The sequence below is a fragment of the Emys orbicularis genome, chromosome 7 (assembly GCF_028017835.1).
Source record: "Emys orbicularis isolate rEmyOrb1 chromosome 7, rEmyOrb1.hap1, whole genome shotgun sequence".
Lineage (NCBI taxonomy): Eukaryota > Metazoa > Chordata > Testudines > Emydidae > Emys > Emys orbicularis.
Genome location: NC_088689.1, coordinates 32,899,106 through 33,010,992, shown reverse-complemented (window position 1 = coordinate 33,010,992; position 111,887 = coordinate 32,899,106). Strand labels below are relative to the sequence as shown.

The window sequence follows — 111,887 nt, the reverse complement described above, 5'->3', positions numbered from 1 at the left end:
ACTTCATAGAACTCATCAGTATGCATAATTACCATGAATCTCTTTGATGTATTTTGCATGACAATAGTATTCTGCTCTTCCTCAAGTGGAGTGTGCCTCAGAGAATCTACTTGTTATGCTCAGTATGTGTATATAGACACATTCTAGGAAAGGACAAGGATTGTACAAACAAGGATTAAAGTGGTCACATTCAGTAGTTTATGGGCCTGCTCCTGTAGTTATTTTGCCTGCAAAACTCTGTTGTGACAATTGGGCCTATAACTTTTTGCCTATTTGGGAATTATCCATGAAAAGTAAGTCAAGTTATTTTCAATAAAGAGTGTTATAAACTGGTGCAAGAAAATCAGACAGAAAGACTGAATGAGTCCAAACAAGAAAATGCAGGTCTGGAAATTAATGAACCAAAATTGGTGTGTCAAATATTAGCCCCAATTGGTGGACAAAATAATGAGGGGATAAACTATGTCACCCACATTCCATCCCCTTTTGGGGAGGGGAGTGTCTTTAAAATACTTAGAAAAATCTCATCTTGACTTGACTCAACGTGTCTCATCTCATCTTCCCTGACCCCAAGACAGAAGGAGCAGACCTGACCGAAGGATTTTCTTTCTGAGAGGAAGGTCATCAGGTGTTGCTCTTGTTTAAGCTCTCTCTCACCTATTCATTGGATCCTGAAATCAACTATAGTGCACGCATCAGCACAGTGAGATGATGGTTTATCCAGCCCTGCCCTGTCTAAGGAAAAAAGCGCCAACCCAGATGATGTCCTTGACCAGAATGTGAGCCTGGGACCACAGCAACAGTTGCTGTGGACGACACACGAGTCTAAGGCATCCATTCGTAACAGAACACTGGTTCCAAGGACATCAACAAAAGCTATATTTCCCCCACCCTTTCTATCCTGCCTCTTCTCCACGGAAGTAAATACCTTTCACACATCAGGACTCAGAGTAAAATTAACCCTTTCCTTTTCATCACAGAAAGGTTGCTGGTATAAGAGACTGATATTTTACCTCCAAAAGAAGAAAAACTTTAATAGCTTTTGATTGTTTTGCATAATTACTCAATTTCATTTTAGTATAAATGTTTCTTGTTCTTTCTTGTGTTTTAATCAATACATTTCCCGCTTTAGAATGAGTGCCTTTGAGTGTTTGCCAGAGAAACTAAGTAAACCAGGGTCTCTGTAGAAACCCCTTCCCACTCCCCAAACCCTTGTAGCACTGTTTCAGTGTTGGGCAGTGAAAGAGTTTATAACATCTTTTAACTCTTTTGGCCCTTGAGATCAATACGACATTTATTGGTGCTGTGACTCAATTCTCAAAGGGTTATACAAATGTGGCAATTGGATTGCTTGGCAAGCAACTGAATGTTTTCATAATTGGGTTTGGGAAGTAAAAGGTCATTAAAAAGATTAGGAGCACAAAGCATGAGAAACTGCATCTGTTTCACTCTCATTAATGTTTCAGGATTTTATTTTGATTTTGTTTCAAACACTTTATCCAAGTGCCTTGTTTTAATTGTGTTTCAACTTTTATTTTTTTCCTTTTCCTCTCATGATCCATGATTTTTAATTTTGCATTTTGATTTTGACCATGGTTGTATCCTGTTTGTTTTTTTTGAAGTCAGTAAATGCTTGTAAGTTAAAATGTTTTCCAAAAAGACCCCTCAAAAGAGCAAAGTTAGTAATAAAACTTATTTTATTGCTGCAGAAGCCCAGGGAAATATGAATCCTTTCTCTCAGGTGAAACCCCTTTAGATGTTTCTAGCAGTTTTAGTTCTGCAGAGGCTGTTCTACATGAATTAACTATCATAAGGGAAGACAGGCTAATCCACCCACAATTCCCTTTGTGGGTCCTTAAAGAATGAGACTTCTTGGAGAAAAATTGGCTTCTGGAGCGGGCTTCACCATCATGGCTGGCACCCCTACCATCTCCTGGGTCCCCAGACCTTCTTCAACCTAATCCTGAGAGATACCCTGATCAGAGGGGGCCAAAAAAAAGTACCCTGATGACATTGCCACTTCTACCAGCTTCAGCTGAATCCCAAACACCCTGGGATAAAATAGGATCAGATTTTAACAATAGAAACAACAACAGCTCTAACCCATCTCAATTAAGAGACTATCAGACAAGGGGGGTTTTCCTTCTAAAAACTCTCTCCAGTAAAGGGAACAAAAAATGTCAAAATGGAAACCTTATTTAATATTTACATTTCAAATGCTTTACCTGGTTTTCCTTCTTTTCTTTATCTTTAATACAAGGTTTAAAGGATTTTTAATGATGCGCTTGCCATGGCTTTAAGCAGGCTGAGGTCTCTGTATACCAAACCCTGAATCTTGTTTAACACTGTTTAATGTTTGACAATGACTGGGTTATGTTAACACCTTTAGCCCATATATTCCATCTAGATTAATACAACAACTCACGTATTGAAGATTAGCTCTGCATGTGAAGAAACTGCATGATATATAAACCCATTTCTCAAGATTATGTGTGCAACCACATGCAGACAACAATAGCTGCTCAGAATACTGTCTCATCTCCTACATACGCTTTCCCTTAGAAAACTACTGAGGGGTCCCTACAAGCCAGCACAACAGTTAAGACATGATGTTGTTTTTAAATTGTATGCTTTGCAGAATAGGGACAGTATCTTCCTCTGTGCTGGAAAAACACCTTGCACACTGATAGCAGCAGCCACATAATAAATAAATTAATAAAATAAATAATTTAATAATTTAATAAATAAAATAATTTGTGCATGTAAAGCTATTCATGTTCCTAAATGTTTTCAGTTTACAGGCCCTTCAGGTTATCAACAACCTTATCCCATCCTGTATTTTTTTAACTATGCCATAATTATACCTGTAGACATATTTTTATGTATATACCACACATCTTATGTTTCTCTCTCTCTCTATTGTCCCAGTCCTAAAAATGTTTATGCATGCGAATAACTTTACACAATAGTCACAGTGAACTCAGTTTACACCAGATAAGGACCTGGTCTGTAGTATCCTATGATGCATTTGTTATATGATGCAGAATTGGGTGAAATGTAATTAATTACATTTGTGCATTCACCATATGTAGGTGAAATTGTGCTTTCCCCTGCATCTGACCATATATGAAACAAAAAGCCAAACGACCCTGTACACCTCTTAGAGGCTATTATATTGAGGACAAAAGGTCAGAATACACTCCCCCTCATATGACAAATACACCAAGATATATGCCTGTGAATGCAAATGATCAGAGTAGGGTATTCAGACATATGTTAGGCACACCCCACACATTTTAGACAATTAATGTTATTTAGACTTTATAGACAGCAAAATCTCCATAACAAAGCCTCATTTTCTTACAATATTTTGGTATATTTTTATATATAGTAAAGGTAGCTGCTATATTTTGAAAGGAAGTTCATTCAATTTTTTATAAACAATTAATTTGATATGAATACATATAGTTTGTAAAAACTGGCTGAAAATGCCACACACCTTTTGACTAAACATGACAGTAGCTTAGCTTTGATAAATCAGACCCTGTAAATACTGTACATAAATTTGCAGTTAAATGTTACAGGTGTTAGTATACTGTCCTGGGCTCACATGCTTTCAGTTTCTACTTCTGTATTTTTGTTTCTTGATTTAACTTGAAATTGGAGCTTTTCTTAGTTTAGCTGATTGTCTTTCTAAAACTATTCTTGAACAGCAAGATCATAATCCTGTTCTTGCTCCTCTGATTAGGGTGTGGGAGAGAAGGGGAAGCAGCCAAATGGACAGTTTTTGCATCATTCTTCCTGCACAGGGCGGGATAGACATGGCCTGGCTGAGGAGTTTTTGTTTTTTTTTGCCATTTCTGGTCTACATAATATGAATATTGACATTGTTTAAGTAACAAACGTCAATGATTATATAATATCAAATGCTAAATTAAACCACACAGTGGTTCAGTTACTAAATTAAATACACATTACTAAGTAATACATGAAAACATTTTACTTACAGGTGAATTAAAGATTTCAGTCCTCGAAAAGTATTTCTTGAAATTGACTTAATGCTGTTGTTCTCTATGAACCTGTAATGGGTCACAAATTCATTTTGGTTAAAGCAGTGCCTGTAACTTGGAAATCCCACCTAGTCCATAATTCTAGAAACATTTTGTCCACTCACAAATATTCTAGATGAGGAAGGCCCATGAAAGCATCATCGCTAATAACATCAAAAGAGTTTGATGTAAATAACCTGCATAAGGAAATACAAAATAAACGGTTAGATTTTTATACTTTTTAGAGCATGATCTAGAAGTCCCCATGCAGACCAAACTCTCAGTGACCACATTGAAGGTTTTGTCTGTGTAAGGGTTGCAAGATAATATGGCTAAAGTGCACTGCCCATATATGGCATAGTATAGTGCAATCGTTCTCAACCTGTGTCCCACGGGTTGCTAGCAGCATAATCAATACACAGCTGTGGCCCATGTGATATCCTTAGGGCCATACAGATAATATATGTACTGTGTGGATGTGGCCCACATAACACATAGAGAGCTGCATATGCAGCCCACAATGGTAAATAGGTTGAGAAACACTGACCCTAGGGAGCAGCAAAACTGCTTTGCTTTCTAGACTGAGGACTAGATCCTCAGCTGAGGTGAACTGATGTAACTCCATTGAGTACAGTAGGACTTAAGCACGTGCTTATCAGGCCAATCAGCTACCTATGCAAGCTCCATGAAACTAATGGGACTGCACAAGTATTACTAAAGACATACCCAGAAGACAATGAGGTGCACAGGTAACTTAAAGGGCCTGAATTGCCCTGCAGAACCTTTATTTCTGATGGTGATGTGGGAGAAGACCCTAGCTTGACATTCAGATTCCAGGATGAGTTTGCAGAGCTGGCAGTTAGGAAAAATCTTTAACTTGTGAAATGAGCATATTTGAGATATAATAAGCATGGATCCCTTAAAGCCATTTTAACTTAGTGTTCAGAGTAGAACCGTATTTTAAAATGGATTTTGCCTACTGGAGGTGGTTCATAGTGCAGGTTTCATTATATATACATTATATTATATAAGTATATATTTTTCTCTTTGTCTATCATATACTGCCACTACATTTAATTTTTCCTATAAAAATCTTTTAATCTTTCATAAAATTGATTAGTGTTCTGTCCTATTTATAATTAATAGACAAGTTTGCATTTGGTGATTTTAAATCAGTTTTGGATTGCCACACCCCTAATATGCCAGAGGATTGTCAACGAAGATGAACATTTCTTCAATGGAATTACAATCAGCTGGACTTCAAGGTAACATGGACTTATAGTGTAATATCCAAAGGCACTCAAAGATTCAACATTACAAAGCATGAATTAATATATTTAACTTAATGAGTTAATTTCTTCTTTGGAATCCTGCATTAAAAAATAATTTCAAGTTAAATTATTTTCTAGCTCTGCTACTATAGGTTATACTTTCTCCAGTTAAAGAGTTTGACATAGATTTATAGGAATGGTTTTAATAGGAAAGATTTCCTCACATGTATGTTTCAAAAGCTTGAGATCAGATCTTGCCATCAGACCCACGTGGTAGATCTGCATCATAGCTTGCCTGCAATTCATATTTATTTATTTACTATTAACATAATTGTCTCAGGGTACTTTTTATTTGATCACTATCTGCCCCCTTTGTAGTATATAGGAATAGGATAGTATCCCTTTAAATAGTTTATGAGCCCTCTAGTCTATTGGCATTGCCTATGTTCTATGTTTTAGAAGCTGCTCGAACCCAACCAGAGCAGCAGGGTGTATATGAAGTTAAGTTTTCTTTCATCCCTCTTCTCCCAACTGTGGAATGGGTTGAGACTTTTTTGTTCTAAATCACAAATTGGTTTCTTAAGCGAGCAATCTGTGGATAGTTTGTATTGTTTTAGCGTACTACTTGTCAAAACCCACAATGGAACAAAAACTGCTTTTGTAAGTTTGGAGATTATGTTGCAGCATTTTGTTAGCAACAACATGTGTTACATGTGCTAGTGAAGTGAATGGTATATCATGCAAATACAGCCTGAGGTATTTATTTATTTATTACCATAGGACCTAGTCATAGACCTGGACCCCTTTGTTCTAGGTGCAGTACAAACACAGTGCAAAAAGACGGCCCCTGTTCCAAGGAGCTCTCAGTCTACCCCACTTAACCTATTCTATGGCCCATGCTAGACGTAGGATTGCTAAGCATAGGTGGCATAGGGAGGCCAAAAGGGAGGATTATGATGTCCTTTTCACTTTACTGACATACAAGCAACATAATACAAATACAGCTACTTCATTTTCTCTCTGTTGGAAGGCCCAGCTCAGAAGTCATGTGGGCTTTGTCCCTTTTGCAATCTGTGACCACTTTGGAAAATCTTGTAGAGAATAATGCACAATGGAACAGTATTCAGGTTTCCATAGTAACTACATTTACCTATTTACCCTGTATCCAAAATTGTACAGTGTGCCTGCACCTCCTTATGAGCTCCACTTGAGGTAGAAAAGCACAGCTTGAGTCATGGCTTAAGCTACCCGAGCACCAACAGTTTAATGTAACAGCCTTAGTGCTCTAATACATCAAAAATTCACTTTGTAGCAAATCTACTGCACATGTGAAATCAGTCATACACAGGTGTCCTATTTCATTTTTGAACAGACTGAAAAAAGTCTCTTGTCAGGTTTCTGAAACAAATTTGGATACATCTCAAACTGATAGCAAACCCAGTACAAACAGTTTAGGTTTACATCTTCTATATCTTTGTACAGCTAGTGATTATATAATCACTCTTCCAGTTTTCTAGAAAGCTATTTCTCTGGAGAATCTGTAAAATTTTACACACAAATGAATCTAAACATCTAACAATATTCCAGTGTTCTGTTCAGTGCACACACTGTCATAGTGTGTGATTTTGTAATGACTGCTTAAGAATTTACAGTTTTCATCAATCTCACTACTTTAGAGAATGCAAAATAACAAATGATGGTCCAAATCCAGTCCCTACCTAGGCAAAACTCCTATTGAAGTGTCTACACTTCTACTGAAATTAATGGTAGTTTTGCCTGAGTAAGGACTTCAGGATTCATCCCATTGAAATTAAGGGTCTGATCCTGAGACATCCTGAACATCTCATCAATGGGGATCAGGCCCTAAGATTGCAGAAAAGAAACAGGCATAGTTGTGGTAATGCTCAGACCCCTTCAGTAACGTCCATTAGAGTACAATACATAAGAGGATAGCATATCTGTCATCACAGAAAGCAATCTTCAGAATTTAATCTATTCCAACTAGCACTGACAGCAAATAATAATAATAATTAATAATTAATAAAACCCCAAACCACCAAATAAGTACATACAGTTTAACACCCCCACCCCATTAAACATATGCCATCTTTCAAAATTACCTTTACTTCAAAGTCTAACTGTTTGTGTATTTTGATGTGTAATGGATCCACCCTTGCTATTTCTTATAAAATGAGTATTCAGACCCTTACTATATTGTTTATGGATAGATATGTTTCATAACAAATAATCATATGATATAAATATTTCTCACAGAAGCTGCAGAGACGGTGTGAGCAAAAAACTCCCTTCTGGGATTTTAGTAAAAGCAGATCTCACAAAGGATCTGGAAAGAAGGGGGAAAAAATTGTGTTAATGTGATCTCAAATATTCATCATTACAACACTGAGCTGTGAATCACAATATAATTTCTTTACATAGCTACTATTAATTAAAAATAAAAACAAATCTGTTACAGTTTTCACATAATACAGAAAAAGGCAGAAAAAGGTACACGTATAGAAGAAGGAGATGTAACACACATTTTAACATTTTATCTGATGATTGTGAATGCGGAAGGTTTATTCCCTACTGCAAGCATCGTTCAGTCTGCGCTGAAAACACCAAACATAATAGTTCATTTTAAATAATAAATTAAATAACCAAATGCTTACAGCCCTTACAGTGAGATAACATCAGGCGGAACGCTGGTTGGAATAGATCTGGCATTTTCACATAAAGCATTATCTTTGGTACAAGTACACCAGGCAGGACATTTTGGCTTCACTGATTTCTTCCCTTCAGTCAGCAAAAGCATACATAAAAGGCATAGGAAATAAGCAATTCTTCTAAAGGGTCTGCTGGCATTTCCCATTCTTTTGATCCACTCTGGTTCCAGCCAGTTGAAAGAATATCCCAAAACATGAACAGGGCTTCTTTATTCAGTCGCTGGATGTCTTTCTATAAGGCCAAGTCAATATTTGTCTCTCCTTTTCCAACCCTTTTCCCTTTCCCTCTGAATCTGTTATTGAAGATAGAAACCTGCAGCTGATCTCTGTGTTTCTACTCACTCAGGCAACGTACTGCTCAGAGAAGGGACCTGCGAGGTGCTGTAAGATGGGGAAAATCCAACCAGCTGTAGGGAGGGAAAAAAAAAAAAAGACTTGCATCACCACAAAAACACTGAGCACAACACAGCATTAGATTGCAAGTTGATGTAACTGAGAAAATACACTGCTTTCTGTTTTCATAGGGAGGCCCTTCCTTGTTACCAAAAATAGTACAGCATTATGTTTTGCTGGTGGGTGGGTGAGTGGGTGTGGGGTGGAATGTGCATGTGTGGGGAGAAACAGTTATCTTTTTCTGGATCCTTACAACCTCATAAACCTTTGGGAATTGTGCTTTACATATTACAAGCGACCAGAGAAGTAAAAAAGCCAGTATCCACTGGAAAATGAAATTGAGTGAAACCATCAAAAGCATTGCTACAAAAGCTGTTAGATTAATTTCTATCCTTGACCTTTATTGCACATGTTTGTATTACTGAAAAACAAAAAGGCACACATGGAAAATATTACTGAGTATGAGAGAATGCCTACAACTGTCATTTCTAAACAAAATATTCTACCATGCAAAGCTTTTGCCACACTGCATTTTTTAAAGAACACCCTTACCTGTCTCACATGTCTGCTAAATAGAGTGCATCACTGAATGTTCAAAATAAACAATATTCAATAAAGTTCAATTTAGAAATTTATTTGGTTGCCCGATTCGATCATTTTTAGAAGAAAAAGTGAAAGCTGGCTGTTTAAAGCATCTAGATACATTACAACTACAACAAAGAAAGGATCTTATTTCAGTGGGAGCAGTATTGGGACTTATCATCATTATTCATTATTATTATTTATTTATTTATTAGTGTTACAATAGTACCTAAAGCCCCCAATTGAAATTGGTTCCCTTTTGTGCTAAGAGCTATACAAACATGTAGAAAGAAATTGTCCTTGCTCTAAAGATCTTACAATAATATAAGTATTAATACATTTAATATTGTACATAGAATTAAACATAAATATAGCAAGAATAGTAAAACAGAACTAATCAAAGTCAAACATTTAGAAAGACATATTTCATGGCTATGTTTTGCACTTTACTTTGCACATCTAATTTGAAGATCTCAAAGAACATTGCAAACATTAATGCATTTAAACTTATCATACCCATGTGAGGTAAATAGCATTATCCCCATTTACCAGATTAGAAAACTGAGGCACAATGAACTTTGCTTGAGAAAGAAAAGTGGAGAGTTTAACACAGCCCTGGTTGCCTAGGCAACCAAGGTTGGGAGAATGGCTATGTACATAACTGAGTTTCAAGATTACTTCTGGCATGTAAGAGTCATAGATTTTAAGGTCAGAAGGGACTCATTAGATTATCTAATCTTATCTCCTGTTAACACAGTGCATAGAATTTAACTCAGTTACTTCTGTAACTTATGTTTCACTAAAGCATATATTTCAGGAAAAGCATGCAGTTTTGATTTGAAGACTTTAAGACATGGAGAATCCACCACTTCCTTGGGTAGTTTGTTACAATGGTTAAATAGCCTCATAGTTAAAATTTCTGCCTTATTTTTAATTTCAATTTATCTGACTTTAGTTTCCAGCCATTAGTTTTTGTTATGTCTTCCTCTGGTAATTTAAACATCCTTTTAGCATTAGGTATTCCCCCCCACCCCCGAAAGTACAGTCATATCTTGATCTTCTTTTTGATAAACTAAACAGATTGAGCTCTTTAAGTGTCTTACTGTAAAGATGCTTCTTGTTGGGCTGGACCTTAGGGTTTGTTTATACAATGAGTTAGTGCCCAGTGAACTGGGGTGTAAATCTTCAGTGTTCCAGTGAGCCATGCATTAATTGTCCATATGGACTCTGCTGCTGTACACTAAAAGTTCCCTAGTGTGCATTGATGCAAAACACACTATCAGCCCCAGATTACTGCACACTGACACGTTATATAGACATGCCCATAGATAAATGGTCATCGCAAAATTATTGGGTCAATTTTATTCCTGGTATAATTCCTTTGAAGGCTTTCACTCTCTACTGAAGATTCAGTTCATGGAACTAAAGAATACCAAGGATGATGTCAGCCCACTACATCGGTGCCTTTAAAACAAAAGAAGGGAGAATCTTTCCAACCCTGGAATATGATAGAAAAGAGAAGGTAAAGAAGAAGGCAAAAAGTGATGGCATCAGATGAGTGCAACATGGACTGTATTAGAGTCCCCATGGAAATATTTTCTTAATTCATATTGTGGAGATGTACTGCATAACAACGTTTGGATTAGGCTGCGTTGGAAACCATTGTTGTGGGCTATGCCAAACCTAGTAGAAATAGAAACAAAGTTCTGATGAGCACCCTTCAGGAGTGCTGTTTTTTATATATAATTCAGTTTGAATTACAAAGTGTGCATCTACCTACAGATCTAAAGAAAAGGAACATAACAGTGCCATAGAGCTGTATCTCCTACACTTACTTTTTGCTTTGCTGTTTTTAAAGATTATAAGGTATTGTAACTGTGAGATCCTTAGAATGGAAATCCCAGCTTTGTGCAGTATATGGCCAAAATAAACTGTCTTGTACATAGTAGGTTGCAGGGCTGCTACTAGCAGATCAGGCTCCTGTAACAGATGTAGACGTCCTACAGAGCCTGCTTCTCAGAGAGATGCTCCAGAGATGCCTCTTCCATAAGATCCTTCAATGTACTGCCATGTATAGCTGAATGCAATGTTGCTGTAGCTGTGCCGGTCCCAGGATATTATAGAGGTAAGGAGAGTGAGGTAATGTCTTTTATTGCATTTCAATGCACCAGTGCAGTTTTCGTATGCTTGAGAAAATGGGCCCTTGAAGATTGTGACAATAAGAATCAAACCAAATTTCTCGTGTACCAGGCTGTTGTTATCCCTGCTCTCTTGTATGGTGGTGAAATCTTGTACAGTATCTCTTGTATCTCTTGTACAGTATACACCTCAAGGTTATTGAATGATACCATCAATGGTGCCTCCACAAGATCTTCCGAATCAAGTGGGATGACCGATGCACCAATATCAGTGTTCTGTCCCAAGCCGAAACCTCCAGCATTTAAGCTGGGCTGGTCATGTTCTTCGAATGCCTGAATATTGATTCCCAAAGCAGGTCATGTTCTCACAACTGAGCCATGGCCAATGAACGAGGGGTGGGGGAAAAAAGCGCTTCAAAGACACCCTCAAAGCCAACATGAAGTACAATATTGACATAAACTCATGGGAAACCCAAGCCTTCGACTGACCAAAATGGAAAAGGATCTTATGGCAAAGACAATTACAAAAGGATCTGTCTGGCTCGAAAGCTTGTCTCTCTTACCATCAGAAGTTGGTCCAATAATAGATATTACCTCACCTACCTTGTCTCTTTAGGTATGGCTGAAGTTAGCTAGTGGCCGAACAGTATATTACAGTTTAACATTGATTACAGAAACCATTTAGACCAGTGGTCCCCAAAATTTTTACCTCTCCCCCCGCTTACTCCTGTCCGCATCCCTCCCTGGAACTGGGGCCAGGAGTGGGGCCACGGCTTTGGGAGGGGAGGGACACAGACAGGGGTAAGGGGGCCGAAGCTGGGGCCACAGCTGGGGACAGGGGTGGGGCCGGGAGCCGGGGCTGGGAGCAGAGCCCCAGGCATGGGGCCAGCAGCTGTGGTCCTGGGCATGGCGCTGGGTGCAGGGCTGGAAGTGGAGTGCCTGGTGGCAGCCAGGCCCCCGACATGGACTGGAAGCTGAGGCTGGGGCCAATGCTCTCTCCCCTACCTCCATAGAGGCTGGTTCAGGCCACAGCCACGCCCCACATCCCGAATGTTCCTCTGTGCCTCCCTAGGGGAGCATGCCCCATAGTTTGGGGACCTCTGATTTAGACATTTGTGGTGTTATGCAGTGTAGTTGTAGCCATGTTAGTTTAGGATATTAGAGAGACGGGTGGGTGAGGTAATTTTTTTTTTGTGGTGCTGGCATTTTCAAACCCTTTATTCATAGTAGAGAGAGAATGAGAGCCTGCTTTTGAAGATGAAGATCTCAGATAGCAGTCTGATTGGAACAGAATCTACTTAAAGCTTACAAACATATTCTTTTCTTTTTAGGTCAAGTCTCCATATACTTGACTATCATGAGATGGTCAGAGAATTCTGAAAGTGGCAGAGTTTTACAAATATGCTCCCTAATCACTGGAGTTGTTTAAGTTTGATGGCTGTCATCTTTTTGGCTCTTTGTTAATACAAATAATTCATGCTGCTTCTGCCGGGGATAGGGTCCGGGGGGGAATCGGGGGGCGCTAAGGGGGTTTCCCCTGTCCCACAGCTTCTGCCGGAGACAGGGTCGGGGGGTGCTGCGGGGGCTTCCCCCATCCCACAGCTTCTGCTGGGGACGCTGGGCACGGGCCCCATGGGCCCAATGGCTAATCCGCCATGCACATTGTAATAAGGTACTGATGCTGTTATGAATCAAATGCTGTCCCCTTCTTATGGGCATGGAGTTTCCTGCCTGCAGTGGAACTTATATAGTTGTGCTGTTCAGAGGGAGGCAAGAGTTGTAGAGTTTGAACAGGGTGCACCACCCTGTATGCTGTGGAGGGCAGCTCAGTCAGGGCTGCCATTCAGAAAGGATTCATGGTGGGGTGAGCTCAGTGGATACACCACTGCATGGATCCACTAGTCCAGTGGTTCTCAACCTTTCCAGACTACGTAGCCCTTTCAGGAATCTGATTTGTCTTGTGTACCCCCAAGTTTCACCTCACTTAAAAACTACTTGCTTACAATATCAGACATAGAAATACAAAAGTGTCACAGCACACTACTACTGAAAAATGGCTTACTTTCTCATATTTACCATATAATTATAAAATAAATCAATTGGAATATAAATCTTGTACTTACATTTCAGTTTATAGTAAATAGAGCAGTACAAACAAATCATTGTCTGTATGAAATTTTAGTTTGTATGGGCTTCACTAGTGCTTTTTATGTAGCCCGATGTAAAGCTAGGCAAATATCTAGATGAGCTGATGTATCCCCTCCATGTACCCCTGTGTGCTCCCAGGGGTACGTGGAGTCGGACTCCTGGTTGAGAACCACTGCACTAGCCTGTTTCCAATTTTTACACTGAGAAGAGAAAGTTTTGTGCTGTGGCGGGCAAAGCTATCCATTACAGAGGCAATATTTTACCATTGATGATGAAGCCCCAAGTTCCATTTTTTTTAAGTTACTCATTTAAGTCAACCATCAATCATCAAGGCATTTCTTTTGGATCTATACTCTAGCCACATTGTGACCCTCATGGAAACACTGAAATGTAGATTTTTCAGTAAGAAAATCATGTCTGTTAGTTACAGAAATATTGCCACAGAACTGTACCACGATTCTCAGCGAAATTTTTTCTACCCTGAGGATCTTTAAAATATACCTTCCATTTCAAATTGCATGTCAAAACAACCTGTTTCTCCACAAATATAAATATTATAAATGTTTATTTTATCACAGCCCTGTAAAAGAAGAGAGACAAATGACATTTTCCAGGTCTTGCTTATGCTAAGTTTTATATCTGCTTTCTTTCAATGAATTTGTATAAAAACAATATGGTTTGTGGATTTTCAGGTGCACACCCATGCTTCAATCATTGCAATATTTGACTTACTTGTTACCACTGCCATCATTGTTGGTTTTCTGGCTCAACAGAACAAGCTATAGCCTGCTGTGTCCCACATCAGAGTGCCCGAACTGCTTCTAGGTCCATACTATTTTGTTTTTGCTTGTGATTCAGATTCTGATTAGACAGCAAATGATTCATAATTTGTTTCCTTGTTTTCAATGAGGTTTGTAGGGGTAGACTGAGGAGTTGTGAAATGTTTATCAGCTATCCCTGGCATGATTTAGGCATTGTTTTCAGTACTTCAGAGAATCTTCACCTTGCTGTGCAATGGAAGTGCACATTGGCAGACATGTTGCAGAATGGGCAGAGATGAGCTTGACTGTGCTGCTGGCTCTAGTTTGTTTTCATTGTGATATTTATAAATGAAGCCCAGCTGATTCTTTTAAGCAGAACTATATATGCCAGTGCAAATATAATGTGCAGTGTGTTTGGTTTTCTAGAAAATGGTCCTTAAAACTGACTGAGCTTTATAAGCAGTGATTTCTAAATCTGAATCTCACTGTATTCATTGTGTGTTCTGCTCCACTATCACTACTGGTAGGTGGCTACTGTAACCTGGCAACATGAAGAATTGCAGTAATCTATGTTCTGCAAAACCTCTTAAGGCTTAACTGCTAATTCCGATCATTAGCTTTTCCTTTAGCATTTGCTTTGCACCTTCCTTAACTTACAAATATGGATGATACATATATTGGTTACTTGTTTTCCCCTCTACTCTGTTTCTGCTGCATGAATTGGCTAAAGCAGGACAGAGCGTAGCAGCCATCCAAAAACAAAAAGGTGGAATGAGGCCAGTCTACTCCTTGGAGACCTGAACATGTTTGTCTCAGTGTTTTCTGCTCTTTGTCTTTGCCTCTCTTCCTGGAAGGGAATCTTTTTGACTTTCACTCCCTTTCTTCAAGACCTGAGAATCAATAAACTTTGCATTATTTTAAGCGAGTCAGATTTTTTTAGTGTATAGTACATTTATTAATAGTGAGGGTGTGAATTGATATTTCTCCCTTTGAATTTTTATTGTTAGATCTGAGCAAATAATTCTTAGTGAATAATATATTATACAGCTTGCATCTACTTCTGTTTTGGATTTATTCTCAAACAGGTTATTTCCTTGAATATATTTATTGTTTGAAATTGCTTGGCGAACACCTTGTTTGAATAACCACTCTTCAATGGATCAAGCAGTTTGGTGCAAGTATATAGTAGTTGAAATTTAAGATGTGTTAACTAGTTCTGATTGGATGTATCTATCACATGGTATCATTTCAGTTCCCTGATTGGATTAGAATAACTTAATATTGGGCATCTAGTGCAACTATACATGTTTATGAGCTAAAAACAGCTCTCAACAAATATTCTTAACTTGCTGGTTAAAAATTTCTGTTGCTGTGAACATTCCTCCAGTAAACTTGTTTGCTAGTCTATTTGAGGAAAGCAAACACAAAAGTTCAGGAATCACAGCCAAGTTAATTATTTAAAAAAATCATTTAATACATTTGTAAGGGATTAACTCTGCCTACTGACTATATTTACATATCCACACTAGCACAATATGTTTTCAATACTAATTTACAGCAACATTCCAATAAGCTGTCTGTGGTTTCATACTGACTACATTTCTCTCTCCAGAAATGTGTACTGCTATAATTGTGTACTGTTATAATTGTTATCTATTTTATTTTGCTTTTGGAAAAACTGGCAGTCCCTTTTGTGCTCATTGCATACACTCTGGCATATAGGACCTGCTTCACTTCAATGGATTAGGCCCATAATATATGGTCTGGCAGATGGACAATAGTCATAATCACATATATGTTGCTGCATGAGCTATTACTATGGTACCCAGAAATTCAGGGGGGTTCTAATGATAAGCTTATCATCACTACTGTGTTGCAATTGTGTTTAGAGCAAAATAATTTTTTATTATATAAACAAAATAAATCTCTGATTCTGAGTATACATACTCAGTGCTGACCTTTTAACAAATTCTGCAGCAAATGCCAAATTCAAACCAGCTGAGGGTCTGTTTTACCTCATCCTCAATAAACAAAAGAAAGTCCTTTTAAAAACAACCAGTTCTGAAAGGTGAAAGGTTACCCTTTCTAGTGGTGCAATCACTGAGATCCAAAAATTCCTTGTGCTTCTTACAGGATAGATAACAAACCTTGAGCTGACTTGATAGTGGATCATCTAACATCATAGGGAAAGTCACAAAGATGTCTGTAACTTTCAATTGGAAGGTTCCTATTTACCCCCTGATTGCATAAAGACCTAGGCTGCTGAGATCTTTCTTTGCTACACCACAGGAGTGGCACTGACTGTAAGCAGTCAGGGCATTTCCTCTCACTAAAGGCTTGGGCAGATTGCATTGTATTCAGTGGAGTTCCACCAGTAAGAATAAATGAAAGAAGAATCAGGCCCTAGTCAAACTTGCGTGGTGATGCACACCACTGACTACGTGGACCAACCTTGTTGTCTACACAGGTAGCTTTTCTGTTGCTTGCTTGCTTGCTTGGATACACTGTAGTATAACTCCCATATCAATTACAGAAATATATCTGCATATGACAGGAAATGTATACTGAAAATGTAACCTAAACACCTTCTGTAATTTCATTCTGTGATGAACAGAGCTGTGCAGCATGTTTGCAGCAAAAACTGAAATTATGCAAAATTTACCTCTGTTCAGGTTTCCTTACTGTTATAACTAAAGTTTTCATTGACATACTTATGATTCTTAAATTTTTATTTTTAGCATTAGAAATGTAGACACCAGAGAATATTAGAGATTGCATGAGGATCTATCTCAGTTTTAGTTTTTTAAAAAGTAGTTTCTATTCCTCATGATTGCAGAGAAGAAAAAAAGCTTGAAAATGTGAACTGTAAAGGCTCAAAAACCAGAAGGCAAATAAAACAAACCCAACATTTATTATTTTTAATAATTCATTATTTTAAACCAATCTCATGATTTTTTTGGAGGGGCGGGGGTCTAACTCATGATTTTGAATGCCTGGGATTGGCAATACTGTAAAAGTTAAGCATGAGCTTAAGTGTGTTGCTGGATTGGGGCCATACTGCATTTCACCCAAAATAAGATTAACTGATCTGATGGAATGCTATTACCTTTACCAGATCTAGCCAAAGTATTCCTACTTAGATTCTATTGTAGGTTTTTGTGTTAAAAATTCAGACATACAAAAGCTAGGGACAGAAAAGTTTTTTAAAACAGAAAACAGTAGATATACAAACCCAGTAGTAGAAGACAGTCTGATGTTCAAAGGCCCTGTGTGAATATATATTAATTCAGAGTAAGTGACCACGTCCTATATAAGGAAAGGAGGCATGTTAAAGAAATGTGCCAGGTTTCCTCTTTTTGTATTCTCAAAATCTTTCAAGAGAATTTGGCTTTAGCTAACCTAGGCCCTGGGAAGAGGGACAGACCACATATGCATGGTTGGAGAGGAGGTAGCTTTCAGTCCGGCAAAATGGTTGTTGACTTCAGTGGGACTGGCATCTGGCTTTCTGAGAAATAATATACCCTCTGCTGCAAGTAAATGTGCTACTTTCAAGACTCTTTTTGGAGAGCAATATTGTTTGTTTCAAAGTTTAATCTACTTCTCTTTCTATGTTTTCCATGTGTGGCATAATCAGATATTAAAAGCATGATTTGCTTAAGAAAATCTATAGTTAATTTATTATTGGAAATGGTGTGATGATTTTTGGAGAGAAAGTTCTACATGTATTTTTAACAGACATTGGCAAAAGTGATATGAGTGCAGAGGGACCTGCAAACAGAGGGTGTAATGGCAATTAGGTAACTATTAATGTCAGGACATGGGTCAGCGTTCCCATCGTGCTCCTTGTCAGTACCTGGCCTGGGGAAGCTAATGATCCAACCAGTGGATCAAATCCTGGTCACGTGCCACCTGAGGCATGTTGCACATACTCTAAGAAGAAGTGTGAAACTTGAAATGCAGTCCAGATTTGTCAATGGTTTGCTAAAGTCTATGAACCTGAACCCAGTTTTGGGTGGACGTGGATGATATATGGTTTTCTCAGTGAAACCGAAGCTCTGTGCTTTTTGTCTCTGTTTTGCTTGAGTTTTTGTAAACGTGAAATTCAGAATGAAATACATGGTGTAGAGGAAATGTTCCCACACACTCGAGCGAATTAGAACACAACATTGCTGACAAACCCACTTATTCAAGACCAAACCAGTTTCTGTGAGAAAATATGGAAAAAAATGAACCTCACAATTGTTTTTAGTGTTTCGATTGTTATTGTTTTAAAGTTAACTGCATGTGAGAGAACAATCCTGAGATAGTTTATAGTAGACTAACAGGAGGCTGGTAACCACCAGAATTAGTCAGTAAAGTCCATTAGTCGCGGGGAATAGGGGCCCCCTCAAGTCCCCTCCAGACCCCACTCCGGATCCTTGCATTGACTTTCTCTCCCCCAACTGATGTCCAAGGAGTTCTTGGAGCAAACAAAAAAGAAAAGTCCTCTCCCTTCTTTGTTCCCTTATGGGAGAGAGGAGTCCATGGGAAATTGAAAAGAAGCAAGGGTGACCTGAAACTCAGGCAGTCTTCCTGTGTCAGCCCTTTGGGCTTAGTTTTCATGGGGTCCACCTCCAGCCCCTCCTCATGGGGGATACTGCTCTGAGGCTGGGTCATACAGCTCCTGGAGTGGTGAGACTTGTTGCTGTCTCCCTCTCAGGGAGCCTGGTGTGGCTGTCTGAGGTAAGGCAGCCTTCTCCCTGTTCATCACCCCTTCCTGTGGCAGGTTATTCCTTTTAAGGTCCCCTGCTCCATGCAGCACAAGCCTTGCCAGTGCACCTCTCATGGTGTTGAACAGACCCCCAGGATTGCGTTAGTCCCATCTGTCAGTATGAGGGTGTGCCCTTTTCCAGACCCCAAAACAACCCAGCAGTGGCATTATAGCTAAATGCCATTTAATTACCAACAAGTACAATCTATGGTCTATAACGTGTTTGTTCCTGGGAAAATGTTTGAACTCTTCCAGACTGCCAATATGATGATAATTAAAAGCATATACTATATGTGATAAAATCCTTCCTCTGAACACTATATATTGACCTTGTGCATTTTCTACGTGGCATTAAGATCCCTGCAGAGTTGTCATAACCTTTATTATATTTGTATTTATTTTATTTTATTTTTTCTTTGCCATTTTGCATAAGTGTGTCTTAAATGTTAGAGGATTTTTGTTAAGTATCAGAGTTAACAGGATTTTGGGAGAGATTCTCCAGTCATTAAAACTAACATCAGTATTCTACAAATAATTACCCCCCTGTATAAAATACAAAGACATAAGGGACCAAATTTGCAATCTGCATAAATGAATATTTCATGCTGGTTGAACAGGAGAAAAAATAGATGTACAGTATTACTAGTTCCTGACTAAAACACAATGGGAGAAATGCTGTCGACATTGAAGTCAAGGGGAGTCAAAGTCATCCCTGTTGTAAGACCACTGAAGTAATGGGATTACACTCAATGCAGGACCTGCCTCATCATTCACATAGCATTAACTCATGAAAGAAAATCGAAATACTTTGGAAAGTTGGGCTGTGGACCAGCGCTGAAGCAACTGAAGGTCTTTTTTCAAGCTTCTTCCAGGATGCCATAAGCCCTGTTGATGGCTCCTCAATTATATTGTATTGTAGTCTTCAGTGCTTTTAGCACCCTGTAAGCAGCTTGAAAAAAGATTTTACGTTCTTACAAGTTCAGTCCTTTTCGCTTAGCCAAACCTTGGGCCTCACTGATCCGCCTGGATCTGTTTGGAAGGTTTTCACAGCAGTGTTTCCTCCAGGCTGAGAAAGGGGGGGATGTGCCTTGTCTCACCACAAAGCCCTGCAGAGATTACTCCAGAAATATCAAACCGTCCCAGACTGCGTTATTTTTCCACTGTTAGGATCCTCCTTTAGGGGAGGCCCCAGAGGCAGCCACCTGCTGGAGAAGTCCATTGTGTGGCTCTACTTGTTTATACACCAGCATGATGTTAGCACAGCGCTAGGAAAGGGTTTGTTGTCTGGCATTTCCTCTTTCTGCTGGCTGGCTATCTCCTTCCAAGTGGAAGAACAGAAAAAAATGTAAGATCATATCTAAGCAGTGGCTATGGTTCTAATGTAATTGTCACCTTTTCTGGCAAAAGAATCATACACTTTTAAACTATGGCTACTCAGGAGCCAGAGGATTTTCCCTCTTGTGATTATAATAATGTTTGAATAGGTCAAATTTTGGACTTAGACTGCTTGCTACACATTACTTTCCTGAGACATCACCCTAATCCAGTCTTGTGCGCATGCTTCTGGATCAAGATTTGGCAGCTACTAGAGTCATGGGACAGTTTCTGCCGTTGCTCTTGTGCTGAATACTTCTTAGATCACCATGGAGACTCCTGTTCTTCGAATGACATTGCGATAGATGCCTCTTCCCATGAAAAAAACTCTTGTGTGAAGGCTCAGAGGAAGAAACTCTTTATGAGAATGTACTTTTGGAGATTCGCCCTTTGCTCCCTGAGGTCAGGGTTTGCTACATTTCCCCCAGAGAAAAGGCCAGGGGCTTGCCTAAAACTGCATAGAGTTCCATACTTCCTATCCCTCCCTACTCCCAGGAAATCCCCTTCATTGAGAATCCCCACCACAAAAAGTCCATGAAAAATAAAACACAACCTTCTGCTTTTCTTACCAAGCTTTGCAGGGCCAGAATGTGCGTGAGAGACATACATCACAGGTATGTAAGTTATGTATGTGGCTATAGCATCTGAGCACCTCACAATCTTCTATGTATTTTCCTCATGACATTGCTGTGAGGTAGGGAAGTGTCCCCATTATACAGATGGGAAACCTAGACTCATAGAAACAAAGTGTCATGCAGAAAAGTCTGTAACAGAATAGGAAATTGAACCTATGTCTTCCAGTTCCCAAGCTAGCACTCTAACTGCATCATCCTTTCTTCTTCCACCTAGTGCTGCCTACTTCTGCCCTGACCTGCCCAGATGCCATCCATATCTCCACAGGTTCAAAAGCATGATGCTGTGAAGGCAGCTAAACCCCTCCCTACAGGGGTGGGGGAGATCCACAGACAGATGGCTCTCTTGTCATGTGGATAGGGTGGTGGGGTGGGGATGATCTTTTGGCCTCTATATTGGTGTCCGCAAAGAAGAATGTTGAGGTAGCAAGAATGGTAATCAATCCTTCTTTAATATTTTAATATTTTGTTTAAAGTTGAATGTGACTTTGATGGAGGCAGGATTTCATCCAAGATGTCTATTTGAAATATTTTCTACCTGCTACATGCACTTGCATTAACTAATTTGTGAGACTGTAATTTTAATTTTTACAGTTATGGACCTAGCACAATACATTCCTGTTTTTATTGATGGCAGAGAATACAATTTGATGTTTGTATGAAAAGTCTGACTGTTTTGTTCCATTTTAAGATGCTCGAACTTCTCTCACTGCTTAGATACCAAGGTTATAGGCATCTTGAAAGTACTTTGGATAGAAAGATAGATGATATCCAGTGTTTAATTTCTGAATAATCTTTGTCATAAAATAACACTAAATTTTATTTAATTTGAAATATAACCCGTATTATTTTCATTATCTGGCAATCAGTAGTGCACTGGTCCGAACACAAGATCAATTCTAATCTGGCTGGCATTCAGTATTATTAAATGAGGGTTCAGCATAGTACTGTACAAGTAGCTTTAAAAGTAGATGAAAATGGAATTTTACTTATTCATTTCGTTTCACTGCACTGAACAGTCTCTTTACATCTCTCTGTCCTTCACTCTCCTCTAAATGATCAACTGTTGGTCACTTTGGACTAGATAATGCCACCCTTACACATGCTGAGTATTACCTGGCTCTGTTAGTAATCCCATTAAAATAAAATGTGGAAAACGGCCAGATTCTGCCACCCTTAAATTTTAGTCTGCCTTATATTAAAAATACTTTTAAAATCTAACAGTATGGTCTCAGACATTCCAGCACACTATTGCAAACTAAACAATGACCACTGTTACAGAATATTGCAGTATTTTCTTATATTTAAGAGAAACAAGCCGGAAGACTATGATTATTTTGGCTGACCTGGTCATAGAATTTCACCCATTAATTCCTGCATCAAGCCCATAATTTCTTGTTGAACAGAGCATGGTAGGTATCTGTGCAGGCCAGGAGTCGGCTTGAACAAATGCAATTGCAGGATTGTGACCTTAGTCCCTCTTTACTATACTGCTGCTTGGATTGTAAGATCTTTGGTGCACAGACCATGTCTTGTCTTGTCCATGTTCCATACAATGTTAGGTGCCCAACAAATAAATAATAAATATAAAAACAATGACATGCCACTGGCTTCTTGTCAATGTTCATCATGAACAAATTATTATGTATCTATGTTGTGTCTATTGTGCACAAAACTACCTGTGTATCAAGAAACAAGGGAATGCATGTATGTATTTTTACTGTGCTTTAACATTGAAATGTGCTGTAGCTCTGCCCACATGCTACCCACTTATACAAAACAAATCTGATAGGATACAATATAATTGAAAGAGAATGTAAACTGTGGCTATCTTGCTTTCATTGTTGGAATACCCACCTGACTCCGTCTTCTTTGCTGCTGTGCTTATAGCTTGTTTTATTTCCGCCTTCCCCGTTATTTAACTTCTACTACAGAACTGAAAAGCAGAATTATCCCCCTTTAATGGATTTCTTTATTGGTGTGGTTGTCATCAACAAGTTTCCACCACAGCAGTTCTACAAATTAATCTATGTTTATACATTCCTTACTTTCTTATAAAAACTTCAATAGTTTGGAGATTTTCAACATAATTTACTTTTAAAATCTTCTCCAAATTTTAAACTGTAATTAATTCCTTTCAGGAGGTGTTAGTTTCTGAAGTCCCTTAATTTCAGTGCAACTTAATTAAACTATGAAAAAGCAGTTAATGCACAATCATAACAACTTTTTAATGAGATTCTTGGTAGGCTAAATTCATTATATAAATGTGTATGTGTATATGTGTTTATAATCTTTTAATGAATTTAGTACTAATGCCAGGTGCCAGATTGAAAGCTCTAGTGACTGAAGTGATCTGCCACAGAATAAACGTGGCAGAGACAGTAGCAGTACAAGGACAGTAGTAGGGTTGCCAATTTTGGTTGGATGTATTCCTCGAGGTTTCATCACAGGACATAATCTAATTTAATTAAAGATTAATCTTTAATTCCTGGAGACTCCAGGACAATCCTGGAGGGTTGGTAACCCCAGACAGTAGACAGCTGTCTACATCATAAAATCACCACTAGACCTTTTTAGATGCTAGTACACACTTCTATAGCACTGTAGATGAATGTTGTAACACTGAAAATACACAGAATATCATGTTAATGATCTCAGAAAATTAAATACATGTACACTGAAATGTCAATTGAAACAAAATTTCTTTCACCTTTTCACAGACTGAAAATGTGTGATCCTTCACATGCTATACTACACTGGTGATTATGTTGCAAAGGAACCATGCAGCAAGTTTTGCGTGGACATAAGCAGAAATCTGTCCCTTCTTCTGCAGAGGGGAGGCAGGTGAAGGGTCATCTGCCTCCATGACACCATTCCTTCGTCCTCTGGAGTATACAGACAGCACCTGATGGGTTCAGAATCAGTGCAGAAGGTGAGAGTGGAGACTGGGTAGGTCTGGGATCATCAGGATTAGATGGCACAATAGTAAGAACACTTGAACCTGGTCTACAATTGTGCTCCCATGGTTGCTAGCACTGGTGGTGCTACACTGTGCTACGCAACAGTGCAAAATATCTTAGTGCAGACAGGACCTCACTTCATGGTCTCTTCCCAGAGTGCCTCCCATCTTTCTTTTCCTTCATTAGAGTTCTCCCATCCTCTTCCTCCCTTTAGTGCCTCCCTGCTTTCCCATACTCTAAGGGGAGCTGCTGCACCTAGTAAAGGTGGGGTATACCAGGTCTCCTTTTTTCTGCCTCCTATGTTGCCTCTTCTTACACTGGTCTCAAGAGAGTTTCTGCTGTTGCCACTGTTGAAAGTAAGAGATGGCTGGATGGATCTCTCTTCTTACCCATCTTTGGGACTGCCACTGCTGCTGCCACTACTGAAGGTGGGGAGGCCAAGTCCCCTGCCCTTCTCCTCTAATATTAACTCTTTTAGATCCATCGGGGTGGCAGCAGTCTGTTGCTACTGTTGAAGGTGTGGAGGCAGATTCTCTTTTCCTCTGTCATGCTCTTGCCATCTGTTTATAGCTGAATTAGCTTTTCTACTAAGTTGCCCTCTTATGGCTGGAGGCTGCTGTACCAGCTCATTGAATGAGTTAGCTTAGCTGTGAGCCAAGGAGTTTGCATCAATCCTAGCACCACAGATGGCTGCCTGGATAGTTCCCCCAATAGCAATGAATTGGTCATATACCATCCAGAATTGGAGAACCCTTAGCCTCAGACTTCATGGTTCCAAAAGCCATTGGGTGGCTGTAGTGGAGAATGAGAAAAACTGTGACAAATGTCTGATATTAGCAGTCCTTTTCATTTAGAAATTAAGTATATTTCCACAATAAATAAAGCTATAAACTCACTTTAAAGATTAATTCTGAGATTTGAATTGACATTTAAAGAGTACCCAAATTAGGGAATTCATCACCATGGGTTTTGTGGGCCCCAAAGATTGTCCTTGATTTTGAATGATGACTAGGTAGACGTAAACTGATAAAATATATTTGAAACATTCATTTGGTTATGAATATGTTGATGTTCTTCATATACCATGTAAACATGACATCAGATGGTGGTGCTTTTTAACTTCCTGCTTTGAGGGGGAACAGGTTGGGTGATAACATTTTTAGGCATGGTCCACAGCGACATAAAGGGTTAATCTATCCCTGAAATATAAAAAGTCCTCAAAATAAGAAGCAAAAGTAAATCCTAGGGCAATCACTCATATATAGCATCCAGAAACATGAACTACTTTTACAGATATTTATTATAGTAACCTTATTTTTTAAAACTGTTCTCATAACTGCTTTTGAGAACTATTTTTTAAATGACAAACAGGACCATTACAGCTGCAGTTGAATCAGATAGTCTCAGTGGGGCCATGCTGCCATTATCGACTGTATAAATATTGCCATTGGCTCACAGCCCAGTTTATTTTAATGTTTTTAGTTGAGCTCTGGAAACTTCATGGAAATGCTAAGCCTATGATTCTTGCTTGGATTGTTCTCTTGAGTGCAGCAGACTCTACTGTAAGCTCACTAAATAATGTAGCTTCCACAACATCATAATGTTCAAACTGAGAGGAAGCTAAAGTGGAGCTGTTGTGAATTAAAACAATTGTAGTGCTTCACACATACTTGACTCATTGTTGTATTAAACACCACCATAAAAGTGGTGTAACTGTCAAAAACATAAAACGTAAAGCAAACACATCAACAAAAGCTGCAAAACATTAAGGGGAATTCAAGGATACCACTGCATCAATGGCTGCCACTGTGTCAACAAGGTAAAGATCCAGTTCATGAGTTGTGCTTAAAGGGCAGATCACATGGTGTAAATCAGGAAGGCCAAGGCACAATTGAAGTTGCAGGTAGCAAGGGATGTGAAGGGTAACAAGAAGGGTTTCTACACATATGTTAGCAACAAGAAGGTCAGGGAAAGTGTGGGACCCTTACTGAATGGGGGAGGCAACACTGTGACAGAAAAAGCTGAAGTTCTCAATGCTGTTTTTGCCTCGGTCTTCACAGACAAGGTCAGCTCCCAGACTGCTGCACTGGGTAGGGGGACCAGACAGCAAGTGTGAAAAATCAGGAAAAGGGGTAGGGGGTAATAGGAGCCTATATAAGAAAAAGACCCCAAAATCGGGACTGTCCCTATAAAATCGGGACATCTGGTCACCCTAGCACTGGGCAACACAGTATGGGGAGGAAGTGAGCAGCCCTCGGTGGTGAAAGAACAGGTTAAGGACTATTTAGAAAAGCTGGACATGCACAAGTCCCTGGGGCCAGATGCAGTGCATCAGAGGATGCTGCGGGAGTTGGCTGATGTGATTGCAGAGCCCTTGGCCATTATCTTTGAAAATTCGTGGTGATCGGGGGAGATCCCGGACGATTGGAAAAAGGCAAATATAGTGCCAATATTTAAAAAAGGGAAGAAAGAGAACCCGGGGAACTACAGAAGGGAACTACTTCAGTCCCCGGCAAAATCATGGAACAGGTCCTCAAGGAATCCATTTTGAACCACTTGGAGGTGATCAGGAACAGTCAACATGGATTCACCAAGGGCAAGTTATGCCTGACCAACCTGATTGCCTTTTATGATGAGATAACTGGCTCTGTGAATATGGGGAAAGCGGTGGATGTGATATAGCTTGACTTTAGCAAAGCTTTTGATACGGTCTCCCACAGTATTCTTGCCAGCAAGTTAAAGAAGTATGGATTGGATGAATGGACTATAAGGTGGATAGAAAGCTGGCTAGATTGTCGGGCTCAACGGGTAGCGATCAACAGCTTGATGTCTAGTTGGCAGCCGGTATCAAGCGGAGTGCCCCAGGGGTCAGTTCTGGGGCTGGTTTTGTTCAACATCTTTATTAATGAATTGCACCCTCAGCAAGTTCACAGATGACACTAAGCTGGGGGGAGAGGTAGATACACTGTAGGGTAGGGATATGGTCCAGAATGACATAGACAAATTGGAAGATTGGGCCAAAAGAAATCTGATGAGGTTCAACAAGGACAAATGCAGAGTCCTGCACTTAGGAAGGAAGAATCCCATGCAGCACTAAGCAGCAATTCTGCAGAAAAGGACCTGGGGATTACAGTGGACGAGAAGCTGGATATGAGTCAACAGTGTGCCCTTGTTGCCAAGAAGGCCAACGGCATATTGGGCTGCATTAGTAGGAGCGTTGCCAGTAGATCGAGAGAAGTGATTATTCCCCTCTATTCGGCACTGGTGAGGCCACACCTGGAGTATTGTGTCCAGTTTTGGTCCCCCCACTACAGAAGGGATGTGGACAAATTGGAGAGAGTCCAGCGGAGGGCAACACAAATGATTAGGGGGCTGGGGCACATGACTTATAAGGAGAGGCTGAGGGAACTGGAGTTATTTAGTCTGCAGAAGAGAAGAGTGAGGGGGCATTTGATAGCAGCCTTCAACTACCTGAAGGGGGGGTTCCAAAGAGGATGGAGCTAGGCTGTTCTCCGTGGTGGCAGATGACAGAACAAGAAACAATGGTCTCAAGTTGCAGTGGAGTAGGTCTAGGTTGGATATTAGGAAACACTATTTCACTAGGAGGGTGGTGAAGCACTGGAATGGGCTACCTAGGGAGGTGGTGGAATCTCCATCCTGAGAGGTTTTTAAGGCCCGGCTTAACAAAGCCCTGGCTGGGATGATTTAGTTGGTGTTGGTCCTGCTTTGAGCAGGGGATTGGACTAGATGACCTCCTGATGTCTCTTCCAACCCTAATATTCTATGATTATATGATCAGTGTATCTGCATTGATGTCAATGGACCTATTCCAATTTATGCTAGATGAGGATCTGTCCCAAAGTGTGATTCTACTTTGTAAACTGACTCTCTAAGAATGGCAGTGTAGGTTCCATGTAGCTTGCTTCTCAGTGACTTTCAGATCAAATTGGCTCAATTTTGAAGTAAAATTTTTTTCTAACATCCAACACTGTAAACTCAAGTTGGAATCTGAAAAGTGGACTGTATTCTTTCTGGTTTTTGTTCTAACATCTAATAATAAAGATTCTGCCTTATCCTGGTGCAATCCAGCTTTGCCCATAGTTACACAGACTTGGGGCCAGATTTTCAATGAGATCAGCAGTTATTTAGGCACCAAAATAAGATTTTCTAAAGTGTTCAGCATATGGGGTGCTGACAAGTTCTAAAAATCTGGCCACAAGTGTTACAATGGGAGCAGCTGGGTGCTGCACACTTTTGCAAATCTGACCCTTAGGATGTTTGGTTTCTTATGTTTCTGGTGTGTTTGATTTTGTCTTCGGTGGTATTGAACAGGGGTAACTGAGAGCAAAATTTGACACTCCTTCCCTACAATTGGAACTTAGGTAACAATTCTGCTAGTGATGTTTGAGCCAGAATAGAATCCAGCTCATTTTCTCATATGTAGGTACATTGACTCTATACTGCTAATAGAAGTAAAAAAGCAATACAAATTATTTTTGTCACTGAAGCAAGTGAATTAGATTCTGAAAATAGGGAGCTGATTTGTTGAGTGAGCAGATGCTATTTTTACAAAGTAATTTTTCTGCCCATAATCACACTTTATGACGGAAGTACAACTTCCAAATAGCATAAAAAAGCAAAGCATGAACCATGGATTTGTCTGTGATGCTTTTGTTGCAAATGTATGCCTGGGCTAAAAATACTACAAACAATGAGCACCAAGAGGAGCTTTTATTAACTATAATTTGTGTAACAGGCAAACAAATTTGACTGCATCTGCATTTCAGCAAAGCAACACCAAACTAATCCAAAGGGTCACTCCTCTTTGTATGAAGACTTCAAAGCATTTCCTGACAGGCAGAATTAATTTGAGTTTCAGCTGCCCACTGTTTAGATAATCTCTAAATCATTTTAGAATTACAATTAATAATCTCATTCCAGCAGGTTTGTACAGGGAAATGGTGGGGAATAAGGTTCTCCCATGCCTCAGCGCCACCCATTTATCTTCATTGACTTTCAGTGGAACTGAAGCTCCCAAGTAGCAAGGTGCTTTGAACATTTTACTCTGTCCCATACTGAAGGCTGTGTCTAAATGCACAGGCTATCCCTAAATTACTGTAGAAGTGCAGCTAAAAAAGGGAGAATTGCACTTACCGAAATGTCGTTTTATTGGCTTATTTGGATGTGTGTTTCAAATTCTACTGGTTATTTTTTTAGGAATGCTTAGCAAGGAGGAGATTTCTTTTTTGCATATCTGCACTGATAGAAGTGTCTTATTTTTAGATGGCAAAGAAACAAACAAGTTATTTAAATATATAGAGCCATATACTACTTTGACCTTCTTAATATGTACATGCAGATCCCTTGATACCAGTGGGAGTTCTGCCACTGATTGAGGGCAGTACGTAGCCCAAATAAAATAGAATTTGTTTTTATCTAATTCTTTTCATACCCAGGACTCTCAGAGGCTTTGCAGTTACATTCAGTACTGGAAGAAAACTGACTGTGTACAGAAATGAAGCAACTACTAAACTCTTAGCAATACTCAAACAGTGTCATGCATATTAAACCTGTTTTACTGACAGTGGGAATATTCCTGTGATATAGTGATTCCCCTCTACTCTTTCTGAAACTAACCGTGCAATAGTTATACCTGATCAGTCTTCAAAAACTGGTAAATGTGTTTAACAAACATAATTGAGAATTCTATGCAGAATTTCTCAAGGATTTGAAAAATTAAACCAAGAGGAGTCATTTAGTTCCTGAATGTTTTTAAATAACATCTGTATTAGATTTGCTGGATACAGTGGTACTCTGTTACACCATTCCTGGGCTTGGGGCAGGAATTGAGGGAGGATGCAAGTGGTCTTAAGTCACCTTTGTTCTCCCTGTATTTTGGAGAAGCCAATGCACCCTGGCCATAACTACATATACCAGGAGCGGAGACCAGGGCCAGCATCAAGTCATTATGCATCTCTATGCCAGTTGGGGAAGTTCCCAGTGCAGGGGATATTCCCTATTTCTACCCCTTTTAAGGCTTCTTAATGCTCCATGGAATATAGGGGCCTTAGTGTAAAAGGCTATCAAGCCCTGAGTATTTTCAAGCAACATCAGACTATAAGAAAGCATGCTCTTTTAGTATGAAGATTTCTAGATGTTATTTTCAGAAGAACTGTTTATTATAATAAATTTCTAAGAGAACTTCACCATCAAAAACACCAGTGGCAGAAATCTTCACTGCAGAATTTCACTCTGCCGTAAGAACTTCACCTTGCTTATATGCAGTCTTTTATGGACACAGCACAATGAAGAGAGATTCAAGAACTGTAAATCTTCTCTACCTTCCCCCACTTTCCTCCAAAGTGCATAATCAGTGATGTGTTGGCCCAGTTTCCAGAATCATGTCAGGATTCATTCTTACTAAAACAGACTGGTGTTTCCTTAAGAGTTGAATCGCGAAAAGAAGATAACTGCTATTACTGCATAGTATGTATACATTATTTATTTTGAAACATTTAAATTATTGATTAGAATAGTGTCATTTTTACAAAAGATAGTCACTGCCCTTTAATGGAAATGGGCCACATTTGATAGGATTTCAATGGAATATTTCACACACAAAAATGAGGGTAGAATTTTCCCCATAGTCTCTCTCCTTGGGGCACGTGACCATTACCCACTTATCTTTTCAGAATTACATTATACAATGAGTGACAGAGCAACCAGATCTGTAGGAGAAAATCCATTCCATGTTTTAAAAAAATGAAATTCATAAGCTAGGAGAGGGAGGGAAGTCCATTAGAGTTCCTACTAAGGTTGGATGCTATTCCTGGCACATACTGTAGCATTCAACTGTAATTTATGATCATTTATCTTTAAATAAAGCTGAGTGAACTATTTTTCCTGATAATGAAAGTAAATTGTGTTAGGTAAAATATATTTGTTTGGAAACTCCAGGAATCAGAATCTTGGTTAGAAATGCAGACCTATTCCAGGAGAAAGCTTCTGTGGGGCAAAACTCCCAAAAGATCTGTGGAGCTGCCTGAGTGCACAACAACAGAGGTTGATCCTGATTCTAGGAAGGATAGGGTGTGCTTTAACGTCAGCAGTAGTCACATAATGCTGGTTGAGGGAAGGGATAGCTCAGTGGTTTGAGCATTAGCCTCTTAAACCCAGGTTTATGAATTCAATCCATGAGGGGGCCGTTTGGGGATTTAGTTAGGGATTGGTCTTACTTTGAGCAGGGGGTTGGACTAGATGACCTCCTGAGGTCCCTTCCAACCCTGATATTCTATGATTATATGGCCCCCTTTCCAGGGGATAGAGTCACAGCCTCCATGCCACCTAATTGTTGTATATGATGTTCTAATGCTGGCCTTTCCTCCTTATTTCTAACTGCAAAATTTCATTAAAAAAGAGAAACAGCTAAAATACTTTATATATACATATCTTATATTACTTTTTCATGTAAGCAATTACTGTAGTTAGCTCATGGCTGTTATGTGATTGTGAATCAGGCCTTGTCTACACTGGCAAGTTTCTGCGCAGTAAAGCAGCTTTTTGTGGTGTAACTCCCGAGGTGTACACACTGCCAAGCCATTCAGTGCGCAGAAACTGTGCAGTTGCAGTGCTGTAAAAAAACCACCCCAATGAGAGGCGTACAGCTTTCTGCGCCGGGGCTACAGTGCTGTAGTGCCAGTGTAGACACCCTGGTCAATTACAGTGCTGCAATTGGCCTCCGGGAGGTGTCCCACAATGCCTGGTCTCACCTCTCTGGTCATTGGTTTGAACTCTACTGCCCTCCCCTCAGGTGACCAACTGTGAGCCCCACCCCTTAAATTCCTTGGAAATTTTGAAAGTTCCCTTCCTGTTTGCTCGGTGACATGTGCAGTGGTCTCAGCGCATCTTTCCAGGTGACCATGCCAGCTCCACGCACCAGGCGATCCCCCGCTTGGAGCAATGCCGAGCTGCTGGACCTCATCAGCATTTGGGGCGAGGAGGCTGTCCAGTCCCAGCTGCGCTCCAGCCGTAGGAATTATGATACCTAGGGATAGATTTCACAATGCGTGACAGAAAGGAGCCATGACCAGGACACACTGCAGTGCAGGGTCAAGTGAAGGAGCTGTGGAACGCCTACCACAAGGTGTGGGAGGCAAATCGCCACTCCAGGGCTGCGCCCACGAGCTGCTGGTTCTACAAAGAGCTGGACGCAATTCTCGGTGGTGACCCCGCCTCCACTGCGAAGTCCACTGTGGATACTTCGGTGGCTCACCTGCCAGTCGAGAGTGGACTAAGCCAGGAGGAGGAAATCTTGGACATGGAAGTGGAGGGGAAGGGGGACCCAGAGGCAGAGGACGACTCGGAGGTCAGAGATGCATGCAGCCAGGAGCTCTTCTCTACCCTGGAGGAGGCTAGCCAGTCACAGCTGTCTGAGCTTGGCGAAGCACAAACAGGAGAGGAGGCCCCTGGCTTTGATTTTGGGAATCGCTGAAGCTAGTTGTTGGGGGCAGGAGGGTTTCAGAAAGCAGGCTTGTGTCTGTATGATGTGTGTACCACCACATGCCTAGTCTGAGCAGTGGAACAGGGCATTGATTGACTCCCTCACTTCATGGGAATCTGCTTCAGAGATCTCCAGGAAACTCTCATGGAGATACTTGGCAATCCGCTGCCGCAGGTTCTTTGGCAGAGCTGCTTTGTTTCTTGCCCCATTAAGGGAAACTTTCCCGCGCCACTGTGCCATCATCTGGGGGGGGACCATTGCTGCACACAGGCGAGCCACATAAGGGCCAGGGCGAAGCTACAGTCTTGGAGAAGACCCTCCCTTGATTCCCTGCTCACCCTCAGCAGCGAGATATCTTCCATAATGAACAGAGCCTGTGGAAAATGTGGGGACAGTAATGATTATAAGGCCACCCCTACAGTGCTGCCTCTCCCCAAGAGCTACGTGCCCAGTGTACAGTAGGGTCCTGGAACACTGCTTTCCCCTGCCCCTGTGGTTACTCACCATTTTGGGGGTCTTGTGGCTCATGTGTGCTTGCCTGGGGTCAGCCAGTTAGTGACAGGTATGTGAATAGTGGCTGTGTTTTAAATCATTGAATCAGTGGTCTGTGTGTTGCAAACAATACTGCTTCGGGAAAATGTTGCATTTTGATTTCACAGATATGACCTTGGAAGCCCATCCTCCCTCTTTGTTATCACCAGCTGAACGGCTGCACAGAATTAGAAAGTGGCCACAAAGAACTAAAGAGGACTTTCTGTGTGATGTCATGATGCACTCCGTGGCCGAAAAAAAAGAATTGAAGGAGTGGTGGGACAGCAAGAAGAGGGACTGAAAGGAGAACGCTGCGCACCAGAACAAAGCCACAGAGTGGCTCTTAAAGATTATGGAGCACCAAGCGGACATGCTCCAGGCGATACTAGCACTGCAAACCAAGCAACTCCGCGCCCACCCTCCCTTGCAGCCGCTGTCACAAAACTCTTTCCCATGCGCCCCCCCAGACACTGCCAGCACACTCTTATCAACCTCCTGGCTCCAGTCTGTACCCACAGCATTCTACTCCTCCCCCATCACAGTCCAGCCCTGCAGACTCCCAGTACCCACTGCACTCAACACCTGTCCCTCTGCAGGCTAGCCCTGCTGAAGTATAGTACCTGCTGCACATTACTCCAAAGGACAAGGTTGCATATGATATCCAGACATACACAAATCTTTAACCGTCCCAGGACCCCACCTCCTCCTGGGACCCTCCCTTCCCCTATCCCCCACAGTGCTGATGTGGTTTTTTGTTCGTCTCTCTCCTCCGGTTGGTGTTTTTTAATAAAAGAATTGTTTTGGTTTGAAAGCAATCTTTATTCCATTAATTGAAAGCAAACAGAACCCTGCAAAGCAACAGGCAATTTTCTTAAACCTTCACAGTGCATCGTCTGCACCAATCACAATCGTCTCCTAACATTACAAGCACTGCACTCCTGAGCATAGCACCAAATATTAGTGGCTTTCAGCTTCAAATTGCTGCCTCAAGGCATCCCTGATCCTTATGGCCCTGCACTGCACCCCTCTAATAGCCCGGATCTCTGGCTGTTCAAATTCAGCCTCCAGGTGCTGAGCCTCAGCAGTCCAGCCCTGAGTGAAGCTTTCACCCTTCCCTTCCCATATATTATGGAGTGTACAGCACACGGCTATAAGCATAGGAATATTGTCATCGGCCAGGTCCAGCCTCCCATATAGGCAGCGCCAGTGGGCCTTTAAATGGCCAAAAGCACACTCAACAGTCATTCTGCACTTGCTTAGCCTGTTGTTAAACCACTCCTTGCTGCTGTCAAGGTTCCATGTGTATGGCTTCATAAGCCACGGCATTAAGGGATAGCCAGGGTCTCCCAGGATCACAATGGGCATTTCAACTTCCCCTACAGTGATCTTCTGGTCTGAGAAGAAAGTCCCTGCTTGCAGCTTCCTGAACAGGCCAGTGTTCTGAAAGATGCATGCGTCATGCACCTTTCCGGACCAGCCTGCGTTAAGGTCCGTGAAACGCCCGCAGTGATCCACAAGCACCTGGAGAACCATAGAGAAATACCCCTTCCGATTAATGTACTCAGTGGCTAGGTGGTCCGGTGCCAGAATTGGAATATGTGCGCCATCTATCGCCCCCTTGCAGTTAAGGAAGCCCATTTGTGCAAAGCCATCCACAATGTCATGCACGTTGCCCAGAGTCACGGTCTTTCGGAGAAGGATGTGATTTATGGCCCTGCACACTTCCATCAACACGAGTCCAACGGTCAACTTTCCCACTCTGAAGTGATTAGTGACTGATTGGAAGCAGTCTGGAGTAGCCAGCTTCCACAGTGCAATCGCCATGTGCTTCTCCAATGATAGAGCAACTCTCATTCTCGTGTCCTTGTGCTGCAGGGCTGGGGAAAGCTCATCACACAGTCCCATGAAGGTGGCTTTCCTCATCCAAAAGTTCTGCAGCCACTGCTCGTCATCCCAGACATGCATGACGATGTGATCCCACCACTCAGTGCTTGTTTGCCAAGCCCAAAAATGGCATTCCACTGTGGTCAGCAACTCCAGAGCTCGCAGTACACAAACCATTGAAAGATGGTGCCAAATGCAGATGGAAGCACAGGGATTGCTGGGATGTGAAGCAATGCATCACGGGGCATTGGGACAGGACCCTGGTTGCCCCGCCACCTCCTCCACCTTCCCACAACTCTTAGCGGCAGAAGAGGAAGAGATGCTCTGTGGGATAGCTGCCCAGAGTGCACCGCTCTGAATGCCGATGTAAGTGCTGCAAGGGTGAACACGCTATTGCGCAGGCAGCTGACAGTGTGAACACACAACAGCGGTTTCCCTTCAGCGCTGAGGCCTTGTAAAGGCTCCCCCAACGCTGTAACTCACTCCCCATCCACACTGGCAAGGCATTTGCAGCGCTGTATCTCCGTGGTTGCAGCGCTGCATGTACTCCACCTCTCCGAGAGGAATAGCGAGTATTGCGCTGCCGCTGCAGCGCTGCGGCGCCAGTGTGGCTGCCCAATGCGCTGTGAATGGCCTCCAGAATTATTCAGCAGTATCCCACAATGCCTGTTCTAGCCACTCTGGTCATCAGTTCAAACTCTACTGCCCTGGCCTCAGGTAACCAACCATGTGACCCACCCTTTACATTCCCCGGGAATTTAAAAAATCCCCTTCCTGTTTGCTCAGCCCGGCGTGGTGTGGAGTGCTATCAGCGAATCTTTCCAGGTGACCATGCCTCCACGCGCCAAGCAAGCCCCAGCATGGAGCAATGGCGAGTTGCTGGATCTCATCAGTGTTTGGGGGGAGGAAGCTGTACAGTACCAGCTGCGCTTCAGCCGTAGGAATTACGATACCTTCGGGAAGGTATCAAAGGACATGATGGAAAGGGGCCATGACTGGGACGCCCTGCAGTGCAGGATTAAAATGAAGGAGCTGCAGAGTGCCTACCGCAAAGCCCGCGATGCAAACGGCCGCTCGGGTGCTCCCCCCGCGACCTGATGATTCTACAAAGAGCTGGAGGTGGGTTAACCCCACCTCCACTCCGAGCACCACCATGGACACTTCAGAGCCGGTGGGGGGGGGGGAGGAGGAAGAGGAGGAGGAGGAGGAGGAAAACGGGAGTGATGGTGGTGGGCCGGATGGAGACATCCCGGAATCCCTGGAGCCATGCAGACAGGAGCTCTTCTCGAGCCAGGAGGAAGGTAGCCAGTCGCAGCGGCCGGTACTTGGTGGAGGACAAACAGAAGAGCAGGTTCCCGGTAAGCATTTTTTTTTTCGGGAAGGAATTTTTTCGGTGCGGACTCTTTGGGAGAGGAGGGTTAGGCATGCATGCCTAGATGCGGAATAGTGCATTGATGTGGTTTATCACATCGCAGTAATCGGCCTCGGTAATCTCCTTGAATGTCTCATCCAGAACGTGTGCAATGCGCTTGCACAGGTTTATCGGGAGAGCCACCATGGTTCTTGTCCCAGCCAGGCTAACGTGTCCGCGCCACTGTGCCGCGAGGGGCGGGGGGACCATTGCTGCACACAGGCAAGCTGCATATGGGCCAGGGCGGAAGCCGCATTGCAGTAGAAGACCCTCCCTTGCTTCCCAGGTCACCCTCAGCAGCGAGATATCGTCCAGGACGAACTCCTGTGGAAAATGTTGGGACAGTGTTCAATGTAGGTGCCCCCTGAAGCTGTTGGCTCTCCCCAAGGCACAGAAACCCAGAGGACAGTGCAGCCCTGAAACAATCAATCCCCCTTACTCACCATTTTGAGGCTCCCGTGGGATATGTGTGCTCTGTTTCAGACAGGAAAATTATGCTATTGTGTAGACCCTGTGTGTTTTCTACTCCTTAAGTGCGGGAGGAATCTTTACTCTGTCTGGTGTAAACAATGCTGCCTCTGTTAAATGTTGCATTTTGCCTATACAGCTGCATCAACCTTGAGACCTCAGCCGTCCCTCTTATTGCCTGCTCAGAGACTGCAAAGACTCAGGAAGACACCGCGAAAAAGCAAAGAAGACATGCTGCAAGAAGTGATGCGGCAATCTATTAAAGAGAATGAGAAAGCACAGAACTGAAGGGAGAGAGAAAGCAGGATCCGCCAGGAAAATGCAGCGCACCGGCAGCAAAGCACCGCGCACCAGCAGCAAAGCACTGATAGGCTCATAAGCATCCTGGAGCGCCAAGCAGATGCTATCCAGGAGCTGGTAGCCATGCAGAAAGAGGAGCAGTACCGCAAACGCCACCCCCCCCCCTACAGCCCTTGTCCCAAAACTCTTTCCGTTGTGCCCCACTGTCACCTCCAACCCACTTTCCCCAACTTCCGTGTTCTTCACGCCACCCGCTGCCTCCAACACCAGTATCTTCACCACCCAGCCCTGAAAACCACGACCCTTACCCTCTGCACTCAACCCCCATCACCATGCAGTATAGCTATCCTGAAGTGCAGCACTCACTGCACAGCACACGAGACAGGACATACGCGAATCTGTGATTGTACTGTTCCCCACTCCACCTCTTGTTTCTTTTCAATAAATAATTTTTTTTTCTTTTCAATAAATAGATTTTTTGGCTTTGAAAACATTCTTTATTATTGCATAAAGTAAAAGACTCCTTAGCCCAGGAAATAAACAGGCACTGCAAGTCTGCTTGTCTGCTTAGCAAACACTGATTCCTAAAGATTGGAACTACTGCACTTCACTCCCATGCAGGGCACCAGATATCACTGCTGGTTTTCAGCCTCAAATTGCTCCCTCAAGGCATCCCTAATCCTTGCAGCCCCGCGCTGGGCCCCTGTAATAGCCCTGCTCTCTGGCTGTGCAAATTCAGCCTCCAGGTGTTGAACCTCAGAGGTCCATGCCTGAGTGAAGCTTTCACCCTTCCCTTCACAAATATTATGGAGGGCACAGCACGCGGATATAACCGCGGGGATGCTGTTTTCGGCCAAGTCCAGCTTCCCATACAGAGATCGCCAGCGGGCCTTTAAATGGCCAAAGGCACACTCCACAGTCATTCGGCACCAGCTCAGCCTGTAGTTGAACCGTTCCTTGCTGCTGTCAAGGCTCCCTGTGTAGGGTTTCATGAGCCACGGCATTAACGGGTAAGCGGGATCTCCAAGGATCACAATGTGCATTTCAACTTCCCCTACCGTGATCTTCCGCTCTGGGAAAAAAGTCCCGGCCTGCATCTTCCTGAACAGCCAAGTGTTCTGAAAGATGTGTGCATCATGCACCTTTCCGGGCCAGCCTGTGTTAATGTCAATGAAACGCCCACAGTGATCCACAAGCGCCTGGAGAACCATAGAGAAATACCTCTTCCGATTAACGTACTCGGATCCTAGGTGGGGTGGTGCCAGAATAGGAATGTGCGTCCCATCTATCGCCCCTCCACAGTTAGGGAACCCCATTTGTGCAAAGCCATCCACTATTTCCTACACGTTACCAAGAGTCACGGTTCTTCTGAGTAGGATGCGATTAATGGCCTTGCAAACTTGCATCAACACGATTCCAACGGTCGACTTTCCCACTCCAAACTGGTTTGCGACCGACCGGTAGCTGTCTGGAGTTGCCAGCTTCCAGATTGCAATAGCCACCCGCTTCTCCACTGGCAGGGCAGCTCTCAATCTCGTGTCCTTGCGCCGCAGGGTGGGGGCAAGCTCCTCACACAGTCCCATGAAAGTGGCTTTTCTCATCCGAAAGTTCTGCAGCCACTGCTCGTCATCCCAGACTTCCATGACGATGTGATCCCACCACTCGGTGCTTGTTTCCCGAGCCCAAAAGCGGCGTTCCACGGTGCTGAGCATGTCCGTGAATGCCACAAGCAATTTCGTGTCATACGCATTACGCGGCTCGATAGCATCGTCAGACTCCTCACTCTCACTGTCACTTTGGATCTTAAGGAATAGTTCGACAGCCAAATGTGACGTGCTGGCGAGATTCATCAGCATACGCCTCAGCAGTTCGGGCTCCATTTCCCGCAGACAGATCGCGCTGCACGGAAACCGTTGAAAGATGGCACCAAAGGTGGACGGAAACAAAGGGATTTCTGGGATGCGAAGCGATGCATCACGGGCATTGGAACAGGACCCAGAATCCCCCGCACCCACGCCCCCTTCCCACAACCCACGGCGCCAGAATGGGAAAAGGTGCTCTGTGGGATAGCTGCCCATAATGCACCGCTCCCAATAGCGCTGCAATTGCCGCAAATGAGGCCACGACAGTGCGCTGGGCAGCTGTCAGTGTGGACAGACTGCAGCGCTTTCCCTACTCAGCTGCACGAAGTCAGGTTTAACTCACAGCGCTGTACATCTGCAAGTGTAGCCAAGGCCTGAGCGGTGATGGAACTGCCAGCAATGTAACTCTGCCAGTGTAGACATACCCTTATTTAGATTAGGAGATCTATGCAATTGTGAATGGGGAGAGAAACTGAGCTATTGTCTCAAAATGTGGTCACACCAACTAAAAGTTTGACAGCCTCTGTCCTAGGCTGATAGCTCTCTGACATGAATGAAGCAAGGTGCCCAAACCTATACCCTCTCCCCAGGGAGTTGGAATTTTGTTTATAAATAGAGTGATTAACAGGTGATTAAGATAAGAAAGGGCTGTTAGGATGTCCCCTTAGTTAAATGATCTGTTCCAAGTTGGTGAACTGCAAAAAGTAAGTAGCCTAAATGATAGAAAGTAAGTGTAGATTTTTCTACAAAAAGAACAGGAGTACTTGTGGCACCTTAGAGACTAACAAATTTATTAGAGCATAAGCTTTCGTGGGCTACAACCCACTTCTTCGGATGCATATAGAGTGAAACATATATTGAGGAGATATATATACACACATACAGAGAGCATGAACAGGTGGGAGTTGTCTTACCAACTCTGAGAAGCCAATTAAGTAAGAGAAAAAAAACTTCTGAAGTGATAATCAAGATAGCTCAGTACAGACAGTTTGATAAGAAGCAAGTGTGAAAATACTTGCAAGGGGAGATAGATTCAATGTTTGTAATGGCTCAGCCATTCCCAGTCTTTATTTAATCCTGAGTTGATTGTGTCTAGTTTGCATATCAATTCCAGCTCAGCAGTCTCTCGTTGGAGTCTGTTTTTGAAGTTTTTCTGTTTTAAGATAGCCACCCGCAGGTCTGTCATAGAATGGCCAGACAGGTTAAAGTGTTCTCCCACTGGTTTTTGAGTATTATGATTCCTGATGTCAGATTTGTGTCCATTAATTCTTTTGCATAGAGACTGTCCGGTTTGGCCAATGTACATGGCAGAGGGGCATTGCTGGCACATGATGGCATATATCACATTGGTAGACGTGCAGGTGAACGAGCCCCTGATGGTATGGCTGATGTGATTAGGCCCTATGATGATGTCACTTGAATAGATATGTGAACAGAGTTGGCATCGGGCTTTGTTACAAGGATAGGTTCCTGGGTCAGTGTTTTTGTTCAGTGATGTGTGGTTGCTGGGGAGTATTTGCTTCAGGTTGGGGGATTGTCTGTAAGCGAGGACAGGTCTGTCTCCCAAGATCTGTGAGAGTAAAGGATCATCTTTCAGGATAGGTTGTAGATCTCTGATGATGCGCTGGAGAGGTTTTAGTTGGGGGCTGAAGGTGACAGCTAGTGGTGTTCTGTTATTTTCTTTGTTGGCCCTGTCTTGTAGGAGGTGACTTCTGAGTACTCGTCTGGCTCTGTCAATCTGTTTTTTCACTTCAGCAGGTGGGTATTGTTGTTTGCCTGGACTACTCAAGACCTGAATGCTTGTGTAGAAGGAACTCTTTGAGTTGGCTTCTTAAATACCTTCATGCTGTTTCACATCTGATACTCCTTGATGAAACATAGGAGCCTTGTCTTATAACAGGCTTATTCAAAGTGATGCAAGCTATGAAAGTGAGATCTTGGAAGAGTGTTGCCGTTTTCATAATGTAATAAAAATACTGTAATTATAAATAATAATTAATCATAAATAGTGTGTAATAAGCATGTCATAAAAACATAAAAGCTTATGCTCTAATAAATTTGTTAGTCTCTAAGGTGCCACAAGTACTCCTGTTCTTTTTGCGGATACAGACTAACACGGCTGCTACTCTGAAACCTGATTTTTCTACAGTTGTTTCAATTGTTGGATTCAAGAGGCAATAACAAAAGTTACTAATATCTTTTTTTGAGACGATAACTGATTTTTAGAGAAAGGAAATGCAGTAAATCTAATCTACCTGGATGTCAGTAAGGCATTCGATATAGTTCCCCATGAGAAATTATTAGTTAAATTGGAGAAGATGCAGATTAATATGAGAACTGAACAGTGGATAAGGAACTGGTTGAAGGGGAGACTACAATGGGTCATACTGAAAGGTGAACTGTCAGGCTAGACCAAACTTTAACAACCTGTGAACCCCTTTCACTAAAATGTCAAGTCTCATGAACCCCCTCCTAAAAATGAATATTTCCAGGGATTTTCTCCTTTACCTGAGTATAAATTATAAAAGCAGTGATCTTGGAAATATAACATATGTTTTTATGACATGCTTATTACACACTATTTATGATTAATTATTATTTATAATTACAGTATTTTTATTACATTATGAAAACGGCAACACTCTTCCAAGATCTCACTTTCATAGCTTGCATCACTTTGAATAAGCCTGTTATAAGACAAGGCTCCTATGTTTCATCAAGGAGTATCAGATGTGAAACAGCATGAAGGTATTTAAGAAGCCAACTCAAAGAGTTCCTTCTACACAAGCATTCAGGTCTTGAGCAGTCCAGGCAAACAACACACGTTACAACAAAGCTTAAACTTGTTCTTCATAATTTTAAAAACAATACTAGCTGGCTATTTAATTTTAAAAACAGCAAAAAATATCCACCTCTCTTTCCATTTCTTATAAGAAGTCTTGAAGTTTAAATCTTCCCAGTGTCATAGATAAACTTGCTTTGATCTGCTTAGCTCTTGGAAGTCCAGGGGCTCTGGGCTGCTGGCCTCCTGCTGTCTGGGGTCCCTGGGGACAGCTCTGTCCACCATTAGGGAATTTCCCCCCCGAGAACCCCCTGTAACATTTCACGAACCCCCAGGGGTTCATGAACCCCAGTTTGGGAACCACTGGGCTAGACGGAGATTACTAGTGGAGTTCCTCAGGGATTAGTCTTAGGACCAATATTATTTAACATTTTTATTACTGACCTTGGCACAAAAATTGGGAATGTGCTAATAATATTTGCAGATGACACAAAGTTGGGAGGTATTGCCAATATACGGGAGGACCAGAATATGATAAAATATCATACAAAAACATCTGGATGACCTCGTTTATAAACAGCTTGATAAGTTTATGGAGGAGATGATATGACAGGACTGGCATGGTGTGTGGCCCATTGGTAACTGCCTGTATCAAAAATCCCCAACTGCTGGAGATGGGACACTAGATGAGGAGGGCTCTGAGTTATCACAGAGAATTCTTTCCCAGGTATCTTCCTGGTGGATCTTGCCCACATGCTTAGGGTCTAACTGATCACCATATTAGTGGTGGGGAAGGAATTTTCCTCCAGTCAGATTGGCAGAGACCCTGGTGGTTTTTTGCTTCATCTGCTGCATTGGCAATGGGTCACTTGCAGGTTTAAACTAGAGTAAATGGTGGATTCTCTGTAACTTGAAGTCTTTAACCCATGATTGGAGGATTTCGGTAACTCAGCTGGAGGTTAGGGGTCTATTACAGGAGTGAGTAGGTGAGGTTCTGTGGCCTTCAAAGTGCAGGAAGTCAGACTAGATAATCACGATGGTCCCTTCTGACTTTAGTAAGAGTATCTCTGAGAAAGAATATACATTACAATTTTAAACCTAACCAGTGTCCCTTAAGTGACTTGCCACAACTTGATGTCAGAACATGTTAGTATTAGAGCTGAGTGGGTCTAATATTTATTTAATTTTCTTTCTTGATATAGGAATTAGATACAGTGCTCCTGTCAGATAATTTCTAAGTTATTATCTGCAAAAAAAAAAAAAAAAAAAAAAAAAAATTAGAGTTTTCAGTTGCTTAAATAGCCCCTGGAATCACAGTTAAAGTTGCCCCCCCACCCACTGAAATGGCGTCCCTATGGGCTGGCACAGAATTTGCCCCTCCCCCCATGTGCAGCCACGTCGGCTTGACTGTAGCTGCCCCCCAATATAGAAGTCAAACTATGCCTATGGTTATTTCACCCCCTCCCTTTTCTCTAGGAATTCCCCCAGGGCTTTATCATCTCAGCAGGGGAGAGATGGCCAAGTCCCTGATATGGTGCTGTAGTGAGAAGGAAGGGAACCCTATTTACTTTGCACTTTTCTTTTAACTCAATACCTTGGCATATTTCTGGCACTCAGTTTTCTTTTTTACTGTCTTCAGTAGGGTAAACTTTCTCCAGACTAGGCTGGCAGGATAGTGTTGCAGAGCAAGTGTCTACCAAAGCCTTCTGCAACCTGTATGGCCAGGAAGGCTGCAGCGGTGTTAGGAACCAAGGCCAAAGGGCTGCAGCTGCAGGACTCACTTCACACAAGTCACACAGTACTACAACACTAGCAAAGCCCTATCGTAGCTTAGAGGGAGCATGGAGGTGGATACAGCTCTGCTGATTGCAGGCGGAGTGGGAAGAGGCAGGCGGCAGCACAGGGAGGGACAAGGGATTCCGGAGCACGCTCAGTACAGCTCCCGGGTGCAGAGGAGGTTTTATTTAACCTTCACCCCCCAATTCCTTGGCTCGCTCTGCTCCCAGCCCTGGTCGGTTTCATGCCTCCGACCAGCTTTGTGTTCGAATCACGCCCATTCCCCTGCGCCAAGCCCCGCGTTCCGGTCTCCGAGGAGGGCCCGCCCGCGCAGGGATCTCCCCCGGTGTCTCTCTCCCTCCAGGCAGCCCCGCTCCAGGGCTGGAGCCTCGCCAGCCCGGCCGCGGCGCTCATTGCGTAAGGCCGCGTTGAGTGAGCCCTGCCCCAGCCCCGGTTTCCGGCCGGGCCTTTCACGCGGAGGGACGCCGCTGGGAGCCGGCCCGGCCTGCGCCTCTCGCTCGGCCGGGGCTGGAAGCGCCCAACCACCGGCCGGTTCACGTGCGGGAAGCGCTCCCCTGCCCTAGTCCCTGGGCGCTGACCGAGCCGGCAACCATGGTGCCGGCCCAGCTGCTGCTCTCTCAGGCCGTGAGTAACAGCCGTGGCGCTCCCTGGGGAGGGGAGAGCGGGGCTCGGGGCAGCCACTGACCCGCCCACGGGGGGAGGCTGGGCAGCCAGGAGACCCCCTCATCGAGGGGAAGGGGCGTTCAGGGGGGGAGGGAGAGGCCCTTCACTAGACGGGGGTCGCTTTTCTCCTGGACTGATGTGGTCCTCCTCGGTACTCCTGTTCCTCTCGGTCCGCTTCTGACATGGCCTGTGAAATGCAGAGGCGACTCCGTATTTTTTGAAGCATGAGCATTTGTTTTGTCAGTGATTCCTGACCAATATCGTTGGCAAATTTTCAATGTGATTCTTCTCTCTGGTGCCCTACAAACTTCTGGTCCTTTGATCTTCTTATTTACCTTTATATTCTTGCTTTTGCCTTTATCATTTGAGAACTGTACTTATTAAAACTTTTTTGACTCTTTATTTTGCTAACGTCTTTATTCCTTGCCCATGCCACCAATGTGCCTTCACCCCAGTGTAGATGGGTTCCTTCTCTTCTCCAGTGACGGCTCTGTTCTGTTGAGGCTGCTGGTGTGGGTGCTATTTGCAAGTAGTGATTTGCATCTGAGATGTATACACCAGCCTGTTAACTGAGCCAAAAAGTTGGGCTGATTTAAATTGGTAACAAAACATAATTGGAGTCACTTGTTTTAATTTTGCTGTTTCAGTGTTTTATTTCTTTCCTAAAGAAAAGTTAATTCTCTTTGGTATGAAAAGCTGCATGTTGGTCAATAAATTAGATGATTTTCAGGTTCTTCATTTTCCCATTTTGGGGGAAAAAATGTATTTACTAAACCTTAATTATTCATTGAGACATACTGCACTATGTTTCTGAGCGAATTAAACTCAGGGCCTGTCTGGCAATTTACAGTGCTGCAACTTTCTTGCTCAGGGGTGTAAAAAAACACCCCCCTGAGCGCAGCAAGTTTCAGTGCTGTAAAGCGCCAGTGTAGACAGTGCACCAGTGCTGGGAGCTGTGCCCCTCGTGGAGGTGGGTTTTTTAGACCACTCTCTCCCAGCGCTCTGCCGCGACTACACAAGCCACGTTAAACTTTAGCATTGCCAGTGTAGACTAGCCCTCAGCATAGCAGATAAAGGGAGCATGATTAAAAAAAAAAAAAGTTTTCTTTAGTTGAAAATAAAACTACCTTTAATTTATTGGTACATAATAAATAGGGCTGTCAAAAGATTAAAAACACAATCGCAGTTTTAATCGCACTATTAAACAATAATAGAATACCATTTATTTAAATATTTTTTGATGTTTTCTACATTTTCAAATATATTGATTTACAACACAGAATACAAAGTGTACAGTGCTCACTTTATATTATTTTAGTTTACAAATATTTTCATTGTAAATGGTACGGTATTGAAAATAGTATTTTTCAATTCACCTCATACAAGCACTGTAGTGCAATCTCTTTATCGTGAAAGTGCAATTTACAAATGTAGAATTATTTTTTACATAACTGTACTGAAAAACAAAACAATGTAAAACTTTAGAGCCTACAAGTCCACTCAGTCCTACGTCTTGTTTAGCCCATCACTAAGACAAACAAGTTTCTTACATTTACAGGAGATAATGCTGTCTGCTTCTTATTTACAATGTCACCTGAAAATTTCCATGGCACTGTTGTAGCTAGTGTTGCAAGGTATTTATGCGCCAGATATGCTAAATGTTTATCTGCCCCTTCACGCTTCGACCACCATTCTAGAAGACATGTTTCCATGCTGATGACGGGTTCTGCTCGATAACGATCCAAAGCAGTGTGGACTGACGCATGTTCATTTTCATTGTCAGATGCGACCAGCAGTAGGTTGATTTTCTTTTGTGGTGGTTCGGGTTCTGTAGTTTCCAAATTGGAGTGTTGCTCTTTTAAGACTTCTGACAGCATGCTCCACACCTTGTCCCTTTCAGATTCTGAAGGGCATTTCAGACTCTTAAACCTTCGGTTAAGTGCTGTAGCTATCTTTAGAAATCTCATATTGGTACCCTCTTTGTGTTTTGTCAAATCTGCAATGAAAGTGTTCTTGAATTGAACAAAATATGCTGGGTTGTCATCCGAGACTTCCATAACATGAAATATATGGCAGAATGCAGGTAAAACCATGGAGTAGGAAACATACAATTCTCCCCCAAGGCGTTCAGTCACAAATTTAATTAACATATTTTTTTTTTTTAATGAGCGTCATCAGAATGGAAGCATGTCCTCTGAAATAGTAGCGGAAACATGAAGGGGCATGTTTGTTTAGCATATCTGATATGTAAACACCTTGCAATGTTAGCTACAAAAGTGCCATGGGAACGCCTGTTCTCACTTTCAGGTGACGTAAGTAAGAAGCGGCAGCATTATCTCCCATAAATGTAAACAAACTTGTTTGTCTTAGCGATTGGCTGAACAAGAAGGAGAACTGAGTGGACTCGTAGGCTCTAAAGTTTTACGTTGTTTAATCTTGAGTGCAGTTATGTTAAAAAAGAATAAAATCTACATTTGTAAGTTGCACTTTCAGAATAAAGAGATTGCACTACAGTACTTGTATGTGGTCAATTGAAAAATACTATTTCTTTGGTTTATTGTTTTTACAAATATTAGTAATAAAAATAATATAAACTGAGCACTGTACACATTGTATTCTGTGTTGTAACTGAAATGAATATATTTGAAAATGTAGAAAAACATCCCAAAATATTTATAATAAATTTAAAATGGTATTCTATTATTGTTTAACAGTGCAATTAAATCTGAGATTAATCGTGATACTTTGTTTTGAGTTAATCGCTTCAGTTAACTGCAGTTAATTGACAGCCCTAATAATAAAAAAAACATACATGGATTATAACCTTGAAAAATTGTCATGAAAATTTACCAGTCTAGGCACAAAGACTTGCATGCTTTTTACCATGAGGATTAATAATAAAAATACTAATTATGTTATACTTGTCTTGTAGGGAAAATATTATAGCCCTGGGTAAGTAGAATTTTTGGAAACTTGGGTCGATACAAACATACTGTGATCCTGCAGACTTCACAAGCAAAGTAGGACGGGTCAGTTATTTGGATGGAAGACTTTCAAGGATTAGTACTTCATTTTTGTGTCTCATCCAAAAATTGGTACCCCAGTACATCCTAACATCGAGCTAGGGCATTTCTTCAGTATTGTCTCAGGCATTGTCTATGCCAGCACTTTTTCTACTGTGGGTCTGCCACTCGGGCAGCTCCACCTGTGATAGCAACATTTGAGCTACTAGTATAGACATACCACAAGTGTTTTTACAGTGGTTGTCTAACTCTGCTCTTGGGCCTACAGAGAAAGAGTTTTAGAGGGTGGCCTGGAAATGGTAGAGCCTTCTCCAGTTGAGTGTCATCTTGACTGGTCCTGTAGGTGAGTGGCTTAATAAATGACAGAGCCTGTTTTGAGCTGTCAAATCTGTCACTGAAATATGGTCTAGAGCAGTGGTTTTCAAACATTTTTTCTGGTGACCCTGTTGAAGAAAATGGTTGGTGCCCGCGACCCAATGGAGCTGGGGATGAGGAGTTTGGGGTGTGGGAGGGGCTCAGGGCTGGGGCAGAGGATTTGAGTGTAAGGGTGAGGGCTGCGGGGTAGGGCCGGGAATGAAGGGTTCAGGGTGTGGTGGGGGCTTTGGGCTGGGGCAGAGGGTTGGGGTGCGGGGGGGGGGTCAGGGTTCTGGGCTGGGGGTGAAGGCTCTGGGGTGGGGCTGGGGATGAAGGGTTTGGGGTGCAGGAAGGGGCTCTGGGTTTGGGGGGGGCTCAGGGCTGGGGCAGGGGATTGGGGCATGGGCTTAACTCCAGTGGCTCCTGTTCAGCGGCGAAGCCGGGGTGCAGAGGCAGGCTTCCCACCTTTCCTGGCACCGTCGACTGTGCTGTGCCCTGGAAGTGGCCAGCAACAGGTCCAGCTCCTAGGCAGAGGCTCTCGCCCGCAGGCACCGCCCCTGGCCAATAAGAGTGTGGCCCGTGGCCCCCTTGCCTAGGACCTGCTGCTGCCGCTTCTGGGGTGCAGCGCAGTGTCGGAACAGGTAGGGACTAGCCTGCCTTAGCTGGGCAGCACTGCCGACGGGACTTTTAATGGCCCGGTCGGCGGTGCTGACCAGAGCCGCCACGACCCAGTGCCTTCCATTCCGTGACCCAGTATTGGGTCGCGACCCACAGTTTGTTAACCACTGTTCTAGAGCACTGATACTCAAACCTCAGTGGTTCAGGAGTCAAATTAGCAATCAACATTACCCAAAAGAGCCACCGTAGTGTGAATTAATTGTTTCATTTACTATAGTACTGTATATTCAATCATACAGTGTTTAATATCATGTGCTTCAAAGAGGTGCAGGAAACATATGAAAGAGGTACTTGGGGCTTGAGAGCCTCAGTTTGAATATCACTGGTTTAGAGCATTGTGGGGTTGTGCTGGGAGGATTTATTGCACCATTGCAGCTTCTGTGCCAGCACATGCTGGCTACTCTGACACTGCAGTAGTGTAGAGTGGCACCTGTCGTCTTTTTTTTTTTTTTCTGTTTAGTTTCTTGGGAAGTTTCCTGAAAAATATAAAGGACAGAAATAATAATAGCTAATTAAGAAATACATATATGCGGGTGCACCTCCTCAATATATGTAGTTTACTTGGTGTTGCTACAACTCTTCAGATAATGCCTCAGCAACAGCTTCTACACTTCTGAAATGTGAAAAAGAGAATACAAGAACTGGGTTTTTAGTTAATGGATGAATAGCAAGTTGATCCCTTCCACACTCTGTATGCTAATTAAATCCACTTATTTCTCCACAGTGCTCCAGCAAGTACCTACTTGTCACTTCTTGGGGAAAAACAGAGAGGTGATATGTCCTCTTTGGGCTCCATAGGACAGTGTGTGGGATGGGAAGCAGGGGAATTTACTGAGTTGCATGGAGAATCCTGGAGGGATGTTATTGCTCCAGACCAATCTTGTCTCCATCTTCGAGAGAGAGAAACTGTAGTTTCAAACCAAGAACAGGAAGGAAAACAAAACTCCAACAACCCAATAATAAAATTAAAGTTAAAAAAAAATAGTTTTTTTTTAAATCTCCTTGAGCATTGCTACACAAAGACAGTGGTATTCAGCATAATATATATTTGGTCCACAAGCTTGCAAGCAGCCTGGCAGAGGATGCTATTGTCTCTCCAGCATGATATTTGCAAGTGTCAGGGTGTAGCCACTATAGGTGCACCATTGTAACATTCACCTGGTATTGTTGATAGTCAGAGATGTGTTTTTCCAAATGTCAGTAGCTAGGTCACTATGACTGTTTTTTCTGATACTGACCGAGACACAGTTACCTGTACTGTTGAACTCCAGATTGAGTTACTGCAATGTACTCTATGTGAGGCTAGTCTTCCAAGGTAACTTGGAAGCTACCTCTAGTGCAGGATGTGGCTTTCTGTTTATTTATGGGTTCTGCTGCTATTGTTACTGTTTGTTGGTATTATAGTAGCACTAGGGGCTAAGCATTGTGCTAGGCACTGTACAGAGTAATAGATAAGCTCTTTGGAGCAGGGACTAGCAATGTAAATAGAAAAGACAAAGAGAGGATAGCAGAAGGGACATAATTTGCAAATTCTCTGTTTATAAGTTATCATAACATTGTATCTGTTCTCTAAAGTATGTGCTAGCCTCCAGTTTGCTTCTTAGTGCAATTAAGATAATAGAATCATAGAAGATTAGGGTTGGAAGAGACCTCAGGAGGTCATCTAGTCCAACCCCCTGCTCAAAGCAGGACCAATCCCAACTAAATCATCCCAGCCAGGGCTTTGTCAAGCCGGGCCTTAAAAACCTCCAAGGATGAGATTTCACCACCTCCCTAGGTAACCGATTCCAGTCTTCATCACCCACCTAGTGAAATAGTGTTTCCTAATATCCAACCTAGACCTCTCCCACTGCAACTTGAGACCATTGCTCCTTGTTCTGTCATCTGCCACCACTGCAAACAGCCTAGCTTCATCCTCTTTGAAACCCCCCTTTAGATAGTTGAAGGCTGCTATCAAATCCCCCCTCACTCTTCTTTTCTGCAGACTAAATAAGCCCAGTTCCCTCGGCCTCTCCTCATAAGTCATAAGACACCTAATCATTTTCATTGCCCTCCACTGGACTCTCTATAATTTGTCCACATCCTTTCTTCAGTGGGGAGCCCAAAACTGGATGCAGTACTCCAGATGTGTAGAAGGGAGAACAGCAAAATAGAGACAATGGATTTCAGGAAGGCAGATTTTGGTAAGCTCAGAGAGCTGATAGGTAAGGTCCCATGGGAATCAAGACTGAGGGGAAAAACAACTGAGGAGAGTTGGCAGTTTTTCAAAGGGACACTATTAAGGGCCCAAAAGCAAGCTATTCCGCTGGTTAGGAAAGATAGAAAATGTGGCAAAAGACCACCTTGGCTTAACCATGAGATCTTGCATGATCTAAAAAATTTTAGGAGTCATATAAAAAATGGAAACTAGGACAGATTACAAAGGATGAATATAGGCAAACAACACAGGAATGCAGGGGCAAGATTAGAAAGGCAAAGGCACAAAATGAGCTCAAACTAGCTACAGGAATAAAGAGAAACAAGAAGACTTTTTATCAATACATTAGAAGCAAGAGGAAGACCAAAGACAGGGTAGGCCCACTGCTTAGTGAAGAGGGAGAAACAGTAACAGGAAACTTGGAAATGGCAGAGATGCTTAATGACTTCTTTGTTTCGGTCTTCACCGAGAAGTCTGAAGGAATGCCTAACATAGTGAATGCTAATGGGAAGGGGGTAGGTTTAGCAGATAAAATAAAAAAAAGAACAAGTTAAAAATCACTTAGAAAAGTTAGATGCCTGCAAGTCACCAGGGCCTGATGAAATGCACCCTAGAATACTCAAGGAGCTAATAGAGGAGGTATCTGAGCCTCTAGCTATTATCTTTGGAAAATCATGGGAGACGGGAGAGATTCCAGAAGACTGGAAAAGGGCAAATCTAGTGCCCATCTATAAGAAGGGAAATAAAAACAACCCAGGAAACTACAGACCAGTTAGTTTAACTTCTGTGCCAGGGAAGATAATGGAGCAAGTAATTAAGGAAATCATCTGCAAACACTTGGAAGGTGGTAAGGTGATAGGGAACAGCCAGCATGGATTTGTAGAGAACAAATCATGTCAAACCAATCTGATAGCTTTCTTTGATAGGATAACGAGTCTTGTGGATAAGGGAGAAGCTGTGGATGTGGTATACCTAGACTTTAGTAAGGCATTTGATATGGTCTCGCATGATATTCTTATCGATAAACGAGGCAAATACAATTTAGATGGGGCTACTATAAGGTGGGTGCATAACTGGCTGAATAACCGTACTCAGAGAGTTGTTATTAATGGTTCCCAATCCTGCTGGAAAGGCATAACGAGTGGGGTTCCGCAGGGGTCTGTTTTGGGACCGGCTCTGTTCAATATCTTCATTAACGACTTAGATATTGGCATAGAAAGTACGCTTATTAAGTTTGCGGATGATACCAAACTGGGAGGGATTGCAACTGCTTTGGAGGACAGGGTCATAATTCAAAATGATCTGGACAAATTGGAGAAATGGTCTGAGGGGGGCTCTGTTCAATATCTAACTGTCAGGGTGGTTAAACACTGGAATAAATTGCCTAGGGAGGTTGTGGAATCTCCGTCTCTGGAGATATTTAAGAGTAGGTTAGATAAATGTCTATCAGGGATGGTCTAGACAGTATTTGGTCCTGCCATGCGGGCAGGGGACTGGACTCGATGACCTCTCGAGGTCCCTTCCAGTCCTAGAATCTATGAATCTATGTGGCCTCACCAGTGCTGAATAGAGGGGAATAATCACTTCCCTCGATCTTCTGGCAGTGCTCCTACTAATTCAGCCCAATATGCTGTAAGCTTTCTTGGCAACAAGGGTACACTGTTGACTCATATGCAGCTTCTCGTCCACTGTAATCCCCAGCTCCTTTTCTGCAGAACTGCTGCTTAGTCAGTTGGTCCCCAGCCTGTAGCAGTGCATGGGATTCTTCTGTCCTAAGTGCAGGACTCTGCACTTGTCCTTGTTGAACCTCATCAGATTTCTTTTGGCTCAATCTTCCAATTTGTCTAGGTCACTCTGGACCCTATCCCTACCCTCCAGCATATCTACCTCTCACCCCAAACTTAGTGTCATCCTCAAACTTGCTGAGGGTGAATCCATCCCATCATCCAGATCATTAATGAAGATCTTGAACAAAACCGGCCCCAGGGCCAACCCCTGGAGCACTTCGCTTGATACCGGCTGCCAACTAGACATCTAGCCATTGATCACTACTTGCTGAGCCCGACGATCTAGCCAGCTTTCTATCCACCGTATAGTCCATTCATCCAATCCATACTCCTTTAACTTGCTGGCAAGAATACTGTTGGAGACCTTATCAAAAGCTTTGCTAAAGTCAAGGTATATCATGTCCACCACTTTCCCCATATCCACAGAGCCAGTTATCTCATCATAGAAGGCAATCAGGTTGGTCAAACATGACTTGCCCCTGGTGAATCCATGTTGACTGTTCCTGATCACCTTCTTCTCCTCCAAGTGGTTCAAAATGGATTCCTTGAGGACCTGCTCCATGATTTTTCTGGGGACTGAGGTGAGGCTGACCGGTCTGTAGTTCCCCGGATTCTGCTTCTTCCCTTTTTTAAAGATGGACACTATATTTGCTTTTTTCCAATCGTCCGGGACCTCCCCCAATCGCAATTTGAATTTTCAAAGATAACAGCCAATGGGTCTGCAATCACATCAACCAACTCCCTCAGCACCCTCTGATGCATTGCATCCGGCCCCATGGACTTGTGCATGTCCAGCTTTTCTAAATAGTCCTTAACCTGTTCTTTCACCACTGAGGGCTGCTCACCTCCTCCCCATACTGTGCTGCCCAGAGCAGCAGTCTGGGAGCTGACCTTGTCTGTGAAGACAGAGGCAAAAAAAAACATTGAGTACTTCAGCTTTTTCCACATCATCTCTCACTAGATTGCCTCCCCCATTCAGTAAGGGTCCCACACTTTCCAAGACCACCTTCTTGTTCATAGATTCATAGATTCTAGGACTGGAAGGGACCTCGAGAGGTCATCGAGTCCAGTCCCCTGCCCGCATGGCAGGACCAAATACTGTCTAGACCATCCCTGATAGACATTTATCTAACCTACTCTTAAATATCTCCAGAGATGGAGATTCCACAACCTCCCTAGGCAATTTATTCCAGTGTTTAACCACCCTGACAGTTAGGAACTTTTTCCTAATGTCCAACCTAGACCTCCCTTGCTGCAGTTTAAGCCCATTGCTTCTTGTTCTATCCTTAGAGGCTAAGGTGAACAAGTTTTCTCCCTCCTCCTTATGACACCCTTTTAGATACCTGAAAACTGCTATCATGTCCCCTCTCAGTCTTCTCTTTTCCAAACTAAACAAACCCAATTCTTTCAGTCTTCCTTCATAGGTCATGTTCTCAAGACCTTTAATTATTCTTGTTGCTCTTCTCTGGACCCTTTCCAATTTCTCCACATCTTTCTTGAAATGCGGTGCCCAGAACTGGACACAATACTCCAGCTGAGGCCTAACCAGAGCAGAGTAGAGCGGAAGAATGACTTCTCGTGTCTTGCTCACAACACACCTGTTAATACATCCCAGAATCATGTTTGCTTTTTTTGCAACAGCATCACACTGTTGACTCATATTTAGCTTGTGGTCCACTATAACCCCTAGATCCCTTTCTGCCGTACTCCTTCCTAGACAGTCTCGTCCCATTCTGTATGTGTGAAACTGATTTTTTCTTCCTAAGTGGAGCACTTTGCATTTGTCTTTGTTAAACTTCATCCTGTTTAACTCAGACCATTTCTCCAATTTGTCCAGATCATTTTGAATTATGACCCTGTCCTCCAAAGCAGTTGCAATCCCTCCCAGTTTGGTATCATCCGCAAACTTAATAAGCGTACTTTCTATGCCAATATCTAAGTCGTTAATGAAGATATTGAACAGAGCCGGTCCCAAAACAGACCCCTGCGGAACCCCACTCGTTATGCCTTTCCAGCAGGATTGGGAACCATTAATAACAACTCTCTGAGTACGGTTATTCAGCCAGTTATGCACCCACCTTATAGTAGCCCCATCTAAATTGTATTTGCCTCGTTTATCGATAAGAATATCATGCGAGACCATATCAAATGCCTTACTAAAGTCTAGGTATACCACATCCACAGCTTCTCCCTTATCCACAAGACTCGTTATCCTATCAAAGAAAGCTATCAGATTGGTTTGACATGATTTGTTCTTTACAAATCCATGCTGGCTGTTCCCTATCACCTTACCACCTTCCAAGTGTTTGCAGATGATTTCCTTAATTACTTGCTCCATTATCTTCCCTGGCACAGAAGTTAAACTAACTGGTCTGTAGTTTCCTGGGTTGTTTTTATTTCCCTTCTTATAGATGGGCACTAGATTTGCCCTTTTCCAGTCTTCTGGAATCTCTCCCGTCTCCCATGATTTTCCAAAGATAATAGCTAGAGGCTCAGATACCTCCTCTATTAGCTCCTTGAGTATACTAGGATGCATTTCATCAGGCCCTGGTGACTTGCAGGCATCTAACTTTTCTAAGTGATTTTTAACTTGTTCTTTTTTTTATTTTATCTGCTAAACCTACCCCCTTCCCATTAGCATTCACTATGTTAGGCATTCCTTCAGACTTCTCGGTGAAGACCGAAACAAAGAAGTCATTAAGCATCTCTGCCATTTCCAAGTTTCCTGTTACTGTTTCTCCCTCTTCACTAAGCAGTGGGCCTACCCTGTCTTTGGTCTTCCTCTTGCTTCTAATGTATTGATAAAAAGTCTTCTTGTTTCCCTTTATTCCTGTTAGCTAGTTGCTAACATACCTGTAGAAACCCTTCTTGTTACCCTTCACATCCCATGCTAGCTGCAACTCCAATTGTGCCTTGGCCTTCCTGATTACACCCCTTCATGCTCGAGCAATATTGTTATACTCCTCCCTAGTCATCTGTCCAAGTTTCCACTTCTTGTAAGCTTCCTTTTTGTGTTTAAGCTCACCGAAGATTTCACTGTTAAGCCAAGCTGGTCGCTTGCCATATTTGCTATTCTTTCTGCACATCGGGATGATGTCGATGTTGATTTTGATATATAAAACACTATATGGTTTGGTCCTGGCTACCTAAAAGATTGTCCGGGCAAAATTGCCACAATTGATGAAAAGTAAGAATTCATAGCTTTGAGCATTTGGAATCTGGAAGAGCATTGTCTCTGACATTTGATTCTTCTGTAGGTTCAGTGGAATCCAAGTTTGTTAACCTTCAAGGCAAAGTGTTAGTATTACCTGTTTTCCCAGGTTTTTGTCTGAGGATAATGGTTGTTGAAATGTAGGAATTTCCAGACTGACCCAATAGCCATCTAGTCTAGTATTGTGTCTTTGACAGTGGGCAGTACCAGTATGGTTCGTGCTCACTAACATGTTGTGCTCTTACTGCCCGTGTAGACCCTGTTAGTATGAACTAACAGATACCTAGTTGGTGTTGATATAGTTCCATTTTGTGAACTAAAAGGTATCTAGTTTGCACTGATGCAGTCCTGAAATGGGAAACTATGTATCTTTTACTTCGCACCAGCAGGATCTACATGGGCAATTAGAGTGCAACATGGAGCACTCTACAGTTTAGACCAGTGGTAGGCAACCTATGGCATGCGTGCTGAAGGCGGTACGCGAGCTGATTTTCAGTGGCACTCACACTGCCCAGGTCCTGGCCACCGGTCCGGGGGGCTTTGCATTTTAATTTAATTTAAAGTGAAGCTTCTTAAACATTTTAAAAAACTTATTTACTTTACAGACAACAATAGTTTAGTTATATATTATAGACTTATAGAAAGAGACCGTCTAAAAACGTTTAAATGTATGACTGGCACGCAAAACCTTAAATTAGAGTGAATAAATGAAGACTCGGCACACCACTTCTGAAAGGTTGCCAACCCCTGGTTTAGACCCTTGTAATCTGGATCTGTGGTGCCATGTAGACAAAGCCCTCAATCTGCAGCAAAGGAGATTTAGGTTAGATATTAGGAAAAACTTTCTAACTATAAGGATAGTTAAGCACTGGAATAAGCTTCCAAGGAAGATTGTGGAATCCGCATAGTTGGAGAACAGGTTAGACAAACAACTGTCAGGGATGATCTAGCTAGACTTTGTCCTAACTCAGTGCATAGGGCTGGATTAGATGACCACTCGATGTCCCTTCTAGTCCTACATTTCTAAGATTCTAATTTTATTGTGTTGTGATAATTTTCCTTTATTTCTTAATTATTTCCAGGTACATGGCCGGGGAGGCTATGATTCTGATTTTAGTGATGATGAGAGTGGAGAGAAATCTGACCAAAGGAATAAAAGGTAATACATTATAATACTGATGTACATTACATTTCTTGTGTGCAAATGACTTCTAGCTATATATATATATATATAGAAGACCCTGTTTTTTTAACTCTGACATAGTGAGGCTGTTTGTGAAAAATAAAAATATACATTTGATTCCTATGCCGTTGCCTCCTCAGGCTTGTCAGAGCATGTTGTCTCCAAGGAGCAACTGAGAAAGATCAGTTCTGCCACGTCCATCTGGTGTCTGTATGCCTCTCATATCTCTCAGCTGAGTGCTTCGTTTTTCCAAGCACTAGCATCAACGGCTGGGTTTTGGCTGCTCTGTTCAATTTGGTATCACTTTGTTACCACCCACCAGGACTTGTGGAACTACAAAGAGAGAGATCAAAATGGCCAAGGCCAGATGGCAGCAGGTTTTGTAGGAATAAAACACGTACCTCACGGAAAGGAAACACTAACACTGCTTGATTATTATTTAATTTCTTCCAGCCTGTTCTCTCTGTTAAGCCTGGCTTCAAGAGACCAACAAATTGGGTCAGTTAACTTGCACATAGCCCTTGAGATGCTCATTTAAGCTCAGTCTTGTCAGTTTCATTTAGCGGTTCATACACTTTATGACCCTGAACTTTGCGGTCTGACCATCTTTTATTGGGAATTTTTTTCTGCTGTGGAGCTGTGCTTCTCTGACAGTTCACCCACAGCACTACAGATTTGTTCTGAATTGAGTCAGGAATTTTTGTTGTTGTTCCAGGATCTGTTTCTGTGACTCTTTTCCTTACTCTTCTGTCAGGCTCCATTCCAATCAGGTTTTCTGGGACCTTTTCTGGGAGCCTTTTATATTTTCTGTAGTGGAAGTAAGGGGAAGTGTTTTGTAATGTCTGACTGCATTTTATAGCTGACCTTTAAGGTGCTTTACCCACTAAAAGAAATGTAGGTGTTTTTTTCTCTTTTTAGAATTTTTAGCTGTATTCTATTAAAAATATTGACTTTTTTTGTTCAGTTTTAGTTTGTTTTTCCAAGTGCCACTATGCATTACATCATTCTAATTGTTAGATGAAATATTAAACATTGGGAGCTGTTTCAAAGAAATCATCTTCTTTACCCTTTGTTCCGGTACACACTATTTGGCTCCCAGTAGTACTCTGAGGGTTTGCTTCATATGTATATATTCTACCCTTGGTTCATGATGAATCTCATTCTCTCTAGGAAAAAATGTAAAAAGACTCCTTCCTGACATTGCCTCTGCAGAGCCCCAGTGCAGGAGTTATGTGCCTGGCCATGTGGCCACAAAACCTTTTTGCACAATTGGTATGCTTAGTTCTCCCAAGTCCTACAGTCCTTAGATTGACAATATAAATACTACCCCTTTATGGGTCTCTGACTACCTCTCTGCCTGCCATCATGGAGCAAACATTCCCTTTTTACCCATAATGTTAGACCAAGGGTGGCCAACCTGAGCTGAAGAAGGAGCCAGAATTTACCAATGTACATTGCCAAAGAGCCACTGTAATACGTCAGCAGCCCCACATACGCTCCTCCCCATGTAATACGCTCCTCCCCCCCTGCTCCCAGTACCTCCCGCCTACTGGCAGGCCTGCTGATCAGTGCCTCACCCTCCCTCCTCGCACTTCCTGGTCAGCTGTTTCGTGGCATGTAGGAGGCTCGGGGGGGGGGGGGGGAGGAGCGAGGGCATGGCAGGCTCAGGGGAGGGGACGGGAAGGGGTGGAGTGGGGGCAGGGCCTGTGGCAGAGCCAGGGGTTGAGCAGTGAGCACCCCCCCGGCACATTGGAAAGTTGGCACCTGTAGCTCCAGCCCTGGAGTCGGTGCCTATACAAGGAGCCGCATATTAACTTCTGAAGAGCCGCATGTGGCTCTGGAGCCATGGGTTGGCCACCCCTGTGTTAGACAAATAAATCTAAATATGTTTTAAAACAGTTGTGTAATTAAGTTTAGTATAAAAAGTTTATTTTATTTGCTTGTTTTTGTTGAATTTTTGATATTTTTGGTTTGCCTTGAAACAGATGTTGGTGTTCAGAGGACAGTGCTTCAGTCACTGTTCAACTAGCAGTGCTCCTTAGTCTGTGCCCCTCAGAGAGGTCAGTGTTCATTAATCTGGTACAGTGGAGCTCTGTGGAGGCAATACCATGAAGGGAGGAAAAAGGGGTTACCAACAGTAACTCTTGTTCTCTGAACATATTGCCTCTTTTCCCTCTGCTTTGGATCCTAGATCTATATAGGGCTGTTGAGGTAAAGAAAAACTGAGGGATCATTAGATGAGAATGAGATCTTTCTATCCTTGACCTGTATGATATAGGGCGTGAAGGAATGGAGCATGATCCTGTCTCCCAGCACCTGCTGCAACAGGTTCCATATCTGTGTGACTACCCACGTGACTCCTACAATGTGACTGTGGAGTGACGGGATTGTCAGACAAGATATACTGTTGTAAGCAACTCTGTATATACATTGCCTATGAGCAGGTACCTGTCTGGACTTGGTCTCAACTCCACACATGAGTAAAGTCCATTCTCACCCCCATCTTAACATTGGTTTCATTAACACAGAAACTAAGGGCTGGTCTACACTACTGCTTACATCGATGTAATTTACGTTGCTCAGGGGTGTGAAAACGATCTGCCCTCGAGTGACGTAAGTTACATTGACTTAAAGCAGTGTCCACACTGCGCTATGTCGGCGGGAGATGCTCTCCCGCCGACATAGCTTCTATCTCTTGCGGAGGTGGAGTAATTATGCTGACGGGAGAGCACTCTCCCGTCGGCATAGCATGTCTTCACCAGATGTGCTACAGCGGCGCAGCTGCATTGGTGCAGCTGTTATGCTTATACAAAGCACACGGGATCTTTATAGAGGAAGGTAAATACGCAGCATTTATTGGAAATACAACAGTTAGCATATGCTTTTCAGACACACACACACACACACTCCTGCCAGTGATGTTCATAGTTACCAGTCTGTTGTAGCTCGAGTCAATCTAATGGCCAGTTAGATTGAGCACGAGTGTGGAGCTGGGCTCTTGTCGGTCGCGATCCGATGCTCCTGGAGTGTGGCAAGACGAACCCAAAGTCCCATGGCCATAGGGTGACCAGATGTCCCGATTTTATAGGGACAGTCCCGATATTTGGGGCTTTTTCTTATATAGATGTCTATTACCCCCCTCCCCCATCCCGATTTTTCACACTTGCTGTCTGGTCACCCTACATGGCCAAGCACCCAGTTCTTATAGGTTTTTTTCTCTGTTGAAGCCTATGGATTTTGCTGTGTCACTTTGTGACTGGTTACTTCTTAATTGGTGTAAACATTCCAATACACCTCCGAGAGGGTCATCCTGTCCTTTGTTCCGATTTAATCAATTGTCCTTAGGGGTGCCAGCCTTCACTTCAGGGTTGTCAGTCTGTCCTTCATTATGGATGTGTGTTGATGATTCTTTGATGTCCTTTAAGTCTCTTCACTCCTTCTTCCTTGATCATCTGGCTATAACAATGGCCTTCACACCTTATCTTTTCCTGATGCATACATTCCTCATTCACACAAACAGTAGTATTTTATATCGAGCAAAAAGGCATTGCAAATTAAACCTTGCTAAGTTTTACAATCAATAACCGAGACAATTTACATTGAGACCCAGGCCTTCAATGTTCCTCTAATCTCCTTAATATAGACACAGTAGAGAATCCTGTCTCTTACTAACTAAAACCTTAAAACAAAGAAATGTATATTTAACTAGAGTGCCCAATTTGTAATACATATAGGAAACCATAGTAGACATTATAACTTATCCTAAAACAAAAGGGTGACCATAATCAGTCAGAAGGATTGTTCTGGTCTGTCATTCCTTTCTGCTATTCAAAAAGGGTGGCTGACAGGATGAAATCAAATCATACATTAATTCTTATGGGACATTATAAAATCCAGCTCCTACATTAATTCTCATAGTACATTATAAAATCCAGCTCCTACACAGCTGCGCCGCTTTAGCATGGTAGTATAGACTTGTCTTAACAAGAGGCAAACAATGCTAGTCTGTACAACAACCTTTTCCTTATAACATTCAAGCTGCTGACTTCCCAAGCTGACTTTGGTGTACTAGAACTTATTGTATATGAAAACTTTTTGAATAATTTATTCCTCACTTTTTCCCTATGCATAGGACAAGTAATGAAGATGCCCTACTCGTAAAACCATTCCAGAAAGTAAAACAGGTCAAGGTGGCTGACAGACAAATTGCGGCAGAACAATGGGATAGGTAACGATCAATTCTATCAGAGATTTTTGTATTTAAACTGAACTTTTACTCAAACAAAATTATTATTTCTGTTAACAGGGAAGAAGCGAGAAATAGGAGATTTCATTTGATATCCATGGATGCTGTATCCTTTGATTATTTGTTTATATTGGTAAAAACACATTCTCAGCTTTTCAACTTTTCTTTCACTTGGGGAGAAATGCTCCTGTCAGGGGCACGTTCATGTGAGTCTCCTTGTTGCCTGGGGAATTTGGAGGATTGGTAGTGCTTTATGACCTTTATGTTAAGCAGATATAGATTTGTTCAATGATCCTATTAAATAGTTATTTTGAAGGTACTGTAGTAATGCTGCTTCTGCGTGATATTGTGCCTGTATTCCTCTCAGTAACACAGAGAAATCACTGTAACGGGGTTCCTGTGGTACAGTGGTACAGCCTGGGTTGTGTAATCGCTGAGTCCTCTGTCCCACCAACCTGCGGTATCCCTCTCATTCTGTGATGCTGTGTCAAGCCACAAACTTCTGGCAGGTACTGCACTCACACAGACATCCACAGGCCAAGACACACCCAACTGAGTTATATGAATGCTTTCCCAGCCACTCATGAACCAACAATAGAGAGGCTCCAGCCAATTCCTCCCAGCTCCCCGTCTTGCACCAAAGAAGTGTACCATCTTGCACTGGTCAGAAGCCTAGCCAGTGTAAATTCATTACCCAGTCCGCCCCTCTCTTGATGTGAGGGGACACATGCTAGCCAGTGTAAACTAAGCTGAGATTTCCCAAGCACTTAAACCAAAACACACTGTTTTAGGTAGAATATAAAACAGGTTTATTAACTACAGAAAGATCGATTTTAAGTGATTATAAGTAGCAGGCATAGAGATCAGAGTTGGTTATTTAAGAAACAAAACATGAAATCGCTGTCTAAGTTCTACAAACTATACAGGATTTGAATCAAGTGGTGTTTCACCCTGACAGATGGTACAAATAAGTCACAGATCCTCAATACACAGGCTGAGACTCTTTCCTGGCCTGGGACCACCCTCCCCCAGTTCAAAGTCTTTGTCCTCCAAATGTTGAGTTGGGAGGGGAGAAAGGCCAAGTAATGATGTCACTTCCTCTCTTTTATAGTTTCTTCCAGCTTGCTGGAAAGATCTTTTGCTGTGATGTGGGAAACAGACAATCCCCATTGGTCAAGCTGTCTCTGTTATATATCGTTTCTGGGATAGTGGATTCTTTCCCTGTTGGGTGTTGATGAGCCATTAACACTGTTTGGCTACTCCATTGTTTTTCCTGAAAGGCTGATTGTGGGTGTTCCCAACCTCACAACAGATTTCAGTAACACACACATAGCAAAACTTCATAACTTCACATACAATGATAGCACATACAGTCCAACAGGATATTAATGTTCAACAGATCAAGACTTTTAAAATGATACCTCACAAGGTATATTTTGTACAAAACATATCATAATTATATGACAGTGGTGAATATGGGGGTTCCAGGGTGCCACTCTGAGGTACAGAGTGTCACAATGACCAAAGACTTGCCATGTTGCATGATGAAATTCAAATAGCCCTGTGTAAATCTTAGCATTATTTTTTTTTTATTATTATCTATCTAGTGTTTCAGTAGCTGAAGTGAATTAGTTTCCTGCCTTATATAGCCATGATTATAAATTATTTGGAAACAGTAGAATTTGTATTTTTTTAGTTATGTTGGGATTAATATGGGTATATTGTGTGGATTTGTGGCAATCCATATGTGGAACATGGAAACATTTGGAGATGCCACGTTTTGTTGCAATAGAGAGAAATTGTCATTTGTGCTACTTAACTCAGACTTACTCTTCAGCTAAGTCTACCTTTTTAAGAAACACTCTTACTTTGTCAGGTCTATCACAAAAATCTGAGTACACACAGTGCCATGAACCAAGGGCACATTTACAAGTTGAGGCTGTTCTGAGCTGAACTGTGTTAACCTGTTTCCTGTTCTGTATTATTTAGATTGTAAGTTCTTTGGGGCAGGAATTTGTCTTATATTTTGTTTGTGCTGTGTAAGTTGACAGAGCTATAAATTTTTTATAATAATGTGATGTCCTGGCTAAAGGCCAGAAGCTTCATTGACCAAGAAAGGATAAAATCCAGTCGCTCTGGCCGAGTGAGCTATGTTTATGTACAAAATCAGGTGGTCCCCCAAAGTAATTAACCCTGCTGTGTCACCTTTACATTATTTTTCCTGTACTCTTTCCACATAAAGTCATCTGTATCTGGCTAATGATCCTCAAATTGTAAAAACAAGCAGTTAAAGAAGAAGCTATGATTAAAGAGCCCATGGTTGAATTCGTTAGCCATAGTGTTTCTGTTGTTTTCATGGAGCTTTGTATAAGTGCTTGATTTGGATAATTTCTCTACTGCTACCATCTTATTCTTTTTCTCCAGTTGGAAGGGCAAGTCAGTTGCCTACTATTATGAAAGTTGATAATGGTGACAAAGACGCTGGAGTTCCTTGAAGTTAGTCAGCTTCATCATGACATATACAGCCTCCTGTAGCCTTGCAAGAATAGTATTAAGATTGAGTTAACATTTGGAAACTTCTAGCAGAAAATACATGTACCATATTTTTTTCCATAAAATGATTTTAGTGCAGGCAGTAGGTTGACAGAAATGAGTTCTTATTGAACTCAATTTAACATGTGGCTTGAGAACATGCCAGAAAGATAATTTATTTCTAATTCTGTAGTTCCATAAATGTCTGAGAAATTTGTTACATATTGTAAGTTATTGTTTTACTGTTTTATTTCCATTTGTGGAGGTGCTTATTTCTAGAACAACGTGATTGTTTATACGGTTTTGTTTTTGCTTGTTGTTTTATCATATAAAATGTGTGTCAAATTACAGCTGTAAGACAGAAATATTCTGACAATCACAATATAGTTTCCTGTAACTTGATATTGTGGTCCTAAACAAAGTTATCTACTGAAGTTTATTGCTTTTACACTGACACTGAAAAGTACAAAAAAAAAATGCTTCATTTCATTAGTAATTTTATATTTATATCACGCAAAAATGATGCGAATATATTTTAAACCCGAGTTGGAGTATCATGGAACTCTAGTTTGAATTGCAATAGAATACACAGTAAAGGCTGGATTAAAGGTCTGTTGTACATCTTAAAATATATTACAAGTTTTTATGGATGGGTTTTACAACTTTAATTCTGCCCTAAAATTCTTCTGTTGTGAATTAATTTATAAAAGGTTATTCTAATAAGAATTCTTTAAATTTCCTTTCCATTAAAATTAATTTTGGTAATAGCTTCTTTAAATCCCTTATATTGTAGAAACAGTTTTGTACTAATCTTCTTATCTGAGGTAATGGTATGTGAAGCCAGATAAACCAGCCCTGGAGTGAGAGAGAACACTGAAAATGAATTCCTTAGTTTTGCTTTATTCAGTATGCAAGACATAAAAAGTTTGTGAATGACTACATTTTATACTATGGTGGCAAAAAGGAGGACTTCCAACGTTCGGGGTAAGTACCGTTAGAGAACATACTTAACCTATTTTATTAAACTGCTAAATATATGCTGGGAAACTCCTTTTTGGTTTATTAATATTGTAATTAATTCTGTGACCAGAAATTTATTTGAGTATCAAATAATTAACCTTTTTGCTAAAATGTACCAACTATGGTAGTTGTAAATATCTGAATTAGATGCGGAGAATTGCTAGTTGTCTTGATTTAACTTTGTACAATTTGTATCTATACATGAAAAGCTAGATGAAATTCAGTTGGGAGTTTTTATTTTTGTGTTATGTAGATTAAAAGACAACACATGGAGGGTGTATCTAAAACAGTCTAGTATTTGCTGAGTGTTCAACTCTCATTCCTAGAATGTCAAATGCTGCTCCAATGAGGGTAGAAAATGACAATCTTGTACTCAGACTTCTGTGGTGCAGTACATAGTGCTGGAATAACTGCTTGCAGGTAGTACAATTGTTTGCCATTTGGAGTACCAGGCACTTTTTAAAGGATAATTACCAAATTTACCAAAGTCACGAGAGGCTAGTTACTCGGGTTGAGGTTTCCAAAGAAGTGCAGGCAGTAATTCAGATGATCTTCATTAATGTTAATGAAGATGTGTGGATAAATCCTCTGCACTGTTTTGGCAATCTGAACCCAGGATACTTGTGAAGTCTGGAATATCACTAAATATCTTCCCGGGGAAGCTAAACCCTTGTTCTGAGCTGCAGATGATCCTCTTTTTATGTTTCAAACATAACTTTTCATATAGAATTAAATCACACACAGTTTTAATAGTTATGAGTGACTTTAATGTTGGAAGCAAGCTCTTTTATTCTTTTAGGGAAAAAGTTAGTGTATAATACTTGTTCTCATGAACAGTCGTTGCTTCTTAAAATATCTCCCAGTATATCCAACTCAATACATATTACAAGGAATTCTAAAATACCAGCATTTGCCAAATGATGATCTAATTATTTTGTTTCTGGTGCTGTAAAATTTCATTTTAATACTAGATCTGCTTTTTAAGAAAAATGTACCCTTTCACAGAGCAAGTGACAAGACAGACCTTGATGTTGTAAGAGAAAACTATAGATTCCTGTGGAAAGAGGAAGATGCAGTGGACATGAATTGGTAACTTGGGCTATATAAGACATTATTTTTAGATCACTTTGTATTTATCTTTTTCCTCATTCATTAAAAATTGCCATGCATATTTGCTCTTATTGTTTGAACTCTTGATAAATTTAAAAAATGAAAAAAGTGTAGGAGATAAAGTAATACAGCTCTGTGTCAAAATGAACTGATGACACAGAAATTAACAAACTATTGTTCATTCCCTAAGAGAACTAAACTACCATTCAGAAACCCCTACAAAGAGTACAACTTTAAAATTATGCTTTGTTTGTGCTTTAAATAAATTTTTAAAATATATAATTATTTTCAAGAGAAACTAAAACTGTTTCATGGCAATTACTCCCATCAAGCTATATATTTTCTTATTTTGTTTTATTTTTACCACTACAACTTGTATTCATTAGAGAAAACAAAACTGCAATGCCCCTGTCCTGTTAATGCCATAACTATGTAATTTGACCTCACTCTGTATTTTCCATATGCTTAATCAATAATATTGTCTTTCCGGTTACAGGGAAAAGAGACTGGCAAAGAAATACTATGATAAATTATTCAAAGAGTATTGTATAGCAGATCTGAGTAGATACAAAGAGAACAAGGTACATTTTTAAATTTCATAAATTTCTTTGGTTGCAAAATAGGTTTTTTGTTTTATATATTGATAGAGGGCACTGCATTAAGATCCAGTCCTGCAAGCACTGCCTACGCTGAGTTCTGTGGGACTACTCATGATAAATGTCTGTAAGATTGGGTCCTAAATTTGTCTGTTGCTTAGTGCAGAATGAATTTTCTTAAGAAACTTAAGCAACAGAAAAATGCTTAAGGTGTCTTCCCTGATTTTTTGGTTGATCTTTATCTCATCTTCCTATATTTATGCCATATCCCTCAAACCCTTTCACTATCAGAAAATAATCTCAATCTCATTTATAGTTTTCTTTTGTTTTCTTTAATTATCATGCCCAGTATCTTATTCCATGTGTTTATTATTCTTTGTGGGAAAAGTTTTTTTCCCAGTTTGCCAATTTTCTTCACCTTTTTGAACCTTTGTCTGGTGTGAACAATTTTTTTTTTCCCCCCGCTTCACATATGACATTTCTAAATTCTGTTAGATTACTTTGAATTCCCCTCTATTCTAAATGAGAATAAGTCCTGTTTCTTTAACTTTTCCTCATGTTTATCTTTTAGCACAACTTTGACATATTGTGTAATTTGTTTTCCCTTAAATTGTCTTATGCGTTCTTTCTTTAAACACGCTATTCTCATACTAAGTCCCTCCTCCAAATCTTTATCAACTGTTGGCTTATCCATGTCCACTTCTGATAGGGAGGGAGTCCTATACAAATTTTTTTTTTGGAATGTAAAACTAGCCCTTTAAGGCACAGTCAGCTCCACTCTGCTACCCCTGCAGCTACAGATTGCTTTCAACTTTGTTCTGTCCTATTTTTTTCCCTCTGCACATCCAGATATTGAGAAGTTTATTGCCTTCTCTTTTCTGCTCTATTCTGCAGCCCTTGTCTCCTGCAGACAGGCTCAGGGGAGCACTGGTTTCTTCATCTGATAGCCACCAGTTCTTCATGTGACTTTCCCCATAGAACTTTAGGTATCCTGCTAAACTTCTGCAGAAGGACGCTCTAGAGATGTGCAACTTGCATTAGGTGTCCCTGCCTACAACATGCTGTCTATGCCTGCCTTTAGAAGTTTACACTATAGAATTTCCTCCCCAATTCCCAAATCATATTCAGTGCCATTTTGCTCCTCATTCCAACAAAAGACGGGCTCTTTCATATGTTACATAATCTGCTTATCACAAGAACTGGTCCATCAACAAAGAAGAACGTTATGGGTGGGACAGGGTTTACTCCTAGTATTTTATGATGTTCAAGAAGACTGACTGTTTCATCCCATTCTGGCTCTATCCCTCAGAATTTCTCCATGTAGTATGTCAGATTCAAGGTGGAGGTGACTTTCTGTGCTGCATGGATGAAGAGGGGGCTTATCTCCATGTGCCTATTCATTTGTTGCATCACAAGAAAAGTCCCTCAGCTAACGGATTCTTCTACAGAACTATGTGTGGAAATTCCTCAAGCAGTGTCTTGTCAAGAAGAACCTCTCCTCTTGGAAACCTCACTCAGTCCTTTTAGCCATTGGAATCATGATAGGTGGTAGTCTCAGGGCCCTACATCATGTCAAAGCATTTGGTTGAAGATGGAAGCACAAAAAAATAACTTCTTGAAGCTTCAGGCTGTGGGACTAAGCTTTCTATTGTTTCTTCCTTACATCATCATACTTGCAGTTCTGTTAGAAATCAACAATCAAGCTCCAAGAGCCTATAGATTAACAAGGCAGGACCAGAAGCCCTTCTCTTTGTCATTAGATTGTAAAGATTCCGTCCAAAGTGGAAAGAGCTCACCTAATTGATATCAGATAGGTATATCCAGAACAGTCTTAATGTCCACATAGACTGACTGAGGCAGGAGACAGTTCTGGGCAAGAGGCAACTGAACAAGGTGGTGGTGCAGCAAGACTTTGTCAGATGTTGTCACGGCTCGGTCATGGGCAGCCATGCCTAGTGGTCAGAACCAGGGTCCATGGTCATGGGATGGGAGTCAAGAATCATTTGGATCAGGATACCAGGAGATCAGAAGCATGAGACAAACTTGAGGGCAGAACCATGAATCTAACCGGAGTCAGCCCAGGTCAGGATACCAGGGGTCAGAGGTAGGAGACAAACTGGAGATCAGAACCACAGGTCGGGAGTGAGAATCAGGCTGGGTCAGGATACCAAGAGGTCAGAGGTAGGGGACAAACCAGATATTGGGACCACAAGTCAGATGCAAGAAGTCAAGCTGGGTTGGGATGCCAGGAAGTCAAATCAGGGGAGCAGGAAGCACATAGTCCAGAGCAGGGTGCATCCCAGTTTTGGACAACAGGGATCCACTGCTGGGTTTAGATGAAAGATGTGGACCAATCAGGACCCCCCAGCAAACTGCCATTTAGGTTCCAGGACTGGAGTCCTCTGTCGGGATTCAGCCCTTGGAACTGTTAGCAGTCACTGGGTGGCAGGTTGCAGCTTACTAGCTCCTAAGAATCCTGTGGATCAGGGTTCAAGTCCTGCAGTTCCTGAGAGATGTAACTTCTTGCTTTCCACCTCAACCAACCAGACATGTCCCCCTCACCGCCCCCCAGACAAACTCACAGTTTGCTCCAGACACTAGGATTCCTACAACTGGAGGGGAGGGTGCTTTCTTTTTTGCATGGTCAGGACCTTGCGTGTATGTCTTTCCTCCTCTACTCCTCCTGGGCATTCCCAGAAAGATCCAGAGGGACCAGACCAAAGTTATTTTCATAGCTGCTGCTAAGCCCTGAAGACTCTTTCAGATATCCATCTGTGATTTCTGGCTCTTTCCCCAGCCCAAAATTCTTTTCATCAGGGCAGGGTCCTATACCTGAACCTCACCAATCTCTGCCTAGAAGCCTGGAGGCTGACAAGTGACTCTACAATCCTTTGATTATTGCTCTCATATAGTCAATTTCCTAATGCTGTCAGGAGAGCACTCTGCATTTAAGTGTTACTTTCTTTGGTGTTTGGCTAGGAATGTAACTCTTACTCAGACATTCTGTTCTGCCATCCTAGTGTTTTTCACAGATGGGAAAACATGGTGGGATGGTCTCTGAGGCCAGGCTCCAGCCTGGCCCAGATGTCTGCAATTTTTAGCCTTGCAGCCCAAGCTCCACTAGCCCGAGTCAGTTGACCTTGGTTCTGAGACTCAGCACTGTGGGTTTTCTATTGTAGTGTAGATGGAGTTTCAGCTTCATTCTTAAGGTTCTTTCAAGGCCATGTTTCAAGCCTCTGGGCCAGTTCTTCCTGTACTTCCTGACTGTGAAGGTGCTTGCTCTTGTCACCATTACTTCAGCCTGGAGTGCTACTACACTGTAAAGAATCTTACCTCTAGTTTTTCCATGAAAAGGTTGTCCTTAGACTCACCACATAATTTCTCTGTTTATTCTTTCTTTCTTAATCAAAATATTTCCCTTCCTTCCTTGTCTGAAAGAGATCATCATCATCCGTTAGATGTTGCCAAAGCCATTAATGATTAGATAGGACATCCACTTTTTGGACTGATGCCATTTTATTTTATATTGCTTGTGGCTATAACAAAACGAGGTATTAAGGTTTCCAGGATTATCATTTCCCTTTGTGTTCAGACTGCAAAAAAAGATTAATATACTGCGTGCCACTTAGTGCTTTTCTTGGGGATAAGGGTCCATTGTACTTCGTCCCTATCTGTGGTCAGAGAAATAGCACTTCTTATTAGGAGATCTGCATAGCTGCTATTAGTGCCTCACTGAACTCCTTTACCAAATGCTATAAGGTCTTCCGTTGATGCTGCCTTTGGTTTCTTGATTCTGTGAACCATCCTTCCTATCTAACAGACTAGCTTCATTTCATATTTTTCTATTGAGTTCATCTCTGTTGTTGCTGTTTCAGCTTATTCAGTATTACTTTTTTAAAATCACTCTTTACACACATTTGACTTGTTTTATTTACTTTCCACCCTTATCCACTGCTTGTCATTTTCCAGTGTTTGGTGGAAGCATTATTAGCAAAGTGACTCTCCTATGAGGACAGTTGTCTTACTTATAAATTAGTCTTGTAGAGAATTCCTCTGCCAGTCCTGGCTCCCTCGCTTTCTTCTATCTTTGCTCTTGCTTTCCAGACCAGTCTGTTTAGGAAATACTCTCTAGGGAAGATCACATGTAGTTGTTCCTTATTGGGCCAGATTTGGACCCAAAAGGAAAAATTACATAAGAATACCTCAATAATATAAGTGAGCATGGATAATGCAGTGGTTGGTGGACTGGCTGAGGGACTCTGAGATAACAAATATACAGGTAAGGCAAAATGATCCTTTATTCTGACTGTATAGGGGTCGGCAACCTTTCAGAAGTGATGTGCCGAGTCTTCATTTATTCACTCTAATGTAAGGTTTCGCGTGCCAGTAATACATTTTAATGTTTTTAGAAGGTCTCTTTCTATAAGTCTATAATATATAATTAAACTATTGTTGTATGTAAAGTAAATAAGGTTTTTAAAATGTTTAAGAAGCTTCATTTAAAATTAAATTAAAATGCAGAGCCCCCCGGACTGGTGGCCAGGACCCAGGCAGTGTGAGTGCCACTGAAAATCAGCTCGCGTGCCGCCTTTGGCACACGTGCCATAGGTTGCCCACACCTGGTAGATATGCACAGATGCATGACAAATTCTGTTGATGCTTTCACCCCAGACTTTTTTACAGGTTGCATCACAAGCTTTTCAGAATGGGACAATTTTTAACCATTTAGAGGTATACTTTTAAATGGGACATGTGAACGTTACTATGGTGGCTTGGATCGAACAATATTGCGACATAAATACATTAGAAGCAACATCTTGCATCTAAGTGCAGGAGACAAACCTAGATCAGGATTCTGCTTTCCATGCATCAACTAAATACTAGGTAGGAAGATGATCCTTTAGCTTCTTAATTACTGCACAAATCACGGGGGACAGGATACTATGAAGTAACAACATAGTAGGCCTGAACTCTGCTACTGGAAATTCAAACATGGAAACCAGACTCCAGTTCAAAGCTTGCCTCAACTGCATAACATGGGAATTGCATTAAACAACTGTTCACTAACAGTTTGCTGGAGGATATTTAGTGAAATCAGTGAAAGTTATTTACATGAATTGAGAGCAAAATTTGAATCTTAGTATTTAAGTAGTCACAGTGGAGCTTTATCATTAATATTTCACTGAAGCAAGCAGGGTGTTAGGAGGATTATAATTTATACATTTTACTACAGCGACAAAGCAGGTGAGGTAGTATCTTTTTTATAGGACCAACTTCTCTTGAGTGTATACAGAGCTCTTCAGGTTTGAGAAAGATACTCAGTCTCACAGCTAACCTGCATCAATGCGAGGGGGAACCCTCTGACTATACACCCCTAGTTGTCACCCCACGCTGCAGTCCATATGGGATATCATTAAACACTTACAACCCATCTTCAATGGGGACCACGTCCTGAAAGAAATCTTTCCTAACCCTGCTCTTCTGGCCTTTAAGCAACCCCCCAACCTCACCAAGCACATCATCATAAGCAAGCTCCCCACACATCAAGACACACCAACTCAAAGTGCACTAGATTCTGCCATAACAGATGCAAAACCTGTAGATATATCTCCACTGCTATGATGATCAATACGCCCACAAAACACCTTTCAAGATCCATGGGTCCCACACATGCCTATCACAACTTGTGGTGTACCTCATCTAGTGCACTAAATGCCCCCCAAAACACCTATGTGTGTGAAACAAGACAATCACTATGCTCTTGAGTGAACTCACCCGAAAAATGATAAAAGACAAAAGCACCATATCACCTGTGGGTGGACACTTTTATCACAAGCGATCACTCTCTGTCTGACCTTTCAGTTCTCATCCTCAAGGAAACCTGCATAACACCTTCAAAAGGTGAGCCTATGAGTTTAAATTCATAACTTTTGCTAGACACTAAAAATCATGGACTTAATAAAGACACTGGATTTATGACTTATCACAACAATCTGTAAACCATTAACTCCCCTTTTTGTCCTATGACTGCAAAGAATGCTCTCTTGAAATATGTGTTGCCTACTTAAACTAAATAATCTGTTCCATCTTGTATTTAGCTGTGACACGCAGCGTACCTTTCCCAGACCTGAAGAAGAGCTCTGTGTAAGCTCAGAAGTTTGTCTATTTCACTAACAGAATTTGGTCCAATAAAAGATATTCCTCATCCACCTTGTCTCTCTAATATCCTGGGACCACCACAACTACAACATTGTAAACATTTTACTACTGCAGTATTTATCTGGAGACAATGTTCTGCAGTTTTATTAAATGGGCAACAGTACATTAGATTGTACAAGTTATTTAAAAACAAATTAAAAACCATGGATGTAGGATTCTTCAGTGATCCTCAATTTAAAAACATTTTTTCTATTCTAGTTTAGTGAACAGTTGTTTAATGCAATTCCCATGTTACGCAGTTGATTTATTTGTGCTAGACTAAAGCATGAGTGGCTCAAGTGAAACTTATTTTAGACCACACTGCAGATTTCTGAGTTAGCCAAGCACAAGATGTTCCTTCCTTAGCAAATTGTCAGCATAAGTAGAATAATATGGAACCTAATTTTTCTATTTCTACTGAATGATTTTCCAGTTAGTATTTGTCCAAAAATATTTTTGTTCAAATTATATTAAGTCCTGAATGCAATACGACTGAAAATTAAATGTATGGAAAAACATTGACCTTCAGAAAAAAACTGGCAATGTTAAGAATCTTATTTATAATACATTTAACTAGGGCAAATTCAGTACAGATGGAACATCTGATTATTGGTGATGTGATTCTGCCCAGTTTTCCAGCTGGGGTGCAGAGAGCTCAAATGACTTGTCCACAATCACACTGTGAATAAGTGGCTCATCCTGACTTAACTTTTTGGCTCCCAGTTCTTTTCTATGTAGTTTGGTCCATGTGGCATTTTTTTACATAAATGTTCTGCGCTATTGCCTTTATGGTAATGATCATTGATCATAAAAAAAAAAAAGTAGTTCTGTACAATATATTTCTGTACTGAAGCTAGGAACATTAAAAAATGAAGGCAATGCATAATGGAGATTTGAACCGTTATATATGAAATACAAATACAGTGAGTGGGTTTAATACTCAGATGTACCAAGTTAACTGAAGACACAACTTGGGATAGAGGAGACAAAGGTGGTTTTGAGCCACTTATATGTCTTGGGCAGTTGAACCTGGCACAAGTTAGAAAGCCACAAGACTGCTGTTAAGTTATTCTGCCTAGAAAAGTCTTTAGGGGGATCATTCCACTGGTTGAATATTGATTGCATTGTGCTTTGGCCCTCACATCAAGTGGCCCCAATATGCTGTGGAAATACAAAGTGGCTGAATGTTCTGGAGTAGTCAAATAGTTCTAGTAATATTATTTCACAGTGTTCCATGCAGTCTTTTTGTTTTTTGACTAGAAGGTTGCTTGGGAAAGTTTCACTTCATGTAAAGATTTTGAATGAATGAAGGAGTACACAGTACATATAATAATTAAGCAGTGCTTTTAACTTGAGTACCTTAATTGGCTTCCCTGTCTCTTGCCATGTGAAATTTGGGATCCTGGTGCTCCCTGTCAAGACCGTGTATAGTCTTGCTCCCTCTCTCCCTCTATACTACTTCTTTCCAGTGTTCTCTCTTCAGTTCTCCCTTATCACAACCTTCCACTCTCAGCTTTGCAACTTTTTTCATGTAGCCCTCTATGCTTGAAACAGGCTCCCAATCCTTGTCTGCTTGGCATTCTCTTTCATCCATCAAATCCCTCTGTGTAAGCAACTTACTTCAAAAATATTTCTGACCTTGATTTCCTCACCAGTATTTGTTCCTTCTCATAAACTACTATGTGTCCTGTGTCTTGTAAGTTCTTTAGGACATCAAACTTGTCTTGTTCTGTATTGTAAAGTTTACAAATTCTTAAACTGCACAAGTTTATAGCTTTGTATAAATGAATAATAATAGTCATAATAAATCTGAGTTAGGCAGATCCCAGACCATTAAGAGCTTTAAAGAATGTAAACCAATTCCTTAAATTTTGCTTGAAAGTAAACACATAAAGGAATGGAGCAGTGATATAATTTGCTCATAATGATCAACTTCACTTGAGGTGGTCTGCTTCTTTCTGGTCAACCATAGGTGATAAATAAGCACAGTGGTCCCCAACCTTTTTCGTCTGGCGGGCGCCAGACGACGAGCCACAGAGGGCCGTGGCGGCAGACGAGCATCTGCCGAAATGCCGCCGACAAGCGGCAATGTCAATAGGCGTCGCCGCCGAAATGCTGCCGACAAGCAGCGTCATCCAGAGGTGTCGCTGCCGAAATGCCGCAGAAAATCGGCGGATGATCGTCCGCCGGCCAGTACGCGGGCGCACTTAGACGGCACCACGTTGGGGACCCCTGAATAAGCATTATGGGTCACTTGCATCTGGAGTATCCAGGGAATAGCTATGGGTTCAATAGGACCTCTAGTCTTAAAAGTCTTAAAACTACATTAATGAAGGGCAAATATGTATCTTGAATAGAGAGGGTCAATACATTCCCACTTATTCCTACAGATGCTTCTTCTGTTGCCAGCTAGCACCGCTTATCTCTTGTGTACATAACCATAAATCCCCTCCAGAACTGCTCTAGCACTGATGGCAACCATGGAATCTGTTTACAGGCAGGGCTCAGGTGTTTTTACCACAGAGTAGAGTAAGATGACACCGTACAGTAGAACCTCAGAGTTACAAACATCTTGGGAATGGAGGTTGTTTGTAACTCTGAAATGTTTGTAACTGAACAAAACATTATGGTGGTTCTTTCAAAAGTTTACAACTGAACAGTGACTTAATACAGCTTCGAAACTTTACTATGCAGAAGAAAAATGCTTCTTTCCCTTTATGTTTTTAGTAGTTAAAGTTTAACGCAGTACTGTACTGTATTTTTTGTTTGTCTGTTTGTCTCTGCTGCTGCCTGTTTGTGTATTTCCAGTTCCAAATGTCAGGTGTGGTTGACTGGTCAGTTAGTAACTCTGGTGTTTGTAACTCTGAGGTTCTACTGTAGAAAAAATGCCTGAGTCCTAGCCCTAGCAAAATTATAGCTACAATTTTGCCATTATAAACAAGGCCAGAGGAGCAGACAGATTGTAGAATCTGTGTTTCATACAATGTGAATTATGGAACTGAGCATCTAGATATTGGTGATACTGTAGCCCATTGCACCTTGCAGTTTTTTCTTAGTGGTCTGTAGATATTAATAGCATCATGTCCCTCTTACGTGTTTTTTTTGTGTGTGTGCACTACATGATGATGATACTCCATTTCCATATGACACTTTTGTATTTTTTCTGTCTGGTTTAACCTTTGATAAATGTTACAACATGCAGATAGCATCCTTTGAACTCAGTTGAGTTCCAATTCAGCCATCAACAGGAGCTCTATAATCTTTTGCTGTCAGCAGCTGTACTCTCAGTTGATAAATTGAAATTCTCCCAGATGCATTCCTAGGCTGCTTTCTGGGTTTTCCATTTAGCAGATTGTATTATGGGTACAGCATGTGAGCAGTTCTGTAATTAAGCAGTAAGTCAGGAGATGTGCATCATTAAGCTATTGGAGTTGCCTTGTGTTCATCGTGTATCAATGAGCTAAAAATGCACAATCTGGTCACTATTAGATTATGTTTAAAAAAATACTAGACACAGTTTGGGCATTGAAGGGACACTCAAGTGTTTTGTTTTTCTCAGAAAATGATTTGTAGCAAAACAGAAAATATCTTTTAAATGAATTATTACAATTAACAAAAAAGTAAAATTCATTCCCTGACAAACCTGCTATTTTCTTCCTAAAAGCTAGGAAATAAGAGAAATGAAGATAAGTAACAAACACATTCTGCATTGAAATAATTCAGAAAAGCACTAAATTTATATGGCAATTTTAGGTGAGTTTAAGTACGTATTAACTTGTTTTCAAACAAAATTATATTTACTTGACTCTCCAATCAGGCGCAGAGCCCTATAATGTAAATTGCTCTATAAACACACATAAATATGTGGTCCCTGGCCCAAGGAGTTTTAATTTTATGTGGTTGACATATTTATTTGGTCCAGGAATTTCAGATGAAGACACAGTATTGCCAAAATCATGAGTTGGTCCCCCTCAAGAGATCCAAATCATGAGGGTTTTTAAAAAAAATAATAGATGAAAAACCATTATTATTTTATTTTTTTTAACTGCCCCAGCTCATCCTGTGTGAGAGTGAGAGAGATATTTAAGTGTTTCCCACTTTCCCAAAAGTATTGGTCCTTGCTGCAGGGGCTCTCACCCCTACATCTGCCCATCTCCTGCCCAGCAATTGATCCTCACCCCCGCCCTCTATTCAGTTTGGCCTCATCAGCCTCACCTCCATTTGTTCAGCCTCCCATCTCGTCAGCCTCCAACCCCCACCATTAATTCAGTGCCCCCTCCCCTCTCAGCACAGTTCCCTCAGCCCTCACCGTCAGTTCAGTCCCCCCACTCTCTTCAGCCCCCCAACCTCACCTCTGTTCCTCCTAGGGTTCTTCATCCCCCCCTCCTACGCTTGTGTGGGGGCTCCAGCCGGCTTCTTTCTCCCCTATCCCGGTCTTGGGGGGTGGTGGCAACATGGGCTCTTCATCCCCCTTCTGCCCCTTTCCAGGCTAGAGGCTGTAGGGGTGAGGAGTAGAGGCATTGTCCTGCCCATATTTCTCACAGGAGGGGAAGGAGGAGGGAGCGGAACTGTGCTAGGCTGCTGTACTCTGCTCCCTCCTCCCCTCCTGTGAAAACAGTGAGTGGAGGGGAGAGACTTTGCCAGCTTCCAGCAGGGCTGAATTTCTCAAGGGGGCTGGAGCTTCTTGCATCATCGCCAGCCCAGCACCCTCCAAAATTCCATCATTCTGAAAGAAATCACAAGAGTTGGCAACACTGATTAGATAAAAATCACCCTCCTTCCAGGGAAATGCTGTGCTGCTGATCTCTGTTCTCCCGTCTCTGCTTTTTAATTAGCAGTGATCTTAGACCAGACTATTTCCTTCAGACTGTCCTCTCTCCCTCTGTGTATCCTGACATCAGCTTTCTTTCTTACAGTCTGGCCTTCTCACTAGACTCCCCCTAATACGTCAGGGAATGGTTTGATTTAAGGGTGGTGGACAGAAAAAGCAGGGAATGGTACGGAGAGCGATTTCTCAGGAAAAGGGGCCTGGATTATCTTCATATTAAATTCCTGGACAAAGTCTAGAAACAAAAAGAAATATAAGTTAGGGCAAGTCTACACTACAAAATTAAGTCGACCTAAGTTGTGTTGACGCACAGCCACTGCGGTAATTTAATAAGTTTTACATATCCACACTACGCTCCTTGTGTTGGCAGTGTGCATCCTCACGAAGGAGCGCTTGAACTGATTTAACTGCCAGTGAGGGGCATTGTGTGACGGTTTTTGAAAGGAAGCAACGCTGACACTGCGTCAGTCTAAGTGCATCAACTTACACGTTATGCCTCTCGCAGAGGTGGAGTTATTAGGTTGGTGTAGTGGGTGAATTACATCAGTGGAAGCTACATTTTAGTGTGGATGCTTAGCAGTGTAGTGTAGACAAGGCCTTAGATAAATGTAGTTTTGTTTTAACTCATGTAGGAGTGAGGTGGAAAATGGGATATTGAAACTTAACTAAAATATCTGTTTCACATTCCATTTCAACTTCCAGCGTTCTCCTCACTGTTTACAATGAAGAAAGAATTGTATTTCATTCTGCATTGCAATTCTTTCTCTCCTGATTTCTCTTACTTTTTGTCTGCTAGCAGGACATTTTAGACTTGTAGATCCGTGTCCACTGAATCAGATTCCATTTGATTCACATGATTCAATCCAACAATAAAAAAATCTGTAAGTTTCTTTTTATTGAGGGTATGTCTACACTACGAAATTAGGTCGAATTAATAGAAGCCGGTTTTATAGAAATCGGTTGTATACAGCCGATTGTGTGTGTCCCCACATAAAATGCTCTAAGTGCTCTAGTCGGCGGACCGCGTCCACAGTACCGAGGCTAGCGTCGACTTCCGGAGCATTGCACTATGGGTAGCTATCCCACAGTTCCCGCAGTCTCCGCCGCCCATTGGAATTCTGGGTTGAGATCCCAATGCCCGAATGATGCAAAACAGTGTCGCGGGGGGTTCTGGGTACATGTCGTCAGGCCCCTCCCCCTCCGTCAGAGCAACGGCAGACAATAGATTCGCGCCTTTTTACCTGGGTTACCTGTGCAGATAACATACCACGGCAAGCATGGAGCCCGCTCAGCTCAGCTCACCGTCACCATATGTCATCTGGGTGCCGGCAGACGTGGGACTGCATTGCTACACAGCAGCAGCAGCTAACTGCCTTTTGGTGGTAGACGGTGCAGCATGACTGGTAGCCTTCATCGGCGATCTGGGTGCTGGCAGCCGTGGGGCTGGCAGCCGTAGGGCTGCATTGCACCAGCCCTTGCCTTTTGCCTTTTGGCAGTAGATGGTTTATTACGACTGGTAACCGTCCTCGTCGTACAGCAGCGGCTGTCGATCATGGGCACCTGGGCAGACATGTTCAGTCCAGCAGTGGCTGGAACCTCCGTATGTCCCCCAGTCCCCCATCCTCCCAGTCATATTCTGCTGCCTTCACAATGATGATGATGGCTATCAGTCGTAGTATGCCATTTTCTGCCAAGCGCCCTGTTGGATCATCGCACATTAGCAGAGTCTTCCCTGAGCAGCAGATCGTGCAATAGGCCTGAAGGCTACTGCCAAGCGCCCAGTATTTGCTGCCAAGCACCCAGAAGATGCCGAGGGCTATCAGTCATGCTGCACCGTCGTCTTAAGATGTAAAAAATAGATTTGTTCTGTATTCATTTGCTTCCCCCCTCCCTCCGTCAAATCAACGGCCTGCTAAACCCAGACTTTTGAGTTCAATCTTTGGGGGGGGCCATTCTGTGTGACAGTTGTTTGTGTTTCTCCCTGATGCACAGCCACCTTTGTTGATTTTAATTCCCTGTACCTGTATGCCATGTCGTCACTCGCCCCTCCCTCCCTCCCTCCCTCCCTCCCCTGGTCTGTCAGATACTAGTTTCGCGCCTTTTTTCAGACCAGACGCCATAGCTAGCACTGGGATCGTGGAGCCCGCTCAGATCACCGCGGCAATTATGAGCACTATGAACACCACGCGCATTGTCCTGGAGTATATGCAGAGCCAGGACATGCCAAAGCAAAACCAGGACCAGCCGAGGAGGCGGTTGCAGCGCGGCGATGAGAGTGATGAGGAAATTGACATGGACATAGACCTCTCACAAGGCACAGGCCCCAGCAATGTGGAAATCATGGTGTTACTGGGGCAGGTTCATGCCGTGGAACGCCGATTCTGGGCCCGGGAAACAAGCACAGACTGGTGGGACCGCATCGTGCTGCAGATGTGGGACGATTCCCAGTGGCTGCGAAACTTTCGCATGCGTAAGGGCACTTTCATGGAACTTTGTGACTTGCTTTCCCCTGCCCTGAAGCGCCAGAATACCAGGATGAGAGCAGCCCTCACAGTTGAGAAGCGAGTGGCGATAGCCCTGTGGAAGCTTGCAACGCCAGACAGCTACCGGTCAGTCGGGAATCAATTTGGAGTGGGCAAATCTACTGTGGGGGCTGCTGTGATCCAAGTTGCCAGGGCAATGAAAGACCTGGTGATATCAAGGGTAGTGACTCTGGGAAATGTGCAGGCCATAGTGGATGGCTTTGCTGCAATGGGATTCCCAAACTGTGGTGGGGCCATAGACGGAACCCATATCCCTATCTTGTCACCGGAGCACCAAGCCACCGAGTACATAAACCGCAAGGGGTACTTTTCAATGCTGCTGCAAGCCCTGGTGGATCACAAGGGACGTTTCACCAACATCAACGTGGGCTGGCCGGGAAGGGTACATGATGCTCGCGTCTTCAGGCACTCTGCTCTGTTTCGAAAGCTGGAGGAAGGGACTTTCTTCCCGGACCAGAAAATAACCGTTGGGGATGTTGAAATGCCTATCGTGATCTTTGGGGACCCAGCCTACCCCTTAATGCCATGGCTCATGAAGCCGTACACAGCCAGCCTGGACAGGAGTCAGGACCTGTTCAACTACAGGCTGAGCAAGTGCCGAATGGTGGTGGAATGTGCATTTGGGCGTTTAAAAGCGCGCTGGCGCAGCTTACTGACTCGCTCAGACCTTAGCGAAAAGAATATCCCCATTGTTATTGCTGCTTGCTGTGCGCTCCACAATATCTGTGAGAGTAAGTGGGAGACATTTATGGCGGGGTGGGAGGTTGAGGCAAATCGCCTGGCCGCTGATTACGCGCAGCCAGACACCAGGGCGGTTAGAGGAGCACAGCATGGCGCAGTGCGCATCAGAGAAGCTTTGAAAAAGAGTTTTGTGACTGGCCAGGCTACGGTGTGAAACTTCTGTTTGTTTCTCCTTGATGAACCCTCCGCCCCTCCCCCCCCACCCGGTTAACTCTACTTCCCTGTAAACCAACCACACCACCCTCCCCTACCCTCCCCCCTTCGAGCACCACTTGCAGAGGCAATAAAGTCATTGTTACTTCACATTCATGCATTCTTTATTAATTCATCACACAACTAGGGGGATAATTGCAAAGGTAGCCCGGGATGGGTGGGGGAGGAGGAAAGGAAAAGGACACACTGCAGTTTAAAACTTTAACTCTTATTGAAGGCCAGCCTTCTGATGCTAGGGCAATCATCTGGGGTGGAGTGACAGGGTGGCCGGAGGCCCTCCCCCCCCGTGTTCTTGGGCGTCTGGGTGAGGAGGCTATGGAACTTGGGGAGGAGGGCTGTTGGTTACACAGGGGCTGTAGCGGCGGTCTCTGCTCCTGCTGCCTTTCCTGCAGCTCAACCATACGCTGGAGCATATCAGTTTGATGCTCCAGCAGCCGGAGCATCGACTCTTGCCTTCTGTCTGCAAGCTGACGCCACCTATCATCTTCAGCCCGCAACTTGCTCCGTTCATCCCGCGATTCAGCACGCCACCTCTCCTCTCGTTCATATTGGGCTTTTCTATAATCAGTCATTGACTGCCTCCACGCATTCTGCTGTGCTCTGTCAGCGTGGGAGGACATCTGTAGTTCTGTAAACATGTCATCTCGTGTCCTTCGCTTTCTCTTTTTAATCTTCACTAGCCTCTGTGAAGGAGAAACATTTGCAGCTGGTGGAGGAGAAGGGAGAGGTGGTTAAAAAAGACACATTTTAGAGAACAATGGGTACACTCTTTCACGTTAAATTTTGCTGTTCACATTACACAGCACATGTGCTTTCGTTACAAGGTCGCATTTTTCCTCTTATATTGAGGGTCTGCCGGTTTGGTGTGAGAGATCACTCACGCAGTGCCGGCCACAGATTTCAGCTTGCAGGCAGCCATGGTAAGACACAGTCTTTTGGCTTTTTTAACCTTCTTAACATGTGGGAATGGTTTCAAACAGTAGTGCTCTCATTTCCCATACCAAGCACCCGTTGGGTTGGCCATTTAAAATGGGTTTGCAATGTAAAAGGAGGGGCTGCGGTTTCAGGGTTAACATGCAGCACAAACCCAACTAATTCCCCTCCCCCACACCCAATTCTCTGGGATGATCACTTCACCCTTCCCCCCACCACGTGGCTAACAGCGGAGAATATTTCTGTTCAGCAGAGCAGGAAGGTGCACCTCTGAATGTCCCCTTAATAAAATTGCCCCATTTCAACCAGGTGAACGTGAATGATATCACTCTCCTGAGGATAACAAAGAGCGATCAGGAATGGATGTTGTCTGCATGCCAGCAAACACCGGGACCATACGCTGCCATGCTTTGTTATGCAATGATTCCAGACTACGTGCTACTGGCCTGGCGTGGTAAAGTGTCCTACCACGGCGGACGGGATAAGGCAGCCCTCCCCAGAAACCTTTTGCAAAGGCTTTGGGAGTACATGAAGGAGAGCTTTCTGGAGATGTCCCTGGAGGATTTCCGCTCCATCCCCATACACGTTAACAGACTTTTCCAGTAGCTGTACTGGCCGCGATTGCCAGGGCAAATTAATCATTAATCATTAAACACGCTTGCTTTTAAACCATGTGCAATATTTACAAAGGTACACTCACCAGAGGTCCCGTGTGCCCTCAGGGTCTTCGGTGAGTTCGGGGGTTACTGGTTCCAGGTCCAGGGTGACAAACATATCCTGGCTGTTGGGGAAACCGGTTTCTCCGCTTCCTTGCGGCTGTGAGCTATCTACATTTCCTCCATCCTCCTCTTCCGAACCCTCTTCCCTGTGTGTTTCTCCAGTGAGGGAGTCATAGCACATGGTTGGGGTAGTGGTGGCTGCACCCCCTAGAATGGCATGCAGCTCCGCGTAGAAGCAGCATGTTTGCGGCTCAGGCCCGGACCTTCCGTTTGCTTCTCTGGCTTTGTGGTAGGCTTGCCTTAGCTCCTTAATTTTCACGCGGCACTGCTGTGCGTCCCTGTTATGGCCTCTTTCCTTCATGGCCTTGGAGACCTTTTCTAATAATTTGCCATTTCGTTTACTGCTTCGGAGTTCGGCCAGCACTGATTCATCTCCCCATATGGCGAGCAGATCCCGTACCTCCCGTTCTGTCCATGCTGGAGCTCTTTTGCGATCCTGGGACTCCATCACGGTTACCTGTGCTGATGAGCTCTGCGTGGTCACCTGTGCTCTCCACGCTGAGCAAACAGGAAATGAAATTCAAACGTTCGCGGGGCTTTTCCTGTCTACCTGGCCAGTGCATCTGAGTTGAGAGTGCTGTCCAGAGCGGTCACAATGAAGCACTGTGGGATAGCTCCCGGAGGCCAATAACGTCGAATTCCGTCCACACTACCCCAATTCCGACCCCCTAAGGCCGATTTTATCGCTAATCCCCTCGTCGGAGGTGGAGTAAAGAAACCGGTTTAAAGGGCCCTTTAAGTCGAAAGAAAGGGCTTCGTCGTGTGAACGTGTCCAGGCTTAATTCGATTTAACGCGGCTAAAATCGACCTAAACTCGTAGTGTAGACCAGGCCTGAGTGAGGGATTAATATTTTATTTAACAGAGCTAAACAAGGGAACAGTGCTAAAGGGCAGCAAGCAGTTGAAATTAATTTTTTAAATTTTGTATGTCTTCTGAATTTATTTGACTGTTCAGAACCTAATTTCAGTTTTTATCTTTATCACAGTTTGGATTTAGATGGCGACATGAGAAAGAAGTAGTTTCAGGAAAAGGTAATATTGCCTTTCTTGTATTACAGTTCTTACTTGGTTAGTTATTTTTGGTGGGTTTTTTTGCTATCTTGTTTGTGACAGTGGCGGTATAGATGAAAGTTTTCCAAAATGTTGACAATAATGTGTAATAATTCTTAGCACTTCTTGCATTATATCATTTTACATCTTCAGAGTGCTCACTCATCTACATCAGTAATGACTTACGAAAATCTGTGCTTTGTTTTCACCTTGCAGAATATTTGCAGCAAAAAAACTTTATACTGGTTTTGCCAACGTGAAATTTCATGCTCATTGATCTTAAATGGCACTGGCCAATAGCTGGTGGTTCTGCACTACTTAATTATTCAGTGATGTTTATAGTTAAGGTTGCCCAACACTTCCCAGTATAAGACCCTGTTTTTAGGTGCTTATTATTTTGCCAGACTTCAACCATTTAGGTTAAAATGTCTTATGCAAGGTGTCTGCCTCAGGCTGAATTGCTTTGGTAAATTTCAGTAAAAATGGTTTTATTTTCCAAGAATGAGATTAGGAAAAATAAGGGATTTTTGTCCATATGTTTAAACAAAACAAAACAAAAATTCTCACAACCATTTCATTGAGACACTCTAGGTCTCCATGGTTTGGAGTAAGGATTTGAAATTTGACCGATGGGTGGCCTTTTGTCTGGGAGCCCTTCGCTGCTCTTGTGGAAAAATTGACAAAATTTGGCCTTTGGAAAAGCTCAGTTTGCATATGCTCTCTAGAGTTTTGCTTGAGTTTGGAAGCCCGATTCTCTAAAGATCCTGTTAGCACATAGCATGCTTTCGGCCAGGGCTACAGGGGCTGAGAAGAACTATCCCTGCAATTGCTCCTGGCTGCTGCCAGATATTGTGGTGCCAGGCACAAGAAATGAGAGCAGTGAGACTTTCTGTCCTATGTGCTCAGTGCTCCCTCTGCTGGCACTTAGACAGCATGGAGGAAGAATTAACCTGGCGTGAATACAAAGGACCAAGAACTGGGACCTCTGTGTGTGTATGTGTGTTTGGGGCGGTATGAAGGGAGTAAATTGTGACAAGGAGACTGGGGTTCAGGGCTGGGACATGGTGGGGGCAGGAGATTGGGACTGGGAGGGAAATCTGAGAATGGATAAGGAATTTAGATGGAGGAGCCTGGGACTAGCCGAGCAACAAGACTATGAGAGAGACTGGAACGAGGAGGCTAGGGTGGGGAGAAAATGGGAAGCTGGATGGGAAGCTATGAGGGGAAGACTAGAACTAGAATGAGGAGTCTCAGGGACTGGGACTAGCTGGATGAGGAGATTTAGATGGGGAAGTTGGGTGTGGGGTGGGAGGATGGATGGATGAGGAGCAGAGGAGGGCGAGGGAGGAGACAGGACTGGGACAGAAGTGATTGGGTTTGGGAGGAACCAGGGCAGAGAGGTCTATGACCACTAGAGAACACTGCTTTTCAGAGCCTGGAATGAAACCCAAGGTTTCTATGTTAGAGTATTTCTCTTCTGTCAGCAAAAATATGTAAAACCCACTGGCAGAGTATGTATCTCCCCCTCTACCACTTGGCCACATAGAGATTGATAGCATAATACTGCTGTAAGTTACTCTGTTAGCTCAAAAGGCAGAGAGGACTGTGCTGTGGATCTAACAGATCCAGTGTTGGTAATGACCCATACAGATGTCAATATGATCCCACAAGATGGAATTTCTGTTTTTTCATTTTTTTTAAAAAAACTAGGAAATTACATCCTCCCCCCAAATAGCAGACTGTTGTGGTTGCAAAGTCAAACACTCAAAAACTAAAAAATGCCAGAATTAAAGATCCCTGTGCAACCTTAATTTAACACCCTTGTTTGTATATATTGATGTCATGTGGAAAAAATAGTATGCGATCATGTAATTATTATAATGCAGCTATATGTACACAAGGGGGCCAAATTCAGATTGCATGCGTAATTGTAATTTTGACATTTCCTAACATTTGGCTACTTGACCTCACAACCTTAATATTCTTTTAACTTTTTGTGTTTAAGTATTTATATTACAGTAGTATGTAGAGGCCGTAGTCAAGGATCCCCTTGTGCCTGGTGCTACATATAATAGACAGTTCAATCCTAAGGAGCTAACAAATTCGGGGCATGTGAATGTTTTGCATATCTGGCACGTAAATACCGTGCAATGCCGGCTACAAAAGTGCCAGGAGAATGCCTGTTCTCACTTTCTGGTAACACTGTAAATAAGAAGTGGGCAGCATTATCTCCTGCAAATGTAACCAAACTTGTTTCTCTTAGCGATTGGCTGAACAAGAAGTAGGACTGAGTGGACCTGTAGGCTCTGAAGTTTTACAGTGTTTTGGTTTTGAGTGCAGTTATGTAACAAAAAATCTACATTTGTAAGTTGCACTTTCACGATAGATTGCACTACAGTACTTGAATGAGGTAAATTAAAAAATACTATTTCTTTTGTTTATCATTTTTACTGTGCAAATATTTTTAATAAAAATCCTTATGACTAGAGGCCTTCAAGGAAGGTTTAGATTCTTTGTGTGTTGACTAAATGATACTAAAGCATATGAAGAGATTTATTTCCTAAATACTAAAACCACTGAGATATCTTTGAGTAGGAACTGTGAGTTTTCAGCAACTGTGCAAACCTACATCTACTCTACATTATGACCTAGTATGATAAATATAAAGATAAAACAGTAAAATCAGTTTTAAATAAGTAAGAGTTGGCTTTTACTTTTGTTCTGGGGGTATATATGGATGCTTTAAAATCTCTGTAATCTCATTTTTTTTACCTGACTCCACCTGATACTCAGAAGCTAATCTGCCAAAATATCTTCAAAAACAAATTATTTCAAAATGCATCAATTATATCAAAATAAATTTCAGTAGACTAAGTTAGTTATGGTACATAAATAAGGGGATGAACATACTCATTCAGGTTATTGGTAATATTTGTGTAGCATCTATAACAAAATGGCTGTGACTTGAACAATAGGAAATGGATGGGCATGGTATTCTCTGCAAAGTTTGCTGGATGTAGGCTGTTTGGAATATACTAGTGAAGAGTGTTGCAAAGGCAGGCTTATAAGGGAGACACTATCATGTCAAAGGGACTATCAAGTATTTACCAAACAGTGTTTCTTCCTTGAGTACCGGTCCCTATGTGTATTCCACATACGTGTACACATGTGCTCCATGTACCTGAAGATGGAGGATTCTTGAAAGTGGTATCTGTTGGTCTGCTCATGTACCTTTGGTCTCCTTTATCTCCTCCAACTGAGGAGATAAAGGGCAGAGCAGACTGACTGCCTCTCCAGTTCCTTCTTACTGCCACATGGCCTGTGTCAGAACCTTTCAATATCTGGAGATTCATCTTCCTCAGTTTATTCTTTGGTCATACATATATGTTAGGTAAGAGGATCAGCAGAGGAAGATGTGAAGGTCCATCAGCCTTCCTCCACCACCGATAAGAGCAATGTTATAACATTCAGATTTGCTTCTTGATAAAATTAAACATAGAGTGAGGAGACTATTTTATTTTCTGGAATGCAGTATACAAAATTGGTCATATCAATGTCTAAATCACGGTAATATAATAATTTGTGTTTTCTAATAGTCTAATATTTTATTAATTTTAATAGCTGTTTTATCACGAGCAGATGTTGAAAAGTTACAACTATGGCTGTGTATATTCTGGAACACTCAGTTTATATTGAAATTCATTAAATGGGCCCTGATATTTAGTTTACAGAGTCACCCAACAAACTTGTTCATGATTGGGAAATGTCAGGAGAGGCAGCATGATCCAGTGGACAGAGCACACTGGTCTAGAAGGCAGGAGATCAGGATTCTATTCTTGGCTCTACTGCTGACTTTCTCTGTGAATCTAAGCAAGTTACTTCACTTCTCTGTCCCTTTGTTTCCTCTCCCACCTACTGTCTGTCTTGTTAGTTTAGATTGTAAGCTCTTCAGAGCAGGGACTGCCTCCTACTATGTGTTTGTACAGCACCTAGCACAATGGGGCTCAATCTGAGTTGGGTAGATGCTACTGTAAAACAAATAGTAACCATTAGTAACATAAATCCTTTGTTGGAATTATACCACTTGGGGATTCCTCTAAGCAAGGTGAATCTCCAACTGGCTATTTAAGTCTTGGCATAGTGCAAAGAGGATGGAACAGAGCACATTTGGCCAATTTGCTTTTTAATGGCAATTAGTGTACCTAGTGATGTTAGGCCTGTTGGAGTTCCTCACAGTCCTCTACATTTAACTAACCTGAACATTTTAGGTTGTAAACAAGTTTTAGTGTTTCACTATTCTATAAAGGAAAACAAGGATTAGCAAACATTTTCTGGAGCTGAGAAACATGTCATTGTACGGACTCTAAGAGGTCAGTATTTATTATTGATACCGGGCAAAATCACATCAGTATCTGCTCTTAAGTAATTAAACAAGCAAGAGAGTTCCATGTTCCATGTTGCATCATGTGGCCATGTTTGCAATTCTAGGGGGTATCCCGGTTAGGCTGTTGGTGTTCAGAGACCACTGCTTATTATGTTGAGCAGTATTGTCTTATTGCTTCCTTGCACTCCCCTGCCTGTGTCCCTCTGTTGTCTTGTCTTATACTTAGGGCTTGTCTACACTGCAAATTTCTCGCTCAGGGGTGTGAAAAAACACCCCCCTGAGTGCAGCAAGTTTCAGCGTTGTAAAGCACCAGTGTAGACAATGCACCAGTGCTGGGAGCTGTGCCCCTCGTGGAAGTGATTCTGCCGCGACCACACAAGCCATGTTAAAGCGCTGCCGCGGCAGTGGTTTAGTGTTGCCAGTGTAGACTAGCCCTTAGATTGTAAGCTCCTTGGGGTTGGGGATCATCCTTATATTCTGTTTGCACAGCGCCTACCACAGTCCATGACTACAGCTACTAGGTGCTATAGTAATACACATAAATAATAATACAAAAAGAGACAAGGTGGGTGAAATATCTATCACTTATTGGACTAATGTCTGTTGGTGAAAGAGACAAGCTTTTGAGTTCTACAGAGCTCTTCTTCAGGTTGTCATTTTCTTCTGATGACCTGAAGAAGAGCTCTGTGGAGCTTGAAAGCTGTCCAACAGACGTTAGTCCAAGAAAAGATATTACCTCTCCCACCTTGTGTGTCTCGTATCTTGGGACCAATACAGCTACATAACACTGTAATCAATAATAAAAAAAAAGTCACTTAAATGAATGGTCTTCAGAGGCCATGGATGTAAAAGGAAATCTTGGTATATAGGTAGGCTAGTTAAGCAATATATCAGAGCAGCAAAAGATGGGTATAATAAACATGGGGGAAACAAGAGTTAGATCTCTTTGCATAAGGAGAAAATCCTTATGACTAAGGCCTTCAAGGAATAGGAACCAAAGTTCATGGATAGTAGCTACACTGTCACATGCTTAGTAGAATAAGCACTTCCTTCCTTTGCTGACAAGAATGCTTCACAGTATAAGGATTGGGAGAACATTAGTTCTCACTGATCCAAACTGAAATAATTCATTTTTGGAGGAAGTGGTCCTTTCAGTAACTAGGTTTGAGAATTACAGCATTTCAACTGCCCCAGTCCTGCTCTAGGAAGGACACAACGCCCTGTAGCTGGAATTCATAGACATGCTTTCTCTCAAAAAATGAATCCACAAATAGGAATTTATATGTTAGGCATTTATAGGAATGCTTTTCTGCACTAGAATTTGTGCACTAAAGTGATTATTCTCAACTGCAAAGTTTAATTTGTCTATTCACTACATATAAGAAAAATCAGGAATCATATTATTTGCAAGTGACTGATTTCTGAGAAGTATATGTAATGTGTTTTTTATAATGTTTGTGTGAATGATTTTATTTTCCATCTTTATAAGTCATGCAAGCAGAAGTGGACTAAGACAGGAATAGGAACGACGAGAAAGCATATAGGCTGTTTGTATCACTTCAAAAATACCAGATGTATCAAATAGCCTATAACTGGAATTATAAATATACTTCTTAATATTTTAGAACTATATCTAACATTGTCTTATGCAGAAGGTGCAGCACTTTAGTTAAAAATAAAGTAATCTTAATTGTAGATGGAGGTTAGTTGCCTTAATTTCTGAATAATTGAACTGGCATTCTTGTTGATCAGTATGTTCAGTAAATAGATCTTTTTATTATGTAGTTTAGTTCTCTTAGGCCTGTTATTATAGTAGCCTTATTCATTTTTTATAATAATCTCACACTCTGTGGGAGAGAGCATGAATTTTATTAGTAAATATTAAGTAATCTGTTTAATGAAGTAAAGAATAGGAGTGATAAAGACAGTAGACAAGCATTATTCGTGGACAGCAAAATCATAAGTGCCTAATTTTTTCAAAATTGTATGTTGTGCATCTGATGGTCATGTATGCATTGTACTGTATCTTATAGTTTGTAGTTTTAAATCTGCAAATGTAACCTTCATACTTCTAATTTTCTGATATGTTTTCAAGTTTAAATATTAATTTGTAACTTTATGGTTACGTTTCTGGTGGTGGAGTACAGAAAATCTTAATGCAGTAAATGTGCCCTAAACATTCAGTAGGATAACTGTACTTAAGAAAAAAAAATTAAAAACCCTTTGTATAAGTGTCTGTAAATGGAGATTTTTTTCAACGGTTTCATATTTTATATTTGGCCTTGCATATTCATTAACATGTAGTAGAAAATTCAAAACGTATTTAAAACCATTCTTTCCTAAATGTTAATTAAAAGATTAATGCTTATTCCATAGAGACAACTGTAACTTAAGCAGCATTGAGCAATAATACACTTCACCACAAAGGGGCACAAGAATTCAGTATTATACAGGGACTGTTTTTTCAGATCTAGTTCTTTGATATACTCTTTTGAAACAAGTGATTATCCCTAACTTTTTTTCCCCTTCATGCAAGATGTTTGTTTTGGCTAGGATTCTCAAATTTCCTGCAGTGAAGCAACAAGGTATATTTGTAAATGGGAGTACAACTCTGTTTTGCATCTACCTGCTTAGCTATGAATATTTGCTAAATAGTCTAAAAAGGGGTGACTTTTGTAGCACTGTTAACATATAAGCTTGACACGTCCTTATTAAGGACATGAAAATAGTGATTGATATTCAGTTTTTCCTACGGTTTGGATTTTTTTTTTTTTGAAGCAGATCCATTAGGCCTTGTACCTTTATCTATTTTCTCTTGTATATATTGACCTATTGACCATTAATAATTGTAATATATATGCCCAATTTCAGTGACAGACTATACAAAACAGATTTTCACATCTTTTAACTGTGATCACACACCAGCGCAGAGTTCATACTTTAAACTTTTACTATTTTTTTGTAATGTAAGAGAGAAATTTTTTTGACTGATATATAGTAGGAAATGTTAACACTTTTCAATGGCTGTATTTGTCTTCTTGCCAACGCCCAAGTTTCAGATACAAAATGGCCTAGGTAGGTCAACTGCAGATAGATAAACCAAGAGATGCATTAAACTATAATGGAAGTATATTTGGCTCCCAGAATAAAAGCTTACACCTTCAATGAGCATTTGTAGTTAAGAGAAATGGTTATATGTCCCAATTGTTAATAGAGGAAGTACATGTAACTATATCATAGTTAGCTAGTTATAATAATTACATAATTATGCTGTAGAAACAAACATGTAGAGATAAAAATATGCATTGTAAGCCTTGTAAACTAAATGTACCAAAATGGCTAATGGCCCTAAATATTTTGTTTTTAAAAGTGCAAAGGTTTTGTAGTATGCACTATATCTATTTCTATATATCTATATATAGTATTACCAGCTACACAACAACATAATCAGCATACACAATAACCCCAAACATCATTCTGAAGCCTTGAATATCTGATGAGTCAGTGTGAAATGATGGAAACAGGTACACACATGATTACTTGTAGTTTAGAATATAACCAGGTTCAATGATCACTGGGATTCATGGTCTGTCACCTAACAACTTCCACATGTAATCTGAGGTTTCACCAGCATTTCACCAGCAAAGTGAACAGAGGTGATGTGTAACTATTCATAGAAGTGGGGGGGGGGCACAATTTTTAAAGGTTCTGGTGTGAACCCTGGCAGTAGAAGCGATGCACGGGGAGGAGCACACCATATGGCCTCGTGGGCTGCAGCCGTGTAGTCACTCACTGCACCTTCTTTAGTGCAATGCAGAGCAGCTTCCTAGCACCATCCAGCTCAGAGCCAGCTCCTGGCCAGCCCCACCTTTGGCCATAGGCTCCCGGTCCTGCCTGGATTTTGGCCGCAGGATCCCAGACCCCCGGGCTCCATTCCTGGCTCCTTGATGGACTCTGTGAGCTTGGACAAGGCAGCTGGGCCCAGTTCTTAGGACTGCAGGTGCAGCCCCTGCACAGATGCATGCCCGCACCCCTCTGTATAATGGGGGAGACCTGCCTTGCTCCCAGCGGTGCACTGTGGTTTATAAAGTGTTTTGAGACTCTCGGAGAGATACTGCTGGAGCAGGGCAAGCTAATTGCTGTGCCCTGTGAGCCAGCCTCTGAGGCCATCCATGCTGCACTGAGACCTTCCAGATTTCTGCCAGCCTAGGGGTAGCTCTGGACACCCTTCATTCCTGAGGCAGTGCCCCTCCATCCATTCCCCACCTTCGGCAGGTAGCTCAGGCTATCCAGTGCAGGCTGAGCTCCTGTGCCCTGTCTGTACCCGTCAGCTCTGCATTCAGGGGCACATGCAGGAGGCCGCCCTATCTGGCTGCTGTTGTCTGCGGAAGGGCAGGTGATGGCAGGAGGCACCTCAACCCCAGGATGGCATTGGTGCCACTGGCAGGGAAAGGAAGGAGCCAAGCTGCACTGGACCCTTCACCGTACTCTCCCTGGGCTGGGGTTCGGTGTCGTCTCCTCCTCTTCCTCCTCTCTGCCAGATCCTCTCTGAGGCTCATGAGGGTCCCAGTGCAGCCTCCTTAACACCTTCCTGCCTGCACTTCAGCCTGGGAACAGGAGGTGACTGGGCTATGTCAGGGTCCAGCAGCAGCCTGTGTCAGTGGCCAGCAGTGCTGTCTGGGCAGGAAGGGACGGGACTGCTTCCAGCTGCAGGGGAGGAAGTGGGAAGGGGTAAGCTCTGCAAAGACACGGGCCGGGGCAGCTCCTGGGCAAGGCAAAGGGAATGATGGGGGCTGCCCTCACTAGATGGTTCTGAGCAGAGGCAATGTGTAACTGTTATAGTGGGGAAGGGGGGGAACAATTTAAAGATTCTGGTGTGAGCCCTGGCAGATATCGGGGGGGGGAGAGGAGGGAACACGTGACCCCGTGGGACCCCACCACGCATCGCCTCTGAAAGTGAATATGGTGTTGCCTACAAAGTATTCTGTGAGAAAACAGACTATGATATTCAAATTAGATCATATTATAAATGGACATTATGTAATATAACTACTTCTTAAAAGATCTTTTTCATGAAACCTAGGCTGAATAGTGCCATATTATTGAACCGTTTGAGATCTCATTCAGTTATATGCAAGGTTAAAACACTAAATCACTGGAGACATTCTACTTAAATCACAAATAAAATTTGTAAACGTGAAATAGTATGATATGAAATGTCATTTTCGCTACTAAATACTAGAGGTACTGAAATCTTAATTTTGATACAAAGCTGGACAGAAAAATCAGAAATATTTAAAATCAGTTACAATGTTTTATATTTTGGGTAATAGCTTTTATACAACAAGATAATTAAATAAGAAAATTCCAAATATTTTAATTAATTTGAGCACAGCATGGTCTGATAATGCACTCTGTGTTTTGTTAGACTTTACTGATGATGCATAATAGGGAAGTTATTACAGTTGCATGTGATAGAACCTAAGTTCCCTCTAGGCTGCGCAGCAGGCTATCAAGGGCTGCGCAGGTGGGGAGAGGTGCCTCTCCCCCAGCCCCAGAGCAGTCGCGGCCGGGGAAAGGCGCCTCTCCACTGGCCCCAGCCCCAGAGCTGCTGTGTCCGGGGACAGGCTCCTCTCCCCCGGCCCCGCACCGGAGCTGCCGCGGCCAGGTAGAGGTGTTCTTCCCCGGGCTGCTGTGGTGAGAGAGGGCTGTTGGGAGTCCTCTCTCCCCACCGCAGCCCCAGGGCAGCCTGCACCCCAAGCCACTCATCCCCCCCAGAGCCCGCAATCCCAGCTGGAGCCCTCAGTCCTTGCACCCCAACCCTCTGCCCCAGTCCTGAGCCCCCTCCTGCATCCTGACCCCCTCATCCCTGGCCCCACCCCAGAGCCCTCACCCCCCCGCACCTCATCCCTTTGCCCCAGCCCTAAGCCCCCTTCTGCATTCTGACCCCCTCATCCCTGGCCCCCCCCAAACCCCTCATCCTCGGCTCCACCCCAGAGCCCGCACCCCCAGCCAGAGCCCTCACCCCCTGCACCCTTCCATACTCTGAACCCCTCGGCCCCACCGCGCCACACATCACCTCCATATTGGTGCACATAACAAAATTCATTCCGCACATAGATGTAAAAAATTAGAGGGAACATTGGATAGAACTTGTTTATACCTTGTTATAAACCTAGGAAACGACAATAGATAAAAACTACATCAAAAGAACATTGTTTAGGTTAAAAAATCATGCACTCAAAAGTTAGGAAATGCCAGAATTTAGGTTGCCAGTGTCATTTTGCCGGTGTGTGTGTGTTTGCATTATGATACAAGCTTTAATTACATGATCACATGCTGTTTTTTCCATGAGACCCTGACCTGATTCAGTATATAGGATGAATAGTGCACAGAGAATAAATCAGGATTGTATGGAGCATGAAGCTGCTTTTAGGATCCCTGCTTTATTTGCTCTAGAAGTTGGAATATGTGTAGAGAAAAGGGTAGGGGGATGGCAGGAAGTGAGAATGGTCTTGTGGGTAAGGCAGGGGAATGCCACAGTCCTATGCCTCTCTCTCCCACCATCTTCCTATCTGGTGCAGAGCGACTCTTTTAAACTTAAATGTTGTTGGTGGCCTCTAATTGCATATTCCTTACTTTCTGGATGCCTGACTTGAAACATCTGGGGTTGGGTAATGTAACCATGTTGAGCACTGAAAAGAATAAGTGTAGTCAATTGGAGCTGTAGATGCTGAAAACTTCTGTCAATAAGGCACTGTGGGGTGAAGGAATGAGCCCAGGATTAGTATTTATGAGATCCTGAGTTCTAATCCTGGCTCTGCCACTGACTCACTGCATGTCCTCAGACAAGTCTTGGTCTCAGTTTCCTCATCGGTAAAATGGGGATAATAATGCTCTCATCTCACAGCAGAGATAAATCCATTAATGTTTGTGAAGCATTCAGATACTATGATGATAAGCGCTCTAAAAAAAGGCCAGGAAAAAATGGATAATTCTGTATTCAGTACAGGATTTGGATGGTGTGTAGTAAATAAGGCGAGGGACGCTAACTGAATGATGAAGAGATAACATTCTTTTAATGTAGTTTTTATGTATGTAACATTTGAGTTTGCTGACTGCATGAAATCTTCAGTGTTTCCAGACACTACCTTTAAAAGAGATGCTAGTTGGTAATAAAACTGATGCATGTGACTATTGTCTATGCCTGTGGGGGATTGTGGTTTTTGGAGTCATGAAACATAGTTGTAGCTAACTTCCAAAAAAACTGGCTGTTTTCTATGATACATGATATAAACTGCTGCTTACTTGTTCCTTCTTTATGACCAAAAAAAAAAGACACCTTTTTTCTAGTGTAATTAATTTTGAAGCATTATTTAAATGCAAGTTCTATTTTCTTTGTTTCAAGCATTAGCATTACAAGTGGTTTTACACTGCAGAACTGAAGTATCTGAGGACACTGTCAATCCATTGGTTAGCAGCTTAGGCAGAACATTCTGAGGTTAATCTTTCGAAAACAGTACTGGAGGTGAGCCTATTAATACAGATCCTTGTCACCAGCTTGGCATATGGATGTATCCTCTACCAATTGGGTGTACGTTCTCTGTATTAAGTATGGTATTAGAAACGCAGTGGTGTCAACAACATTGAATACAAGTACACTGTTTACATAATTTTAACATTAGGATTTAATGTAACAAAACCAGAAAGTTCTTAAATAAGTTGTTTCATATTTTACTCATTGTGTTGGGCCTTAATTCTTTTTAGAAATTGTAGAAGAAAAGGAAAACAAAATGTGTCTAGAACACCTTAGAAAGCAAATTGCTTGCCAATAGAACAGGGAAGGAAGCATGCAGGTAAAACAATATTTAGGCTTTTTATTTTTGCACATAATTCATACTTAGTCATTTGGTGTCATTAAAAATCCACACGTGTCTGAAAGGCACCTTCTGATCCATCACACTCCACTAAGTAAATAATCATTTAGGATGTAGGTAGCCTCATGACATTCATTTGATCATTAGCTGGTAGCTTTTCCAAAATGTGGTGGTGGCATTTTTAATTTACTCCTTTCTGCCTGCCCCCAAAATACCTAAAGAGATTAGAGCTGACATGAACTGACCTAATTTGTTAAATTGTTTTTTTCTTTGCAAATATTGTGCAATATTAAACAAATAGTGTGGCTATGTCCTTAAAAGTGTTTTTTGCTGCTAGTACATTACCTCTAGACATTACTTTCTACCTTTTTAATGCTGAGTATTTAAAAAAGGAAGACTGGATATAACAATCTCAAGCCCAAATGACCTAATGATTTAACCATGGTTTGTTCTTTTGGTCTCTTGACAGGTCAGTTTTCCTGTGGAAATAAGCACTGTGATGAGAAAGAAGCACTGAAAAGCTGGGAGGTGAATTTTGGGTACATGGAATATGGTGAAAAGAGGAATGCGCTTGTGAAATTGAGTAAGTCAGCCCCTTCCTATGGTTGGGCTTCAAGCTTATGTAAATACAAATGAAGACTAATATCTTACTATTTAATGATATAATGAAAAACCTAGAAATGGTAGTCATGCTTAGGACAGTAGGCAAGGGGGAAAATAAGTTGTTCATGATACTTTTGGTTGGACTAGTTACAAATATTATAATAATGGCTGTGCTTTAGGGAAATCTCTCTCTTTCCATCAGTACAACCTGTGATTGCTTTATTGTCTGAACACTTCTTGCTCCCTAGTTTTTAATGCTATAGATTGTTCTAGTGGTATTGTTGTAACACAGCTTCTTCATTTGTTTTTTTAAATAGGAAGACTGAACGGCATACATGAAGTTTCAGCACAGCTCATGCTAACCAATTCTGTGGTTAAATAGCCTTTAGGGCTGTCAAACACCTTTTTCAAGAATTAAATTCACTTAATTTTATTTTTAATACTGACATTTTTTAATGTTAATATTAGTATACCTAATTTCCTTCTTGGACAAGGTTACTGGGCTAGTGGAGGCAGGGGAAACAGTAGATGTTGTATATCATGATTTTAGTAAGGTTTTTGACACAGTCCCACATGACATTCTCATAAGCAAACTGGGCAAATGTGGTCTTGATGTAATTACCATAAGGTGGATGCACTACTGGTTGAAAGAATATACTCAAAAAAGTAGTTATCAGTGGTTCGCTGTCAAACTGGGAGGGGCTATCTAGTGGGGTTCTGCAGGGTCAGTCCTGGAACCGGTACTATTCAATATTTTCATTAATGACTTGGATAATGGAGTGGAGAGTATGCTTATAAAATTTGCAAATGATACAAAGATGAGGCTTGTGTGCACTTTGGAGGACAAGATTAGAATTCAAAACTACCTTGACAAATTGGAGAATTGGTCTGAAATCAACCAGATGAAATTCATTAAAGACATGTGCAAACTAAAACACTTGGCAAGAAAAAATCAAATGCACAACGATAAAATGGGGAATAATTGGCTATGCGGTAGTACTGCTGAAAAGGATCTGGGAGTTATAGTGGACCACAAATTGAATGAGCTAAAAATGTGATGCAGTTTCAAAAAGGGGATAATATCTTTCTGGGGTCTATTAACAGGAGCGTTGTATGTAAGACATGGGAGGTAGTTTTGCTGCTCTATTCAGCACTGGTGAGGCCTCGGCTGGAGTACTGTATCCAGTTCTGGGCACCACACTTTAGGAAAGATGTGGACAAATCAGAAAGAGTCCACAGGAGAGCAAGTTTAGAAACTGTGACCTAAGAGGAAAAGTTAAAAAGACTTGGCATGTTTAGTCTTGAGAAAAGAATACTGAAGGGGGATCTTTTAAGTCTTTAGATATGTTAAGGGCTCTTATAAAGAGGACTGTGATCAATTGTTCTCCATATATGCTGAAGGTAGGACAAGAAACAGTGCAGCAAGGGAAATTTAGGTTAGATATTAGGAAAAACTTTGTAACTAGAAGGGTAGATAAGCTCTAGAATGGGCTTCCAAGGGAGGTTGTGGAATCAGCATCATTGGAGGTTTTAAAGAACAAGTTGGACAACTACCTCTCAGGGTTGGTCTATGGCCTCTCAAAGTCCCTTCCAGCCCATTTCTATGATTCTGTGATTTTTCCCAGAAAATCTTTAACTGCACTAAGGATAATTCCCATGCCACTAATTCTCATCTATTAAGTCTGATCTTACTGAATATGTGTGCATAACAGTATATGGATACGTACAATAAATAATTAAGCTTTTTGTTGTAAATAGCGTGAGAGAAAGGGGTGGGTTTTTTTTAATCTTTCTTTTCTTGACTATGGGTCCATCTATACAATAATACTTGCTCTGTGGTGAGGCCTTAGTAGTGTGTATGTTTCTTTTAATATGGTCATAATGTGGTTTGATCCTGCCCACAAAAGCAAACCCAAATCATGATCCCCAGAAACAATAAATGCTACTTATTTTTTGTGAACAGTAGTCAATGCTGAGTCTCCCATCTTCCTTCAAGGTGATTCGATACTTTGGAATCATACTGACAGTTGTATCACATACTATTTTTCCTTTTTTTGAACTCTGGTTATAGCTACATTGGAATTTTTCTGTTGTATTAAAAATTAGTGAAATTGAAAGAAATTTATAAAGATAGGGATAACAATGTTGATAATAATTATTAAGTATTTCTACTGAATATGACATTTGTATGTTCAAATTGTCTTTGTCTTCCCCCCCCCCAGGACTGTGTCCACAATGTTCCTGCAAATTAAATTTTCATCACAGGTAATGGAGCCTTTTGAAAAGTTCAGATTAAATAATAAATCTATTACGATTAAATTTATAAGAAAGCTTGGAAGAATGCTGCAAAAATTACTATAACTTTTGTTTATACTGACTTGTCATTTTAATGAAATTGATACTCTAGCATTGCTAATTATATATTTTTGTGCTAATGAAATTCATAATAAAAGTTGCAACTCAAATTGTAATATTTCTTTTCATTTGCTCATACTTATCTCAAAATTTGCCTTTTAGGCTGAACTTTCCATGCTAGATTTTAGCCCAAAGATTAGTTTTTGGGAAGCTTATGCAAAATCTGCCTAGTGATTTTTTGACTTAGGCAAGCAGGAAAAATGTTTATGCTTTTCCTATTTAAAAAAATTGTTATTGGGGGTGGGAGTGGAGCTGCAGCTGGGCCACAGTGGGGCCCGGCAGTCGGGCCTGTAGGTGAGTGCGGCTCTGCTCCCGCTCACACCCCCAGCCTCAGCCCTGGGCCGGGAATGGAGCTGCAGCCAGGAGCTGAGGCTGGGGGTGGGGGCGAGGGCAGGGCCAGGAGCATAGCTGAGGTGCAGCCGGGTTGCAGTGGGGGCTGGGGCCTGGGCCGCGGTGGGGGCTGGCAGCCAAGCCCCTGGCTGGGTGCAAGGCTGTGCTGAGGGCCGGCAGACAGGCCCCCGGCTAGGCCCCCGGTGAGGAGCCGCATTAAGGCTGGGAGCCAGGGCCATGGATGTGGGCAGGGTCGGAGCAGAGCTGGGGGTGAGGCAGGGTGGCGGAGCTGGGTGGCACTCCCTCCTCGGCCCAGGCCCCCCCCCCCCGAATGTTCCTCTACACCCCCCTAGGGGGGCACGCCCCACAGTTGGGGGACCTCTGGTCTATGGGATTGGTGCATTCTTCATGCGGTCTATCCAGTGGCCCTTCATTTAGCAGGGGAGAGCAATGTGTTGGCAGATCATCTCAGCAGAGACCATTTTCAGATGTATGTGAGGTCTCTGAAGGACCAGGTAGATTTTCTCCAGCTGGGGTCAGCCCAGTACAGACCTGTTTGTGATCAGGTTCAACAAAAAGTGTCATCTTCTATTTTGTTCCAGAGCAGGAAAGGAGAGTCAGTCTATCTCGGATGATTTTTTTTGGGAGAGGACCTTCTGTATACTTCCATTTTCATTAATTCAGAAGGTGGTGAGAAAGATAAAACAGGTCAGGGCAAAGGTGATCTCAATTGCGCCAGCTTGACTGAGAGAGCAGTGGTACATGGACCTGCGTCAGCTGTTAGAGGGAGACCGCAAACTGCTTCCCTTGTCCCCAGATCTGTTGCTGCAGCAGCATGGCAGGATTCTTTATCCTGATCCTCAGTCTCTCCATTCCTGGGCACTTGGGATTTGATGAATGTAGAACAATCTTGTTCCTTGTTGGTTCAAAATGTATTACTTAATTCTAGAAAGCAAGTAGTGAAAGCAAAGTTATTATTTGAAATGAGTTAGATTTGTTTTTTGGTTGCAAGGCAAATCTGTCTCACCAGTTACAGCTTGTATTCTGGGTGTATTGGAGTATTTGATGTATTTAAAGTCTGGGTGATTATCTAATTCTTCTTTAAGAGTTCATTTGGTGGCTCTTTCATTTTATCATGTTTTGGTCAATGGTAGATCATCATTTGTGCATGGTATGAAGGGGTTTTCCAACTTGTATCCTCTTTGAGAGATCTGCTGTCACCATGGGATCTTAATTTGGTTTTATCTATGCTTACGAAGCTGCCTTTTGAACCCTTGGCAGAGTGTTCTTTCTTTCTTTTTTTTAATCTCTTAAACTGTGTTTATTGTTGCTATAACGTCATTCAGAAGAAAGAGTGAATTACATGCCTTGATAGCAGGGTTTTCATAAAGAAAGGTGGTTCTTATGCCTGATCCTAGGTTTTTACTGAAAATAATATCTGAGTTTCAAATCAATCAGATAATTAATTTACCAGTATATTTTTCAAAGCCACATGCTAATAAAGGAGAATCTGTGTAACATACTTTAGATGCTAGAAGAGTTTTAACTAGGGCTGTCAAGTGATTAAAAAATTAATCCCGATTAATTGCATGATTAAAAAAATTAATCCTGATTAATCATGCTGTTAATAATAGAATACTATTTATTTAAATAATATTGGATGTTTTCTACGTTTTCAAATATATTGATTTCAATAACAACACAGAATACAAAGTGTACAGTGCTCACTTTATTTTTTTATTACAAATATTTGCACTATAAAAAACAAAAGAAATATTATTTTTCAATTCACCTAATACAAGTACTGTGGTGCAGTCTCTTTGTCATGAAAGTTCAATTTACAAATGTAGAATTATGTACAAAAAACCCCTCCATTCAAAAATTAAAAAAATGTAAAACTTTAGAGCCTACAATTCCACTCAGTCCTACTTCTTTTTCAGCCAATCACTCAGACAAACAAGTTTGTTTACATTTGCAGAAAATAATGCTGCCTGCTTCTTGTTTACAATGTCACCTGAAAGTGAGAACAGGCGTTTGCATGGCACTGTTGTAGCCGGAGTTGCAAGATATTTACATGCTAGATGCACTAAAGATTCATATGTCCCTTCATGCTTCAACCACCATTCCAGAGGACATGTGTCCATGCTGATGACAGCTTCGGCTGTGCGGAAGTGATGCAGTGCAGACTGATGCAAGTTCATTTTCATCATCTGAGTCAGATGCCACCAGCAGAAGGTTGATTTTATTTTTTGGTGGTTCAGGTTCTGTAGTTTCCACGTCAGAGTGTTGCTCTTTTAAGACTTCTGAAAGCATGCTCCACTTCTCATCCGTCTCTTGGAAGGCACTTCAGATTCTTAAATCTTGGGTCGAGGGCTGTAGCTATCTTTAGAAATTTCACACTGGTACCTTCTTTGCGTTTTGTCAAATTTGCAGTGAAAGTGTTCTTAAAATGAACAACGTGTGCTTGGTCATCATCCGAGACTTTCTATAACATGAAATATATTGCAGAATGTGGGTAAAACTGAGCAGTAGACATACAATTCTCCCCCAAGGAGTTCAGTCACAAATTTAATTCACGTATTTTTTTTTAACAAGCGTCATCTGCATGGAAGCATGTCCTCTGGAATGATGGCTGAAGCATGAAGAGGCATATGAATCTTTAGTGCATCTGGCATGTAAATATTTTGCAATGTCAGCTACAACTGTGCCATGCGAACGCTTGTTCTCACTTTCAGGTGACACTGTAAACAAGAAGTGGGCAGCATTATCTTCTGCAAATGTAACCAAACTTGTTTCTCTTTGCGATTGGCTGAATGAGAAGTAGGACTGAGTGGACTTGTAGGCTCTAAAGTTTTGCATTTTTTTTGTTTGTGAGTGCAGTTATGTAACAAAATAAACTACATTTGTAAATTCAACTTTCATTACAGAGATTGCACTACAGTACTTGTATGAAGTGAATTGAAAAATATTACTTTTGTTTATAATTTTTAAGTGCAAATATTTGTAAGCAAAAATAATATAAAGTGAGCACTGTACACTTTGTATTCTGTGTTGTAATTGAAATCAATATATTTGAAAATGTAGAAAAACCTCACAAATATTTAATAAATTTCAGTTGGTATTCTATTGTTTAACAGTGCGATTAATCACGATTAATTTTGTTAATCACAATTAATTTTTTTGAGTTAATCGCGTGAGTTAACTGCAATTAATTGGCAGCCCTAGTTTTAACATATTATTTAAATAAACTAAAGATTTTTGAAAGTCTTTTAGGTTATTTGTTTTGTATGCTAATAATCATATGGGTTTTAGTGTATCTGCTATTTCCAAACGGATTAAATAATGTATCTTTGAATGTGACAAATTAGCAGCAGTGCCTGTGCCTACTGTTGTGAGATTTCTTTCTGCTAGGGCAGTGGCAGCATCTTTTGCTTGTCTTCAACGTTTCCCTGTTGTGGAAATCTGTAAGGCTCCTACTTGGAAGTCAGACCATATGACTAGTAAACATTATGCTTTGTATTTGACTTCAAGAGCAGATGCTAGATTAGATGGAATAGTGCCTCAATCATTGTTTAATTAGGACTCTGTCCCCTTCTCCTGAGTTTTCAGCACTGCTTGCCAGACTACCCTTAAGTGGCAATATGCAGAACCACTCAAAGAAGAAATGAAGGTTACTTGTAACTGGAATTCTTGAGATGACTCTATATGTTCACTCATCCCGGCCACCTTCCCCTGTTTCTCAGAGTCCTATCTTGGTTTCTCTCAGTTGTGGTAGAAGGAACTGAGGCAGGAGAGGGCTCAACGCCCCCTTATATAGTGTTGCCCTTAATCAGTGTTTGAAGATGCTGAGGGAAGGGGTAGGAGGGGGCGCACATGGTCTCTAATGGGCACTAGAAGAAGGTTCTACCATTAGGATGCACTGGTCGGTGCATTACCCATAAGTGTGAATATACAATCATTGCAAAGAACTCCATGTATAAGTAACCAACCTTCATTTTAGCATTTCCTGCCTTTTTGTGTTCAGATGTACAGCCTTAAGGTAACAGTAATATTTTTTGCATTAGACATACATTTTAAATGTTTAATCTGTAATAAACAAATGTTGGAAGTAGTATATCTTTTGACTGGGCTTGATTTCTGATATGTTTTCTGTTGCTTGAAGAGTACATTTGCAGAACTTATGCATTCATTTTTTATTATAAAGGAGGAGAGAAGTCAAACCAAACAAGAAAAGACAGAGAACAGAACGAAACTCTGAAGACCCCAAAAGTAAGAAGTCAAGGTTATCTCATTCAGAAAAACACAGATCTAAGAGAAATAAACAGAAAGGTAAAATAAGTTTTTAAACTGTCTCTATTTTTAAATATTAAATACAAATATTGAATGTTTAACCCTATCAAAGTGAGAGATACATTTATGTTTCTGGATTTCAATGGCTCACTAACTGGATTGTCAAGGGAAAGAGAAAGGGGATGAATTTCTAATGATTCATAGACAGGAAGAGCCTCCAGAGTAATATACTATTTGAAGAAAGAATTGTCCAAACAAAGGGAAGCAGCATTCCAAAAAGAGTGCTGAAATGTTTGGTTCCCTGTGGCTCTGCGGTTGCAAGCCTTTTGGTAACCTAAGATAACCTTTTTGACATCACAGATACGGGGATAACATATGTTACCTCAAACTGATGACCTTATATTTTGTAGAAAAATAATCCCTTTTACTTAAATGTTTGCCTTATTTGTGTGTGTGTGTGTGTGTGTGTGTGTGTGTGTGTGTGTGTGTGTGTGTGTGTGTGTGTGTGTGTGTGTGTGTGTGTGTGTGTGTGTGTGATTTATTAGGTGGTAAGTGTACGCTTGTAAAACATGTTAAAATAGTGCATAAAACCAAAGTAAACTAAATGTTTTTAAATGGCTGTTTCTTTTCAGATCAAGTTTCCTCAGATGATTCAGATGATTTTGATAACGGTAAATTATTCAAAGGACTTCCTAAATTTTTGAACTGTATTACAAATTTTTGAATAGCTTGTATGCTATTTCCAATTGATTTGTCCTTGGTTTCAGTTCTATTCATCAGCAGTTTTGGTCTTCTGATACAATGTTTTGAAATATTGTTTATGAAATACTGTAGGAAGAGAAGCAAACATAGGATATATCAAACAAAAAAAAGATTGATTTAAATCAGTGATTCTCAACCAAGGGTACGTGTACCTCTGGGGGTACACAAAGGTCTTCTGGGGGGTACATCAACTCATCTAGACATTTGTCTAGTTTTACAACAGGCTACAGAAAAAGTACTAGCGAAGTCTGTACAAACTAAAATTTCATACAGATAATGACTTGTTTATGCTACTCTATATACTATACACTTAAATGTAAGTACAATATTTATGTTCCAATTGATTTATTTTATCATTATATGGTAAAAATAAGAAAGTAAGGAATTTTTCAGTAATAGCGTGTTGTGACACTTTCGTATTTTTGTCTGATTTTGTAAGCAAGTAGTTTTTAAGTGAGGTGAAACTTGGATGTACGCAAAACAGATCAGATTCCTGAAAGGGGTACAGTAGTCTGGAAAGATTGAGAGCCACTGATTTAAATGCATAGGAAGGATAGGTGAAGGATACTTGGCAGGAATCCTTTTCAAGTTTATGGAAGGAAGAAAAATTATGGAATCTAGGAAGGAGAAGATAATAGAAGAATAGTAATACTAGGAAAAATAGTTAAAGAATTGGGTCAAATTTGTGCAAAAGAAAGACTATAAGGGTGAAAACAAATATTACTCTGCTAATCACTGTAGGGGCGTGAGAGGTACGTGAGGTATGTATATATATATATATATAGATACACTATATAATAGTAAGTTATCTGTAACCTCAGAATAAATTATTAGAGAGCAGTGTGAGGGAGGTACCTTGCCCAGTATGCTCTAAACCAGGGGTAGGCAACCTATGGCACGGGTGCCGAAGGCGGCACGCGAGCTGATTTTCAGTGGCACTCACACTGCCCGGGTCCTGGCCACCGGTCCGGGGGACTCTGCATTTTAATTTAATTTTAAATGAAGCTTAAACATTTTAAAAACCTTATTTACTTTTCATACAACAATAGTTTAGTTATATATTATAGACTTATAGAAAGAAACCTTCTAAAAACCTTAAAATGTATTACTGGCATGCGAAACCTTAAATTAGAGTGAATAAATGAAGCCTCGGCACACCACTTCTGAAAGGTTGCCGACCCCTGCTCTAAACCAAAGTCCATTCCAGTTCCCACCCGCAGTACTTCCACCTGCTACAGTAAGGAGAGATCAGTGGCTGATCCTAGCAGTCCTAGTGGCTGCTTTGGCAATGGCATTCCCTGCTCCTCACTAATTCCACTCCCCATGCCTGTTTTATTATGGGGGCTCCTGCCTCTGGGCCTCCTACTTTCTTGTTGCAGAGTGTCTGGAAGAGACTGATAGTTATGTTATAATTCTGTTCCCCTACTCTGTGAGGATCTGTGTGCCAACATGGACCACGTGCAGCATTTCTTTGTTTAATTTTAGGAGCAAAGTGCTAATACTGCTGTTGATACAAGGATCAGTGTTCTGGAGCAGAGTCCAACAGATTAAGGCAGTAGAAGCACCATACCAAATCAATAGGGCTTTTAAAAACAAATGCTGTAATGTAACAATTTTAGTTGGCAAGCAGAAATGATTGTCAGATGCATTTGCCATAACTGTTACGTTTTGGGCAAAAGATGAGTTGATGATAAAGTTTCATTTCTGCGCAGTCTTGAAAGTCCTCTGTATAATAACCTATTTTAATTAATTGTAGAAAAAATGTGGAGGACAACCTTAAAAATTAAAGAATATCAGCTAATAATGAAAAACGTGTGCAGTCTACCAATATGGGACAATCTATCTTGAAAACTGGACCCTGAAAGCTGGATTGAACACTATTCTCTTATGTTTTTCATGTTTCTTTTTTAATAATAAATATTTCATTTTAAGCTAGAAAACAATAAATTTCTTTTATTGATTTTCCTTTTTAAGGTTGCACGTACCATGAGATATGTATTAGGGAGACAGCTGCACATTTATATGAAAAGCAATTTGCAAAAAAAATCCACCCCCCCCCCAATTTTTTCCCCCCTCACGTTTAAAGTTGTACTTTGACTCAGAGGCTTAGACTTGCCAATAGTGCCATGTAAAATTTTGGGGTGGGGAAATTGAAAATTAATTTTCTTAAGATGTTTTAATAATATTCAACAGACCCAGATGACAATGAAGAGCGAGATGTTCCTTCAGACGCTGACTTTTGGAAGGGTCCTCTACAGGAGACAGATGAAAAATCACGGTTAGTTCTGATACCACTAGCTTGTATATCTTGCAATAGTTATGCCTATTAAAAAATCATGTGGCTGTATGCATCTTTTCAGGATTTATTATGATTATTCCAACACTGAAAATCAATCCCAAATCTTCTTCCCTTCACCACACCCAAGTATATATCCTTAGAAGGAGAGGAAGTGTGTGAAACTTGGAGAAATCCTCCCCTCAAGCCAGGGAGCTGCTCCAGTCCTGCTACTGCAGCCTCAGAACTACAGTAGCCTCTGTTTTGCTTGCCATCCCCTCTGCTCCTACACCTCTATGGAAAGGAAGGTGACTCCACTTAGTCATTGATTCACTGGCTCTTCCTCTGCCCCAGCTGTTACCCTGGGCCTTTGCAGCACTGTGGAAGGACCTGCCACGGGCCTGGGCTCCATGATGTAATGGACATGCACACCCCTTGAGGGGATTCTTATGGCCATAATTAGCTCCTTTGCATTTTTTTCACCAGTAAATATGTTGGAATATTTGCACAATGGGAAGTAATTTGATTTCTGTTAAGAGAATACCTCCCATTTACTTGCTTTAAAACCAGTAACAAAATAAAATTGGGGATTTTTGCTTTAGATCCTTTAAAAAATAACACCTACATTGTACGCTACTTAAACAAAAAGCACCAATGACACAACTTATATTTTGAAGAGTGGGAAGAGAATTGCTTTGTAGCATAAATTTGCTGTGCGTGTATGTATCCAACCTTTCCCAAAATAGGAATTTATTTCTGATCCAGTGCTGGTCTTATTCCTCAGATGCTCTGCTACTCTTCGCTCATACAGGAAGAACTAAGGACCTGATTTCATTTCAAACAAACCATTCAAACTGTATTTGAATTTTTCTCAAATTTTTGGCCAAACTTTACTTGAAGTCAGTCTATTCTTGAAATACATTAGAGGAAATAACTACCTCCATGCAGGTCAGCTCACAAGGGGGTCAGTCATATCCTACCCCCACTCCATGGGGATAAAGACACACAAAGTAGCAGAACTGTCATAGTTCTCCTATGTGGTGAGGCAGTCATTGAGAAGCCATGCAAGGAGACACTACACCTACTACATACCATGGAGCAGTGCTCAGCAGCACCTTTCTCCATATCAGCTTGGAAGTATTGTAGTGAGGCAATCTGCCACTATGCAGATACAGAGCCCTGCTCAGATACAAAATCTATATCGTGCATATAAATCGGGTATCCGTGGAGCTGCAGGGCTTGATCAGGAAGTGCAGTGGCAAAAGCAGCAGCATGTCGGGCTGCCTCTTGCAGGAGCCAACACCCCATGCGGGAAGCTCCTCTAGCGTGGCTGTACTGCCTCCAGCCATGCCCACTGGGTGGGCACCAGGTTCACTGGCAGCTGTCCCGGGTCACGCTAGTGTGTGCAAGCAGCTCGCACACTCCTGGACAGGAGCCGCAGACCACTGCATGGAAGGGATTCCTTTCTGGGAGTGTACAAGCTGCTTGCACACAATAGTGCAACCAGGGACAGCTGCCAGTGAGGCTGGTGCCTGCCCCAGTGAGCGGTGCTGGGGGCGTTACAGCCACGCTGGAGGACCTGCCAGTGTGGGGCTCTGGCTCCTGTGAGCGGCAGCCCAACATGCTGCTGCTTTTGCTGCTGCAGTTCTCGGTAGAGCCCTGCAGCTCTGCGGATACCCGATTTATATCCACGGATATCCGCACCCACAGATATAGGTTTTGGATCAGCGCAGGGCTCTACAGATACATGGGAAAAGACACCTCCTTCCCACTACTACAGCTTCATGGGCTTTAGTAACAGCCAGAGAGTGATGGTGTCTGTCTGAGGCGATGTTACTTGTAAAAAACCCTATTTGCATACTTACTCAGCTAGAGATATTAATAGAAAAATGCCCTAAAAAGCTGCTGTTGGGCTTGCAGAGCCACAAACTCCAGGATACTTATTTCATTGGAAAAGATGAAAAACAAATCTAATCCTCCTTGATTCCCAAAGCCATTTAGTGCTAAGGCAGGAGAGGTGAGATTATAGACAATAGGTATAAAGAGAAATGTAGCAGATCTCCTGAAACCACAGACAGATAAACTGTGTCCTATTCCCTTATTTTTTTTAGAGATAGTTATCTGTAAATGTTGGATTATGATTGAGGGCAAGCATAACATAACTATTAGTTCTACTCACTCTAGAGAAAATAACCTTTGATCATTTATATGCTGTACACTCCCTAATATTTATTATAAGAGTAATGTCATGCCAAAATAATTTAATTATTAGGAGTATTTCCTAAATATCAAAACACTGTTTCAGTCAGTCAGAAAGAGGAGGAAATGGAAGAAAATAGAAATGTAGTGTACCTCATGTGTATGGCTTTAAACTTGTTCTTCTTATAACCAGAAATCTCACCAAACTTTTGTAGCAAAAGGAATAAAGACTGTGTGGCTACAGATAAAAAGCCCTACATCTGCTACTCACATATTTTAATATTATTATTTGATTTTTCTTACAGGGAGGAAGAGTTTGATGAGTATTTTCAAGACTTGTTTCTCTGAAACTCCATGTGGAAACCTAGATTAATTTCTTCTTGAATTGTCACGATTCATATCTGAATACCAAATCAGATTTAGGAATCTATATATTGTTTTTTCTATAAAAATTCCATTAAAGGCACTGCTCCTACAATTGACTGTCCATGGACACATACCCCTGCTTACATAGAGCATCACTGATTTCACTGGGACATGCCCATGTTTGTCAGTTGCAGGATTGGGGCATAAGCAGTTTCTCTTGGAAGATGATAGATACCCTGAACATTAATGAAGAATGACATATAACATACCTGTTTATAATTTATTTTCAGCTGAGTGCATTGTAAAGTACAAATCTAAAAAATTAATCTCAAAAGAGGGTGAGAAGAAGACATATCAGAATGGAGTTTACTGATAGAGCGCAGTGTTTTCACAGCGATCAGATACATGAAGTACTTGCTTCCATGCTGCGCTTTTTAGTTAATTGTTTTAAAGGCATATTCTAGTTGACTCCCTGTTCTGTATTTACCACTAAACTCTTTAATAAAATATATATATAGTTCTCTCTTAAATCTATTAAACTATGCAGCAAGTGTTTGTGGATTTAAATTCATCAGTCAACCAGTGTTTAAGACTCAAACATCTGTATGTGTAAATCTTTTTGAAATATTGATACCAAAGTTTCTGATTCTATAAAACTTACATTTTGCTTGGCCTAAGTAAATCTTTTCTTCCTAAAATTAATGATGTTTTCTTTATTTTTTTTATAAGCGTTAGTTCACTGTTACCCTCCTCAGTTTAAGTCTTTTATTTTAAATGTTGTTTGATTGACAGTCCCATGGTCACCCCACTAGTAGTTTGGGATGTTAGTTTCTCACCTTTGTTTTAATAAATAAGGTACTTGGTTTGCCTCTGGAAAACGTACATATGGTTTATGCATTATCTGTGGTTTCTGATCCCCTTAGCAGTGAATGAATGGTAATCCTACTTTAAAGTGTAATCCTGAGCATACAAAATAAGAACATATAATAAACATATAAAGACTTACTCTTTTTTTCCTATTCAAATTGCAGCATAACTTTAAATTCATTTTATTGTATGTTTCCAAAGAAACAGTCTGCACAAGATTAATTACAGTGGCCATTCCTTTTCCAATGGAAGACTACTTCAGCTACATAAGACATTTGTGTTACCATAGTATTGAATGAAATTTACATTTTAAACAGTCTCGGTAAAATTAATGGTTTATAAAATACTGTCTGTATTTTTGAAAGCTGAAACCTTAATTGGATGAGTCATTCACGCAATAGATGCCATATAACAAAGTACTGTGTAGACAACATAATTGCAGACATGGTTGTAATATATCCATTAACATGTTATTACATGTGCTTGATTTATGTGTATATCAACATATCTCTATTTACATTTAGTATTACTTAACATAATTACAGTGTTAACAGTTCATACATACAGAATGGATGACAGTACAGAGACACATTTAAGGTGTCCTTGAATAACAAGTAAAGGTAGCCTTGTGTGTGTGAAGTCTTCTTTAGGTAAGAAGATGGATTTAAAGGTTAATTCTTTGTCATCTTGCAAGCTTGGTTGGGAGCCAAATCCAATCTGCAGCAATCAGCTTAAGTCTGTGTAACTTGTCTGTAGGGGCTTTAGTAGAGTCTGTTGCTATATTTGCTGCTGCAAATACTGTAGAATAGGCATGTATTTTGGATACCTAACTCTTCTCTGGGCCTTCACTATGCAGTTATAAAATGGTACAATATACATATTAAATACATTTTCATTTAATATATTTTGAATTAAAAGTAGACGATAAAAGCAAACTTGGTATTTCCTCATATCTACATTTATTACAGAAAATAATACATTATACCCAGTTTTATGGCATTTTTAAGTCTGCATAAATATTTGGCCCATTAATACATTAAGGATATAACAAATGGGAATATTTTTGTGGAAGAATGTTTTATTTCTCATTCTAGTTGCACAGTATCTATGTCTTGTGTATGTTAGAACATTTTTAAATAATTTTTATAAAAATGCTAGAAGGATATGGGGCAAGAGAGAAGGGAGAATGTAGTTCAGCATGCCATGTATACAGCATAATTTGGGTGTTACCTGTGCACATTTAGAAAGAATAATGTTTTAATGTATGGAGATACAAAATCAGAGACTTATTAATGGAGCATTGGTCAGGAACTGCACATCACAATTGAAGAGAAAATTCTGAAATGTTTTTCTCCTGCACTTTGTAGGGAAACTTAATATACGGTAAAAGTATTCATCATGGGGCAAATATTCCCCTTGCCTCTGTGGGTGTTAGATTCCCTTCAAGCAATAGAACCTGTACAATCCTGTTTTGGGGGGGAAAGGAAGGGTGGCAGGATTCGGGGAGCCTGCACATGGGGAGAATAATTTGTGTATTGCAGGACCACCCTTTATACTTCTGCACTGTTAGATTTGGAATTGGATCCAATGGATACTCTGGAATAGAATTTTGTACATAAATCCACTGGTCATTCCCCTTTTCCCCGCCTATGGGAATGGCAGACATTCTGGACCAAGAGTGGAAGAGTGGCTGTGGAAAGCTCCATTGCCATTCTTTATACTTGCTTATGAAGAGACCATTAATGCACAGACTAGCTTCCTAGGGTGTGACTGGAGTAGGATTTGTGAAGACAGTGGTTTTTTCCTAATCTTGTTGGGGGTAAATTCAGTGATTCTGAAATACCAGACAAATGTAGTTGTTATTCTGTCCAAAAATGTTGTATCCACATTTCATACACCTTTTAAGAAGACATTTGAACATATAGTCCTGCTCAAGGGATATTGGTGTAGATCCTTTGATAAATTCTTCATTCTAAATAAAAAGCTTACAATTCTTATGGCTGCATATCGGTTTTATGTAAAGATACCATTTTTGTTTATATAGGATGTCAGATTCATGAGCTATTGGCAGATAAATGGTGGGCAGAATTGTGTACTTATGGAGAAGGGAACGGTTTCTCCAAAGCCACTGCTTCAATTACAGATTGGCAGTGGTAGCTTCAGGGGGCCATGGGCCTGATTTTGTAGGCACAGGACTGATGCTAGTGGTTAGGTCTTCTGAAGTGGTGGAAGGGACAACTCCAGGATTGTATCTAGAATTGAGGATGCAGGAATGGGATGTAGTTCAGTCCAGATGAAAGAAATAAACATAATAT

The 111,887-nt window shown here is 41.6% G+C and overlaps 2 protein-coding genes across 3 annotated transcripts in view; one reads left to right on the top strand and one right to left on the bottom strand.

Moving 5' to 3' along the window:
- LGI1 (leucine rich glioma inactivated 1) overlaps positions 1–8,192 on the bottom strand; it is a 13,633-nt gene extending 5,441 nt beyond the window's left edge. For both annotated transcript variants that reach the window (XM_065407984.1, XM_065407985.1), the window contains exons 1-4: positions 8,002–8,192; positions 7,593–7,664; positions 4,175–4,246; positions 4,008–4,079 (exon numbers count right to left, since the gene is read on the bottom strand). In XM_065407984.1, coding sequence (XP_065264056.1) covers positions 4,008–4,079; positions 4,175–4,246; positions 7,593–7,664; positions 8,002–8,192 — 407 coding nt within the window. The remainder of the gene's footprint in view (positions 1–4,007; positions 4,080–4,174; positions 4,247–7,592; positions 7,665–8,001) is intronic.
- Positions 8,193–43,801: 35,609 nt separating this feature from the next.
- LOC135881159 (protein FRA10AC1) lies at positions 43,802–109,580 on the top strand. Its single transcript, XM_065407706.1, has 14 exons — positions 43,802–43,943; positions 56,315–56,391; positions 60,548–60,643; positions 60,722–60,767; positions 64,101–64,177; positions 65,219–65,302; positions 65,820–65,904; positions 83,141–83,186; positions 95,935–96,048; positions 98,291–98,333; positions 103,018–103,142; positions 103,736–103,774; positions 106,059–106,143; positions 108,645–109,580. Exons 1-14 carry the CDS (start codon positions 43,911–43,913, stop codon positions 108,685–108,687), a joined length of 993 nt encoding a protein of 330 aa, XP_065263778.1. The 5' UTR covers positions 43,802–43,910; the 3' UTR covers positions 108,688–109,580.
- Positions 109,581–111,887: the final 2,307 nt, after the last annotated feature.

What these genes read in the sequence shown, in the direction of transcription:
- LOC135881159 (XM_065407706.1), top strand. Translation starts at nt 43,911, where the DNA reads ATGGTGCCGGCCCAGCTGCTGCTCTCTCAGGCC. An exon ending in GCGGCAGAACAATGGGATAG is followed by an intron (nt 60,644 to 60,721) that starts GTAACGATCAAT and finishes TTCTGTTAACAG; the next exon opens with GGAAGAAGCGAGAAATAGGA. An exon ending in TTCAGATGATTTTGATAACG is followed by an intron (nt 103,775 to 106,058) that starts GTAAATTATTCA and finishes AATATTCAACAG; the next exon opens with ACCCAGATGACAATGAAGAG.